Raw genomic sequence first — 144,179 nt, 5'->3', positions numbered from 1 at the left:
CGAGAAGGCCCTTCCACTCTACCAGCTCATGAAGAAGAAGATGAAGTTCGGATTGAACGACCAGGAAGACGAAGCCTTCCGCGACCTCAAGCGGGTCATCTCGAGCCTGCCAATCTTGGCAGCGCCGGCTGAAAGGGAACCCATACTCATATACATTGCAGCGACCACTCACGTGGTTAGTGTAGTGCTGGTAGTTCAACGCAAGGAGGAGGGCAAGTTACTGTTAGTGCAACGCCTTGTATAGTACCTCATCGAGGTCTTGTCCGCCTCCAAGCAGAACTATCCCCACTACCAAAAAATGTGTTATGGTGTTCACCTTGCTGCAAAGAAGTTAAAGCAATACTTCCAAGAGCATGCTATCACCGTGGTGAGCACTGCTCCACTTTCAGAAATCATGGGCAACCGTGATGCAATGGGCAGGATCACCAAGTGGTCCATCGCTATGGCGGACCATGATATCCGCTACGAGTCTTGCACCGCCATCAAATCTCAGGTGGTGGCCGACTTCTTGGTCGACTGGGCCGAAACCCAGTTCGAGCCGCCACCTCCAGATTCTACGCATTGGCGGATGCACTTCGACGACTCAAAGATGCGGACTGGTCTGGGAGCCGGCATCGTCTTGACGTCTCTGAAAGGAGACCAGCTCAAGTATGCTCTCCAGATCCACTTCGCCGCCTCCAACAACGTCGCCGAGTACGAAGCACTTGCTCATGGCCTCCGGCTCGCCAAGGAGATTGGCATCCGACGGCTCATCTGTTTCGGCGACTCAAACCTGGTGGTGCAACAAGTTCTGGCGAATGGGACGCCAGGGACGCCAACATGGCAAGCTACCGCTTCCTCATCGAGCAGTTGAGCGCCCCCTTCGAGGGTTGTGAGTTCCACCATGTTCCCAGAGCAAACAATGAGGCGGCTGATACACTGGCCAAGATTGGCTCCATCAGACAGGCTATCCCAGCCGGCGTCTCCCTCGAGCAGCTCCACAAGCCGTCTATCAGGCCGTCTCCAGAGTCGGCATTGATCTTCGTGCCGGCTGATTCTTCGGTGCGAGCGCCGTCGGCTCCACCAGCTACGCCAGCTACAGCTCCTGTGCCGGCTACTCTTGCTATGCCGACTCCAATGGCGGTACCGGCTCAATCTTTGGTGCAAGCGCTGTCGGCTCCACCAGCTACACCGACTACAACTCCTGTGCCAGCTACGCTGGCTAAGCCGACTCCAATTGCGGCACCGGCTACAACAACAAATTTGGCTCTGCTCTGCCTCGAATCCTATCGTCTCGACACCCAGTGGGTGGACGTCATGGAGGTAGACGGCGAGCCAGCTGCCACGACGGCATCAGAGACACCTTGTCTCGAGCCCATGATTACTGTTTCATCAAGCGCGGGGGCTGCGTAAGCCCCTGACAGTCAGGTCGAAACGGAGACAACCCTTGTGTCGGCTCCGTCATGGGCTCAACCCATCCTGGCCTTCCTCCTTCGCGGTGAGCTTCCTCAAGACGAGGCGGGGGCGAGGCAGATCCAGCGTAGACTACGCCATCATCAATCGCGAGCTGGTTCGGCATAGCGTGACTAGCGTGTTCCAGCGCTGCATCAAATCAGAAAAGGGACAGGAGATCCTCAGAGAAATTCACCAGGGGGAGTGCGGGCATCATGCCGCCTCTAGAACCCTGGTGGCCAAGGCGTTCCGCCATGGATTCTACTGGCCCACGGCCCTCGAGGAGGCGGTGGATCTGGTCAACAAATGCGAGGGCTGCCAATTCTTTGGCACAAAGAGCCACATGCCGCCTTCGGCCCTCAAAACCATCCCCTTATCGTGGCCTTTCGCCGTCTGGGGGCTGGACATGGTGGGGTCTTTCAAGACGGCTCGTGGTGGCATGACTCACCTCTTTGGAGCCGTTGACAAATTCACCAAGTGGATCAAGGCTAGACCTATCAAGAAGCTTGATGGCCCCACAGCTGTCAAGTTCATCACGAACATCTCTGTTCGATATGGTGTCCCCCACAGCCTCATCACCGACAACAACACTAACTTCGCCAAGGGCGCTCTAGCGCTCTACTGCTCCAAGGTAGGCATCTGGCTCGACTTGGCGTCAGTGGCACATCCCCAGTACAATGGCCAGGTGGAGAGGGCCAACAGCCTGATCCTGGCCAGCATCAAGCCAAGACTGGTGGCACCACTTGTCAGGTCAGTCGGTGGCTGGATCGAAGAACTGCCGGCTGTACTGTGGAGCCTCCGCACCACGCCCAACCGGTCGACCAGCTTCACTCTGTTCTTCCTTGTATATGGGTCCGAGGCCATTATCCCTACGGATATCGAGTTCGACTTGCCTCGGGTCACCCTGTACACGGAAACGGAGGTGAAGCAGGCAAGCGAAGACGGTGTGGATCTTCTCGAGGATGCAAGGGACTTGGCCTTGAGCCGGACGACCATCTATCAACATAAGCTGAGATACTACCACAACAAGAAGGTCAAGCCTCTTTCTTTCAGAGAAGGAGACTTGGTGCTCAGAATAAGCCAACGCACCGCAGGCCAGCACAAGCTCTCCTCCCCATGGGAGGGACCCTTCATCATCAGTAGGGCATTGCACAACAACGCATACTACTTGATTGATGCCCAGAAGCCAAGGAAGCGCAAGAGGGACGACTCCGGCCAGGAGACGGAACGTCCATGGAATGCGGCGTTGCTTCACACGTTCTATTGCTAGAAGGCAAGTATCAAACATGGAAAGAGCATGCACATATGTATCTTTCTCTCTCTTCAAGGATTTCCAATGAATGCAATGAAAAGAGCATGCCTTATGCTTCTTTTTAAGTTCATATCTAGAGTGCTCACTCTGCGAAGCCCCTTGTTAGCTCTAGTAAGCTCGGGGGCTCGCTAGCCACCCGGACGCCTTCCTTATGTCGTAGAAAAACACATAGTGTACGCCGGACTGATCCCTGGTCACCTCGTAACAGCTATAGACCGGCTCCCGGCTGTTCGGCTAGCGAGGCGACGCCAGGTAAGGCCGGATGCATGGAAAGTTTGACTACAAAAAGGTTGCCGGCTCGGTTTCCCTTGATCTATTTTACGATCTCATTCTAGCCGACCTCTACTAGTTTATGTCTGAGTCTTTAAGTCTTGATGGCTTCGAAAAATCTAAGTCTTGTATTCTCAAAGTCAGAAACCTCGACCCAGTCACAGACCGGCTCCCGGTTGTCTGGCTGTCGGGGTCGATACTTGGGGGGTACATGAATGGGAGAAAAAGAAGTCAAACAGGAATCAAAAGATAAATATATAAAACAACACGCATGTCAATACGAATATAATGCTGAATCCATACATTCAAAATGCATTGGCCCACGGCCGAAGTTCATTACACCCCCGAGTGGGTGGAACTGTTGGACTGACAAGGCAATTCCAGACAACAAAAAGAAAAAACTAGGACCGACTAAGGGGTTGCGGCCTCATCGGTCGCCCCGGCTGCTGCTCCTGAAGTGGTGGCTTCACCATCGTCACCAGCTCCCGAGGCGGTGGCGCCATCTCCTCCGCGAGGTCTTCCGGCTCCGTCCGCACCGGAGTCGGCGTACGTCGCGCCACTAGAGGCGGCAACACTCTTCACTTCATGGGCCGCCTCGTCGGAGCTGCCATCGGCATCATAGGGCTGAAAGGCCATGCAGATCTTCAGGGATCACATTGCCGCCTTCGCCCCGCTCCAAGTTGAGCTCATCCCAGGCGGCGTACGAGGCGATGTCGCTAGCCCTCACGTGCAGCGCCTCCTCCACGGCCTGCAGCTCCGCCTCCGAGCCGTCGCGCTGAGCGACGAGCTTGCCCAAGTCCAGGTTTCGGTACTAGGACTTGGCCAAGCGCATGGCCATGTAGGCTCCAGCGTGTGCAGCCGAAGCACGCCAGGCGTCAAGACGGTCCTTGCTAGCCGCAAGCCAGCGGGAGAGTCGGCTCATCGACGCCGGCTCCACGCCATCAGGCCACAGGGCTGCCACCATCGACGAGCCTGCGATCTGGAGCTGAGCCACGAACTCGCTCACAACGCGCATGCGGGCCCTGAGGCCCACTCCGATCTCCTCCACGCTCCCGTCGGAGGTAGCATCTACCTCCTGCCCGGCCGCGCGGTGCTCCTCGCGGCTCACCTCGACGGCCGTGTCTGCTGCGCCCTGTGTCTCAAGGAAGAGGCGTGAGACAGGGAAAGGGGCGCAAAGACGAGTAAGAAGAGGAGACGACAAAGAAAGTTCAAGACGAAACAAAAGAAGACTCATGGTTGAATTCGCCATCAGTCTCATGGGCGCTCTCCAGGGCCTCGAGCTCCCGCACTTTTCTTGCTTGAGTAAGGTGGGCGACTTCGTCCTGGAGGGCTGCCACCGAGTCCAGGGCCTTGGCCAGCTGCGTCTGCTTCTGGACCAAGGCGTCCTCCTTCTGCTTCAAGGCAGCGTCCTTGAGCTTCATCTCCTCGAGATGAAGCGACTCAAGACGTTCCACGTCGGTAGTATGGGAGGCGTCCTTCTCCTCCAGAGAGGCGCGCAACTGCTCTAGCTCGGCCCGGCTGGCCGCCTCGAGCTCCTACTTCTCTGTCTGGAGAAGAGTCAGCTGCTCCTGGAGACGGCCGTCCGCGGCACGCAGGGCATCCCGCTCCACGACAAACTCGCCCAACCGGGCTTGAAGCTCGGCAATCTAGCCATCAGCCGCCTGGTTCTGAGCCTGCAGCATGTTGTAGGCCTGCACCTATGCACCATAAAGATCCTACCAAGCAAGGAAAAGGCAGAAGTAAGATTCGGCCTGGTTAAGTTATAACCAGCCCGATTCTCTGGGGCTACAACAAACGGGTGTGCTAGCACGCCCCCAGTAAAGAAGCAAAGCAAGAAAAGAAGCTCAAAGATCCGGACCGGGGTGGGAGACGACGACGGTGCTGTCTCCAGGTGCCGACATGGCTGCCGGCTCAGCTGACATCCCAACTTGCGCCGTCTCCTCGGCAGGAGGTGGATGGGCCGCATCCGACGCATCCATGTTCACTCCTGGCGCATCCGGGGCCTCGTCTGGCGCGTCCAGGATCAGTTCCGGCGCGTTGGGCGCCGCCTCGGCCCTAGGTGAATCAGGGATCACCTTAAGACCCACTAGCGCAGAGGCGTCCGGCTCGGAGGGCCGGGCCTCCTGAGTCCTCGGGGCGCGCCTCGGGGCAGCTTCGCTAGCTGGCTCCTCCACGCGAGCACGCATGTAGGGGTCATATCTTGCCTTCGTACGCTTCTCCGCCGGCTTCTCGGCCCGGCTAGGGCGAGACTGGCCCTCGGTCGTCTTCCCCGCGGCCGCATCCCACCGGCGCTTGGACTACACCTCGAGCTCCCTGTGGGCACCGTCAGCCGCTGTCCAGCCAGCCCGTTCGGCTGCGGAGGCAGTGTCTTCCTCCATGTCTTCAGCCTACCTACCGGGCGATGGTTTTTGAGAAATGAAGATTCACACAAGACAAAATAAAAGAAGGGAGAGGAACCCTTACCCTGGGACGATGGGCACTTGCCTCCTGCCGCCACCGGCACGACGCTTCTTAGCGCCGCCTGCCCGTGCTCCGGCTGGAGGACCCGTCCCTGGGCGCTTAGTAGCCGGCCTGAAGCTGTGGCACCTTTGCCCTTCTTCCTGGCCGCCTCGTCAGACCCGGTCGCCTCGGCCCTATGACGCCGTCCGCACCTCAGAGGCGGGCTGCTGACCTCCTCCACCCCGTCGGAGTCTTCCTCGAAGGCTGCATCAGATAGGGAGGAAGGAGTCTCGTCATCGTCCGTCCAATCTAGGATGGAGGGCCGCAAATGCTCACCAGACGGCTCCATCTCTTCCGACTCCAGCGCATTCGCCGAGCCTTCACAGGAGGTAGAGCGGGAGTCGATCATGCCCTCATCCTCGATCTCCGAGGCGTCGGACGTCGCCACATCAGGGGTAGGCGGGTTGAGTGTTGCCTGCAACTTCACTAACAGCTGCACGAAGGAGTTGACGGCCGGCTCAGCGAGACGGCCGGTCGCAAAACAAACAGCAAAAACAGAACAACAAAGAGTGCTTACCACCGGAGGCGGACGGGACCTGCAGTAAGGGGTCATCCCGCACGACCAGTTCCCACTGTCGTCCATGCAGGCGGTGGAAATCTGGTTCACCCCTCGCGCCACCGCGCTGGGGGTGAATCTCTTGGTGGATGTCCGGCAGGGGTCGTGTCGGCCGCTCATCTGGTAGACCAGATGAGGCCGCCTCTATAGCGGCAGAATCCTACGGGTAACCATGGTGGTCAGCAGGTCGCAGCCAAGGAGGCCGCTTTTCTCCAAAATGTCGACGTGGGCACCGATCTGCGCCACCTCGGGAATCGGCTTCGGGAACTTCGCCCCTAGTTCAACTTCGTCGGAGGGTTAATGTAGAATGGGGTCATGTTGAGGGCGTCGCGGGTAGGGTCGGCATTCTTCACGTAGAATAAGCCCTTGTGCCACTGCTTGATGGACTCCTGCAGCGGCAGCTGGGGGAAGCCGGACTTCGAACGATGATGCACCAGTTCGGCTCCGCACGGCATCATCGGGCGTGGCCTGACGTGCTTCTCCAATGCGGCCTTTTCCATCGCAATGGACTGCTGCTTGAAGAAAAACAAGCTTCGCCAGAGATCGAGGCGGGGCTCGATCCCCAGGAAGCCCTCGCACAAGACCACGAAGGCCGATAGCTGCAAGATGGCGTTCGACGCTAGGTGGTGTGGCTGCAGGCCGAAGAAGTGGAGCCATTCGGAGAAGAAGGGGAACGCCGGGAGCCCAAAGCCCGTGTAGAAGTGCTCGTTGAAAACGACGATCTCTCCCCCTGCCGGTGTTGGGGCGGTCTCGGCGCCAGGGTTCCGCACCAGCACCGGGGATACCGGGGGCAACAACCGGTGATGGCGGAGCGCCTCGATGTGGCCTTCGCAGACCTCGTTGCCAAGCCAAGCTCCCTGCGATGAGGCCTACTTCGAGGAGGAGCCGCCGGCCATGACTACAGGCGGCAGAAGCTCGGGAAGGGTGGTGGCTCGATGGCGACGAAGAAGAAGAAGAGGAAGAGGACAAGCTCTTTCTCTCTGGTCTCAGGGAGGAAGAGGGCGTCGATGCGGGGCGAGAGGGGGGCGAGTGGCCTCCTTGGAACCCCCGCATCCCATTTAAACCCCACGAAGCATCGTGGGGAGGGGATCCGGTGTGCACGAAACCCCACTAACTCCGTGTATTATGGGCGGTAACGCTTCCTGAAGCCCAACCGTCGCGGAGTAAATCCACAGAGGATCTTCCGCGCGGAGGCCGAGGGGGCGTCGTGGCGGGACCCAGGGCCCAGGGACGGTCCCTTCACCAGTAATAACCATCATTACGTCAGGCTGGGCCTGGCACGTGGCGCGATCCGCACGGCCTACGACGAAGTCGAGATGTCGCTTCAAAGCCATCTGACTTCGGAGCCGACGTCCCCTGCCGCAGATGGCGGCAGGAATACCAAGACAAAAAATCAAGCCGGTGAGGCCGCCCGTCCGCAGACGGTGGGCCTCTCCGGCTTCGGGGACTACTGTCGGGGGGATAACCTCGGGGTAGGCTCATCGAGCCTGCTCCTTCATCTCCTGGGCAAAAGGAATGACCAAGTATAATTCCCCAAGGCCCAAGTCCTCTGGCCGGCAAGACTGCACCTACCGGCTGGCGGACGAGACGTCCAACTCTCTGGCCGGCCACGCAACCCCTGCCGGCTAGAGGCGAGACGGCTACCTCTTCTTGACGGCCTTGGCCAAGCCAGCCGGCTAGGAATGAGGCGGTCGTGCCCAAGCCGACGAGCTAAGCGGGCTAGCCGGCCGGGGACCACAAGTCACATCAGGTCGTAGGTCATGACGAGACTCTATGATTAAAGGTGGCTACGCGTCAGCAAAGGTACTGGATTGGAGTGCGTGACAGGTACGAGCGTCGGCAGCCACGTCGCTGACCTACCCCGGCTTTGATCCATCACCCAGCATAGTGTCGGACCGTCAAACTCCCACTCCATTACTGCACTCCGCGTGGGAACAGTGGAGGCGGCTGTACTATCTTCCCATGATGAATCTCGCTGGACGACGCCGAGCGTACTGCGCGTGCTCGGCGTCAACCTTACGCGGGAGCTTCATTGGCTAGCCAGCGGGTCCCATAGCCAGACGGGACCTCGCAGCCGACGGGCCCCCTCAAGCGACAAGACAAGACCCTCATGGCCCCCCGGCCGGCCGGTGAGGCTGCCAGCCAGGTCCCACTCTTGTACCTTTTATCCATATTGTAGTCCGGTGGGTTCGTCTATAAAACCCCCCGGTCACCCTCCATGCACAGGGTCGGTCAAACAACATATCACACTCATCAACCACATAGAGAGAGGCAGAGACGAGCCGGTTGCTCCCCTCTTCCTCCTCCTCAACACAGCTCCAGGAGCAACCTTGTAATCCATCCATATACATCATACACTCCGACAGGACTAGGGGTATTATCTCTATGGAGAGCCATGAACCTGGGTACATCGTGCGTTCCATGCTTTTACCAACCTCGTCCCCAGCGCCCTCCGTTGCAACTTCGGTTCTCGTCGACTTTAGCCTACCTATGGCATATGTTGTGAGTGTTCACTAACTTCAATGTAGGTGATTATGTCTTGCTATATAATTCTCGTTTAAGATTTTTTGCAGGCAAGCTTCTCTCTAAATGGGAAGGTCCTTACATTGTTGAGGAAGATATCGTTCTGGTGCCATCAAGATCAACAACACGGAAGGTAATTTTCCGAGAGTCGTAAATGGGCAAAGAATCAAGCATTATATCTCACGTACTCCCATAAATGTTGAAAGCAATGTTATTAATACCATAACTCCGGAGGAGTACATAATGGACATTTATCAGCGTGTTTCAGACTCCGAAAACGAAGAGGTATGTGATTCGGTAAGTAAACCGACTCCAAAACTTTTCGAGTAGGATTTTTTCTCCGTTTTGGAATTTTTAGAAAAATAGAAAAATTTAAATTAGTCCGGAAAGCACACGAGGGGCGACAAGCCTGCCAGGCGCGGGCCACTCCTAGCCGCGCTTGGGGGCTTGTGACCACCTCGTGTGCCTCCTGGAGTCCATTTTCTTGCGGAGTACTCCTTCTGGTCGGGAAAAATCATTATATATTCTCCCAAAAGGTCTGACCCTCGTATCATGCAAATTTCCTCTGCTTTCGTTTCGAGTTGTTGTGCACACAAATCTAGATCGCTATGGCGTTCCCAAAAGCTCCGAAGGACAAGATCTTCGAGAAGGTCATCAATCCCTACCTCGCGGGAGTGCGGCAACACCCTCAATCTATCGAGATGCGAGAGGGGGTGCTGCACATCCGTGATGTTGAGGGGCCCAAGAAGACCAGAAGCATGGAGGCAAGGCTCGAAGCAATGGAGCAGCAAGTCTTCAAGTGCCAAGGGATGGTGGAACACGGACTCAACGCCAACCACATGATGATCACAGAGTTCACCAACAAGCACAAGATCGGTGCCAATGACATCGGGAAACACCTCTCCAGGCTCTATGACAGAATTGATCACCTCCAAGCCCAGATCTATGACCTGCAGAACCAAAACTGTGAGTATGAGTATAGATTTAAATCAATACGGTTGGCTGCAAATTTGAGGATTCCGTAGACTCGATCATCCTTCCATGATGTAGCACCTATGCCTTGGAAGACGGAGGATCAGACCCAGGTTGCAACAACTCCACCACCATCACCTCCAAAGGAAGACAACTAAGCACGAGTATGGGAAATCCCCTTGGCTTGTGCCAAGCTTGGGGGAGTTCGGTATCGTATCACCATCACATCTTTTGCCTTTACCTTCTTTTAGTTTGATCCTTTTTGGTTTTATCTTTCTCTAGTAGAATAAAGTTCTTAGTGTTTAAGGCTTGAGTTTTTCTTTGTGTCACCCCCGATGTATTCGAGTTCATGAGTCATATAATAAAGAGTGTTTTAGTTAAGGGCCTTGCCTCATGCCATGATCCAAAGAAAAGAATGATAATAGAACAAAAGCATGAAAGGTCATGTAATGATCTTATGGGAAGTGATGGCTTCACATATAAAAAGAATGTTGATTGAAACTTGTTGTGCGTGGACAAATGTAGACCTTGGTCATTGCTGCAATTAATAGGAAGTAATAAAGAAAGAGAGGTTCACATATAAATATATCACCTTGGGCACCATCTATGATTGTGAACACTCACTAAACTATTACATGCTTAGAAGTAGATGTTGGACAATGAAGACAACACAATGAATTATGTTTGCTTGGTTCCGAACAATGATTATATGACTAGAGATCCCTTAGCATATGACGATTGCTTCCACCCCATATCAACCAAAACTTCCGCACCAAGTAGAGATACTACTTGTGTATCATAAACCTTCAACCTAGTTTTGCCATGAGAGTCCACCATACCTACCTATGGATTGAATAAGATCCCTCAAGTAAGTTGTCATCGGTGCAAGCAATAAAAATTGCTCCCTAAATATGTATGATCTATTAGTGTGTGGAAAATAAGCTTTGTACGAACCTGTGATGAGGAAGACATAAAAGCGACAGATTGCATAATAAAGTTCTTTATCACAAGAGGCAATATAAAGTGACGTTCCTTCATACTAAGAGGACACACATCCAAACCCCAAAAGCGCATGACAACATTTGCTTCCCTCTGCGAAGGGCCTATCTTGTACCTTCACTTTTTCCCCTTGAAAGAGTCATGGTGATCTACACCAATTCCTTATTTCGCCTTTATCTTGGGTAACGTCATATGCTAGGGAAAAATCTATATTCATATGTCAACCTGGAAGTAAGTATTCATGAAGTATTATTGTTGACATTACCCCTGAGGTAAATAGGTGGGAGTAGAAACTATAAGCCCCTATCTTTCTCTGTGTCCGACTGAAACTTTGATCTCATGAGTACCACGTGAGTTGTAGCAATTGTAGAAGACGAAAGGATGATTGAGTATGTGGATTTGCTTTACAAGCTCTTATTTGACTCTTTCTGATGTTATGATAAATTACAATTGCTTCAATGACTAAAGGCTATTGGTTGTTAATTCTCAATAAGGTTCTTGATCCATACTTTACTTTGTGAAGGAATTATCACTTTAGCATAAGATATTATATGATGATATTGTTGTTCTGACTATGATCATGATGCCTGCATGTCGGTATTGTGTTTTGTCGACACCTCTCTCTAAACATGTGGGCATATTTATTGATCTCGGCTTTCGCTTGAGGAAAAGCGAGGTCTAAGCTTGGGGGAGTTGATACGTCCATTTTGCATCATGCTTTCATGTTGATATTTATCGCTTTATGGTTGTTATTACACTTCATGGTACAATACTTATGCCTTTTCTCTCTTATTTTGCAAGGTTTACATGAAGAGGGAGAATGCGGGCAGCTGGAATTATGGCCTGAAAAAGGAGTAAGTTTGAGATACCTATTCTGCGCAATTCTAAAAGCCGTGAAAATCAACGAGGATTTATTTTGGAATTTATAAAAAATATCGAGCGGAAGAAGTACCAGAGGGGAGCCAGAAGTAGGCCACAAGCCTGCTAGGCACGACCTACCCCCCTGGCCGCGCCTAGGGGGCTTGTGGGCTCCCTGTTGGCCCTCTGGCCCCCCTCTTTTGCTATAAAGAGGGTTTAGTTCCAGAAAAAATCAAGAGGAGGTTTTCGGGAGGAATCGCCGCCGCCACGAGGCGGAACTTGAGCAGAACCAATCTAGAGCTTTGGCAGGGTCGTCCTGCCAGGGAAACTTCCCTCCCGGAGGGGGAAATCATCGCCATCGTCATCACCAACACTCCTCTCATCAGAGGGGACTCATCACAATCAACATCTTCATCAGCAACATCTCATCTCCAAACCCTAGTTCATATCTTGTAACTAATCTCCGTCTCGCGACTCCGATTGGTACTTGTAAGGTTGCTAGTAGTGTTAATTACTCTTTGTAGTTGATGCTAGTTGGATTACTCGGTGGAAGATTATATGTTCAGATCCTTGATGTTATTCAATACCTCTCTGGTCATGAATATAATTATGCTTTGTGAGTAGTCACTTTTGTTCGTGAGGACATGGGATAATTCATGCTATAAGTAGTCATGTGAATTTGGTATTCGTTCGATATTTTGATGTGTTGTATGTTGTTTTTCCTCTAGTGGTGTTATGTGAACGTCGACTACATAACACTTCACCATTATTTGGGCCTACAGGAAGGCATTGGGAAGTAGTAAGTAGATGATGGGTTGCTAGCGTGACAGAAGCTTAAACCCTAGTTTATGCATTGCTTCGTAAGGGGCTGATTTGGATCCACTAGTTTAATGTTATGGTTAGACTTTGTCTTAATTCTTGTTTCGTAGTTGCGGATGCTTGCGAGAGGGGTTAATAATAAGTGGGAGGTTTGTCCATGTAAGGGCAGCACCCAAGCACAGGTCCACCCACATATCAAATTATCAAAGTAGCGAACACGAATCATATGAACATGATGAAAACTAGCTTTACAGAAATTCCCGTGTGTCCTCGGGAGCGCTTTACCTCCTATAAGAGTTCGTCCAAGCTTGTCCCTTGCTACAAAAGGGATTGGGCCACTTTGCTGCACCTTTGTTACTTTTGCTACTTGCTACTTGCTACGAATCATCTTATCACACAACTTTCTGTTACTGATAATTTCACTGCTTGCAGAGAATACCTTGCAGAAAACCACTTGTCAGATCCTTCCGCTCCTCGTTGGGTTCGACACTCTTACTTATCGACAGGAATACGATAGATCCAATACACTTGTGGGTCATCACAACTCCACAAACACCCTTGGAGATAAGTGTAGAGCATCTTTATAGTCACCCAGTTATAAACACAAGGCATGCTTCTGGTGTCGTGGAATCGCATGATCTCATGGTTATAGGAATAGAGACATTGACATGGATAAAGCAGTAGCAATAAATGAATACGATCAGATGATATGCTTATGGTTGGGTCTTGTCCATCACATCATTCTCCTAATAATGTGATCCCGTTATCAAATGACAAGTCATGTCTATGGTTAGGAAACCTTAACCATTTTTGATCAACGAGCTAGTCTTGTACAGGCCAACTAGGGACAAGGTGTTGTCTATGTATCCGCACATGTATTTGAGTTTCCAATCAATACAATTATAGCATGTATAATAAAAGATTATCATAAACAAGGAAATATGATAATAATTACTTTATTATTGCCTCTAGGGCATATTTCCAACACCTTCATCATCATTAAGTGGGTGTGTCCAAGAAAACGTGTAATACTCACAAGGCTGCTGATATAAAACCACAACGCCTCACCTCACGCCTAGGAGGAAAAGATGGGGTACGAGAAGTGAAATGTTTCTCACCCTTTCCTATTTGGCATAAATGTTTGATATGACTCCAACATATCTATAATTTTTGTTTTTGCCATGCTATTGTATTATCAAACATGTATGCTTTATATGCATTTATATGCTATTTTATATCATTTTTGGGAACTAGCCTATTAACACCCTGCTATGTGTGAGTTGTGTTTTTGTGCGCATTTTTCACTTTTCAGGAAAACAATACCAAACGGAGTCCAAATACTACAAAACTTTTTGATGATTTTTTGGGACCAAAATAAGACCTAGAAGCTACAGAAGGAGACTAGACGACACACGAGGAGACAACAAGGCAATAGTGTGCGCCGAGGGGCAGACACGCCCTCTTGCCTTATGGGCCCCTCGTGGCTCCATTTGACCTAATTCCACCCTATAAGTTCTCAAATATTGGGAAACCATGAGAGAGACACCTGAAACACTTTTTCCACCAACACAAGTCTCTATTCCAACAACAGGCCATCTGGAGACCTTTTTTGGTGTCCTGTCGGAGGGGGAACCGATCACGGAGGCCATCTATATCAATCTTATTGCCTCCATGGTGTTGTGTGAGTAGTTCACCACAGACCTACGGGTCAATATATAGTATCTAGATGGCTTATTCCCTCTCTTTGATTTTCAACACAAAATTCACCGTGATTCCCACGTTGATCTATTTGATGTAATCTTCTTTGTGGTGTGTTTGTTGGGATCCGATGAATTGTGGGTTTATGATCAGATTATTCATGAATATTAATTCAATATTCTTTGAATTCTTATATGCATGATAGTTATAGCTTCGTATTTCTCTCTGATTTATTTGTTTGGTTTGGCCAACTAGATTGATTTGTTTTCAGTGGGAGTGGTGCGTTTTAATGGGTTCAATCTTGCGATGCTCAATCCCAGTGATAGAAAGGGACATCACACATATTTTTATTACTGTCATTCACGATAAAACAACGGGGTTTATTCATATTGCTTGATTTTACTTTGTATACATCATGTTATCTTGCCCCAAGCATTACTGTACTTCATATATACTTAATACTCTAGATGCATGCTGGATAATAGTCGATGAGTGGAGTAATAACCGTAGATGCACGTAGGATTCGGTCTACTTGTTTATGTATGTTATGCCTATAAGCATGATCACTTCTTTGAAAAAGACGTTATAACTATGTGATGTTCTGTCAATTGCCCAACATTAATTTGTCCACCGATTGTATGCTATTTTCAAGAGAGTAGCCTCTAGCAAAAATTGTGGCCCGTGGGTTACTCAAATTATATTAATAAACCACAAAAATATTACAGCCATTGATTTTTTGTTATTTAATATAAGATTTATATTATCTATCTATGATTAATTAATCGTTGCATGTAAAGATTTCAAGGGGCTTGACAACCCTCTTAGCCACGTTGGGTGCAAACGTTGGATTCCATGTGTGTAGGTGCTGACGATGAGAGTTTGCATGATCCTCCTATTGGTTCCATAACCTTGGTTATCACTAGGGTAAGTACTTGTCTCTACTATGATGCAACTCCTCTCCTCTTTAGGGAAAATCCAAATGCAGCTCACAAGTAGGAGGAAGAATTTCTAGGACCGTTACCGGGGAGTATCATCAAATTCTCATGAGGTTCCTTCACACAAATTAGCATTCACTTGTTTTACTTCTCATTTGCCTTAAATTTGATTGCTTAAAAATATCAAAAACACAAAAATATTTATCTTTACTAGTTTACTTGATTTGCTTGTTAGTTTGCTTGCTTTATCACTATGTCTCAAGAAAATACCAAACTATGTGATTTCTGAAATACTAATAATAATGATTTTATTAGTACTCCTACACCATCCTCCACTAGTTCCAGTGTTATGATATTAATGATGCATTGCTAAATCCTGTTATGAAAAAACAATTTGCTAGAAGTCCTAGTGAGGATCCTGCTTCACATCTTAACACCTTTGTTTAACTATGTGATATGCAAAAGAAAAAGGATATGGATAGTGATGTGGATAAGTTGAAATTATTTCCTTTCTCACTAAGTGATAAAGCTAAAGCTTGCTTTTCATATTTACCTTGTAATAGTATTGAAACATGGGATAAGTGTATGCTGCTTTTATTGCTAAGTATTTTCCTCATGCTAAGATTATTTCTCTCTGAAAACAAATTATGCATTTTAAAAAACATGAGCAAGAACATGTTGGAAAAGCATGGGAGAGAATGAAGTTGATGATTAGGAATTGTGATACTCATGGCTTAAGTTTATGGATGATAAAACAAAATTTCTATGCGGTACTAAACTTTGTGTCTAGAAATCTTCGAGATTCCGCACGTGGTACATTCATGGAAGTTACATTGGGAGAAGCTAGAAACCTTATGAATAATATCTACTTTGGGTGTTAAGATGGATGCTCTTATGAATATGGTTGTTAATAAACCTGCTCATGTTGATTCCAATGATGTGCTATTATCTACTTTGCTTGAACAAAATAATGGTGCTATTGATGTGAATTTCATATCTCAAAATAATTTCAACAACAATGCTTATAGAGGAAATTTCAATCCTAGACCATATCTTGGTGATTCCTATAGTAATTATGGTAATTCCTATGAAAATTATTATTCTAATAATAATAGGATACCCTCTAAACTTGAGAACACCATTAAATAATTTATTATTTCTCAAAAGATTTTCAACACTATGGTAGACAAATAGTACATAAAGTTGATGATATTGCTACAAACATGGATATGATTTCTCTTGATGTGGGTACTCTTAAATGTAAAGCTTTTCCACCTAAACATGATATTAATGAGTCAATCAAACTATTCAAATATCTATTAATGAACCTAAGGAGAGGACCGCGAGACTGAGAATTAAGCGAGAATTCTTGGAAAGAACCGTTCCACCTGAGTTTTACCGTAATCATGGTGAAGATATTAAAATGATTGGTGTTTCTCATATTGAATCTTTGTTTACTAATCTGAAAAAATTGATTATAAAGGGACTGGAGACGTGTCTAGTTTAGGAAGAAGGCATCCCTTTTGTTCAGTGGGTAATGATCCTAATGATAAAGTGGAAAAGTGGGTTTGGAGAGGCCAAAACTTTAGATAGTGATGTGCCCGCTATTTTGGTTTACGTGGATTTCAATTATGAAACTTATTCTTTAGTTCAATGTATTTACTTGTTACGATCCACAATTAGCTCACCTAATGCTTATGAAGAAAACAAGGATTTTAGTAACATATCGCTAAAGCGATGAGTCAAGGTACAACAATCTATGGGACCGACAAGTCACCTATGCAGTTCGACTGTGGGGATCTACGCACACAAATAGAAACACCAACTAGTGCATAAGGGATTTAGGCAGGTTCAGGATGCCCTGAGGCATACTACCTTACGTCCTATGTGGTTTGTGGATTATGAGTATGCCCAGGTTACAAGGAGCGCGATAGCCCAACAAGGTGCTCAGGAGTGCTACTACGCATGCAAATGGGCAAGGTTTCGACCCTTGTAAAGGTAGTCATGGACCCCCTTTTATAGGCGAAGGGGTTACTACAATGGCTAAATGGTTGTTACACGAGGGTAAGTAGTGGCTGGAATAGTGGTTGTAGAAGTGGACAAACTACTAACATGTGATACATCTCCAACTTATCTATAATTTTTTATTGTTACATGCTATAATATTATCATTCTAGAATACTTTTTGGGTTTTATTTACCGATTTATATGATTTTGGAGCACTAACCTATTAACCCAGTGCCAAGTGTCAATTCTTGTTTTCTACATGTTTTTAGCATTTTAGGCTTACAGTACCAAACGAAGTCCAATTGCCACAAATTTTTTTGATGATTTTTTCTAGACCAAAAGAAGACCTGGAAGGTTCGGGTGGAGATCGTAGGCCACACGAGGGATCCAGCACACATGAGGGCGCGCCGACAGGGGTGGCCTGTCACGCCCAAGATGCGGTCCTATCCTTATTTTGGCACAAGGGCCTCGACAGGGATAGAAACACATCTCGTCATTTCACAAGAATGGATATCGTTACAAGTGCATGTACTAAAAAGATGAGTAAAAGGAGTCGGCTTACACTCTCCACAAGCTACATCAGAGTCACATCAGTACAATACATACAATCATCATGAATAAGAGTAGGGTCCATCTATGGACGAAAACACTTTGTCTATAGCATGTCAAGGTTCTCCAAGCGTTACTCTGTTTTACTTAATACTCTAGATGCATGCTGGATAGCGGGTCGATGGGTGGAGTAATAGTAGTAGATGGAGGCAGGAGTTGGTCTACTTGTTTATAACATGATGCCTATATGTAATGACCATTGCCATGAACAGATATTGCATAACTATGCAATTTTCTATCAATTGCCCAACATTATTTTGTTTACCCACCATATGCTTTATCTTTGAGAGAGATGCCATTAGGGAAAACTATGGCCCCCGGGTCTATCCAAATATGTATTTACAAACACTATTGTTTTCTTGCTGTCATTTATTTTTTCTTTATTTATCTTGCAATTTAAAATTATCTACTATCATCTACACACTTCATCTGCTTGCAAATAATGGTTTCAAGCGGATTGATAACCCGCCTGCCCGCGTTGGGTGCAAGTGTTTGTTTCTTTGGGAGCAGTCGATGAAGACGGGGGTTGTGTGTTGCTCATATTGATTTGATAACTTTGGTTTGCACTGATCAAAATACTTATCTATATTGTGTTGCATCACCCGTTTATCTTCATGAAAAACACAACGCAAATCACAAGTATCAACATGCTATAGTGGCAAATGCCTAACCTTGGCGGATTAGGACATGCACATTAAATGCGTCGTGAGGTGTCGCGCACGCGTTTGATATTTGTGATCTGCGTTGGGTTTTCCGTTAAGAGGAACGGGTTATCGCAGCATAATGCGGGTAAGTATTTCCCTCAATTAAGAAACCGAGGTTTATCGAACCAATAGGATTATCAATCCTCAACCATCTTCAGAGGCTGCACACAAAAGAGCGAACAACTTGCACCCAATACAGGAAAGAGGGTTTTCAATCCCCTTGATCTCGTTATTTGCAAGCGAATGAGCTGTATAGATAATTGAAGATAGTTGTGAACTGGAAAATAAAATAAAATACAAATAATAACAACAAGGAAATTATAAGTTTTTTGAATATATAAGTGAATAGACCCGGGTCCATAGTGTTCTCTAGCGACATCTCTGACAAAAGCAACATATGGTGGGTAAACAAATTACTACTAGGCAATTGATAGAACAGTGGATATGTATGCGATTTTCACGACAATGATCATGTATATGTAGGCATTACGTCCATAAGAAAATAGGCTAACGCCAGCCTACAGCTACTACTATTTCTCCACCCATCGACCGCTATCCATGTTGCATCTAGAGTATTAAGTAAAACAAAGTAATGCTTGGAGAACAATGAAATGATATCGACAAAGTAAACTCAACCAATATGAATAAACCCCATCATTTTATCCTTGGTGGAATCTACACAAAGATGAAACTTGTCCCCTTCTATTAGTGGGATATACAAACTCGCCAGGTGATCATGAAAATAACAAACTACTTGGCCAAAGAAATTTAATAGATCGGGGAGAATTACGAAGCTATGATGATCATGAAAATAAGAATCATAAAACTCAGAGAAGACCCAATTTTTTTCATGAATAATGTGAACATAAACCCACAATTCACCGGATCGCAACAAACACACCATACAAAAGAATTACATCGGATAGATCAAAGCGAAGATGCGATAATCATTGTATTGAAGATCAAGAGAGATAGAGAGAGATAGCCATATAGATACTAAGTACGGACCCTTAGGTCTATGGTGAACTACTCACACATCATCACGAGGGCACCAAGGTTGATCAAGAAGCCCTCCGTGATCGATCCCCCTCCGATAGGGTTCCGGAACGGAGCCCCAGATACTGTCACCATGGAACAGAGACTTGCGGCAGTGTAAAAAAGGTTTGAATATGATCTTTAGGGTTTATGGAATATGCGGGAATTTATAGGCTATAGAACGAGGCAAGAGGGGACACATGGGTGTGCCAAGGCATCAGGGCACTGATACGTGTCAAACGTATCTATAATTTTTGATGGTTTCACGCTGTTATCTTGTCTTCTTTGATTGTTTTATGTACCTTTTATATCCTTTTTGGGACTAACTTATTAATTAAGTGCCAAGTGCGAGTTCCTGTTTTTTCCGTGTTTTCGACTCTTTTCAGATCTGATTTTGGAACGGAGTCCAAACGGAATAAAAACCCCGAAATGATTTTTCCCGAACGGAAGAAGACCAGGGGGCCTTTGGGCCAAGCCAGGTGGGCTCCAAGGAGCCCACAAGCTCCGACCACGCCACCAGGGGGGAGGCGGCGGTGGACAAGCTTGTGGCCACCTTGGCCGCCCCCTGACCTCGGTCTCTGGCCTATAAATTCCTAAATATTCCGCAAAAAATGAGGGGAGCCTCGAAAATACTTTTCCGCCGCCGCAAGCTTCCGTTTCTGCGAGATCTCATCTGGAGACCCTTCCCGGAGGGGACTTTGGAGTTGGAGGGCTTCTTCATCATCATCATCGCCCCTCCAATGACTGGTGAGTAGTTCACTTCACACCTACGGGTCCGTAGTTAGTAGCTAGATGGTTTCTTCTCTCTCTTGGATCTTCAATACAAAGTTCTCCATGATCTTCATGGAGATCTATCCGATATAATCTTATTTGGCGGTGTGTTTGTCGAGATCCGATGAATTGTGGATTTGTGATTAGATTATCTATGATATATATTTGAGTCTTTGCTGATTTCTTATACGCATGATTTGATATCCTTGTAAGTCTCTCCGAGTCTTGGGTTTTGTTTGTCCAACTAGATCTATGATTCTTGCAATGGGAGAAGTGCTTGGTTTTGGGTCTACCATGTGGTGACCTTTCCGAGTGACAGTAGGGGAAGAAAGGCACACATCAAGTAGTTGCCATCAAGGGTAAAAAGATGGGGTTTTTATCATTGGTTTGAGATTATCCCTCTACATCATGTCATCTTGCTTAAGGCGTTACTCTGTTCTTATGGACTTAATACACTAGATGCATGCTGGATAGCGGTCGACGTGTGGAGTAATAGTAGTAGATGCAGAAAGTATCAGTCTACTTGTTTCGGACGTGATGCCTATAGAAACAATCATTGCATAGATATCGTCCTGACTTTGCGCGGTTCTATCAATTGCTCGACAGTAATTTGTTCACCCACCGTCTACTTGCTTTCATGAGTGATGCCACTAGTAAACACTATGGCCCCCAGGTCTATTCACATCCATCGTTTACACCTCCACTTTTACTTTGCTTTGTTACTTTGTTGCTTTTAGTTCTCACTTGTCAAACAATCTATAAGGGATTGAAAACCCCTTCATAGCGTTGGGAGCAAGTTTTTGTGTTTTTGCAGGATCTTGAGATACTCCTCCACTGGATTGATACCTTGGTTCTCAAACTGAGGGAAGTACTTACCACCGCTACGCTACATCACCCTTTCCACTTCGAGGGAACACCAACGCAAGGCTCCAAGGCCACGGGGGAAATCCTTTGCATACTTGCCTAGGAAGTCCCTTAAGGCGTAGGCGCAGCTGAAGGATTCCTGGTGCCGTTGCTGAGGAGTATCAAGCAACACTCTTATTTCTGGCGCCGTTGGAAGGTCTTTTGTTGCAGTAGCAGGCACGACCACCTCCCTTGGTCGAGCCCTATTGCCTTGGGTGCCCCACGTGTGGTTAGGTTTCCTTCTGAAGCTTCCGGGTCTTCTTTTGGTCGAGAAAAAATCGTAAAAAAGTTTCATGGCAATAGGACTTTATTTGATAGTGAAAACCTGAAAAACAAAAAACACGTAGAAAACATCAACTCGGAGTGGACAGTGTATTAATAGATTAAGTTTGTGAATTTTGACCCCAAAAGTATCCTAGAATGATAATATAGCACGAGGGAACAATCAAAAACTATGGATACGTTGGAGACATATCGAGCATCCCCAATCTTAATTCATGCTCATACTCGAGTAGGTAAATTATAAAAACAATATTTTTGATTTGACATGCTATCCAATATGTAATCTTTTGCATGTATGCTCACTAAGAAACGATGGATCAACAAACATCAACATAGTAATAGTTATAAGCACAAGCAAAAATATCATCAATATTTCAAAGTATACGATCCTAAAAGAATGTTTACCCCCATTTATCTTTCATATTAGCAAAGCATGGCTGTGCCTTGACCACATTAATACAAATGTTAAGGTCCACGATTTCCAAGACATGTAGTTGGATCATACATTTTCAAAGTGAATCAACTTTTTATTCTTGACGCAATACATGAGCGTGAGCCATGGATATAGAATAAGGTGGAATAGAATATGGTGGTAGGTATCAAAGGGATAAAAGTGGAGAAGATAGTCTCACATCAACTAGGAATCCCGACGAATATGAACATTGTTGGGCCCATGGGACAGGGGGTACCCAATCCCGTCGGCCTGCGACCCTTGATGCGACGTGGCAAGATAAGCCTAGCTCAGCCCATCGGCGAGCCCGACAAGGAGAAGCATTGCGAGGGCACGTGCCTTGCAGGCGAGCGTTTGAAGATCGTTGCTAAGGGCCTCGGGAGGGCGCTCGTCGTGAGGTTTGCCCCTGAGGCCCCCATGGAGCGATCCCGCTGAAGGCGACTTGGCCGGATCCCGCGACCAAGCTCCGTCACGTAGGTGAGGCAAGCAGCACAAGAGCAGTGCCAACGATTGCGTATGAGGAGGGTTTCCGCTTCCGTGGTAAGTAAGGTGGGACACGTGGCAAGCGAGCCCCAAGGATTTCATGCAAGGAGGCTAAAGCTGGAGGCTGTGCAGGACAGTGGTCATCCTCGATCCCACCCACCAGTGCATCATGAAGAGAACCTTTTCTAGTCATGTCCCCTTTAAAAAATGGTCGTTGTGGCAACCCTTCCCGTCAATGTTTTCAGGGGGAAGAGGACCAAGGCGCGTACATAGAAGAGGGTCCAACCTCGTACCCGAGCTAGGGCAAGAACCCACATTTGTACCTGTCTTCCACCTCAAGAAATCCCAACACAAGGAGGAGTAGGGTTTTACACCGCGAGGTGGCACGAACTTGGGTAACTGCCATGTGTTTTCAGTTCGTCTCCCTAGCTCGCGCTACCATAGAGCCGCCATGAAGGCGTGAGGTAGAACAGGGTCGAAGAGCGAGCACACCCGTGTGTTTGAACCTTTCCTTGGGTCGGCGGAGCCAGGTAGGGGTGCGCAGCCGCTCTCCCGCTCCGATTTCACTCCAGCGTCACTGACCCCATGACTGACGTCCATCGCATGCGCCCCGGGAGCTCGGCGCCGGACGGACGTTATCGGCCCATCAGTGCTGCAGCCAACACCGTCTTCGCCACCGCTGCGTGGAGGCATAAGGGCTTCCCATGGACACCGGCGCATCAAGGAGGTCTCCCTGCTGCGTCTCCTACGGCCTCAGCCCCGGCCTGCGTCCACGTGGGTGACCTAAACACGCAGAAAGTGTTGGTCATGGCGTGTGAGCTACTTCACCACCGCCCAACGGAAGGAGGGTGCAACACATGGGCAGACCATGTTGCTGAACCCATCACCGTAGCCAGGAGGGCCCTGACGCCCTAAGCTCCGCTTCGACCGCCACCGCTGGAGGCAGGGGCTCGACCAACGAGCCGCCCTCGATTGGTGGCTCACTCGGCCTGCGGCCCGAGGGGCCCGAGCAGGCCCCGACTCATGCCGTGCTCCTGCTCGTGAGGGTCCGAGTGACCGGCTATGGGCCTTAGCCGGCCCCTAGTGGCGACACACCTCATAAGGTAGGCGGCAAGTTATGCGCCCTCCACAACATGCACACACACAACACAGAGGCCTACGAGGTGATCAAGATCCTCAATAGAAAGCGTGCGGCTCGATGCCGAGACCGTGTCCTACAGGCCGACCATAGGGGAGAAGTCGGTGATCATTCCCTCCGACCCCACGGCGATGGTAGAAGAGGCCATCCCCGTGATGATGCACGACGCATGTCCCCCCATGGCGGCCGCCAACGAGACGGCGCCGTCGAGCCATCGCGACCGCGACCCCCGGGAGAGGGGGTGTAGCACCGAGCGTTGGCGTCAAGGCCTATATGGTGCAACACGTCACTCACTTTCCCCCGACATGAGGGGTACACCGGGCGCCACCGTTGCATCGGGCTTGGGGGCTCCAGACTGGGGCCGCCGGGCTCGGTCAGAGTGGCAGGAAGGCACCTGGGGGCACGCGGGGGCGCACCCCGATGCGTGCCCTCGCGGGCTAGGGAAGTGGCATCGAGCACCAAGGTCGTGGGAGTTCGTCGTTTGGGAGCTCAGCAGGCTGCAAGGGACACAGGGGCAAGTGTACCTCGCGTGGTGCCAGGATTCTTCGGGCTCAAGAAGCTTCAGGAGCCAGCAGCCTCAGGACCCTGCAGTCACCCGCCGACGGGGTGGTTCCCCGCGGAATGAGACGCCAGGCGAATGGATGCGCACATAAAGATCGGGACGTCGAGCGTTTTTTTGTCCATCCAAGTTAAAATGGTCCCTGGTATTTTATACTTCCCAAATGAGTGTTTCCTAAATATATAACGAACTTAACTAGCCATCACTTGGAATGGTGTTATTTTCCTTGAGTGCTAGGTTTTAGTGCCGAGCTGCGGTCCTGCAGACGGACTCTTCAGGACATGTGTCATGTGATGGTCCTCCCACGAGAGTCAAGGGAGCGGCGAGCCGATGTACGTGCTTCCTCGCCGAGCGGCAGGAAGCTGTAGAAAAGAATCCCCTCGGGAAGGACCCCCCGGGGCGCCCATGTCTCCAATGTAGATGCCGCGCACCTGGGGACGGAGGGTGGGGGCCCATTAGAATCGCCCATAGCCCGAGGTTATACACCAAGCACGTGGGGAGTGAGGGTGGGGGCCCAAAAGACCGTGACCCTCTCACGTAATAACGAAGGGGGCTGTAAACGCCCGGGGGCCTCTTGTGCATAACCCCACGACGAGCCGTGTTATGGTGGTGGTAGGGGACCCCTCCCAGGTCTTAGCGGAAGTCCTCTTGCTCCGTACTAGAAAAGATTACCATGACCCTCTCACGAAATAACGAGGGGTCTATAAACGCTTGGGGGTCTCTCATGCGTAACCCCATGACGAGCCGCATCGTGGAGGTGGTAGGGACCCCCACGTCTTAGTGGTAGTCCTCATGTTGTGCACTAGGGAAGAAGACGAAGGAAACACCCCGGGGTCCGCATTTATTTTTTAGGTTTGCCCATGCTAGACACGGCTGCCGCCTTTATCCATCCTTCCCTTTGGCCTATGAGAGAGCTAGTCGGGCTGGCCTACGCCGAGCGCGACGGTGACTCCCGTCCATTCTGGGTTCGCAAGCGATTAGCTTTGTGTTTTCCAATGAAGGTCTCACTTTTTTCTAGTTTTCATGGAGCTCCTTTGATTTTTTTCTCTGGCCATGCCCATATGCAAGCGGGACGCCCAAATGTAGGTGGACATGCAGGCGCCATCAAGGCTTGGTGCTTTACTCTTTGCAAAACTTCCCACAAGGAGCCTCGTGAGGAAGGCCGTACGAGCTGCCGCCATGGGCGCGGGTCCCCAAGAGTCACGCTTCGGGGGCCCTCGCTCCCGCGCTCGGGCGTTGGGCCTTGGCTCCACAACAAATCGTAGTGATTGCGAGAGGAGATGAAGCAAGGTAAGGGGGAACCGGGTTCCTCAAGCGCCCCCGCCCGGCAACCCGCGCGGGGCCCTCGTGAGGGTGCCAGCCTGATGATGTTTGCGCGGGGAACCACGACCGAGGGATGCGAAGCTGGGCAGCGCTCAGGGTCAGCCTGTCCGCGCCCCGGGCACATGCCGGGAGTGAGGCCACAGGAGATGTGTGCAGCAGGCTCTCATTGGCCATGACACAGGCGACACGTGGAAAGGGAGAACATTGCAAAAGGAACGAAGACGGCCGAAGCACAACATGCTGCCATTACACGGAAGCAAAGTATGTTACAAAATGTCTATAGCCCTCATGGGGCCAAAGGTTCTTTGATGCGGTTGGAAAAGGTTGAGGAAGCTCAAGTGAAGGAGGAGTCGTCCTCTTTGTGGCCCTCGGGGGCTGCAGGGCTGAGGTCACCTCCCTCCTCGGGAGGCACCGCCTGGGCAAACAACCCGACCAAGGAGTCCACGTGCCCCCGCACCTTGTCCCTAAGAGGGCCCCATTGCTTCGCGAGCACTAGCTCGATCGTGTGGGAGAGGTCAAATGCGGGGCTATGGCAACACAGGTTGGTGAAGATGTGCATCAGTGGGCTGCCCAGGAGGTCGCACGCGTTAAAATTGACGTCCTCCCCCACCTTGGAAGAACCACACTTGAGCGCCTCCACCACTATGAGGAGAAAGTGAGGGTGGACCCGTCACCATAGGCCTGTGGCAGCGTGAGGGCATCCCCGATGAAGCGGTGAAGTGCGGCACCCACGCGTAGGGCCAGCTCCCGGGACCGCTGAGCGCCCCTCTCGTCCATGCGGCCCTCGCGTCGTCTTTGGCCGCTTGTACGTTGTCGTCGGCTTCGCCAAACTGGGCCAGGAGTGACTTCAGCTCCTCCTTGGCCTCCCCCTCGCTCCTGGAGGCGGCCTCTAGGGAGACTTGGGCCCCTCGTAGGTGGTCGTTGAGCACTCTTTCCTCCTCTTGGAGCGTGTCATACTTCAGCTTGAGGAAGGCCTCCCGCATGGCGAGCTCGCCATGGTACTACTCCAGGGAAGCTACCCACTCATGATCCACCCTTTCTTTTACACCGGCCAAGGCCTCCTCGTGCGCTGCCTCATGGATGGTCTTGCCGACAAGGAGTCGCCTCTCCAAGGCCTCGAGGCGCTCGCGCTCCGCCTCCTGGTTGCAGGCGATCTGGTTGGTCTCCCACTCGTAGCTGGACATGATCACCTCCCTTTAGATGACAGCAGTCTCCTTGAGAGTCAGGTCCACCTCGCTTTCGAGGCCCTGTAGAATGACCATGGCGCTCACAATCGCATTCTTCCGAGGTGCCTCCACAACCCAGGATGGAATCGAGGGCCCCACGAGCCTCGTTAGCCCGAGCGCCGAGGAAGAAGCTTTGCTGTTCGGCGATGCGTTTAGATGCGTATCCGACATGTTGCTACTCGATGTCTTAGGCGCAGGTGCCCTAGAAAGTTCGGGAATCAGGCTCATCAGAATCAAGAAAGGTGTGTGGGATCACACGACGACGATGGTGCATTTACTCATCGCTGGCGACCCGACGCCCTGGTGTTGGGACTTATCTTGGGGACCAAACCTCGCTCCCTCTGGGGGGAGACGACGATGTTGCGGGCCTTGCCCGCGCTTTAACACTCGTGGTGTCTCCGTTGTACGCCATGGAGAAAGTGAATGCCAAGTTCGCTCCAAGACGCCGAAGATGCAGAAGAAGAAGGTAGCCGACGAACGACGCGGGGGTGGACCTGACCATGGGGCATGGTGGACTTTATAGACACAACCACGACCCCCGAGGCACCGCGGTGGTGAAGGCAATGAATGCCCCATTGATAATTGCGCACTCGGTGTGGCTCACGCACAGCAGGGGCTCGCGCCTCCCCATTGCACCGACGAGCTGCCCCATGCGTGGCGCAGGCCCAGGGCGATCTTGCGCGGGACAGATGGCATGGATGACTAGTGCCGGTCGAGGATGCAATAACAACCAATGCTGCACACAAGGCGGCATGACAGTTCGCTTGGAGTAGTTCCCGAGGCGTTCTGGGAAAGAGGGATCCCACATCATGTCGGCTTCAGTGCCTTGAGCCGGGCCCGCAGGTGGTTGGCGCCCACGACGCCTCGCCCCTCCCGATGGGAAGGATCGTAGTCAACGCGGGCTCGAGGGCTACTATCGGTCCCGTGGGACGGGGGTACACAGGCGCGTCGGCCTGCGACCCTAGACGTGATGCGACAATATAAGTCTAGGTCGGCCCATCGGTTAGCCCAGCAAGGAGTACCCTCGAGAGGGCCCGTGCCTCACGAGGCGAGAATTTGAAGATCGTCGCCAAGGGCCTTGGGAGGGCGCCCGTCGCGAGGTTTTCCCCTGAGGCCGCTGTGGAGAGAGCTCGCTGAAGGCGACTTGGGGACCCGGCTCCTTCACATAGGTGAGGCAGGGAGCGTGGGTAGCACAGGAGCAATGCCAGTGATTGTGTACGGGGAGGATTTCCCCTCTTGTGCAAAGCAATGCGGTACAGCTGGCATGCACCCCACAATGACCCCCAAGGGTTTCCCGTTCGGTGCAAGGAGGCTAAAGCTGCAGGTTCTATAGGATAGAGGTCATCCTCGAGCCCACCAGTGCGTCATGAACAGAAGCTTTTGCAGGTGAAGACCAGCTTTGTGAGGGAGTACTACAGTCCTGTCCTCTTTCGAAAATGGCCGTTGTGGCAACCCTTCCCGCAAATGTTTTCGGGGGGAAGAGGACCAAGGCCCGTATATAGGAGAGGCCCGACCTCTGTAGAAGGGGATCCAACCTCATCGCCGGGCTAGGTTAAGAACCCACCTTTGTACCCGTCTTCCACCTCAAGCAATCCCAACACAAGGAGGAGTAGGGTTTTACACTGGGAGGTGGCATGAACCTGGGTAACTGCCATGTGTTTTCAATTTGTCTCCCTAGCTCGCGCTATCGTAGAGCCGCCGTGAAGCCGTCATGTAGAACACTGTAGAAGAGGGAGCGCAACCCAGTGTTCGAACCGTTCCTTGGGTCCACGGAACCCTGATTCTGAGAGAGATGTCCATTTACAGATTTCAATGCAAGTAGGGATTGCCATGCAAATGATTCACTAGAGCTATAAGTGTATGAAAGCTCAAATGAAGCTAAGTAGGTTGTGCGTCCAACTTGCTTGCTAATGAAGACCTCGGGCATTTGAGGAAACCCGTCATCGAAATATGCAAGGCAAGTTTATAATAATGATAATATGATTCCCACTAGCATATAAAAATGACATATCATGAGACTTTCTATATGAGGAACATGGTGCCACTTTGAGGCACAAGTGTGGTAAAGGATAGTAGCAAAGTCCCTTCTCTCTTTTTCTCTCCTTCAGTTTTTTCATTTCTTTATGGTGGGCTCATTTGGCCTCCGCCATTTTTAATTTTCGTGTGGAGTCTCTTCCCGACTTCTAGGGGAATCATAGTCTCCATCATACTTTCCTCACTGGGACAACGCTCCAATAATGATAATCATCACACTTTTATTTACTTACAACTCATGAAAGCTCGACATGACTCAATAAGAATGCCTCAGGCAATGTATGAGGATGTGAAATGATCTATCGTGATATGTATTAGCAATATAATGAATGGTAGCTTTTCCACAAATACTATGTCAGCTCCATATGATCATGCAAAGAAATATGGTGATGAATGAACTAGTAATATGATGTAGCGGTGGAATTTGCATGGCAATGTATCTCGGAATGGCTATGGAAATCCCATGACAAGTCGATATGGTGGCTATTTTGAGGAATATAAATAAAGGTTTATGTTGATAGAGCATATCATGCCACGGGGTTTGGATGCACCGACGAAGTTTGCACTGTCCACGAGGTGAGAATGGGAAATGCACGGTACTCAAGAGGCTAGTAAAATATGAGAAGGTGTGATTGCGTATGTTAATGGGTTGACATTAGTAATCAAGAATTCATATACTTATTGCAAAGTTTTATTAGTTCCATCACAAATCAAAGCACTACCCGCATGCACCGAGGGAGAGGGTTGGGAGGAGTTAACCATCGCGCGACTGTGACTCGTAACAACACAAGAATTTCAATGACCAATAGAAATGATCACACATCCCTGCCATGCCTTTTTAATAATCATTGAAACAAGGAATTAACACCTATTTATACCGCTACTTCTACGAATCAACAATTATACACTCTCACCTTTTTCATATTACCACATCAATATCCTCAACCCACAATTTTTCTTTATGTGCTACATGATGGTTTTGATTATCATTCATTGAATACTTATTATTTTTTAACTAGCTTTATGACCCATGCAGATTACCACTACCATTATTAACTTCAAACAAATATAAATAAAAAATGAGTGTTCAAATATTTCTGTAAAATCTCCACGCCACCGTGCTAAAAATATATACGTGAAGTACTAGAGAAATTGTTTAGCTCAAAAGATATAAGTGAAGCACAAAGATTATTCTAACAAATCATGATAAATGTGTGTCTCTCTCAGGTTGGTGCGTCCTGCAAAAGGTGATTGTGGCAAACTAAAAATAAAAACCAAACTAAAGCAAACGACGCTCCAAGCAAAACTCATATCATGCGATGAATAAAAATGTAGCTTCAAGTGACATACCAATGGATTGAGATGAAAGAGGGGATGCCTTCTGGGGCATCCCCAAGCTTACATGCTTGATTCATCCTAGAATATTACTTTTGGGTGCCTTGGGCATCCCCAAGCTGAGGCTCTTGCTGCTCCTTATTCCATTGTCCACCACGATAACACCCAGAACTGGAAAACTTCAATCACACCAAACTCAACAAAACTTCGTGACATCCGTTAGTATAAGCAACATAAAAAATACTTAGGTACTTTTTTAAATTGATTCTTATTTCATTATTGCATAATGGGTACTGTATTCTAACTTCTCCATGGCTTTGACACACGATACAATACATAGCATCACCAAAACAAGCAAACTATGCAAGCAAAAACACAATCTATCTAAAAGAGAACAACGTGTAGTGATCTGCAATGAACCTATACTTCTATAACTCCAAAAATTCTGAACAAATAGGACGACCTGACGAATTTGTACAGGAATACTATGAAAATTTCATCTTAAAAAGACTTTCCAGTAATATCAGATAAATTCTACACTGCACGTCAAAGTTTCTGTTTTTGCATCGTATCAATTATACTAATCATACAAGTCATCCCAAAGGTTTAACTTGGCACAAACACTAATTCAAACATAAAAACACAATCAATACAAAGGAAACAATCATGTAATCACACCAAAACATAAGGTAAAAAGAAAAAATAAGATAACTATTGGGTTCCCTCCAAATAAGCGCTATTGTTTTATGCCCCAAGATAGGCATAATGTCTATGATTAAGTGTTGTCATCTTTAACATAAAGCTCCTCAATTACACAATCACGAATAGAGGAAAAATAGGAGACTTCAAAATGGGATCCTTTATCAAGTTTAAAATGTTGGGATGTACATTAATCATTTTAAAGATCTTGGTCCCTTTTTATTGGCGTAGTACTAATGTCTGTAGGAACATACATAAATTTGGGACTTCTGCTATGAAAGGCACTAGCATTAAGTTTGGAGGGTGTCAAAGCGGAACCTACTTTATGAATAACCTCCTCCATTTTATCAATCCTATTAATACTTTGTTCTACTATTTCATTAGTAGTAGTATCCTTCTCCTTCAAAATTTTCAAACTCGTTCCTACCCGTGAACGAAATTGAGTAATATGATTATGAAGCTCTTTGTCTAACTCCTCAACTTGTTCATTAGTAGAAATTTTCATTTCAACAGCGTCAAGTCTGCGCATTACATCTTGCAAGGTTAAAATAGTTCTATTAACAATGGTGGGAGGTGATCCCACAAGATATCCAATACAAATATAGGCATCCAAAGTGTGACACATTAAGAAGTTACCAACTGTGATGGTGTCACGGACAAACGTATACCAAGCTGTCACACCCGCACAAAAATTACGAAGCAAGATTGTAGTGGATTTCTAATGAGTTGATCTATTTTGAGCTTTGCAAATCGTATACCAAGCATCTTTCAAATTGTCTCCTCCCCTTTGTTTGAAACTGAACACTTCATTTTTTGAAGTGAGCAAGAGAGAGGAGGAACTAGCCATAGCAACAAGCAAAGATAAATATTTTTGTATTTTGATTTTTTTTAAGAAAGCAAAATATAATAGCAAATAAAATTAAGAACAAGTGATTGGTAATTTATAAGAAACTTAGTTCATAGTTGGTGATGATATTCCCCGGCTATGGTGCCAAAAATTCTTCCTCATACTTGTGATCTCTGTTCGATTTTCCATGACGAGGAACTGGTTATCTCAACACAATGCAGGTAAGTATTTCCCTTGATTAAGAAACCAAGGTTTATTGAACCAATAGGAATATAAATCCTCAACTCTGTTCAGTGGTTGCACACAAAAGAGAAAACAACTTGCACCCAACGCGGGCAAGAGGGTTGGGAATTCCCTTGATCTCGTTATTGGCAAGAGAATGAGGTGTGTAGATAATTGTAGATAGTTGTGACTTGAAAAATAAAATAATATACAAATAATAACATCGAGGAAATTATAAGTTTTCTAAATATATAAATGAATAGACCTAGGGGCCATAGTGTTCTCTAGTGGCATCTCTCATGAAAGCAACATATGGTGGGTAAACAAATTACTATTGGGCAGTTGATAGAATAGCGGATAATTATGCAATTTTCATGGAAATGATCATGTATATATAGGCATCACGTCCATAAGAAAATAGGCTGATTCCTGCCTATGCCTACTACTATTACTCCACCCATCGACCGCTAACAACATGCATGTAGAGTATTAAGTAAACTAGAGTGATGCTTGGAGAACAATGACATGATGTAGACAAAGTAAACTCAACCAATAGTAATAAACCCGATAGTTTTATATTTAGTGGAAGCAACACATACACAACTTGTCCCCTTCTGTCACTGGGATACAGAAACTTGCCAGGTTGAACCCACTACAACGCACCCTTCTCACTGAAGAAATACCAAACTACTTGGCCAAAGAAATTTAATAGATCGGAAAGAATTACGAAGATATGATGATCATGAAATAAGAATCATAAAATTTAGAGAAGACTCAAATATTTTTCATGAATAATTGGAACATAAACCCAGAATCCATCGGATCCCAACATACACACCATACAAAATAATTACAATAGATACATGAAAGCAAAGATGTGATGATCATTGTATTGAAGATCAAGAAAGAGAGAGAAGGCCATCAAGATACTGACTACAGACTCGTAGGTCTGTGGTGAACTGATCACACATCATCACAAGAGCACCAAGGTTGATGAAGAGGCCCTCCATGATCGACCCCCCCTCCGGCAGGGTGCCGGAACGGAGCTCCACATGAGGTCACCATGAAACAGAGACTTGCGGAGATGTAAAAAGTGTTTTCTTATGATCTTTAGGTTTCTGGAATATTGGGGAATTTATAGGCACAGAACGAGGCAAGAGGGGCCACACGGGCGAGTCAAGGCATCAGGATGCGACCACCCCCTGGCTGCGACCCGTTGCCTTGGGAGCCCAATGTATGGCTTCAGGTTTCCTCCCGAAGCTTCCAGATCTTCGTTTGGTCTAGGAAACATCATAAAAAGTTTCATGGCAATTGGAATTCATTTGATACTGAAAACCTGAAAAATAAAAAAACATGCAAAAAACAGCAACTGACACTTGACACAGGGTTAATAGGTTAGTGCTAAAAAATAATATAAATTGGTGAATTATGACCCAAAAAGTATCATACAATGATAATATAACAACTTGGAACAAAAAAGAATTATAGATACGTTGGAGATGTATCAGCATCGCTCCCCCGCAAGGATAGTCTCTCCATTTGTGTCGTTCACCCAACTACCTTATATTTTGCACCACGCCATTCGAACGGGTGTCATTTAAGCTCGCATAATTCCTTCGCGTTGCCACGTGCCCCGACAAGCCCTACCTAACGGCATGCTCGCTCGACATCTCATGGATTGGTGACAACCAACCCGATAAGGTGGCTCGATGGCTTGGTAGTGGGTTCTTGGAGGGTCTTCTTTCACCGGCAAGACACGCTTGCCAGTGCTTGGACTTCTTCCTACGTTGTCTTGGGCGTATTGGTTCTCTGACAAGGCTTGTCGGGCTAGAGGTTGCTGCCGTCTATGCGCAAGTCAGGGTACTAAAGGTGTCGTTCTTTAGTACACTGATAGGAGCCCTCGCGCATGGGCCACACTTAAGTCCATGACGTAGTTAGGCTAGGCCCGAAATAGTGCACGGACACATGCGACCATCTTTTACTGCGGTGTTAATGATGACTTTTACTACCCACCTACAATGTGCATTAAATGTGGATGTTGGAGAGGTGGAGAAAAATGGCGCCTTGGGCGCGTTCCTAAAAAGGCACGGCCACATCAGGGAGTAGGGCCAACCTGTGTGTATTCCTCTTTTTAAAAAGGGGAAACTGCAGAGGTGCTGCTCATCCTGCCATTGCTCCCCTACTCCATCGCCACTGTCTTCTTTCTCGCATGATGCCAGTTTCCCATCACTCCAATGTCTTCTACTATCCTCGTCGTCAACCTCCTTAGAGCCCGTCATGGCGCCCAAGGGCGGACTGCTCGTCTGACCATCACGAAGAGGGCCAAGAGGGTCATCAACCCTCATGCGTAGGCAAGGAAGGAGGCCTTGGTGGTCGCGCGAAGATCCGTCATCATCTTCTACCTTTCTATGCTGACAACCAATGAACTTATATCAAAGTACGCCCTTCTGTCGATGAAGGAGACCTCGGTGCATCCCTGCGCCAGAGTTATTTCAAGGTGACACCGACCCCGGCCTAGGGAAGTACCTGTTCTTCATGGCGTATTTCTACTACGGGCTGGTCCGCCCTTTCTTCGCCTTTTTCACGGATGTGATGCTGACGTACGACTTAAGATTGCTCGATTTCACTCCTAATGGTAATGTCTTTCTACGTGCATTTGTGCAAAAATTTCATAGGAATAGTACACAACATAGCGCTCTTCTCCCATTTTAATTATCCGCGAATAGGGGGAGACGCCCGTTCTGACACCATTATGTGGATCCCGCGGGCCACCCCAGAAGGAGTGGTGTTTCATCAAGGATAAGGAGCCCCAAGCATTTTGCAAGACCTGGAAATCAAAGCCAGTCTGCAACAATAGCTGGCGTGCCATCGACGCCAAGGATGCATTCTTGGAGATCGCCATCACTCGCATGCTCTGCGTGAGGGCTACCGGGCTCCCCATAGAGATAGTGGGGGGCGGACTTTCTCGCCAGGCGCATCGCTCCCTACCGGAGTGGAAGTGCAGATGGCGGGTTCAAGCTCCCGCAAGCAACAACACGCACGGTCTCGACCCCAGGTGACACACTCTGGTGAAGGAGGTCATGTAAGAGTATTTTGATAACCTCACGAAGGTGGATGTCAGGGACAAGGGTAAGCTGATCCGCGACACCAATGGGGAGGAGATTGAGTAGACCAGCGAGAGGGTCATGAGGGCCGGATTTGATGTGGGTGGCATCAACTCTGGTGCTTGATATGCCTCCACGTATCGATAATTAATGAAGTATTAATGCTAATATTCTACAACTTTAATATACTTTTGGCAACATTCTATATTATTTTTGGGACTAACTTACTTATCCACTGCCGTGTGTGAGTTCCCGTTTTTTTTGTGTTTTTTGTTTTGTGGAAAATCCATATCAAACGGAATCCAAACACGGTAATAATTTACGAATATTTTTTTTTAATATATGTGAATTTTAGAAAGAGGAATCAAAGTTGCACGATGCCCGAGGCTCTCACAAGCCAATAGGGCATGACCAGGGGGGTGGTCCTGCCCAGATAGCTTATGGCCACCCCTTAAGTTAGTTGGGGCCCTTCTTTCGCTGCAAGAAAGATATTTTCCAGATAAAAATCCCCTAAAAAATTCAGCTCGATCAGAGTTATGGATCTTCAAAAAATTTGTAAACGGTGATGGGGTAGAAAACAGAAGCGAAAACAGGAGATAAATAGAGAGAGAGATCCAATCTCAGAGGGATCTCGCCCCTCCTAGAGCCATGGTGACCAAGGACCAAAGGGAGAACCTATCCCTAGACTGGGAGAGGCCATGGAGGAGGAACTCTAAGGGGGGAAACTCTCTCCCCCTCTCTTACGGTGGTGTCGGAGTGCCGCCGGGGAGCCATCGCCGTGGTGATCTTCTTTATCAACATCACCATCTTCAACACCTTCCTCATGTCTTTTCAGCGGTCCAATCTCCCACACCCGATTGTAATCCCCTACATGAACATGGTGTTTCATGCTACATATTACTAATCAATGATGAGTTGCCATCCTACGATGTTTGAGTAGATCTATGTTTTCCTTTGGATTGATTGATGATCCTGATTGGTTTGAGTGTATGTTTTATTTTGGAACTGTCCTAAGGTACCTTTCGTGAGGCGCACACATGAAGGATTCCCGCTGGAGGGTGTTGCAATATGTTCATGATTCTCTTATAGTGGGTGGCAGTGACAGAACCTTACACCCGAGTAAGGGGGTCATTTACGTATGGGAGTAAAGGGGACTTGATGTTTAATGCTATGTTTGGATTTACCTTAATGATTTCTAGTAGTTGGAGATGCTTGCTAGATATCCAATCATAAGTTCATATGATCCAAGTACAGAAAGTATGTTAGCTCATGCCTCTTCCTCATATAAAATTGCAAGAATGAGTACCGATTTTGTTATCAATTGCCTAGGATGATTCCGCACACAATACCATCATTACTCCACACTCACTATTCGTAATATATTGTAATATATTCTAACTCTATTTAGTGCAACAACTATTTTGATATTTTGTTCTCCAATTTCATGCAAAGCTATTGAAAGTGTGTTATATCAACTAGAGGGGGTGAATATGCGATTTTTATGAATTCGTCACTTAGGAAATTCCTTAGTCACGAACTGTGTGCAGTGTAATAAGTACTTAGGCAAGTGTGCAAAACAGCAAAAGCATAGTCTTCAGAGTAAAATGAAATTTCTGGTTTGCACAAGTAGCGTGTTCAGGATATGCATGTGAAGAACAAGTGAAGTGAAGACTTTGGGGTGAGAAATTGAGAAAGTCTTCAATCTAATTCTTCAAACAGTAACGATCAATTTCATCAACATACAATTGAGGAAATGAAAGAGTTGAGGAAATAGAACCAGGTGCTCGATGAAGACATTGGTTTGATGACCCAGTTCCAACAGCTGCGACTGTCATACGTCTGGTTTGGAGTGGCTTGGTATTTAAACCTAAGGAAACACGATACCAGGACACACAATCCTTGCCGTATTCTCCTTGAGCTAAGGACACACAGTCCTCACCCAAAGCTCGTGGTAAGTCTTCAAGGCAGACTTCCAAACCCTCACAAACTCGACCACCCGATGTTCCACAGTTTACTACTGGATGCACTAGACCATGACGCCTAACCGTCTGGAGGATGCATAGTACTCAAATGTAACAAGCGTGAGTTCCACACAGGAACAGTCAGTTCAGTGGTACTCAATCCCTTTGGGGGTTTTCGGTTATGGTTTGCGTTTTTGGGGTTTTTCATCACTCATGATTTTCTCTCATAGTCTTGGGGGAATGGGTTGCTCCCGAATGACAAGTGTTAGTTTCTCTCGCAAAGCAGCCAACCAGCTAGTAGTTATGGGGGCGGCTATTTGTAGTCTGGGAGCAACCTCGACATGATTTGACATCAATGACCCAACGATATGACCATTATGTGGATAAGGTTGGGGACAGCTGGCGCGCGTCGGAGCAACGGTCTTAACATTTCAACTGTGAAAGTCCTCATGTCACTCTTGTTCCTCATTGGTTGGTAATTCTCGTTGGCCAAAACCTAACTCCTTAGTTAGATAAATTCCTTAGAGACCAGAAGATCTTCGTCTCTATCACTGTAAAATTTGACTAGACTGTAAAAGATTTCCAAAGGCTTCACTCGAAGGATTGGCATGTGTAGGCTTTGAGATGAGCATCACTTGGAAACTTTTCCTTAGTTTTACCCTAACCCCCTTTAATAGTACGTTGGTCCTAAGACACAAAATACAGGAAATGAAACTTCGAAAACAAAAGTCTTCATGCTTCAAAGTCCTCGCATAAATTTCTTTATGGACACACCAATTTCCTCACTTTCAAAGTCTTCGAGGAAATACCAAAGTCTTCAACCGAAGACATACATCTTTAGGGGTCGATATTCTTCGAATAACTTAAACTCCTCGGCGACTTATTGAGCCTGTGTACACTCACAAACACATTAGTCTCTTAACCTATAAGTCTTATATACACCAAAATTGGTAAGGAACACTAGATGCACTTACAACTATCCTCTTTATACCCACAATGAAGCTTTATTTCTCGTTACTAGATAGAAGCAAACGTTCCGTAAATGTAGAGTCGTATCGGTGGCACATAGGACTCGAGAGAATATTGATGTTAGGTTTAGCTTCTTGTGAGTTCTACACTCCATACTTATGACTTCCTTTTTTGGAAAGTGCTACGATGATTCTTTGCACTTGGGGATTATCAAGCTCTTTTCTCGCGCTGTTGCTAGAGAGCAATAGTGTGGGGTTAATATTTTCTTGTATGCTTGTTTGCTTCTATCACTAAGTAGATTTTGTTTTCCTTTTGTTTATGTTTTCTTGCTTTATTTTATTAGTTGCGGGTGAAACAAACAAAAAAATTGAAAAAATAGAAACCCACTAAAAAAGAATTACTTGCCTTTTATAAGAGAAGCGATTGGAAAGTTATGAATTGGAGAAGTGAGGATCTACCTTGAACACTTGTGTTCATGCTCATGGAAACAATGTAGAATTATTCATGGAAGTTTCTCATAAAAATATTTTTTCCCTTGTATGTAATACTGTACCATAAATATAATGTGCTTGTCATAATATTCATGGTGCGCTTTTGCATGTTTCATCAACTATTATTATGTGAGCATCATTGAAATTATCATGCCTAGCTAAAAGGCTTTGAAGAAAAGCACTTGTTGGGAGACAACCCAACACTTATCCTCTCTGTTTTTTGTGTTCACATGACTAAGCTACTATAGTAATCATGTTTTGTGTCTCTTATTTCAATAATGTGCCAAGTAAAGCCTTTGGGATAATTTGGATGATAGTTAATTTTATCCTGTGCAAAACAGAAACTTTTCATACGGTGCAGAATTTCTCTATTTTCACTAGAATGTATTTTTCATGTGAATTTTTTCACAACATTAATATACAAATTCCCCAGGTTGTCCTAATGTTTCATAGTTCTTTGAGTTACAGAAGTATATGGTGTTTGTGCTGATCATTACACACTATTTTGTGTTAGACAAATTTTGTTTTTTGCTTACATAGTTTGCTTGTTTTGATGATGATATGGATTGTATCGGGGGTATAAGCCATGGAGAAGTTAGAAGATAGTACCTTATGTGGTAAGTAATTTTGGATCAGTTTATAATAGTACATAAAGTTTATGATTTGCCTATTATACTAATGGATCTCACGAGGTTTCTGTTATGTTTTGTGTGATTGAAGTTTTCAAGTTTGGGTTGAGATATCGATACGAGGAGAATAAGGAGCATCGAGAACCTAAGCTTGGCGATGCCCAAGGCACTCCAAGGTAATATCCAAGGAATACTGAAGCTCTAAGCTTGGGGATGCCCCGGAAGGCATCCCCTCTTCCGTCTTCAACATTATTGGTATATCTTAGTTGAAGCTATATTTTTATTCATCACATAATCTGGGTTTTTCTTGGAGCATCACTTTATTTTGTTAGTATTTTCTTTATGTTATTTATAATCTTGTTTCTAAATAAAAATTTCCAAGAATTGCCTTTAGAATGCTTGAATTGCATGTGTGAGGTGTGTTGTATAAAAATAGAAACTTTTGCTGTAGTATTTGAATTATGAGATTTTACTAGAATGTGTAAAGTTGCTGAATTTTTTACACAATACTTTCATAAAAATTATTCAGTTTGGCCTAAATTTTTAGAATTTTTGGAGAGAGTGAAGTACACTGTTTAAATGAATTTCTACAGACTATTCTATTTGGATAGATTGCTGTTATAGTTTTGTTATCTACTTATCCTAAAGTTTTCATGGCTTATATTGGTAGATATAAATTGTGGAAATGATAGTATACAGTACCTTATAGTTGAAAATTATTATGCAGCTTGTCTTGGCAGTACATGAAGTGTAGATTTATTCTTATGTGTAGTAACCTGTCTCACGAATTCTTTTCAAGTTTTGTGTGGATGAAGTTTTTCAGACTTAGGTGAAAGCTGGATTTGAGGGGATTGAACAGGATATAAAATCTCAAGCTTGGGGACGCCCAAGGCACCCCAAGTAAATATTACAAAGTTTTCTAGTATCTAAGCTTGGGGATGCTACGCATCCCACCTCCCTTCGTCAAGAATTATCGGTTAGCACCATGCTGCGCATCCTACCTCCCTTCGCCAATGTTGATCCTATGTTTTCATTTGTTCACATGTTATTATTGGATAATATTTTGTGTTTACTATTCCCTTTATTTTATGCACCATGCTGGTATGATATAATCCTTGTATGATTTATAGAGTGCTTCATGTTCTTCACTTAAATCTTTTGAGTATGGGTTTATGGAATGCTTCGTATGTTTCACTCATATATTTTGAGCCTGGATATTGAACCACCAACATGTGGTGCTTGCTTAGGATCTTTTGCTAGCCCAAAAATTTGCTCTAAGTAGAGATACTCCTTGTGCATCTATAACCCTTAAACCCAGTTTCTTGCCATGAGACTCCACCATACCTACCTATGGATTGAACAAGATCCATCAAGTAAGTTGTCATCGGTGCACAAGGCACTAAAAATTGCTCCTAAACATGTATTATCTTTTATTGTAAGGGAAAATAAGATTTGTGCGATGTTGTGATGGCAAAGAAATAAAAGCAACGGACTTGATAATAAAGTTTGTTAACACAACTGGCAATATAAACTGACGTTCCTTTTCAGTAAGAGATTGCACATCCAAAAATAAAAAGCACTTGACAACCTCCTCTTCCATCTACAAAGGGCCTATTTTTTAATTTTCTATTTGTACTTTTATGCAAGAGTCAATAATGTTCATCCCTATTACACTCTATTAATTCTTTAGCTCGCAAGCATCATGTGGTGGGGAAAGATCCACGCACATATATCTAGTTGGATATATGTTATTATGATTCCTTATTGTTGAGATTATCCCTGAGATAAATAAGTTGGGAGGTGAAACATTAAGCCCCTATCTTCCTATGTGTATAATTGAAATTTCTTGTTGTAAAAATATGCCTTGAGTGTCAACAATCATGGAAGACTAAATGATAGTTGAGTATGTGGAATTTGCTAAATCTAAGTTCTTACATTGACCCTTCCTTAGAATAAGATGACTCGTAATTGTTTGATGACTGAAAACATAGTTTGCAAGTTTGTAACAAAGTTTGTTTTCTATACTTTAACATGTGATTAGCTTGTTACTTGATCATGAGAAGTTTTGTGGGAAAAGAGTTGTTGTTTTTTGATACTAGAAAAAGTGATTGGGAGTGATATTGTACAAACTTTACCATGCTAGCATTCACACTTCATAAATTATTTATATTATCATCTACCTACTCGAGGATGACCAGGAATAAAGCTTTGGGATGATGATACGTCTTCAACATATCGATAATTTATGAAGTATTCATGCCAATATTCTAAAACTTTCATATACTTTTGGCAACATTCTATATTATTTTTTGCGACTAACTTACTTACCCACTGCCTAGTTCCACTTCCTGTTTTCTGTGTGTTTTTTGTTTCGCAGAAAATCCATATCAAACAGACTCCAAACACGATAAAAATTTACGAAGATTTTTTTGGAATGTATATAATTTTGGGTAGAGGAATCAACGCCGCAAGATGCCCGAGGCTCTTACAAGCAAACAGGGCGCGGCCAGGGGTGTGGCCACGCCCTGCCGGCTTCAGAGTACCCCTTAAGTAGGTTGGGGCCCTTATTTCGTTGCAACAAATATATTTTCCCGATACAAATCCCCTCAAAATTTCATCCCGATCGGAGTTACGGATCTCCGGATATTTAAGAAATGGTGAAGGGCCAGAAAACAAAAGCGAAAACAAGAGGGAAACAAAGAGAGAGAGAGAGATCCAATCTCAGAGGGCCTCTCGCCCCTTCGGGAGCCATGGCGGACAAGGACCATAGAGAGAACCTCTCCCTTTATGGGAAGAGGCCATGGAGGAGGAAGCCTAGGGGGGGGACTCTCTCTCCCTCTCTTCCAGCGGCGTCGGAGTGGACCCGGGGGAGCCATCGCCGCGGTGATTTTCCTCATCATCATCACCATGTTCATGACCTTCGTCATCTATTTTCATCGGTCCAGTCTCCTGCACCCTGTTGTAATCCCCAACTTGAACATAGTCTTTCATGTCACATATTATTAATCGATGATGTGTTGTCATCTTATGACATTTGAGTAGAACTATGTTGTCCTTTGGGTTGAGTGATGATCTTGATTGGTTTGAGTGTATGTTTTATTTTGGTGATGTCCTAAGGTGCCTTCCGTCAGGCGCACAAGTGAAGGATCCACGCTGGATGGTGTTGCAATATGTTCATGATTTGATTGTAGTGGTAGCTAAAGTGATAGAAGCTTAAACCCGAGTAAGGGGGTTGTTTATATATGGGAGTAAAGGGGGCTTGACATTTAATGCTATGGTTGGGTTTACCTTAATGATTTCTATTAGTTGCGGATGCTTGCTAGTGATCCAATCATAAGTTCATATGATCCAAGTACGGAAAGTATATTAGCTCATGCATCTCCCTCATGTAAAATTGCAAGAATGATTCCTGTCTTGTTATCAATTGCCTAGGATGATTATGTACACCATACCATCATCATTATCACTTGCTATTTTTAATATATTGTAATATTTTCTAACTCTATTTAGTGGAGCAACTATTTTCATACTTTAGTTCTCCAATTCCATGCAAAGCTATCCTCTTTATACCCAGAACACAATTTTATTTCTCGTTACTAGATAGAAACGAATGTTCGGTGTATGTAGAGTCTTATCAATGGCAGATAGGACTTGAGAGAATATTGATCTTACCTTTAGGTCCTTATGGGTTCGAAACTCCATACTTACCACTTCTATCTTTAGAAGGTTCCACGATGATTCCTTGCACTTGGGGATTACCAGTGCTGGTGCAGCTGATGGTGAGGATGAGGACGTCGGTAGTGAGGAGGAGGAGGAGGAGGAGGATAAATAGGTTGCGGCAACCAACCTATCTGAGGAACCTGGAGGGGCGGAGGAGCGTGAGGTCGTCGGGAAACTGGAATTCAAAGAATTACATGCCCCTTTTATCCCGAAGAAGAAGTCATGTTTCCTCCGCAAGGCCATCATCGGGGAGGTTGTCCCTCCTTCCCCTCCACCAGATGAAGATAAAGAAGAGGAGGATCCCACCGCCATTGTGTTTCGTCCAAGGCGGACGAGGTAGGCCATCACAAAGCGCCCGACAAAGCGCCTCTGTGAGAAGGAAATGGTCTTCAGGTACTATCGCTCGAGCGAGATGTTCTAGGATGCCTACTCCGCCACCCGCTCCTGCCTCTCACCGAAAGGAGCTCTGGGATTTGTCGACCTTCAGCTCGGAGGAAGAGTAAGTGTCCATTCTTGAACTTGTGTTGAATCTTTGAATTGCATTTTCTGAGCTTTGTTGTTGGTTTGCCATAGGGATGAATAAACCTTGGTTCAGCGTGCAGCCAAGAAGGCGAATCTTGCGCTTGCCGTGGAGGGGACAACAAGCTCCGTGCGGGAGCCGAAGGCTGTTGTCATCAGCCCCCAATGAAGCCCCTGAGGTAGAGGCTCCCTTCCAGTTCCCTATGTCAAGTATTGGAATATATATAAATGTCACTTCCATCCCCCTATAGACAGATATGGAGCGCCTGGAGGCAGCTCATGATCACCGTATTTTAGAAGTGGGTTCTCTCGAAAGGACCTCCATCGATGAACATGTACTTGATGAGGATGTCCCAGCTTACGAAGCTGCCGGCAGCCACGTGATTATAGCTGGTGCTGCCGGAGGGGAAGGAGTTCCCCCTTAACAAGCATCCTCTCGTAAGTCCCTTACTACGAAAGGTTTTGGTTCCTTCTCTTTATTTTTCTTGTTGGACTTCTTGTAAGTCCAATTCCTTCTTTTCTTGGTGTTGTAGTTCCACCCCGACCAATGATATGGGCACGGGCGATAACGTTGGGAAGGCCCCCAATGACACGTGTGATGAAACCAGCAGAGCTGCAGTGGGGACCTCCAGCAAGTCCACGGGGGAGACTAACAAGAAGGCTGCCGAGGAAACAATGCCGAAGTTGGCTAGATACAATGTGGACGACATTCCTGTCTAAGGAGCGCTTGGCAGGAGCATGCTCGTCGGGGCAAGGGCGGACGGCGAGCCGACCGCCGGGCCATTGATGTCTGAAGTGCCCCCTCCGAGCAGGTACCTCAAGGTCGACGATTTACATTTCATCAACATTCCTGGTGAGGCAAATTTCCAAGCCTTCTCTAAATAAAGTTCCCTCGACGATGCTATCACCATAGTTGGAGGAGCAATTATCGTTGATCCCTTCGGTGGCAACGAAAATTCCAAAGAGCACACCTTCCTTTCCTCCCTTGGCAAGGAGTTAAAGTTGCTCTAGGCCCTTTATTGTAGCCTCTCATAGAAGCTGGACCACCGGGAGGCCCTCGTTGATGAAGCTGAGGCTAGATTCTAGGATCACCTTGCCGAGACGAAGGTGTGGTCCATGGGGAGCCACAAGGACCTGTAAGTGCATCTAGTGCCCCTTAGTGATTTTGGTGGATTGAAGACTTATAGGTTAAGAAACTGATAAGTTTGTGAGTGTACATAGGCTCTATAAGTCGCTGAGGAGTTTGAGTTATTCGATGAATATCGACCCCTAAAAATGTATGTCTTTGGGTGAAGACTTTGGTCATTCCTTGAAGACTTTGATCGCGAAGAAATTGTGAAGAAAATGATATTCCTCATGAAGACATTGAAGATGAGAAATTCAGTTTGTCCCGAAGAAAATACTCTGAAGACTTTGAAGCTTGAAGATTTGCCCTTTCTCTTTCATTTTCTTCATTCTTGAGTCATAGGAACACCATACTGTTAATGGGGGTCGAGGTAAAACTATGGAAAGAATTTGCTCATACTTCTCAACTCAAACCGACACCTACCAGATCCTCAAAGTGAGGAACATGTGAGACATCCGGACTTTCATAGTTGAAAGTTCTGACCATTGTAGCACCACGCGCCACCGTCCCAAATCTTATCCACCAAATGGTCATATCATTAAGGGCATTAATGCCAAATCATGTCAGGATGCTCCCATGCTATAAATAGCCGCCCCCACAAGCACTAGCTAGTTGGCTGCTCCGAGAGAATCTAACACTTGTCATTTAGAGAAACCCAATTCCTCGAGGACTTCGAGAGAAAATCATCAAGTGAGGAAATACCCCAAACACCCAAACCCAAGCCAGAACCCAAGTGATTGAGCATCACTGAAGAAGTTATTCCTGTGTGGAACAGACGCTTGTTACCTTTGAGGACTGTGCATCCTCCAAATGGTTAGGCGTCATGGTCTAAAGAATCCAGCAGTCAATTTTGGATCGCTGGGTGACCGAGTTTGTGAGGTTTCGTAGCCTGCCCTGAGACTTACTACGAGTGTTGGGCGAGGACTCTGTGTCCTTAGATCAAGGAGAATACGGTAGGGACTGTGTGTCATTTGGTTTCAACACCAAGCCGCTCAAAACCAGACGTACAACTGACACAACAGTTGGAACTAGGTCATCAAGAACTGTTTTCATGAAGCTACTGGTTCTATATCTTCAATTCTTTTCATTTCCTCAAATTGCATGTTGAAGACTTTCACCTGTGTTGTTTGAATACTTTGACTGGAGACTTTCTCTAAATTCCTCACCTCAAATTCTTCACCTGAGTTATTCATCACCTTCTTATCCTGTATATGTGATCTATGCAAACCGATTCTCTAAATTCACGCTGAGTACTTTGGTGTAGTCGTTTTATCACTTCTTCCTAAGTACTATTTCCGCCGCACTTATTCCATGACTCAGGACTTTCGTCACTAGGAATTCCCTTAGTGATGATTTTGTAAAAATCTCCTATTCACCCCCCTCTAGTCGATATAACGCACTTTCAGGATCTCACTAACCAGCAGGGGAACCTCCCCAACGCCATGGCGGCATTCATAAATTAAATGGTTGAGGCATAGGCGACTTGGGCGGAGGCTGGTCTGATCATCGCTACCGCTGATGCAATATTCGTCACACGTAAGGATCAATTCAACTCCCAGGAATAGGAACTCTTCACCCGGGAAGCCGCCCTCAGCGCCAAGCTCGGTACTCAACTAGAGAAGAAAATCCAGGAGATGTAGAAGAAGCACAAGGACATAAACAAAGTATGCTCGCAAGCTTCAGGAGGCCACCACTGCTGCTTGTCAGATTTCGGGCTCCGCAAAACCCTAAGGATTTGAACATAGGGGTGTGAACGACGATCTCTCCCATCTCAGCCTCGCCTAGCCCGCTACTCATTGAAAATGATGAAGGACTCACTCGATGGCGAGGGGAACACAGAACACAACATTTTACCCAGGTTCGGGCCGCTGGGAAGCGTAAAACCCTACTCCTACTTTTGGTGGATTGCCTGTCGCGGAGGTTGGTGGATAAACTAGTACATTGCTCTCGAGCCTCCGGAGGCCAAGTGGCTTGGTGTGTTGCCCTTGGGTCCGAATGAACCCCCTCTACTCTAGTATCCTACCCTCTCTATTTATGGTGGAGGCCCGGTTCATCTTCCCTCATTGTTCGGCGGAAGGGTTCCCACAAGAGCCAATTTTGAAGGGGAACAGGGGAACATGCTCCCCTGCCCAAAGGTGGTCTTCACCAACAAAGTAACTGCCCCCGCTGTAGGGATGGACCCGAGGATGACGCTTGCCCTACTAGAGGGCGGCGGCGGTTCGTTGCACGAGAAGGGAAACCTTTGGAAGATGCCTTTGGATCCCCTGTACGCTCCCGCCTCCGTTGCACCAATGGGGAAACTGCCCCGTTCTGCCATCTGATGCTCGCCTGTCCTTTCCTAGCGTCACCCCTGACTCCTGAGGCCCGACCTTGCCTCGGAATATCCCCCACTCCGGAGGGGTCCTGAGGAAGCCCCATACGGGTCTTGACGCCACTCCTCCTCGTGAGGCTTGGCCCCTCACGAGGGCCTTACCCTGAATGGTGCTGGGCCCGTTTGTATGTTTCACTGAGGTCAGCCTGCCCCGGGTCCCACCATACCCAGAACGCCGATAGTATCCCCCGGGCCCATGGAGTGCTCGGGTTGGCTTCGGGGCGGAGCCTCGGGGGGCAGCCTAAGGCGTCGTGGGCCCTCAAATGCTTGTGGGCCAGACCGGCGCGCGTCGCGCGGTTGGTGTCGTGTCCTCCTTGTCCTCTATCTCTTCCCCCATTATTAGGTGCCCTGCTTGTAGCTTCGGTGCCTTATTGCTTTCCTTCTTCCCTACTCGCTCTTCCTCTTTGGTCTTTGACTCCAACCGGCGTCCCCCAGATCCAGCGCGCGTCGTTCCCTACCAGTTCAGCAATGGTGCCCGCCGACACGCAGAAGCCAGAGGGGCATGGTCCGGCCCCGGCTTCTCCGCTCGTGGAGTGTGCCCTCTCCAAGGACGCGGATCTTGTCCCCGTGCTCCCATTGACCACGGTCGAGTCCAGCGAGCACGGGCGAATCCTGATCTGGCCTCGCGCCATAGAGGAGCGGCCCGTGTCGAGGGCGGTATACCCCTTCTTCCTTCATAGTATTTATGCTGGGTTGGTGTCGCCTTTCTCCCAATTTTTCGTCGCCGTCTTCGACCCCTATGGGATCCAAGCCTTTCATCTCTAGCCGAACTCCATCTTGCTTTAGTCCGTCTTTTATTTCTACTGCGAGGCTTTCATGGGCGTGTAGCCTTCAGTTGCCCTCCTCCGCCATCTCTTCAGCTGGCGCTCATTTGTCGGCATGTGTCTCCTTCGTGGCGGCCCACAGCGGCAATGTGCTCTTAAAGGCTGGGAAGAAGGTGGAGAACTTCAGGCACCGCTGGGTCCTCCTAAGCGTTAAGGAGGCCAACCCTCGGCTGGAGGAGCCGAAGGAGCTGTTGGAGAACACTTGTGCGTGGAGCTCGGCAAAGCTCTCCGACCCCCAGCTGCACCCGTGCTGGAGCGCTTTTCCAGTGACATCGGCGCCAAGAGGCTGACTGGGGGCATGATAGTGAAGGAATTCTTGGCACAACGCCTAGCGCCTCTCCAGGCCCATTCTAGGCCCCTGTGGGAGTACCGGGTTGGTGACGAAGGGCTTCGGCTCCGGTCCCGGGACCTCCCCACTGAGGACCTAAGCAGGGCCACGACGATCTTAGTGGGCGGCGACCCCGGTGACCTTCCTGAGGCCCTGGGTCTGTTATACTGTCACGATGTCCGGGCCGACCTGGTCGCTACGATGCATGTCTTCAATGAGCTGGTGCTCCTCCCGGCTGAGGGCTCTGGTCCGGTGGAGGTGTCTTCCGGTGACACCTCCGATGAAGGGGACTCGAAGAGGACTGCCGACGATCGTCCGACTTGCGTGCCTCTCCCGTCGCAATCCATCCTTCTGCGCGATCTTGAAGATGATGATGCTACCGGTGTTCCCCCCGCTGGGATTTCCTCGCGCCCGGCCAGGCCCTCGAGGGGCCCCCGTCGACTTCGCGCGGCACACGGTCTGCGTACGTGCTTGCGTCCCAGAAGCTCAGGGCTGAGCCGTCCCCAACGCATCCCTCTTTTGTAGGCGGGGGGGGGGGGGGCAAGGCGCCAAGCTCGCCCCCTTCGTGGGGGGCCCTGTCACCTCTGCTGTCGTCAGGGCAAAGAGAAGGAAGAGATGGCGTGATGTCGAAGAGTAACCTGCTTGCTTGGGCACACCTCTTGCGTCTATTTTCCGCGCTTGGCTGATCCCCTCTTTTACATGACGTCCAGGTACGTTGTCTCGTCCGGGACGAAAAGGAAGAAGACGGTCGTCAAGCCGAAGGCGACTCCCGACGCACCGCCTGACCTTATCGGCGCGTCGTCGCCTGTAGGTGGGGATGTGGAGGCTCGTGGGGCGCCCTCCCTGGCCTTGGTCGTCGAGCCCCCCGAGCCCCCGAAGCATCGTGAGGCGACCATGGAGATGCCGTTGCCCGGGGGGCAGGCCTGCGAGGGCCCTCATGCTCCTGAGGTGTCGATGCTCGCTATTGTTGAGCAGTCTTCGGCCCCCCTGTTCTTCATGGCGCTGCCCCTCTGGTGGCACCACCCGCACCTGCGCTGAAGGCTCTCCAAGAGAAGGTCTAGAAGAACTCGGCGTTCACCAAAGGCGTCTTGAATGCAGCCTTCACCGCCTTGGGTGATGTCGCAATCGAGATGAGGAAGGTTGGGAGGGAGGCCTAGGCCACCCGTGCCGCACGCAAAGAGGCACTGAAGGAACCCAAGGCGGTTGTCGAACGCAGTGAGGAGGCGGAAGCCCGCCTAAACATTCTCCAAGGGGAACAAGCCAAGCTGGTCGAGCACTGTCGCCTACAGGAGGAGGAACTTAAGGTCCGCGAGGCTAAGCTTGCCTCCCGGGAGGGAGAGCTGTCCAGGAGGCGAGTCGCCTGGGCATGGAGCAGGCGCGCTTGGAAGAGCAGGAGAAGGATGTCACCACGAGGAAGGCCCTCCTTAAGGCCCAGGAGAAAGCCCTTGCCGCGGCCGAGGGGAAGAAGGCCACAGAGTTGGCCTGCTTCCCTGAAGTTGAGCGCAAGCTTCGCACGATGCTCCGCTCCCTCTGCCGGGATGGGTTCGACGAGCCTCTGGCCACCCCGGACGACGGCTTTATCGCGCTCGTGAAGAGGCTCGTTGTGGTACTGGTGGGTGCTATCGTGCAGGTGGACAAGATCTTGGACAACGAGTGTCGCGACCTCTTCTTCGCGGCTGCAACTCTCGTCTTCATCCACCTCCATCTTCCCGAGCTGGGATTCGATCTTAGCTCCCTGGTCCTGCCGGTCCCTGTCGAGGCCTGCGGCCACGCCGCGGAGGCGGTGGGGGGCCCCGTGGAGGCGCTGGTGAGGAGGTTCGCCCGTGTTGCAGCTCCGCCGCCCCTAGATGCTGCTGAAGCTGGCGATGGGGAAGACAATTCTCTAGACATTGACGATGAGTCCCATGTGGAGGGGGCGTCCAACGGTGGCTCCTCCTGATTCCTTTTCCTTGTTTTCTGCCTACAATGCACATCGCGCCTCGTGGAGGCATTAAACTTATTTGTGTTTTCGTGAACTTGGTCATGATTTGTAATAAATGAACATGTGGGTGTTTTCTTTGCCTTGTTCTTGTCATGTTTGCTGTGTTACTCTACGTCGACAAGGCCTGCCCCGCGCATACCTTCCCGCAATTGAACAGACCAAAAACCAAGGACGGCCCAAGAGGGAAAGGGGTTACGAGCGCAGTTAGGCTTCTGAGTCACGATGCTCAGGAGTCCCCTTTGACGCGCGAGTTGCCCTCATGAGGAGAACGTGTCAAAGATTTCGAAACTAGGAACACCTTGAACACTCCACGTCAGCAGGGCCCGCCCCACGCATACCTCCCCGTGATTGAACCAACCGGAAACCAAGGATGGCCCAAAGGGGGAAGGGGATACATGCACAGTTAGGCCCCTGAGTCGCGATGCTCAGGGGTCCCCCTTGACGTATGAGTGACTCCAATGCTCCTCCTAAGAAGCTGATAATTTGAGACTCTCAAACTCCTTCAGCACTCTGCGTCGGGAGGGCCCGCACCACATGTACCTCCCCGCGGTTGAACCGCTGGAAAGGACAGCCCAAAAGGGAAAGGGGCTACGGGTGCAGTTCAGGCTCCTGAGTCACGATGCTCAGGAGTCCCCCTTGACGTACGAGTGACTCCACTGTTCTTCCTAAGGGACCCGAAGTGACTTGTCAAGCGCACTAGGCTCTGCGTCGGCAGGGCCCGCCCCACGCGTACCTTCCTGTGATCTAACCGACCGGAAACCGAGGACGACCCAAAGAGGGAAGGGGCTATGGGCACACTTAGGCCCCTGAGTCGTGATGCTCAGGGGTCCCCCTTGACGTGCGAGCGGCTCCGTACCTTTAGTTGTTTGCCCCACACACTGGGCGTGGGTAAATTCGTGGGTGGACTGTGCTGATCTCCTTGTCGGCCGCGGGTGTAGCCACTGACGGGCTTTGATAGTGCCAGCTGTAGGCACAGTCATTGGCGGACTACATTGGTGCGAGCTGAGGGCGTAGCCATTGGCGGACTATGTTGATTGCCCCTATCTGTACCCACTGCGGAGCATAGGTCTTCCACTAGGCGTGGGGTGGATCCCTCCGTGTCCTCGGGGGCCCCTGGGCGTATACAACCTCGGCTCGTTATTACGTGAGTATCACGGTGGGGGTGTATATGGGAGGTCGCGAGGATGCTTTGTCCTCGCGAGTGTCCCTACCCCCGAGTCATTGGTGGACTGAGCTTCTCCCCAGCGCGGAGCATAGGGCTTCCACTAGGCATGGGAAGGACCCCTCCGGGTCATCGGGGGGCCCTGGGCGTATACTGCCTCGGCTCATTATTACGTGAGAGTGTCATGATGGGGGTGTATATGGGAGGTCGCGAGGACGCTAAGGCCTCCCGAGTGTCCCTACCCCTGAGTCATTTGGTGGTCTGAGTTGATTTTGTTTGGCTCATTGGCAAACCCTGTTGACTTCTTCTTCTTTGGGAGCGAGGCTGCGTATCTGCATGGACAAAATTCGCACGGAGCCCCAAAACGGGGGGCCGACCGCCCGACAATATAAGCAAGGTAGAACGTCAGGATTATCAATGGGTGAAACTGAAAAACCAAAAGATATATAAACAAAAGTAGCAGCCGGGGGGGGTGTCGTGAGCTCGGGGAGGCCGCATGGCCCTAGGGGCGCCCTCAGACTGGGTGAGCCAAAACATTACCTGGCAGCAGGCATGCAACAAAAAGTCACCTGGCGACCGTGCCTCTGAAATAACGAAGGCACCGTCGTCACTTGATCTCCTATCTCCACGGTCGCGACCGTCACTGGTTCACAGCCTCCCGAAGCTCGGTGCCCTCGCTTGGCCCGAGCATCGCCTCCTCTTCCTCGCGGCGCCCCAGCAGGTGGGCTGCGAGCATGGCCCGCTGGACCCTCTGGTAGGTGATGACCGCGTTCCTCATCCTGAAGGGCACGAAGGCATTGGCATCCGGGTAATCCCACCGATAGCCAGCCAACATAGACCAGAAGGGGTCGTGAGCCACATCAATGTTGGTTGTGAGCGCGTTGATGCAGATGTAGGGCCGGTCAACCATGCCGACAAAGGCGACTGCGATTGGTGGTGCAGGGCAGTCACAGCGTCGCACAGCCTGGGCCTCTCGAAGTTCTCGGGTTGCTCTGATGACGGACTCACGGTAGCTGGGTGGACGTGCTCTGAAGCGCTCCCTTGGGATGTGCTCGAACGCCGCCCCCGCCTCACTGGTCAGACTAGGTACTTCCCCGGTGGAGCCCCAAGCTCTAAGCCAAGGGGGTGCCATGCGCGCATTCCTATGCAATGGTGGGCATGGCCTTGTCCCCCGGCATGGAGCCCAAAGCCCCGAGGCGCTTCGTGGGGAGGATCTCCTTCTTCTTCTTGTGTGGCTCCTCGCGAGGCAGCTCGTCTTCTTCTTCGTCCTTGCGCTTTGTCGCCACCGCGTGGTAGGCGCGCTCGAGTGTACATACGGCATCCTTCTCGTCGTAGGGGTTGGTGATGACGCTGCCGCTCCCTGGCATCTTAAGGGCATTGTAACCATGGTGGATCACTGCCATGAACTTGGCGAGTGCCGGGTATCCGAGGATTGTGTTGTATGGCAGGTGAATATGCGCGACGTCAAAGATGATGATCTCAGTGTGGTAGTTCTTTTGCTCGCCGAAGGTGACGGGCAGATGCCCTTGCCCAATGGGCACAGTGGACCCCTCTGTTACTCCTAAGAAGGGCTTGGTCGGCATGAGTTTTTTGTACGGCAACTGGAGTTTCTCGAAGGTCTCGACTGAGAGGACGTTGAGCCCTGCTCCACTGTTGATGATGGTCTTGGTGATGAGGACGTTGCTGATGGTCGGAGTGCACATCATTGGGAGTTTACCATCCATGAATGAGCATCTGAGCTGGTCGCTTGGGTCGAAGGCGATGGTGGTTTGGGACCAGTTGAGGGGGCGCATAGCTTCAGGCCTCGGGAGGGCGTCATTCACCTCCCGGGCAAACTTCTTGAAGGCGCGGTTGGAGGCTGGGATCTGGGCACCGCCTAGGATGGAGGCCACCGCCCTGGCCTCCTCGAAGCCCTCAGCCCCATCGTCCTACCTGTCTTCATCCCTCCTCCTGGGTGGCGGAGGCAATGGGGGCAGACCGGCCGCCAGAGGGCGAGCCTCATGAGCCTGACCGCGTCGTTGCCCCTCCTGATGGTTATCACGCCAGGGGTCCTCCTAAGGCTGTTCACGCCACCCCTGACGCGTCTCACGGTCATGCCAGCAGTGCCCACTGCGGCCTCCTCCGCTCTCGGGGCTTCTATCAAACCGTTCGGGGCCCCTACTGAAGTGTTCGATACCGGACTAGGTGGAGTTCTTGACATTCTGAGGTATCATGGCCGCTGGTGCCATGGAATATGCACGTGAGCCCTCATCCGGACGGGCGCACCCCCTCGAACATGCTTCACCTCGGGTTCGGCGGCGAGCACTGCCGGGGCCATGTGTTTCACCACCTTGGCTTTGGCCTTCTTTTCTTCTGGGTCCGCTGCCTGGGGCCCAAGGAGTGACAACCGCCCTTCTTCAGCCTTGGCGCATTTGCTTGCTAAGTTGAACATCTCCAGTGCGGTGTTCATTTCATCATTCACGGCGATCTCCTCCTTAATATTGAGGTCGGTGACTCCGTCGGAGAAAGCCGAGATAACGGCTTCGTCCGACAGCTTGGGGTCTTGAGGCGCATGACCGTGAAGCGTTGTACGAACTTGTGCAGGTTCTCTCCCTCCTGCTGCTTGACGTGCCGCAGGTCGTTCATGGTGGGAGCGCGGTGGCGGGTACACTGGAAATTGGCTATGAAGCGCTCGCGCAGGCCGTCCCAGGAGGTGATGGGCGCCTTCGGGAGATTGAGGAGCCAAGAGAGTGCGCCGCCCTTGAGAGCCATGGGGAACCAACAGGCCATGACTTTGTCGCCTCCTCCCGCCTCCAAGATGCTCAACGTGTAGAGTTGCAGGAACTCAGCCGAGTCTTGGGTGTCATCGTAATGCGGGGGCAGGTCAGGCTTGAACTTGCAGGACCATGCAGCGGGGTAGACCTCGGTGGCGATAGCGAGGCACCCCACTAGTCCAACGGGTACGGTGCGCACGGGAGCCGCAAGGTCTTGTTGCTCCACGGGGTTTGCTTAGAGGGGGGCAGACTCACGACACAAAAATTTGCAGCACCGGGGGCGCGCATACATCGGCGCGGGGCCATGGGACCACCTGGCAACTTGCTTCATCTCCGGGTCCCGCCTAGGGTTCACGAGGCCGGTCACGGGGTCGTGCGTCCATCCTGGGCTCAGGGTCCGCGACGCGCCGCGGGGCGGGGAAGCGCGTCTTGATCCTCGTCGTTTGCCAGGGACGACAAAGGTTGGAGCGAGTAGGAGAGCGCCGCGGAGTCACCGGCAGCGGCGATGAGCTCCTTGATGTGCTGGAGACAGTCGTCGTGGCAGTCAGCAACAGGCCGGTAGCGGAGCAGCTCGGTGGCCATGGCAAGCGCGCGCCGGCCGTGGGGCATCTCTAGCCGGGCGCGCGATACCGACCGTGAAGGCCGAGCGAGTGACGGAGTGGCGGTGCAACCATCGCCCTGCTCGGTCGCCGACTGGAAGGAACCTTATTTCTCTTGAACTTCGGGGCCGCTCGCAGCGTTCACCACGGGTGACGACGACCGACGCGTGCCGGTAGCACCGACGGGCGTAGTCTGGGCAACGCGGGTGGCGCGATGCTCTGTGCGAACCAGGCGAGCGTCATCCATCGGAGCGGCGGAGCTTGGTGAAGGCGGAGCTTGGACGGAAACCTTGACACACCCCCTACCTGGCGCGCCAAATGTCGGATTTCGGGCTCCTCAAAACCTTAAGAATTCAAACACAGGGGCGTGAACGATGACCTCTCCAGCTCAGCCTCACCTAGCCCGCTACTCGATGGAAACGACGGACTCACTCGATGGTGAGGGGAACATAGAACACAACAGTTTACCCAGGTTCAGGCCACTTCGAAGCTTAAAAACCTACTCCTGCTTTTGGTGGATTGCCTCTCACGGAGGTTGGTGGATGAACTACTACAGTGCTCTCGAGCCTCTGGAGGCCAAGTGGCTTGGTGTGTTTCCCTTAGGTCGGAATGAACCCCCTCTACTCAAGTATCCTACCCTCTCTATTTATAGTGGAGGCCCATGTCCTCATCCCTCATTGTTCGGCAGGAAGGAATCCCACAGCGGACAAGTTTGAAGGGGAACATGAGAACATGCTCCCCTGCCCAAAGGTGGTCTTCACCTACAAAGTAACTGCCCGTGCTGCATGGATGGACCCGAGGATGACGCTTGTCCTACTGGCGGGCGGCGGCGGCTTCGTCGCACCGGAAGGGAAACCTTTGGAAGATTCCTTTTGATCCCTTGTACGCTCCCACCTCCTTTGCACCAAAGGGGAAACTGCCCCGTTCTACCATCTGCTGCTCGCGTGTGACTCCTGAGGCCAGCGCTTGCCTCGTAATATCCGCCGCTCCGGAGGGGTCCTGAGGAGGCCCCCTGCAGGTCTTGACGCCGCTCCTCCTTGTGAAAGGTGCCCGGCCCGTCGGTTTGTTTTAGTGAGGTGACCTTGCCCTGGGCCATAGGCAGGCAGGTCTGGGCACCCCCATTCCCAGAACGCACACACTGTTGAACTTGCCCAAACCGCCAAGACTGAGCTGGAGGGAAAAGTACAACAAATTTAGTCTGATCATGCCTCGTTTGGCTAGGAAGTCTCGAAGTTGGCGGACGACCTCCGGAAGGCAGCTCGTCCTTGGGGGATCTGCAGGTGTCTCTCTCCGATAAGACCAAGGAACTCATTGCCGCTGCAAACGTGAAAGTTGATTTGCAGATGAAGGTGAACACCTACATGGAGAACCTTGAGGCCGTCAAAACCATGGAGTGGGTTTTGGCAGATGAGCTCCGGAAGGAGAAAGAGAAGCTTGACTCCACCACGCACACCTCCAACGAGCTGCAGAAGAACATATAAATGTGGATAGAGCAGGTCGTCAACAATGCTAACATGCTGTTTACCGAGCTCCCAACCATGGGCTTGGCGGAGTGCATGTTTCCCCATGTAGGCAGAGAGGTGGCTAGTGTCGCTTTTTCCTTCTTCTTCGAGAGGCTTATCAATGCATTGGAGAAGTACGAGGAGGGGTGAGACGAGAACTTGGTCAACCGTTCCCTTTATCTCTGTCACGGTGTCCTCCACAAGGTTCCGATGATGGTTGCCTACTGTAACCCCGACCTCTACTTGAACAAAGCCTTCTCCAAGATTCAATGGGTACCAATATCAGTGCCCCCTACGCCCTTTCCGCTCCTATCTCTTAGAGAGTTGGGTCTGTGACCTCGAAGAAGTGAATCCTTCCCCCTTTATCCGTCTCGCCAATGCTCATCTTGTATCGAAGACATTTACCTTGAATTAGCATCACACTTTTGCATTTGGATGTAATATATTTAACTTGCTACAAAGAATGGCTAGTTTGCCCTGTGTTCAATTCCACACTTGTATGTCTTCAATCCCTACACTTGTTGGAAACACTTGCTAGTGCATGCATTCTTGTCGCGAGCATTTTAGGAACGAGTCCTTAGCAGCCTACCGGAAATACCACTACCGGCAAGATCACCTTGTCATTCTTGTCACAGCTACTTAGGTTATTGAGCGGTCTCGAAACAATCCTAAGAGCGCAAACAATCTCAACAAGGGTCCTTCGCGTGCAGGTTTTCTCATACAAATGTTGAAATCGTTCAAGGAAAAAGGGCTACAACAAAGAAATTTTGAAGTTTTTGCAACTTAGCTTTTCTTTGTTGTACTTCTTGTCGCATATTGATCACTTGAACGCATTTGCGTATCGATACCATCACTCCCCTCGAGAAGACTTGCACACAAGGATGCCGTCCATCCTTTGAGAAAAATAAAGAAGATAAAAGAGGAGGCTAGGAACCTTGGTGGTTCATGGATCATCTCATGCAAGTTACTATGGACACAACATTTGATGCAACATACATAGAATAAACATGTACTTTCACAAAAAGTTGTAGATCACTTAGCTTTATTTATTTTTTCATAGGGTCCATGCCTGGCTTTCTACAAAAGTTTACATGCCTTGCCAGTAGACTCGTACAAAAGTGGTTGCCAGTGTACGTCCCGGCAACTGCGTCTTACAAGTAGAACTTGCTAAGATGCTCAATATTCCACGAGTTCTGCACTAGGGTGACATCTTAGGTTTCTAGGTAGACTGCGCCATGCCTACTAACTCGTACCACCAGGTAAGGGCCTTCGCACTTCGGAGTCACCTTGTTGGATCCCTTCACGGATCGAATCCGACTAAGAACAAGGTCGCCTTCCTCAAAACTTCTGGCGTGCACCTTGTGGCTATGATAGAGGCGCAAGGCTTGCCGGTATCAAGCGACACACAAGGCATCGTGAAGATGATCTTCCTCGAGGAGCGTGGCATCATCCTGCAGCAGTTGCTCTTGTTCATCCTCATCAAAGTCCCATAATCGAGGTTATCTGTATGTGAGTTCCATGGGAAGCACCACTTCTGCACCATATACTAGGGAGAAGGGCATCTCTCCGATGGCTCGATTCGATGTCGTTCTGATCGACCAAAGAACCATCAGCAGCTCATCAATCCAGCGCCTTCCGTGCTTGTGCAGCTTGTCAATGGTTCTTTTCTTGAGACACCACGTCACCTCAGCATTTCCTCTCTCTACCTGACCATTGCTTCTGGGATGAACATCAGATCATGGCACCGATATCCTGGTAGTACTGCATGAAAGTGTCGTTGGTGAATTGCACGGCATTGTCAGTGATAATCCTATTTGGTACACGCAATTGGCATACTACTCCTCTCAAGAACTTGACGACTACTTGCGTAGTTACTTTTCTCACTGGATCAACCTGAGTCCACTTTTTAAACTTATCGATTGCAACTAACAAGAATTCAAAGCCCTCGGTAGCACAAGGGAAGGGGCCGAGAATGTCAAGCCCCAGACCAAGAATGGCCATGACAGTGGTATAGTATGAAGGGCTTGTTATGGTTGATGTATTTTCTTGGCATGGAACTAGCATGCTTCAGATGTGGTCACCACCTCCAAGGTATCTGGAAGGTTTGTCATGTAGTGAAAAACTTGACGGAATGCCTTGCTGACAAGAGCACGGGGCCCGATATGGGTACCACATGTCCCTTCACCTAAATATGCCAACAACTTATGTCCATTGTCCCGGAAAATGCACTTCAATTTCTCCCCATTTGACCTTGTCTTGAATAGAGCATTGTCCATAAATTGGTACATGCTTGACTGTCGGGCTACTCTTTCATCTTGCTCTTGTTCATCGGGAAGTTCTCATGTCTGGAGGTACTTGACTATTTTTTGTGCCCACGCTGGAGCTTGTGCTCGACGACAAGGACTAAAGGCATGCATTCTTCTTTGGGAGCTCTAGCTTCAAGGGCACCATAGGTCCTGCCAAAGCTTGCTTCTCATCGGCAAGCATTTTGTTGTTTCCGACAACCTTCTCGACGATGGTTGTAAGTTCTGGTGGGAAGTAGTCACCAGCACTGATCTTTATTTTCTTTGCTTGCCGAACTGATGGTATGACGTATGGTTTAGTCAGTTGAAGTACAAAAGTGCCTGGTTCCAGAGGTAGCTTTTGGGCAACTTGTTTTGACAAGTCATCAACAATTATGTTTTCCGCATGTGGGACATGCTCTATTTGTAGACCGTCAAAATGCTCTTCCAACTTCCTCACTTCATCTACATATGCTTCCATCAGAGGACTCTGGTAGTCTACGTTCACTTGATGCACAACAACTTGTGAATCTCCTGAGACTATCAACTTTTAGATGCCAAGATCAACTGCTATCCGCGGGCCGACAAGCAGTCCTTCAAATTAAGTTGTTTGTTTGTTGATGACCCCCTAGAAAGTGCATCTAGATTACATACTTGAGGTGCACTCCGGTGGGTACGACAAGCAGCACTCTCACACTTGCAACTTGTAGCAAAAAGGCCCCGTGAAATCACATAATCCACTCTTGTGATGCTTCCTTGGTGGGGAGGCTGTTTCTAGGATTTCTTCATCTTCCGTTGGCGTCCATTCTACAATGAACTCCGCCAAGGCCCTAATCTGAATGGTTGATATGCTTTTGAAACTCAAGTCAAAGGTCGCCAGCTCTGACGCCTGATCAACAATCCTGTCGGTGGTTTCTCGATTCCTCAAAATGTGCTGCAACAGAAAGCGAGTGACGATAGTGATATGATGTGCTTGGAAGTAACAACGCAACTTTCGGGAGGTCATGAGGAGGCCTAAAAGAAACTTTTGCACTCCAAAGTATCATGACCCAGCCCCCTATAGGAGAGAGCTCACAAAATAAACTAGGCGCTGGACTATCTTCTTCTTCTGCACAACTTGTTGTTCTGCTTCTTGTGTTGTACTTGTGTTTGCGGCTTCCTAGTGTGCCGTTCGCCGGCTCGAGGATTGTTGCTTCCTTGTCCTCAGCTTCCCTATCCACCACTAGTGCAACACTAATGACTTGATTTGTTGCCACAAAATATAGTAGAAACGGTTCGTGTAGTTTAGGCACAACTAGTACTCGCGTCGAGGACATGTAAGTTTTCAAGTCTTGCAGCGCTACCTGTGCTTCTGGAGTCCATTTCATTGGACCGGCTCTCGGTGTCAAAACCGGCGGATCTGGGTAGGTGTCCCGAACTGTGGACCTTGGATCGATGGGTTGCAGGAGTCAAAGGAGACAATATTTACCCAGGTTCGGGCCCTCTTGAGGAGGTAAAACCCTACATCCTACTCGATTATATTTATGGTGTATGAGGATTACAGAGTTCATCTACCCTTAGATCATATGAGGTAAAACACTAGATGAGTCAACGTGCCTATGCGGATGAAACGCCCTGGTTTATATAGACACCAGGGGTACCTAGGGTTAAATACAACCTACCTCGAGCAGAGGATAGATGCACCGATCTAGCCTACTCAACTTGGACGACATGCCAATCTTCGGAGCTTTCCACATTGTCCACGAGGTCATCATGCAGTCCGGTCTTCCATAATATGGCCAATTAGGTCGGATCTTAAGGGATAGGCGACCATCAGAGGACCCCTTAATCCTGGACCCCATCAGTAGCCCGCAAACTAGCATCCAACACCGATGTATAAGGTCTTCGGCAGGTCCTTGCATCCAGAGTAATCGGCTTGCGAGGCGAGTTCCGTTCATGCTCGGAAGGTTTAAACTTGCCCGTTTGGTAACGTCGTGCCTTTAAGACAGGCACACCTTAATCGAAAGGCCAAAAGGCATGAGTGTGAACAGTTCAACATCTGACAGCCTTTCTAACGAAAGGTCGCGATACCAGTTATGACAAAAACTCGATTCACGGTTCGAGGTCGCTTTCTCATGGGCACGTCTTGTCAACGTGGGGATCGTGTCTCGCGTTTAAGGGGATATGGGTAATGGTTTGGCTAATCCCACGCGCTTCACCGTCATGGTCATTGCGGGAAGTGGCCGGGCCTCCGGCGCATTAAATGGGAACCCTTGGCCTAGCGGCCCCCCATAAAAGGGGAAAAGATCCACAAAGCTGCTAGAGGCATTCCAGACTCAACCCCCTCCCATTCTAGCTCCAAGCACCCAGATCCATTTCGCTTTCCGTCCTCTCCCAGCCGCCCTCAACCAAACTCAGCCATGTCCGGCTCAGGCTCTTACGGCTAGTGGGAGGTCTCATGCATCTCCGACTAGGACATCTGTGAGCTGAAGGATGCCGACTATCTTTCGCCGGACATTGCTCACCGTGCGCCGGAGGAAGGCCATGTGGTGCCTGCTCCAAGGCCAGGCGAAAGAGTGGTGTTCGTCCCCTACTTCATATGGGGACTAAGCTTCTCACTCCACCCCTTCGCCAAGCGCCTGATGTGCTATTACGGCTTAGATTTTCATGATCTTTCTTCGAACTCATTCATGCACATCTCTACATTCATCACCCTTTTGTGAGGCCTTCCTGCGGGTTCATCCACACTTTGGCTTATGGCTCAAGACTTTCAACACCAAGCCAAAGTTCGTCAGTAGCCAACACGTCACCTGTGGCGGGGCCATGATCAGCAAACTTCCCCAGGTCGAATGGCTGCGGGGCACTTTCATCGATACCATCAAGGCCTCGCAAAAGGAGTGGTTTTACATCACTGAGCCTTGAGAAGCAAGCTGGTCTGCACCTGGTGAGTTTATATCTGGACCCCCCGAGACGATAACCATGTGGGTGAAAAGGGGTCTGGACTAGGGATCGTCCTCGGAGGTGAAGGTGCTGCAGAAGCGCGTCAAGCAGATGGTGGAGGCGAATATCAAGCTGACCCACGTGGTTCAGGTCATGCTCCACCGCTGCATCCTGCCCTGCTATCATCGGGACACTCCAATGTGGTCCTACAAGCTCGGCGACCCTGGCAGCATGACCCATTTCTACCACACTCTCCTCGACAAGTTGTGGCAAGTGTTGTTCAAACGCCAACAAGAATGGATGATCGAGGAGGAAGACGCCGGCTTGGATGTCGATTATCCTCTCTTGGAGGTATGACCAAGCCTTTATTCTTTTTTTAAAGCTTTTAATCTTTATCAAGGATCTTATATTTTTCCCGATTGTCTCTACATGACTGGTTGAAAAAGGCCAAGAAAATAAACGGCCCAACCGCCCTGCCTGAGGACCCCAGGTCGCAATTGCTGGCCGTGATGCTAGTGGTGGTGCCATAGACGACATGAGAAAAAAAGGAGAAGAAGAAAAGGGAGACCAGCATGGGTCTCCGCTCAAGGGGTCCTCCGGATACCAAGTTCGGAGACACCCACGACTCCTCTGTTTACGAGGAAGAGGAGCCGAAGGATGGAGAGGAATAGGATTCCCTCTAAATGAGAAAGAGGGCGGCACCGCAGGAGGCCAAGGAGGGCCTGACTCCTCAGGCCCCAAAGAGACCCTACCGAAGCAAGGTCGTCTTGCCCGACGACAACCCGGTTTCCGATGAGGACTCAGAGAGTTTCAAGCGGGTTCCCCAAAGGACCCCAAGATTAAGCCCTGACCCAAAGGTACATAATTCGAATTATATGTAATGCAATTATACTGAGCTTCTATTGAGAAACATACTCGTTCCTTTCTCTGATGCAGCCCTGTCCGAAATCTCCCGACCTTTCAGGTCTCACACGGGGGTTCACCACCGACCGAACTAGGGGAGAGCGGGAATGCATCCCGCGCTAACTCTCCCTCAACCTTCGGACGAGGCTACGGAGGTGATATGCCACCAAACCCTCCGAACACGGGGGACGAGGTGGTGATGGCCGAGGTAAATACCCCGGTCAACAAAGACCAGGGGGTTCCGGCCAAGGTTCATGCCCCGGTCACCGGAACCCAGGAGAGGAGGGCTTTGATGCGTTCAAGCTTCCTCCGGAGAAAGCTCCAAGGAGCTCCGATCCTCCGGCATCTTCCTCGTTTCCTTCAGCGTCGCCTGTGATAGAACGAGCTTATTTATCCGGCCCTCCATCGTTGATGCACATCGCAACCTTATTGGTGCGATTCTTCAAAGCATCCAGTTCGTTGATAGCGGACAGAAGGGAGCCTTCAATGGTTTGTTGGCAGTTTTCAAGGTAAACCAAGTAGTGTTAAGTTTTTTATAAGTGTTTTACATGACTTATATGTATGATAGCCCCTGAGCCATGGGTGAGTTGAAAAACTTACCCTTGGCACAAAAAACTCATGGTCTTTAAACAAAATAAGTTCGGGGACCCATGTACTATAACAGCTCAGTAGGGTACTTCGGCCAAATATCCCAGTCCCATTTTTCCTAATGATTATCAATCCCTATTTTATCTTCTAGGACTCGTCCTCAGTTGTGGCTACCAACGCCCTTGGACTTGCCAAGCTGAACTGAAAACTCCAGGTTTCCGACGAGGAGCTCAGCCGACTTAATAGTCGGCTCGACAAAGAAGCAGGGTAAGCTTAATCCATGCCGCTGAGACTCTTGTTGTACTTTATAAGATTAGTAATGTCTAGCTTTTGTATAAGACATCATAATTTTTGATTATGTTAGCAGCTATGGACACGGAGTGGGAAAAACTCAGGGCTGAATTGGAGAAGGCCAAGCACGAGGCCGTCGCTTATAAGATGGGGGTGGAGCAGACCGCCGCTGATCTAAGCTCGCTTAAGGCTGAGAGCGGCGGGCACAAGGCTAGAGTAGCCGAGGTCCAGCCTGTCATTCAAGATGCGAGCACTAAAAGTGAGGCATCGGAACAAAAGTTCGAGGAACAAGCGCCCGAGATCTCAAAGCTATCTTCTGAACTCAAATAGGAGCCGTTAGAGAGGTGATTCTTCGAAGAAGAAGTGTGCCAGACTAAGAAGAATGCGGATGCTAAGCCATACTTACCGCAAAGTGCCTTTGGTGGCAACATGTTTGCCTTTCTTACACGGCTATGGCGTTCCCCAGGCGCCTTTATGGACCTCCCGTGGAGTGCAGCAGACGTGGCCAAGCACTACGCGGTCCACGACGGGGACGCCAAGCAAAGGCTTTTCTGGGCGTAGTTCGAGCCTCCCGAGCCCAACCCCCTCCTTGTCAATTCCATGTAGAAGCTCATGGAGTTGCATAGCATGGCGGAGCTGGCCATGAAGGACCTCTGTATCTGGTTGTGGCCTGTCGAGCCTCTTCCGAGCAGCTACTTCGGCTTAATGCAGAATTTTTATGACGCAGTGCCTCAACTCGAGGTCGTGAAGCGCTTTGTCTGCATAGAGGGAGCTCGCATGGCTTTTGCGAGGACCATGATGCACTGGCTAGGGTTGAATCCCCTTACGATGGCAACCGCACCACCGCCTGCTGGAAAGGAACATCAGCGACTACAGCTTTATTTCTCTGTCGCGATGGAGGCTGCTTGGGCGATCGAAGCCGTGTGTTCCAAAGATATAATTTATGAGTAGGGATATTGTAGTGTGCCTTGGAACAATCTATCATTATGAGACTTGTTCCGAGGTAATGCACTTTGAATTATTTTTTGATTCCCGTTCGGCCGTTTAATCTGAAAGTTTCCCATCATCGGCTTCAGGCCCCATGTAGAGACTACAAGGAGTGCTTAGATATCTACATTATAACCCTTAGCCGGTATATCAGTGCCCGGAGGCGGTAATGTGTGAAGGAAACGAGGCACTCTGACTATTCGGCTTTAGTGCTTTCACTTAGCCATATGAGCTTGAATTCGGGGGGCTAGCCCCCAATTTTTTTTGGTGGTCGGATAAACCATATTTGGAAAAAGTTCGTAAAGAAACAAACCCCTCTGTATGACACGGAATAAAACCTCCATTTGTCTATAGTACTTATGCTCGGATTGCAGACCAGTTCTCGCTTATTATGACAGTCATTTTTCGGCTTTCTCCACTCAGGTATTTTTAGCTAGGCCAGCTGGGAATATAATCGGAGTGGTTCTCCCTTTACCCCTTTAGCCGAACTAGCGAAATGTAAGGGGGTAATCATAGGAGCGGGGCAACCCAACTATTGACCAAATACATAATTCAGAACCAATGCATATAGAGCAATATCAAAGAAACCGAACACTTAAGAAAAGGTAGTGACGGGATAGTGCTCAAGGAGGTATTTATCAAAGCCCCCGGTTAGTTAGCCGATCACACTTGATATTTATTAAACAAATTTACCCTTCGGCGCCAATAAGTTGGACACATATATATGTAAAGATACTTTAAAAGAGTATGTGAATGATATTTTCTATAATTCATGGCGCCAAGGCAGCTATTATAGGGAACCTATTGTTTTGAACAACATATTTCAAAGCGACTTTTTTCTCGATGGCCTATCACGGGTAACTCAAAGTCCGCCCTGGTTCTAGCTGCACATTTTCTCCTATACTTCTTAGAAGGGTGGGGTAGTATCCTTTAAAGGTGGCTATTGTCGGCAGGCGGACCTTGAAGAGAGGGATTTGAGAAGCTGTCGTGCTATTGGTGTGCTTGGCGCTTGAGAGATCCTTAACAGCATCTCATTCCTGTTTGTGAAGACATTTGGAACGTAGTTTGATGGAAATGAGCAAATGGTCCTTGGTGGTGTGTCCCCATAGCTTCCCATGGTATTTTGAGAATGAAATTGTGCCTACGGGGGACATACCTTACATGTGATCGGGAAGTGCCGTGGGAAGCGTATCCTATTTTTTTTGAGCCGAAGACGTCTCCGAGGGATCTGATTGAGCTCAGGCTCGCTTGCCCGCATGACGCGCGTCGATGGCGAGCTTGATGCTTCGTTTTTGTATTGGCATTCAACTTCCAAGGCCGTTGTGTGCTCCTCGGTCCGGAGGGTGAGTTCTATATTTCCATTGATGGTGATAACTCCTCTGGGTCCAGGCATCTTGAGCATGAGGTAGGCGTAGTGAGGCACATCGTTGAAGAGTGCAAATGTCGTGTGGACGAGTTGTGCATGATACTTTATGCGGAAGGGGACGATGTCAAAGATCAAGTCTTCACTCAAAAGTTGTCGGGTGATCCGAGCACAACCTCCAATGTTACCGTGCTGGATTAGTGGGACTCGACACATGGGATCACTCCTTCAAAGGTAGTGTTGCTAGGTTTCATCCTTGATGGGTCTATGCCCATTTTTTGTCACTGTATCTGAGTAAATCAGGTTAAGGCTACTTCCTCCGTCCATGGGGACACTAGTGAGGTGATAACCGTCTATTATGGTATCTAGAATGAGGGCGGTCGACCCTCCATGACGGATACTGGTCGGATGATCCCTACAATCTAAGGTGATTGGGAAAGCCGACCATGGGTTGCACTTTGGGGCTATGGGATCTATCGCGTATACCTCCCGAAGGGCTCGCTTCCTCTCCTTATTTGGTCTGTGAGTAACCTATATCATATTCATTGATTTCACCTCTCCGAGGAACTGTTTCTGGCCCCCAGTGTTCGGACCGCGAGGCTCTTCATCATCCTCACTTCATGGGCCCTTGCCTTGTTCTTCGGCTGCTAGTTTGTCGGCATGTTTAAACACCCAATAGCTACATTTGGTGTGGGTGGAAGGCTTGTCTTGGGTGCCATGGATCTCGCAGGGCCTTCCCATAAATTTATGTAATGGAGTCGGTCCATCCCTGTTACCATTAAAGGGTTTCTTCCATTGTCCGTATTTTGAGCTACAGAAATTGGCATTGACGTCTGTGTCATCGGCATCACCGTTACGGTGGCGGCGTTTGCTCTTGTTTTGCCTTGGCTTGCTGTCCCAGTCCCGAACATTAGAGGTACCAGGGTCGTCTGCATTATGGTGCGCTGAGATAGCCAATTGTCGCCGCCCACGCAAAAGCGGGTCATGAGGGAAGTAAGAGCGGACATCGTTCTCAGTCTATCCTAGTTGAGTTGGCGGGCCAGCCATTCGTCCCGGATACTGTGCTCGAAAGAGGCTATTGCCTCAGGATCCAAACAATCCACTATCTGGTTCTTCTTGGTTAGGAACCTATTCTATAATTCTCAAGCAGACTTCCCCGCCTTTTGGACGACGTTGCTCAGGTTGGAGGAGTCTGGTGGTCGGAGGTAGGTTCCCTGAAAATTATACATAAAGGCTTCTACAAGCTCTTTCCAGCTTCCAAATTTTTTTGGTAAGATGTTTAGCCAGTGTCTTGCTGGCCCTTTCAGCTTTAGGGGTAGGTTCATGATGGTGTGGAGGTCATCCCCTCTGGCCATATGGATGTGGAGAAGGAAATCTTCTATCCACACGGCAGGATCCGTAGTCCCGTCGTATTGTTCTATGTTCATGGGTATAAACCCTTCTGGGAATTGGTGGTGCATGACCTTGTTTGAGAAGCACAGTGGGTGTGCGGCGCCTCTGACCCGGGCTATAGTGTGCTGGAGATCGGCTGTTGGCTGTGTCCGATATGATTCTCGGTTTGTGTTGTTGTGGGTAAACCGAGGTCGGTCTCCATCCCATCGAGTCTGAGAATACCTTGTGTGTCCATAGATGGATATGTTGTGACCTGTTCTTTTGTCCAAGTCATGACGTAGGTCATGTTTGCCCGTGGTCTGCACATGTTCCTTTCCTTTTATGCGGGAAGGCTCGGGAGTATACTCATCTTCTCCGCCCACTCTGTTGCACCCTCTAGGTGTTCGATTGGGCTGGTCATACCATGTGTGACTGGGGGACACGGGATCTGGGGCCTCGTCATTGAACTAAGGCAACAGGTGCCGGCGTGTGTAGCTTTTGTTTTGAGAAGACCACTCGATGCCATTTCCTTCTTTGGCTACCAATACTTTTGTCCATCTATTTTTGATGGTGTCTTCTTCAGCATGGAGCCACTCTTGTTTCACCTGAAGGCTACGGGCGGTAGCTATGAGCTGCTGCGTGAACTATTCCTGACCCTCAGCGTTCTCGAGAAATGTGAAGTCTTTGGCATCCAAGATGTCCTCCACATTATCAGGAGGGAGGGAGTTGTCATCGTCTAAGTCATTGGGGTCGTCGGGATCGGACTAGCCTTCGGGATTGTTCGGGTCCTCTGGTGGCTGCTCGGGAGCTTCGGGGTTACCGGTATCTTGTTGGGTTGTATTCTCCCCGGTGCCGTGTATGGACCCCTTCCCTTGTTCGCCTTGTATTGTTCATGCTTCCCTCGACTCTTTGATGGCTTCTCCCAGACTTATCGCTATTTTGTGGTATGGGGGTTTGATACGTCCCAAACGTATATATCATTTATGCTTGTTCCATGATCTTTTGGGTCACAATGTTATTTGTTTTGCTACACTTTTATATCATTTTACACATATTTGGACTAACCTACTAACTTAGTGCACCAGGTGCCAGTTTCTGTCTGCTGATGTCTATTTTGCAAGGGCTTTTACCCAATTTTTCGAAGGCGGAAAAAAACCAGAAAAATATATAAAATAATTAGTGAAACAGAAGCTTCCGGATCACTCAAGGAGGGCCAGAGGGGGGCCAGGGGCCTCCCATGCGGCAAGCTCGCGTGGCCAGGCCCTAGGCCGTGCCAGGAGGTCGCCTGGGTGGGTCCCACCTCCTCTGGTGCCCTCCTTTGGCCTATATTTAGAGATCCAAGAGGAAACCCTCGCAGACTTTCTGGAAACACGAATTTCTCCACCGTTCCGCCGCCGCAGCGCTTCCAAGATCGGGAGGATTGACCTCCGGGAGCTTCTCCAGCGCTATGGACGCTTCCCGGACGTGCCGTGAGTAGTCCTCCTTAAACCATGAGTCCATGACCAATAGCTATGTGATGTCTTCTCTCCAATCTTGTGCTTCGATGGTTAGTCCTTGTAAGCTGCCCTACATGATCAAGGCATCTATGTAATTCTCTTGCTTTTGTTATGCTCGGTTTTTTGGGATCCCATAGATTATGAGATTATGCTTAGATTGTTATGAGTTATATATTTGTTTATCCTTTTATATTATGTTCCTTAGTGATTCTTGCATGTTCTCCGTTGCTTTTTATTGCTTTGGCCAAGTAGTAGATTGTAACTCCAAGAGGGAGCGTTATGCATGATTGTGGGTTCGCCTCCCTCAATGTCTAGCTTGAGTGACAAAAACATGAGACTAGGGGATGTGCTTCTTGCCACCAGGGAGAAAACAACGGAGCTTGTGACCATGATTGCAAGGATTGTTTACTTTACGCATAGTTCGTTAATGCGGTTGTCCGTTGCTTTGAGTTTACTCTTTGGGTGGGGCTCGCAACTTAATACCGGAGAGATGTTCTGGATAGATATCTCAAGGTGGATGATTAGTAAGTAGATGCTGATGAATAACCGGTCTACTTGTCTTGGCGTACTGACTATTACTATTGAACCTCTAACTATCAAGGAGCATAATTAGCATTGTGGTGCGATATAATTCTGTCAATTGCCCAACTATGATTTGTTTACCCTAGCATAGTTTTTTATTGTCTTTTGGGAGAGAGGCATCACTAGTGAAAATCATGTGACTCTGGTTCATATCACCATCATTCTTTACACCTCCATCAATTACCGCTTTCATTTACTTTTCCGTTGCAATCACTATTACCTTCCCGCTTGTGTTTTGATCCTTTTCAAACTACAAGGCCGGAGAGATTGACATCCTCTATGTACTCGTTGGGATCAAAGTTATTTGTTGTGTGTGCAGGTCCGCGTCTTTTGCTAGTGCCAGGATGGAAGACACCTACTTGTTGAGCCTAGGAGTCCTCCTAGTTCGATAAACCTTACTGTCTCCGTGTAAGGGAAATTTGCTGCTGACTACATCTCCGCTTTCCACTTGGGGTATCCAACGAGGGGTGTGAAGTATATACATCATCTCATCATCAAGCGAATTTCTGGCGCCGTTCCCGGGGACTCCACTCTTCAAGAGAGTGGAGTTGCATGCTATCTTTGACCTTCTCTTTTTAGTCTTGTTAGTTTGCTTTCTAGTTTTTGCTTTAGAGTCCTATACCAAAAACCACCAAAAAAATTAGTTGCTTTGCTCTTGCTCTTTGCCGCTGCTATGGGTTCCACTGAGAACACCAAGTTGTGTGACTTCACTAGTCACAACAACAATGACTTTATCTGCACTCATATTGCTCCTCCCGCCACTTGAGCCACGTCCTATGAGATTAAACCTGCTTTACTGAACCTAGTTACGAAAGATTAATTCTCCGGTGCTGGAGATGATGCTACCTTGCACTTGAACAATTTTGTTGAGCTCTGTGATATGCAAAATTATAAATAAGTAAATGGTGATATTGTTAAACTTAAGCATTTTCCTTTATCCTAGAGAGGAGGAGCTAAAGTGTGGCTTCAATCTTTGCTAAGGAATAGCATAGATTCTTGGGATAAGTGCAAAGATGCTTTTATTGGGAAGTATTACCCTCTTGCTGAGATTATCAAGTTGAGGAGTAACATTATGCATTTTAGAAAATTGGATAATGAACATGTTGCTCAAGCTTGGGAAGGTATGAAATTTCTTGTCAAGAATTGCCCTACTCATTGTTTGACTACTTGGATGGTTATCCACACTTTCTATGCAGGATTGAACCTTACCTCGCGGAATCTGTTAGACTCGGCCACGGGAGGAACCTTTATGTCAACTACACTTGGTGCTGCCACAAAGCTATTGGATGAGATGATGACAAATTATTCTCAATGGCACACCGAGAGAGCTCCAACAGGTAGGAAGGTAAACTCTGTTGAGGAGATCTCCTCCCTTAATGATAATGTTGACATGATGATGACTCTACTTACAAAGCAAGCTCCTATTGATCCTCATGATGTTCCTTTAAATTCTTTGGTTGCTCAAGAAAGAGAGCAAGTGGATGTTAATTTTATTTCTAGGAGGAACTTCAACAATAATGCTTATCGGAGTAACTTTGGTAGCAATCCTAGACCGTTCCCATCCAACAACTGTGGGAACAACAACAATTATCCTAGCACCAAAAACGCCACTTCTGAATTAGAGAGCATGCTTAAGGACTTTATCACTTCTCAAAAAGCCTTCAACAAGAGTGTAGAGGAGAAACTAGAGAAATTAGATAGTCTCTATTTGAAGGTGGACAACATAGCTCATGATGTAGAGATGCTTAAAATTAGAACTTCCCCACTTGAGGAAAGAAACACCACACCCATGAATGCTATCCAAGTCCAAATTAATGAGAACATAAGAATGCTAGCCAAACTTAAAGAGAGATGGGCTAGAGAAAAAGAAGAGGAATAGAGAATTAAGAGCCTTCCTACACACACTGCCATTGCTACTATACAAGTTGTTGAGGAGCTCAAATCTTTTAGCACCCATCGCCCTCCTAGTCCTAATGGACCCATTAATGGTGATGGTAATACCTCAACTATTGGACAAGAAGGTCCTATGAATTTAGAGACTACCAAAAGAATGATCTTAGATGACATTACTACCACTTTAATTAATGGTAGTAACCTTGATTTTGACAATTCTCTGTGAAGTCATCACCTTTTTGCAAAGAATGGCTAAAGACCCCCACACTAGTACGCTTAATATTGCCTTCACCGACATATTACCAATGCGCTTATAAAAGCTAGGGAGGATAAGCTCAAGCTAGAGACTTCTATTCCTAGGAAACTAGAAGATGCTTGGGACCCTATGGTCAAATTTAAATTGAATAATATCTGTTGCTTTGCTTTGTGTGATGTTGGAGCTAGTGCTTCCATTATGCCCAAAAGAATGTATGATATGCTTGATTGGAAACCTTATGATAGATGTTCTTTTGGTGTTCGTCTCATTTATTATTCCATAAATAAACCTTTAGGGACAATTGATGATGTGCTTATTATTGTCAACGATAATTATGTGACCGTTGATTTTCTTATTATGGACATTGAATGTGAACCTTCATGTCCAATTATTTTGGGACGTCCTTTTCTCCGCACCGTTGGTGCTATCATTGACAGGAAAGAGGGAATTATTAAATTCCAATTTCCTCTTAAAAATGGAATCGAACACTTCCCTAGAAAGAAGATTAAGTCACCTTATGAGTCCGTTACACGGGCAAGTTATTCTTTTGTCGTTGATAACACTTGATCTTCTTGCATTGTGCCTAGCTCAAAGGCATAAAAGACAGCGCTTTTTGGGAGGAAACCCTATTTTTTTTTTACTTTCTGTTTTAGTGGTATTGATGTGTGTTACTACTGTAGCAACATCATTGTATCTTTATTTTTAAGCGTTGTGCCAAATTATAGCCTCCGATTGCAAGAAAGTTCAAAAGTTGTGACATGCTGTCGAGAAACAGATTCTGTCTGCTTGACGAAAAAATTCGCCAAAAATCACCAGATCATCTTTTTGATCTGAAATTTGTTTAAAGCATGCTCTATATAATTTCCTTTCTGGCATCTTCTGTGAGGTTTTTGATTTGGGTGGCAGAAGTACCCCGAATAAATTATTTACTACCTGTTGTTCTGTTTTTCACAGATTTTGCCATGTTTTGTGTTTTCATTGTTTTGCGAATCCTAAGCTCGCTTTTTTATTTGCAAAAACCTTTTGGCAATCATGAGAAGCAGTATCTTTTCATGAAAATCTTTATTTCTAGCAGCTATTGAATTATTTTATTAAGGGAACTAACCACTCTAATCAGCTTATGATGAGTTTTGTATGAACAGAGTTTTCAAGTATGCGATGGGAGAGATTATGAAAGAAGATAAAGGAGTGTCAAACGCTCAAGTTTGGGGATGCCCCCATGCGTCCCAAGAAATATTCAAGGATACTCAAGCGTCTAAGCTTGGGGATGCCCCCGTGCATCCCCTTCTCTATCAGCAATCATCACTTCGTCCATCTCCATGCTATATTTTTTATCACTTCATATGATATGTGCTATACTCGGAGTGTCCCGCTATTTTATTTTTAGTTTTTTTAGTTTTGTTTGCTGGTCATAACAAGTCGGAACCTAGCCTACCTTGTTTGGGAGAGACACACGCTCCATTCCACTCTAGAACACAACATAGCCTTTCATGCTTATCATTTTTGTGTGTTCTTCATCTTTTCGTAGCTACCGTCCTGCTTAGATGTTAGTTTTCATGCTTATCTTTTTAAGAGCTATTATTTAGGTTGATTTTTGAACTCTCTTGAGTTATCATGCTTATCTTGTTTAGAAAGTTGGCGTGTTGCACCGAGTTGTGTGTCTTGCATGAGTAGGTAATTGAGGTTGCTATTCAAGTATAGTAGTAACTTGCAATAGTTTTGAGGTATCGATTTGAGTATTGTTTGGACTATTGGTGCCAAGAGCTTAAGCCTATTAGTGACAGGTGTCGTATTTTGGGAAATGCATGTGTTTTTGAAAAACTAAAAATTAGTTGATAACTCTAGCTACTAAATTGATCTCTAACCTCTGGAGGGGTTGGAATATATAGAGTACCCTAAGTTACCATGAGTAGAGGAAGCGCAAGGATAACGAAACCGCCAAACATTCCTCCTCGGGTACTTGTCTCTTTGTGAATTTCCTAACTAGATAGAGAGTTACCGATAATAAGTGTATGAGTTCTTCGGACTAATGTGAGTATTCGATTGTTGGTACTTCCACCATTCATATTTTGCTAGCCTCTTCGGTACCGTGCATTGCCCTTTCTCACATTGGGAGTTGATGCAAACTCCGCCGATGCATCCAAACCCATGACATGATATGCCCTGTCATACATAAGCCTCATTATATCTTTCCTCAAAACGGCCACCACACCTACCTATTAAGGCATTTACATAGCCTTTCCGGGATACAATGCCATGCGACATCCATCATCTCATGACTTGATCTTCATGTCATACATGCTTTTGCTTGATCATAGAGCCACATGCTAATTGGTCCTTGCCCTCATTACTGCTACATGACGCGCTAGTATCATTGCATATCCTGCTACATTGGCAGAGGCATACATTTGCATACATCATGATAGTTTTCACTTGTCTTTATGTTGAGTACTTCTTATAAAGTGTGATGATTTTTCTTTCTATCCATGTAAAACATAGAGTGTTTCCCTTAAGAGAGGAAAAGATCCCAAAGAGGGCAAACAAAAGATCCCAAAGAGGACAAATGAGAGATAAAAAGAAAGAGCCAAAGAGGCCACACAAAAATAAAATAAAAAGAGAAAAAGAAATAAAAAGAGAGAAGGGGGCAACACTACTATTCCTTTTTGAAAGACCACACTCGTACTCCATTACTATATTGGTACTACATAGAGATTATCCATTCATGCATAACTATGTGGGGACCCTTACACTATAGAACTTGGTTTGTATATTCCAATGATGAGCCTCCTCAAATGAGCTCTAGGTCTTCATGAGCAAACAAGTTGGATGCACCCCCACTAGTTCCATTGGAGAGATTACCTTAGCTGATATGTGCATCCGTTACATGGCAATTCCTACTCCTCACATCATATTTATCATTTGGCTTTCTCTTGCCTATGGTTGTCCTCATTGATGTGAGCGTTTCAGACCTTTTTATATTCCTTCCCCATCATTATTCTATTTGCCATCCTAAGTGCCAACATATCTTGCTTACGCTCATCCATTGCACTAGTGCTCAAAATCGAAAGGGAGAGGATCATTTTGACTTGTGCCTGAGAAGTGGTCTGGGGACGAGTGAAAATAAGATTCTGAAGGAGACTAAGTGTGAGGTTTAGTAGATTGAGTTCTCAATTAAAAAAATATTTTATCCCTGAACCCATCTCCCACTTCTTGCATGCAAACACCATTTGGAGACATTGGAGTCACGGACAGTGAGAGCTCTTGCACCTTTATGTTCTTACTTTGCTAAATTCAATACAAGATATAGACTCTTGCTTGATATTGTCTTGACTTGAATTGCATATCTCACTTGCTTTACTTTGAAGTTCTTATATGTGTGTTAGCATGTCACCACAGAAATTATTGTGTTATCATTTATATACTCGAGGACGAGCAGAAATTAAGCTTGGGGATGTTGATATGTCCCAAACGTATCTATAATTTCTGCTTGTTCCGTGATCTTTTGGGTGACAATGTTATATGTTTTGCTACACTTTTATATCATTTTACACATACTTGGACTAACCTACTAACTCAGTGCACCCAGTGCCAGTTTCTGTCTGCTGATGTCTATTTTGAAGGGGCTTTTACCCAATTTTTCGAAGCCCGAAAAAAGTCCAGAAAATATATGAAAAATCAGCGAAATAGAAGCTTCGGGATCACCGAAGGAGGGACAGAGGGGGGCCAGGGGCCTCCAAAACGGCATGCTAGCACGGCCAGGCCCTAGCCCGTGCCAGGAGGTCGCCTGGGTGGGTCCCACCTCCTCCGGTGCCCTCCTTCAGCCTATATTTAGAGATCCGTGAGGAAACCCTCGCAGACTTTCTGGAATCCCGAATTTCTCCATCGTTCCAGTGCCGCAGCGCTTCCAAGATCGGGAGCGTTAGGAGACCTCTTCCCGGCACCCTGCCGGAGGGAGGATTGACCTTCGGGAGCTTCTCCACCGCCATGGACGCTTCCCGGACGTGCCGTGAGTAGTCATCCTTGGACTATGAGTCCATGACAAGTAGCTATGTGATGTCTTCTCTCCAATCCTGTGCTTCGATGGTTAGTCGTTGTGATCTTCCCTACATGATCAAGGCATCTATGTAATTCTCTTGCTTTTGCTATGCTCGGTTTGTTGGGGTCGATGGATTATGAGATTATCTTCAGATTGTTATGAGTTATATATTTATTTATCCTTTTATATTATTTTCCATATGGATTCTTGCATGTTCTCCGTTACTTTTTATTGCATTGGCCAAGTAGTAGACCGTAATTCCAAGGGGAGAGTTATGCATGATTGTGGGTCGGGCCCCTCAATGTCTAGCTTGAGTGACAGAAACATGAGACTACGGGATGTGCTTGTTGCCACCAGGGAGAAAACAACGGTGCTTGTGACCATGGTTGCAAGGATTGTTTACCTTCGCATATTTCGTTAATGTAGTTGTCCGTTGCTTTGAGTTTACACTTTGGGTGGGTCTCGCAACTTAATATCGGAGAGATGTTCTGGATAGATATCTCAAGGTGGATGATTAGTAAGTAGGTGTTGATGAATAAACGGTCTAATTGCCTTGGCATACTGCCCATTACTATTGAACCTCTAACTATCAAGGAGCATAATTAGCATTGCAGTGCGATCATAATTCAGTCAATTGCCCAACTATGATTTGTTTACCCTAGCATAGTTGTTTATCGTCTTTTGGGAGAGAGACATTAATAGTGAACATCATGTGACTCCGGTCCATATCACCTTCATTGTTTACACCTCCATCAATTACCTCTCTCATTTACATTTTCGTTGCAGTCACTATTACCTTCCCGCTTGTGTTTTGATCCTTTGGAAACTACAAGGCCGGAGAGATTGAAAACCTCTTTGTACTTGTTGGGACCAAAGTTATTTGTTGTGTGTGCAGGTCCACGTCTTCTGCTAGCACCAGGGTGGAAGACACCTACTTGTTGAGTGTAGGAGTCCTCCTGGTTCGATAAAACTTACAGTCTTCGTGTCAGGGAAATTTGGTGCTGACTACATCTCCACCTTCTAGTTGGGGTATCCAACGAGGGTCCAGAAGTATATACATCATCTCGTCATCAGGGTATGATCGCCATTGCCGTTGGGCGTGTCCACCATGTAGTCGTCGTAGGTGGAGGTGGCAGTCCATCGCCTGATATTTACAGGGGCCGGGTCATCGGCCGCATAATCCATATCTTCGTCCTACTCGGAGGCGTAATACAACACGTCGGTTAAGTCTTTGACGGTATCTACCAAGTGGGTGGTGGGTGGGATGTAGAAGTCCTCTTAATCCGCATCTGGAATGGTCCGTGTATAGGTCCATCCACGATTTTCGGCAATTGGTTATGGTCGAGCATCTCGTTTAACATCGAGAGGCTGTCTAGATCGATCTCTTGGTGGTTTTCGGGCTTGACCTCCATAGCTTCCACGAGGGATGCGTGTTTGGCAATAACCGTTTTCAGTTTCCCGCGTACTAAGGTCGGATCCAGGCTCAAAGCCAACTCTCTGATGAAGAGGGAACCAGGGTCATGGCCGGACAAGAGACCCGAAGTCAAGGCCTCGGGATTTTGGAGCTCATTGGACAAAACCATGATCTTAGCAGGGGAAAGATCCCCCCAGGAGTTGGCGGGGAACTCGAGGTTCTTGAAGCTTATCTCCTGATCGGGGATGAAACCTCCGATCTGGCCAAGACGGCCGGTCGGGTTGGCGTGCAGCGTGAAGCTGCCGAACGGAAGAACATGCCATGGAACGAACATGTCCCCGTTGCTAATTTGGTCGCTTACGATTAAGCGGGCCATCAATCCTTCCGGCGCTCCCACAATGGAACTCCCAATGAAAGGACTAATATCGGTGTCAAAACCGGTGGATCTCGGGTAGGGGGTTCCCAACTGTCGACCTTGGATCGATGGGTTGCAGGAGACGAATGAGACAATATTTACCCAGGTTCATGCCCTCTTGAGGAGGTAAAACTGAAAGCACATATCCTGCCTTGGTGATTTTGATAATTCATGACAACATACGTTGTCTCTTGTACTAACACTTTTACCTAGATATTTCTGGATTAGTCCATGGAGAGCTATGGCTTAAAGTTTATGTGGAGATACCCCTGGAGGCAGGAAAAGAATAATATTGGCTCAAGCTTCAAGCTAGAAGACTCTTCTTTTTATTTTTGTGAGAAATCAATTTTGAGCCCATAGGAAAGCGAATACTAGTAAAAGGGGGTGAGGTAGTAAAATGAACTGATTGCTCAAATGTTCAAAGTTAGCCACCAATACACTCAGTCATTTTTCCCACATATCCACTCTCTCAAGTTCCACATTCACAAATTCGGTGTCACCAACATTTCCATTTTGGACCCACCGAGTTTGAACCTCGGATAGAACCCTAGTCATTCCCACCAAATTGGTGGAACTGAAACTACATTGGTGCTACCGAGTTTGGGTGACCAACATTCTGTTGCCAAGATACAAAAAATCGGAATTTCCAAGTTTGACTATCGGTGCTACTGAGTTTGGCCATATGAATGTTAGTCATCTTTTCGGTGCCACCGAGTTGTATATATCGGTCTCACCGATATTGAAAAGTTCACACCTTTGGTGCTAGTCGGTGCCACCGAGTTTCCAACTTTTGTGTCACCGAGTTTGCTCCTTTGTGTGTAATGATTGGATTTTGGATGCTTCCTATATATACCCCTTCACTCACGTATAATTCATGGGAGAAGCACAAACAACACACACTTCATTTCGAGATCCATTTTCTGAGAGAGAACCACCTACTCATGTGTTGAGACCAAGATATTCAAATCCTATCATTTGAAACTTGATCTCTACCCTTCCCCAAACTGCTTTCCACCAAATCAACCTCTCCTACCCATGCATATTCTGTGAGAGAGTGATTTGTGTTGAGGAGACTATCTTTAGAAGCACAAGAGCAAGGAGTTCATTGATCTACCACATCTATTACCTTTTGGAGGGTGGTGCATCCTAGATTGGTTAGGTGTCGCTTTGGAGCCTCCTACTTCATTTTGTGGAGTTGAACCAAGATTTTTGTAAGGGCAAGGAGATTGCCTACTTCGTGAAGATCTACAGTGAGTAAGGCTAGTCCTCCGTGGACGGAAGCCGTGGTGGGATAGACAAGGCCGCTTCTTTGTGGACCCTCCATGGGTGGAACTCTCCGTGGACTCTCGCAGCCGTTAGCCTCCGTGGCTTGAAGTCTCCACTAACATGGACGTATCATAACGCCACCTATTGGAACCATGCCAAAAATCGTCGTGTCAACCTCATGCGTTTGATCTCCCTACCTTACTCCTCTACATTACACTTACATGTGTTACTTTCCGCTGCTATACTCTTAGAACTGCATGTGTAGGGTGACATAGACTTGTTACAACTGCTAGATTTCTGCCCTCCTAGAAATTAGGTTAGGCTAGAATTTTTATCTTGACAAGTTGCCTATTCACCCCCCTCTAGACACATCTTCTATCGATCCCTCAATTGGTATTAGAGCAAGGTCTCCAAAACTTTGGTTTAACCGCCAATGGAGGAAGATGAATGTGACTAGTTCCCTAATTTTTAGTTGTAGAGTGCCTATTCTTGATGGGGAGTACTTTAGATAATGGAAAGACGAAATGATTGATATATTCGATGAGTTCCATTTGTGCAAGTATATTGAATATCCCTATGTGCCTCCCATTGACCCCATACATCCTTCTCATGGTGATGAAGTTAATAAGCTTGGAAACCTTAACATTGTCAATCTAATCATTAGAGGTTTACCAAGAATTGTGTTTAATTAGTTGCAAAACTTTGAGTGTGCTCATACCTTGTGGAAAGACTTAGAGAAAAGATATCCAAACTATTCCTTGAAAAATCTTGATATCATTGTTCACAAAGACATTGCTTTACATAAGATGAAGCCAACCGATCCTAACTTCGATAAATGCCCATTTGAGCTTCGTGGCCTCATGCGTGCCAAAGGAAATGTCATTACCACCAACAACATCATTTTTGAAGCCATTCGAATGCATAAACTTGAATAGTGTAATAGTCAAATTTCTGATGAAACTTTTGTCTCTTGCAAGGAAACTTCATCCGATGATGACTATGCGGAACGTGGCTACTACGATGATAATGAGAACTTCGACACTGAGTATGAGAAGACCATGAAGAATCTTAGTATTGTGGCTAATCTTAAAGACTACATGTCCGGTGGTGAGGAGTGGGTTCTCGAAAGTGGATGCACTGATCACATGACCGAAGAGAAAGACATGTTCCATGAAACCACACCGAATCGTGGACCTCGAAGGTATGTAACTTTTGGAGACAGCTCCAAAGGTAAGGTAGTTGGTCTTTATAACGTGGTCGTATCTCATGACAGTTCCATTCAGAATGTCATGCTAGTAGAATCTCTTGGCTACAATCTACTTTTCGTACCTAGACTAGAAGATTTCGGTTTCGATGTGCTATTTACAAAAGTTGAATGCCGAGTGTTTCGTAGTGACCATCATAACATCGTCTCTACTAGTTTCCGTAGAGGTGATCTGTACATTGTGGATTTCTCTAAGATATTCAAACCCCGTACATGCCTTATTGCAAAATCTTCTAAGGTTTGGTTATGGCATAGAAGGCTTGGACATGTTGGTATGCGTAATCTTGACAAACTCATCAAAGGTGATCATATTCTTGGTGTTAAAGATTTTATCTTTTACAAAGATAGAATTTGTAGGGCTTCTCAAGCAGGAAAACAAGTTGGAGGAAGTCGTCGGGTGAAGAACATCATGACCACAAGAAGACCCCTCAAGCCGCTTCACATGGATCTCTTTGGTCCCAACGCTTATAAGAGCCTCGGTGGAAATTCTTACGGTCTAGTTATTGTTGATGATTTTTCCAGATTAACGTGGGTGTTCTTTCTCAATGATAAGTCGCAGGTACAAATGATCTTCAAGAACATTGCTCGAAAAGGTCAAAACCAGTTTGAAGTGAAGATCAAGAAGGTTCGGAGCGACAACAGAACGGAGTTCAAGAACACTAATGTGGATACTTTTCTTGACGAAGAAGGTATCTTACATGAGTTCTCCGCAACGTACACACCTCAACAAAATGGATTTGTTGAGAGGAAGAACCGGACGCTCATAGAGATGGTGAGAACAATGCTTGACGAATACAAGACTCCAAGACACTGTTGGGCAGAAGCCGTGGAAACAGCTTTCCATGCCATAAATCGACTCTACCTTCACAAGCTTCTTGGTAAAATGGCATACGAGTTACTCACCGGTAACAAACCCCAAGTCGGATACTCCATGTATTCGGCTCTAAGTGCTATATTCTTGATAAGCATCGTTGATCTAAATTTGCACCTAAATCTTATGAAGATTTCTTTGTTGGTTATGGATAAAAATGTCACGCTTACCACGTCTACAACAACTTCACAAGAAAAGTTGAAGAGACGGTAGATGTGAAGTTTGATGAGACTAACGGTTCGCAAGTCGAGCAATTGCCAATTGATGTAGGACATAAGGAACCTTCAGAACCTACCAAAGATTTGTGCATTTGCAAGATTCGTCAAGGAAAGCACTTCATCAACTCTAGTAGAAGCTCCTACTTTGCATCAAGACAAACCGCAAAATGACATGGAAGCATCCACAAGGAGTACACGACATGATGAAGAAGAGGAAGAGAAACACCTTGATGATCCACCTCAACATTCCTCACCACCACCTCAAGGATAAGATGACGCCAACGACAATGTCAAGATGACGATGAAGAAGAAGAAGCTCCTCCATCCAACAAGAAGAAGTTGTCAAGAGTTAGAGCAAGAGTGTATAGAGACCATCCGCATGAAACAAATCTACAGCGACATAAACAACGGGAGAATCAATCGCTCAAAAACTCGACTAGCTAACTTTTGTGAGCATTATTCTTTCATATATAGCATTGAACCCTTGACGGTAGAAGAAGCTCTCCAAGATCCAGATTGGATGAATGTCATGCATGGAGATCTAAACAACTTCGAGACGAACCAAGCATGGACACTTGTTGAAAAATCAGAAGGCGAGCACAATATCATTGGTACAAGATGGGTGTTTTCGAAAAAGCAAGATGAAGACGGACAAGTTGTACACACCAAAGCACGTCTAGTAGCCCAAGGCTACACGCAAGTCGAAGGTATGGATGTTGATGTGCAACTATTCCTGACTTGATGCCTCCCCGGCAACGGCGCCAGAAAAGAGTTGCTTCCAGTTGCTCAACAATTAGCAATTGTCTTTCAATGGCCCACCAGCGTGTGGGATCGCGACAGTTTTTGAGGGTAGATTATTCAACCAAAATTTGTTGGTTCGCACGAGAAGAAGTGAAAGAATATTCTCAAGTATTAGCAGCTGAATGTGCTAGATTCAACCACACCTGAAAGATTAGTGTCTCCAAGCAAAGTAGTATGATAGCAGCGGTGCCAGAAACGATCTGGTGACAAGGCAGACTATTCCTAACGGTTGTATCAACGGCGCCAGAAAAGTATTGTAGCAGGTAGCAGCAGTGTAACGAGTAACAACAGGTAACAGTAGTAGCAACAGTAGTGGCAGCAGCAGCAGGACAAAGCAAGTAACGGTAGCAGCAAGTAACAGTAGCAGCAACAGTAGTAACAGCAGAGCAAGTAACAAAGTAGTGGGACAAACTCGTAGGCAATGGATCGGTGATTTGTTGGATGACATTCGTCATGCAACAGTTATAACACGGAGAGATATGTGACTAGCTCCCGTTCGTTGATGTGCTGTAGGCATGCATTCCGTGTGTAGTCATACGTGCTTAGGGAAAACAACTTGCATGACATCTATTGTCCATCCCTCCCGTGGCAGCGGGGTACAAATGGATACTATGGGATATTAAAGTTCTCCTTTTAATAAATAATCGGACCAACGCATTAGCACTTGGTGAACACATGAACTCCTCAAACTATGGTCATCATCGGGAGTGGTTCCGGTTATTGTCACTCCGGGGTTGCCGGATCATAACACATAGTAGGTAAGTACAACTTGCAAGATCGGATCTAAAACACACATATATTGGTGACAACATAATAATTTCAGATCTGAATTCATGGCACTAGGGCCCTAGTGACAAGCATTAAGCATGGCACAGTAGTAGCAACATCAATCTCAGAACATAGTGGATACTAGGGATCAATCCCCGTCAAAACTAACTCGATTACATGATAGATCTCATCCTACTTATCACCGCCCAGCGAGCCTACGAATAGATTACTCACGAACTATGAAGAGCTTCATGGAATTGGAGAGGGAAGAAGGTTGATGATGATGATGGCGACGATCTCCTTGATCTGAAGCCCGAAACGGACTCCAGATCTGCCCTCCAGGGCAAGAACAGGATGTGGCGGCGCCTCTGGATCAAGAAACGCGATGAAATCTTCTCTCCTGATTTTTCTGGGACGAAAGGGAATAAAAAACGCTAGAATTGGGGGCGGCAGAGCCACGTGGGGCCCACAAGCCTGGTTGCCGCGGCCTGGGGGAGGGGGCTGGCCGCGGCCACAGGGCTTGTGGCCCACTAGCTCAGCCCCTCCGGTGGATCTTTGCGCAGGTATTTTTCATATTTTCCAGAAATATTCTCCGTAAATTTTTAGGACGTTCCGAGGACTTTCATTTCTGCACAAAAACAACATCATGGCAATTCTGCTGAAAACAGCGTCAGTCCGGATTAGTTCCATTCAAATCATGCAAATTACAGTCCAAAACAAGGGCAAAAGAGTTTGGAAAAGTAGATACGATGGAGACGTATCAACTCCCCCAAGCTTAAAACCTTGCCTGTCCTCAAGCAACTCAGTTGACAAGCTGAAAGAGAAAGAAAAACTTTGATAAACTCTGTTTGATCTTGTTGTTGCAACTATGTCTAACTCATAACAAGAATTTCAGCAAGATCACAAGTTAACCACATAAGCAAGTGACACATAGGTCTCACGGTAAACTAATATCAATGGCATAATCAGCTAGCGAGCAAATAATAATGAGTTTCAGATACCAACAATTCAATCAAAACAAGCATGAAGCAATATGAATAGGTGGTATCTCGCTAGCTCTTTCTAAGTCTGCAAAACATAAATGCAGAGCACTTTCAAAGATCAAGGGCTATCTAAACATTGTAATTCATAGCAACGAAGATCCAGTCATAGTCATACTCAATATCAATCAAAAGAAAAGCATAAAAATGACAGAGTAGCTCTCTAATTGGTGCTTATAAAAGAAGAGGATGACTCAACAGGAAAATAAATAGACAGGCCCTTCGCAGAGGGAAGCATTGATTTGCAGAGGTGCCAGAGCTCAAGCTTTGAAAACAGAGATAATTATTTTGGGTGGCATGCTTTCATTGTCAATGCAATGACCAAGAGTTCTCAATATCTTCCATGCTACTCATGCTATAGGCGGTTCCCAAACAGAAATGTAAAGTTTTAACTCCCCCACCACCAATCAATCACACTCCACGGCTAGCCGAATCCTCGGGTACCGTCCATACTAACATCAATCTGGGGGGGGTCTTGTTTTACAGTTATGTTTTTGATTTAAGCATGGAACTGGGCATTCGAATTACCGGACCTTTCTCGTGAATGACAGTGAATAAACACGTGTCGAGGATAACACCCTAACATGGAAGATACCAATAGCCCCCTGTCACCACATGAGCGGTTCGGGCAAGCAAAACAGAATATTTCTTGAAGGTTTAGAGAATGGCACATGCAAATTTAGTTGGAACGGCAGGTAGATACCGCAAATAGGTACGTATGGTGGACTCACATGGAACAACTTTTGGGTTTATGGAAGTTGATGCACAAGTAGTATTCCTCTTAGTACAAGTGAAGGCTAGCAAAAGACTGGGAAGCGACCAACTAGAGAGCAACAACAGTCATCGAGATGCAATGAGTTTGACTAACATTGAGTGCAAGCATGAGCAGGATATAAATCACCACGAACACGAACATCATAGAGGCTTTGTTGATTTTGTTTCAACTACATGCATGAACATGCGCCAAGTCAAGCCACTTGAATCATTCAAAGGAGAATACCATCCTATCATACTACATCATAGTCATCGCAAAATCTATGTTGGCATTCAAGGGAAACCATTATAAGCTCCTAGCTAATTAAGCATGGCATCAGAAACTATGATCTCTAAGTTGTCATTGCAAACATGGTTCTCTCTCAACAAAGATGAATCTAGGATGACAAGCTAGTCATATTTACAAAAAAATAGATGTTAGTATGGAGAATCAGCTTTTCCAGTCTCAGTCACTTCATCATATATCATCATTATTGCCTTTCACTTGCACGATTGAACGATGTGAACAATAATAAGAGTGCTCGTGCATTGGACTAAGCTGAATCTGCAGGCAAACACAAAGGAGAAGACAAAGTAATATTGCTCTTTAACAAGTGAACAGGTATGCACGCGAGAGCCACTAAACATTGTAACCAATATCTTCTACCTTGACCCAAAGAAAAAGAAAACTATTTACAAGGGAAAGCTCCCAACAAGCAAAAGAAGAAAAGAAAATCTTTTTGGGTTTTCTCAAAAGGACACAAAACAAGAAAACAAAAATAAACTATCATGGATAATACAGTGGCAAAGTGTAAACACCGACTAACAAAGTGAAAGCATAAGCATGAATGTAAAGTTGGTGCAAACACGTACTCCCCCAAGGTTAGGCTTTTGGCCTAGCTTAGTCTACTCCCAAGGCGGGAAATAACCAGCTCCGGATACTCCGAAGCAGACTATGGATGCCACTGCTGTGTGAGCTCCTCTGGCTCCCACTGATAAACTGGCGTCTGGTACTCGACTGGCGGCTCGGTCACAGGCACCTGTGGTTGGGACAAGCCCCAATACGCGTAGATGTCCGAGGGCATAATAATGTACCTGCCTGCATAAAGGTTGAACAAAGAAGGAGCAGGCAAAGTAATAGTCTCTCGATTACCCTGACTAAATACCAGGTTATAAATCATCCGTCTACTAGCATCTCTATCCAGAAAATTATGGCGAACCATGCTGTCATAATCCAGATATTTCTCAGGAAGAAGCATTTCTTCTTCCTCGCGAAGTCTAATAGGTATCTCAAAGTGTCTAGCAAGACGAGTAGGATAGATACCTCCATAGACGACACCTTTGGAACGGTTTGTGTTGAACCGCTGAGCTACTATAGCACCTAGGCTATAAGTCTTATTGTTATAAAGGCCTTCGCACAAAACCGCAAGGTCTGGAGAGCTAAGTGATCCAACCTCCCCACGGCCAATCAAACATTTTCCCACAAATAATGAGAAGTACCGTAGCACAGGAAAATGTATGCTAGCAATTCTAGCGCGAGACACTCCTCTCTCCTCTCCAACAACAATAGTACCTATGAAAGCCTCCAAGTCCCGTGGACGAGGATCATGAATATCCCCAACGTAAGGTAATTTTCACACATTGCAAAAATCATGTAGTGTCATGCGCTGGGGGATATCGTATAACATGAACTCAACCATAGGAGGATTCTCCCTCGGATAAAAGTTGAAGCTTTGAACGGAAATATTGGTGAGGAGGAGGTATTGTGGGCACTTATCTTCAACGAACGCGGTAAGACCTGCGTTCTCCACCAAGTAATAAAAGTCTTCATAAATCCCAGCGACGCGCAAAAATTCATCACTTGGCCACTCGCACGCTTGAACTTCTGTGACTCGAGGAACCACGTACTTGGGGTGGTTCTTCTCATCCTCCTTGGGGTTACGGCTTGAAGAGCCTCTCAAGAACCTCCTCATCTTTTCCCTTTTCTAACTCTGAAAAATTCTGAAATTTTTAGAGACTTCGAAAGAAAAGTGAGTAAGGATTAACCCAACTCGTAGCAATTACTCCTACTAGTGCCTAGAGACAGTATGACGCGCTAAAACTACTTGGGACCAGCTAAAATCAACATTTCAAGCTCGAGAACAGGGCCACCAAGGTAGCAAGAATACGCGAAGGATAAAGCACTAGAGTAGAAACTAATTGGACCAATGGAGGAGTCACTTACCAAGGAGTAATTTCCCCAAAACAGTTCGGAGAATGGTGCTTTGAGCAAGGAGATCGAAAATCACAGCGAAATAAGCAAGAACACGGGTTTGAGCTACAAAATAATTTTTTTCTGGAGGTAGAAGAAGAGGATGGGAGTTGGAATAAGTGGAGGGGGTCCTTGCGGGCCCCACAAGCATGGTGGCCATGGCCAGGGGGTGAGGCCGTGGCTACAGGGCTTGTGGCCCACTGGTGTGGCCCCCAGGCCACCTCTCAGTCCCAGTATTTTTCAAAAAATCCAGAAAAAATCATATTTGATTTTCAGGACCATCGGAGAACTTTTATTTTCGGGGTACTTTTCTCCGGGACGCTAAAGCAGGAAACATGGAAAACTAAACTAAATCTATCATGTTTCTTCTAAGCAACAGAAAGTGAAAGCTTAAAACAGAGGTTTGTGACTCCTCGCTTCATCTCTTTCATGGTCATCGAAAGAAATCCGTCAATGGGGTTGATCAAATCCTCATGACAAAACCTTTTCAAATCGCAAAAGGAAACGGAGAATTGTCGAATAGCCACTAAGTCACCTCAATGGGGATACGAATCTCCCCAACAAGCAAATCATACTTCATCTTGACACGAGGAATAGGGCATTCAAAGCTCCCAATAAGAATCGGTGATTTTTTTTTGATAGCATTGATGCAATGTACTGCATATCGTTTCTTAGAAAAGCGTACTATATGCTCATTACCGTTGACATGGAAAGTGACATTGCCTTTGTTGCAATCTATAACATCCCCTCAAGTGTTTAAAAAGGGTCTTCCGAGGATGACAACCATGGCATCGTCCTCAGGAATATCCAGGATAACAAAGTCTGTTAAGATAGAGGTGTTAGCAGCCACAACAGGCACATCCTCGCAAATGCCGACAGGGAAAGCAGTTGATTTGTCGGCCATTTGCAGAGAAATTTCAGTGGGTGTCAACTTATCCAGTTCTAGTCTACGATAAAGAGAGAGAGGCATAACACTAACACCGGCTCCAGGGTCACATAAGGCAGTTCTTACGTAGTTTCCTTTAATGGAGCAAGGTATAGTGGGCACTCCGGGATCACCAAGTTTCTTAGGACTTCCACCTTTGAAAGTCTAATTGGCAAGCATGGGGGAGATCTTAAGATCTGGTATCTTCCGTTTATTGGTCACGATATCTTTCATGTACTTGGATTATGGAGACATTTTGAGCATATCAATTAACCGCATCTGCAGAAAGACGGGTCTCAACATTTCAATAAAGCGCTCAAAATCCTCATCATCCTTTTCTTGGATGGCTTAGGAGGAAAGGGCATAGGTCTCTGAACCCATGGCTCCCTTTCTTTACCATGCTTCTTAGCACTGAACTCATTCTTATTGTATCTCTTAGGTTGTGGGTTATTACGATTAACCGTAGGTTCAATCTCCACATCCTTATCATTGCTAGGTTGAGCATTATTATGAACATCGCTGTCCATATTGTCACCGGGTTCATGTTCATCACCAGATTGTGTTTCTGCATCAGAAGCATAAGTATCATTTGGTTCTTCAGGTGTGATAGTATTTGGTGAACTGACATGCAGGTTTCTATCATCCTTCTTCTTCTTCTTAGGATGACTGGGTGTATCAGCATTAATTCCTTGAGAATCTTGATCAATTCTCTTAGGATGGCCTTAAGGATACAAAGGTTCCTGAGTCATTTTTCCTCCTCTAGTAATAACTCTGACAGAGTTGTCATTTAATTCATTGAGCAAGTCATTCTGGGCTTTAAATACTTGTTCTACCTGAGTAGTAATCATAGAGGCATGTTTACTCAGAAGCTTCAGATCATTGAAATTTCTGTCTACAAAAGCACTTAAATGACTAAGCATATGAGTACATTGTTCCAATTGTCTGCTAACATAATCATTGAAACTCTGTTGTTTGGCAACAAAGTTGTCCAATTCATCAAAGCACAGGCTAGCAAGTTTGTCAAAAGGAATATCACTCTCATTGAATCTACGCAGATAATTTACTTATACTACCTTTATCGGGTTATCGAGACCATGGATCTCTTTGATAGGTGGTAGATTTTTGACTTCTTCAGATCTAATGCCTTTCTCTTGCATAGATTTCTTTGCTTCTTGCATATCTTCAGGACTGAGGAATAAAATACCTCTTTTTTAGGAGTTGTCTTAGGAGGTGGTTTTGGAATAGTCCAAGCATTATCGTTGATCAAGATGTTATTTAGTAGAATCTCAGCTTGTTCTACAGTTCGTTCCCTAAAAACACAACCGACACAACTATCTAGGTGGTCTCTAGAAGCATCGGTAAGTCCATTATAGAAGATATCAAGTATCACGTTCTTCTTAAGAGGGTGATCAGGCAAAGCATTCTGTAGTTGGATGATCCTCCCCCAAGCTTGTGGGAGACTCTCTTCTTTGAGTTGAGCAAAGTTGTATATTTCCTGCAAGGCAGCTTGCTTCTTATGGGCAGGGAAATATTTCTCACAGAAGTAATAGACCATATCCTGGGGACTACTCACACATCCAGGACCAAGAGAAGTGAACCAGGCTTTAGGGTCATCCTTTAGAGAGAAAGGAAACAGCTTAAGGATATAGTACTAGCGGATCTTCTCCTCACTAGTGAAAAGGGTGGCTATATCGTGTAGTTTGGTAAGATGGGCTACGACCGTCTCAGACTCATAACCGTGGAAAGGATCAGATTCGACTAGAGAGATTATCTCAGGGTCGAGAGAGAATTCATAATCCTCATCGGTGATAAAGATAGGCGAAGTGGCAAACTTCGGGTCGTATCTCATCCTAGCTTTCAGAGATTTTTCCTTCCACTTGAGAAGTAATTTCTCAGCGTCATAGGCATCCTTACATGCAAGAAAATCCTCAGCTATCTCTCCCTCCATAACATAACCCTCAGGTATATCAGGCAATTCATATCTAGGAGAGCTAGATCTAGCAGGAGCAAAAGCAGGTTCTATCTCAATAGTATCGACAGTTTCAGAAGCATCACGAGCATTGGCAGTAACTCTAGAAATATGAGCATCAAGGAATACCCCTAGTGGCATATCAGGTAAAGTATTATCTCTAGCAGTATCAAGCATAGCATCATCAGGCAAAATAGCATCTCTAGCATGATCAGGGAAAGAAGTATCAAGCATAGCATCTCTTGCAGTATCAGGCATAGCATCTCTAGTAGTATCAGGCATAGGCGACATATCAAGATTTCTAGCAGGAGGTGGTGTCGCAAACTTACTCAAGTGAAGAGCTAGATGGCAGTTCCTTACCTCCCCTCGTAGTTGAGGGAAATACTTTGGTTCTTGGATCTTTCAGATTCTTCATAGTGATCAGCAGATATAAATCCCAAGTGACTCAGAGAATATAGCTATCCTTCCCCGGCAACGGCGCCAGAAAAATGTTGGAAATATGCCCTAGAGGCAATAATAAAATGGTTATTATCATATTTCCTTGTTCATGATAATCGTCTATTGTTCATGCTATAATTATATTAACAGGAAACAGAAATACATGTGTGAATAAATAGATCACAATGTGTCCCCAGCAAGCCTCTAGTTGGCTAGCTCGTTAGTCAATAGATGATCATGGTTTCCTGATCATGGGCATTTGATGTCATTGATAACGGGATCACATCATTGGGAGAATGATGTGATGGACAAGACCCAATCCTAAGCATAGCACTAGATCGTATTGTTCGTATGCTAAAGCTTTTCTAATGTCAAGTATCTTTTCCTTCGACCGTGAGATTGTGCAACTCCCGGATACCGTAGGAGTGCTTTGGGTGTATCAAATATCACAACGTAACTGGGTGACTAAAAAGGTGCACTACGGGTACCTCCGAAACTGTTTGTTGGGTTGGTACGAATCGAGATCGGGATTTGTCACTCCGTGTGACGGAGAGGTATCTCTGGGCCCACTCGGTAGAACATTATCATGAGCTCAATGTGACTAAGGAGTTAGTCACACGATGACGTGCTACGGAACGAGTAAAGAGACTTACCAGTAACGAGATTAAACAAGGTATAGGTATACCGACGATCGAATCTCGGGCAAGTTCTATACCGACAGACAAAGGGAATCGTATACGGGATTGATTGAATCCTTGACATTGTGGTTCATCCGATGAGATCATCATGGAGCAAGTGGGAGCCACCATGGGTATCCAGACCCCGCTGATGGTTATTGGCCAGAGAGGTGTCTCGGTCATGTCTGCCTGTCTCCCGAACCCGTAGGGTCTACACACTTAAGGTTCGGTGACGCTAGGGTTATAGGGAATTGTTATACGAGGTTACCGAAAGTTGTTAGGAGTCCCGTATGAGATCCCGGAAGTCACGGGGAGCTCCGCAATGGTCCGGAGGTAAAGATTGATATATAGGACGGATGGTTTCGGATACCGGAAGTGTTTCGGGCATCACCGGTAACGTACCGGGACCACCGGAGGTGGCCCCGGGGGACCACCGAAGGGGGGCAACGACTCCGGGAGGTAAGCTGGGTCAAGTGTGGGTGGGAACCAGCCCCTAGGTGAGCTGGTGTGCCTCCTCACTCAGCCCAATGCGCAGGGGAGAGAAAAGGGGGGGGCAAACCCTAAGCCAGGTGGGCCTAAGGCCCAGCAGGTGGTGCGCCACCCCCTCCTTCCCCCTCTGGCCGCCGCACCTCCCATTTGGGGGGGCTGCCGCACCCCCTAGGGTGGGAACCCTAGGGGTGGGACCCCCTCTCCCCTCCCCTATATATAGTGGGCACTTTTGGCCATTGGGAATCAGACTTTTGCCTCTCCCTCGGCGCTGCCCTGCCCTTCTTCCTCCTCCTCTCTGCTAGTGCTTGGCGAAGCCCTGCCGGGAGACCTCGTCTCTCCATCGACACCACGCCGTCGTGCTGCTGGAGTTCTTCCCCAACCTCTCCCTCCTCCTTGCTGGATCAAGGTGCGGGAGACGTCACCGGGCTGCACATGTGTTGAACGCGGAGGTGCCGTAGTTCGGCACTAGATCGGAATCGCTGTGAGTACGACTCCACCAACTGTGTTCTAGCAAGGCTTCCGCTTAGCGATATTTAAAGGTATGAAGATGCTCTTACCCCTCTCTCGTTGCTGGTCTCTCCATAGGAATATCTGAATATGCGTAGGAAAATTTTGAATTTATGCTACGTTACCCAACAGTGGCATCCGAGCCAGGTTTTCTATGCATAGATTCTATGCACGAGTAGAACACAAAAGTTGTGGGCGATGATTTGTCAATTTGCTTGCCGCTACTAGTCTTATTCTTTTCCGGCGGTATTGTGGGATGAAGCGGCCTGGACCGACTTTACACGTACGCTTATGTGAGACTGGTTCCACCGACAGACATGCACACCGTGCATAAAGGTGGCTAGCGGGTGTCTGTCTCTCCTACTCTAGTCGGATTGGATTTGATGAAAAGGGTCCTCATGAAGGTTAAATAGATTTGGCATATCATTGTTGTAGCTGTCACGTAGGTAAGAAGGCGTTCTTGCTAGAAACCCAAATCAGCCACGTAAAACTTGCAACAACAATTAGAGGACGTCTAACTTGTTTTTGCACGGTTTGACATGTGATGTGATATGGCCAAAGTTGTGATGTTGCATGTATGATGTATGAGATGATCATGTTATTGTAATAGGTTTCACGACTTGCATGTCGATGAGTATGACAACCGGCAGGAGGCATAGGAGTTGTCTTAATTTATTGTATGAGATGCAACGCCATGTGCTTACTACTTTTACTTCATTGCTAACGGTTAGCTATAGTAGTAGTGATAGTAGTACTTGGCGTGACGACTTCATGGAGACACGATAATGGAGATCATGATTATGGAGATCATGGTGTCACGCCGGTGATGATGATGATCATGCGATGCCTGAAGATGGAGATCGAAAGAGCAAAGATGATAATGGCCATATCATGTCACTATATGATTGCATTGTGATGTTTATCATGTTTTACATCTTATTGCTTAGAACGACGGTAGCATAATAAGATGACCCCTCTTAAAATTTCGAGAACGTATTCCCCTAAGTGTGCACCGTTGCGAAGGTTCGTTGTCTCGAAGCACCACGTGATGATCGGGTGTGATAGATCGTAACGTTCGCTTACAACGGGTGTAAGCCGGATTTACACACGCGAAACACCTAGGTTGACTCGACGAGCTTAGCATGTACAGACATGACCTCGAATACAAGAGACCGAAAGGTCGAACATGAGTCGTATGGTTGAATACGATCAGCATGGAGTTGCTCACCATGGTGACTAGTCTGTCCCACGTGATGATCGGACACGGGTTAGTCAACATGGATCATGTATCACTTAGATGACTAGAGGGATGTCGATTTAAGTGGGATTTCATACTTAATTTGATTAAATGAACTTAATTGTCATGAACTTAGTCTAAAAGTTGTCTTTATAAATATTGTAGATGGCCAATGTCAACCTCAATTTCAACGCATTCCTAGAGAAAAACAAGCTGAAAGATGATGGTAGCAACTATGCGGACTGGGTTTGCAACTTGAAGCTCATCCTTGAAGCAGCTAAAAAGGCTTATGTCCTTGATGCGCTGCTAGGTGACCCTCCCACTCCCGCAGCAGCCCAGGACATTCTCAACGTCTGGCAAACGCGGAGTGATGACTACTCTCTGGTTAGGTGTGGCATGTTATACAGTTTAGAAACGGGGCTCCAAAGGCGTTTTGAGCAACACGGGGCATATGAGATGTTCCAGGAGCTGAAGCTAGTTTTTCAAGCTCAGGCCCGTGTCGAGAGATATGAAGTCTCCGACAAGTTCTTTAGCTGTAAGATGGAGGAGAACAGTTCTGTCAGTGAGCACATACTCAAAATGTCTGGGTTACACGGTCGTCTGACTTCACTTGGAGTCGAACTTCCGGATGATGCTATAATTGACAGAATCCTCCAATCTCTCCCACCAAGCTAAAAAGGCTTTGTGCTTAACTACAACATGCAAGGGATGGAGAAGACCATTCCCGAGTTGTACTCGATGCTCAAGTTTGCAGAAGTAGAAATCAAGAAAGAGCATCAAGTGTTGATGGTCAACAAGACCACTAGTTTCAAGAAAGGGAAGGGTAAGAAGAACTTCAAGAAAGATGGCAAAGCTGTTGCCGCGCCCGGTAAGCCAGATGCCGGGAAGAAGAAAAAGAACGAACCCAAGCCTGAGACTGAGTGCTTCTATTGCAAGGGAAAGGGTCACTGGAAGCGGCACTGCCCCAAATACTTAGCGGACAAGAAGGCCGGCAACGTTAAAGATATATGTGATATACATGTAATTGATGTGTACCTTACCAGCGCTCGTAGTAGCTCCTGGGTATTTGATACCGGTGCTGTTGCTCACATTTGCAACTCAAAGCAAGAACTGCGGAATAAGCGGAGACTGGCCAAGGACGAGGTGACGATGCGCGTCGGGAATGGTTCAAATGTCGATGTGATCGCCGTCGGCACGCTACCTCTACGTCTACCATCGCGATTAGTTTTAAACCTTAATAATTGTTATTTAGTACCAGCTTTAAGCATGAACATTGTATCAGGGTCTTGCTTAATGCGAGACAGCTACTCATTTAAGTCAGAGAATAATGGTTGTTCTATTTATATGAGTGATATGTTTTATGGTCATGCTCCACTGTTGAATGGTTTATTCTTGATGAATCTCGATCGTGATGTTACACATATTCATAGTGTGAGTACCAAAAGATGTAAAGTTGATAATGATAGTCCCACATACTTGTGGCACTGCCGCCTTGGTCATATCAGCGTTAAGCGCATGAAGAAGCTCCATACTGATGGACTATTAGAGTCTCTTGACTTTGAATCATTTGACACATGCGAACCGTGCCTCATGGGCAAGATGACTAAGACTCCATTCTCAGGAATAATGGAGAGAGCAACCGACTTATTGGAAATAATACATACTGATGTGTGAGGTCCAATGAACGTTGAAGTTCGCGGTGGTTATCGTTATGTTCTCACTCTCACCAATGATTTGAGTAGGTATGGGTATATCTACTTGATGAAGCAAAAATCTGAGACGTTTGAAAAGTTCAAGGAATTTCAGAGTGAGCTTGAGAATCAACGTGACAGAAAAATTAAATGTCTACGATCTGATCGTGGAGGAGAATATTTGAGTCACGAGTTTGGCACACACCTAAGGAAGTGTGGAATCGTTTCACAACTGACGCCGCCTGGCACACCGCAACGCAACAGAGTGTGTCAACGTCGTAATCGCACTTTATTAGATATGGTACGATCTATGATGTCTCTTACCGACTTACCGCTATCATTTTGGGGATACGCATTAGAAACTGCAGCATTCACTTTAAATAGGGCACCATCTAAATCCGTTGAGACGACACCGTATGAACTATGGTTTGGCAAGAAACCTAAGTTGTCATTTCTTAAAGTTTGGGGCTGCGATGCTTATGTGAAGAAACTTCAACTAGAAAAGCTCGAACCCAAAGTGGAGAAATGCGTATTCATAGGATACCCTAAGGAAGCTATTGGTTATACCTTCTATCTTGGATCCGAAGGTAAAACCTTTGTTGCCAAGAACAGATCCTTTCTAGAGGAAGAGTTTCTCTCGAAAGAAGTAAGTGGGAGGAAGGTAGAACTTGATGAGGTAATTACACCCCCTCTCGAACAGGATAGTAGCACAGCGCGGGAAGTTGTTCCTATGGCGCCTACACCGACTGAAGAGGAAGTCAATGATGATGATCATGAAGCTTCAGATCAAGTTACTACTGAACCGCGAAGGTCCACAAGGGCACGCTCAGCACCAGAGTGGTACGGCAACCCTGTGATGGAAATCATGTCGTTAGACAACAGTGAACCTTCGAACTATGAAGAAGCGATGGAGGGCCCGGATTCCAACAAATGGCTTGAGGCTATGAAATCCGAGATAGGATCCATGTATGAGAACAAAGTATGGACTTTGGTGGACTTGCCCGATGACCGGCGAGCCACAGAAAATAAATGGATCTTCAAGAAGAAGACTAATGCAAACGGTAATGTAACCGTTTACAAAGCTCGACTTGTCGCAAAGGGTTTTTGAAAAATTCAAGGAGTTGACTACGAAGATACTTTCTCTCCCGTAGCGAAGCTGAAATCAGTCCGAATCATGTTAGCAATTGCCGCCTTTTATGATTATGAAATTTGGCAAATGGACGTCAAACCAGCGTTCCTTAACGGGAACCTTAAGGAAGAGTTGTATATGATGCAACCAGAAGGTTTTGTCGACCCTAAGGGTGCTAACAAAGTGTGCAAGCTCCAACGCCCCATCTATGGGCTGGTGCATGCATCTCGGAGTTGGAACATTCGCTTTAATGAGGTGATTAAAGCGTTTGGGTTCATACAGGTTTACAGAGAAGCCTGTCTGTACAAGAAAGTGAGTGGGAGCTTTGTAGCTTTCCTCATACTGTATGTGGATGACATATTATTGATGGGGAATAATATAGAGATGTTGGAGAGCATAAAGGACTATTTGAACAAGAGTTTTTCAATGAAGGACCTTGGAGAAGCTGCATACATATTAGGCATCAAGATCTATAGAGATAGATCGAGACGCCTCATAGGTCTTTCGCAAAGTACATACCTTGACAAGATATTGGAGAAGTTCAATATGGAAAACTCAAAGAAAGGGTTCTTGCCAGTTTTGCAAGGTATGAGATTGAGTAAGACTCAGTCGCCGACGACGGCAGCAGATAGAGAGAAGATGAGTTCTGTCCCCTACGCTTCAGCCGTGGGCTCTCTAATGTATGCCATACTGTGTACCAGACCTGATATAAACCTTGCCATAAGTTTGGTAGGGAGGTACCAAAGTGATCCCGGTATGGAACACTGGACAGCGGTCAAGAATATCCTTAAGTACCTGAAAAGGACTAAGGAAATGTTTCTCGTTTATGGAGGTGACGAAGAGCTCGTCGTAAAGGGTTACGTCGACGCTAGCTTCGACACAGATCCGGATGACTCTAAGTCACAGTCCGTATACGTATATGTGTTGAATGGTGAGGCAGTGAGCTGGTGCAGCAGCAAGCAAGAAGTCCTGGCAGCATCTACATGTGAAGCGGAGTACATAGCTGCTTCAGAAGCGGCTCATGAAGGAATTTGGATGAAGGAGCTCATCACCGACCTTGTAGTGGTTCCAAGCGCGTCGGGTCCAATGACACTCTTCTGTGATAACACTGGAGCCATTGCCATAGCCAAGGAGCCCAGGTTTCACTGGAAGACGAAGCACATCAAACGCCGCTACAACTCCATACAGGACCATGTCCAGAGTGGAGTGATAGATATTTGTAAAGTACACACGGATCTGAATATTGCAGACCCGTTGACTAAACCACTTCCACGAGCAAAACATGATCAACACCATAATGCTATGGGTGTTCGATACATCACAATGTAACTAGATTATTGACTCCAGTGCAAGTGGGAGACTGTTGGAAATATGCCCTAGAGGAAATAATAAAATGGTTATTATCATATTTCCTTGTTCATGATAATCGTCTATTGTTCATGCTATAATTGTATTAACAGGAAACAGTAATACATGTGTGAATAAATAGATCCCAATGTGTCCCTAGCAAGCCTCTAGTTGGCTAGCTCGGTAGTCAATAGATGATCATGGTTTCCTGATCATGGGCATTAGATATCATTGATAACGGGATCACATCATTGGGTGAATGATGTGATGGACAAGACCCAATCCTAAGCATAGCACTAGATCGTATTGTTCGTATGCTAAAGCTTTTCTAATGTCAAGTATCTTTTCCTTCGACCGTGAGATTGTGCAACTCCCGGATACCGTAGGAGTGCTTTGGGTGTATCAAACGTCACAACGTAATTGGGTGACTATAAAGGTGCACTACGGGTACCTCCGAAAGTGTCTGTTGGGTTGGTACGAATCGAGATAGGGATTTGTCACTCCGTGTGACGGAGAGGTATCTATGGGCCCACTCGATAGAACATCATCATGAGCTCAATGTGACTAAGGAGTTAGTCACACGATGACGTGCTACGGAACGAGTAAAGAGACTTACCGGTAACGAGATTGAACAAGGTATAGGTATACCGACGATCGAATCTCAGGCAAGTTCTATACCGACAAACAAAGGGAATCGTATACGGGATTGATTGAATCCTTGACATCGTGGTTCATCCGATGAGATCATCGTGGAGCAAGTGGGAGCCACCATGGGTATCCAGACCCCGCTGATGGTTATTGGCCAGAGAGGTGTCTCGGTCATGTCTGTCTGTCTCCCGAACCCGTAGGGTCTACACACTTAAGGTTCGGTGACGCTAGGGTTATAGGGAATTGTTATACAAGGTTACCGAAAGTTGTTCGGAGTACCGTATGAGATCCCGAACGTCACGAGGAGCTCCGGAATGGTCCGGAGGTAAAGATTGATATATAGGACGGATGGTTTCGGATACCGGAAGTGTTTCGGGCATCACCGGTAACGTACCGGGACCACCGGGACCACTGAAGGGGGGCAACGACCCCGGGAGGTAAGGTTGTCCAAGTGGGGGTGGGAACCAGCCCCTAGGTGGGCTGGTGTGCCTCCCCACTCAGCCCAATGCGCACGGGAGAGAAAAGGGGGGGGGGCAAACCCTAACCCAGTTGGGCCTAAGGCCCACCAGGTGGTGCGCCACCCCCTCCTCCCCCCTCTGGCCGCCGCACCTCCCATCTAGGGGGCTGCCGCACCCCCTAGGGTGGGAACCCTAGGGGTGGCACCCCCTCTCCCCTCCCCCTATATATAGTGGGCACTTTTGGCCATTGGGAATCAGACTTTTGCCTCTCCCTCGGCGCAGCCCTGCCCTTCTTCCTCCTCCTCTCTGCCGGTGCTTGGCGAAGCCCTGCCGGGAGACCTCGTCTCTCCATCGACACCACGCCGTCGTGCTGCTGGAGTTCTTCCCCAACCTCTCCCTGCTCCTTGCTGGATCAAGGTGCGGGAGACGTCACCGGGCTGCACGTGTGTTGAACGCGGAGGTGCCGTAGTTCGACACTAGATCGGAATCGTTGCGAGTACGACTCCATCAACCGTGTTCTAGCAACGCTTCCTCTTAGCGATCTTCAAAGGTATGAAGATGTTCTTACCCCTCTCTCGTTGCTGGTCTCTCCATAGGAAGATCTGAATATGCGTAGGAAAATTTTGAATTTATGCTACGTCACCCAACAAAAAATGTTGTTGACGTGCAACTATTCCTGACTTGATGCCTCCCCGGCAACGGCGCCAGAAAAGAGATGCTTCAAGTTGCTCAACAATTAGCAATTGTCTTGCAATGGCCCACCAGCGTGTGGGATCGCGGCAGTTTTCGAGGGTAGAGTATTCAACCAAAATTTGTTGGTTCGCACGAGAAGAAGTGAAAGAATATTCTCAAGTATTAGCAGCTGCATGTGTCAGATTCAACCACACCTGAAAGATTAGTGTCTACAAGAAAAGTAGTATGATAGCAACGGTGCCAGAAACGATCTGGTGACAAGCCAGACTATTCCTAACGGTTGTATCAACGGCACCAGAAAAGTATTGTAGCAGGTAGCAGCAGTGTAACGAATAACAGCAGGTAATAGTAGTAGCAACAGTAGTGGCAGCAGTAGCAGGACAAAGCAAGTAGCGGTAGCAGCAAGTAACAGTAGCAGCAACAGTAGTAACGGCAGAGCAAGTAACAAACCAGTGGGCCAAACTCGTAGGCAATGGATTGCTGATTTTTTGGATGACATTCATCATGCAACAGTTATAACACGGAGAGATATGTGACTAGCTCCCATTCGTTGATGTGATGTAGGCATGCATTCCGTGTGTAGTCATACGTGCTTAGGGAAAAGAACTTGCATGACATCTATTGTCCATCCCTCCCATGGTAGCGGGGTCCAAATGGATACTATGGGATATTAAGGTTCTCCTTTTAATAAAGAACCGGACCAACGCATTAGCACTTGGTGAACACATGAACTCCTCAAACTATGGTCATCACCGGGAGTGGTTCCGGTTATTGTCACTCTGGGGTTGCCGGATCATAACACATAGTAGGTAACCACAACTTGCAAGATCGGATCTAAAACACACATATATTGGTGACAACATAATAATTTCATATCTGAATTCATGGCACTCGGGCCCTAGTGATAAGCATTAAGCATGGCAAAGTAGTAGCAACATCAATCTCAAAACATAGTGGATACTAGGGATCAATCCCCGTCAAAACTAACTCGATTACATGATAGCTCTCATCCTACTGATCACCGCCCAGCGAGCCTACGAATAGATTACTCACGAACGATGAAGAGATTCATGGAATTGGATAGGGAAGAAGGTTGATGATGACGATGGCGACGATCTCCTTGATCCGGAGCCCAAAACGGACTCCAGATCTGCCCTCCAGGGCAAGAACGGGATGTGGTGGCGCCTCTGGATCGAGAAACACGATGAAATCTTCTCTCCTGATTTTTTCCGGGTCGAAACGGAATAAATAGCGCTGGAATTGGGGGCGGCAGAGCCACGTGGGCCCCACAAGCTTGGTCGCCGCGGCCTGGGGGTTGGCCACGACCACAGGGCTTGTGGCCCACTGGCTCACCCCCTCCGGTGGATCTTTGCGCAGGTATTTTTCATATTTCCAGAAATATTCTCCGTAAATTTTCAGGACGTTCCGAGAACTTTCATTTCTACACAAAAACAACACCATGGCAATTCTGCTGAAAACAGCGTTAGTCCGGGTTAGTTCCACTCAAATCATGCAAATTAGAGTCCAAAACAAGGGCAAAAGAGTTTGGAAAAATAGATACGATGGAGACGTATCAACTCCCCCAAGCTTAAAACCTTGCTTGTCCTCAAGAAACTCTATTGACAAACTGAAAGAGAAATAAAAACAATGACAAACTCTGTTTGATCTTGTTGTTGCAACTATGTCTAACTCATAACCAGAATTTCAGCAAGATCACGAGTTAACCACATAAGCAAGTGACATATAGGTCTCACGGTAAACTAATATCAATGGCATAATCAGTTAGCAAGCAAATAATAATGAGTTTCAGATACCAACAATTCAATCAAAACAAGCATGAAGCAATATGAATAGGTGGTATCTCGCTAGCTCTTTGTGAGACCACAAAACAAAAATGCAGAGCACTTTCAAAGATCAAGGGCTGACTAAACATTGTAATTCATAGCACTTATGGTTGAACCTCTAGCAAGAATCCGCAACTACTATAAATCATTAAGGTAAAACCAACCATATCATTAAACATCAAGTCCTCTTTAATCCCATACGTGCACAAGTCCCTTACTCGGGTGTAAGTTTCTGCCACTCTCGCCACCCACTATAAGTGAATCATGAACATATTGCAAACCCACCAGCGTGTATCCTTCATGTGTGTGACTCACGAAGGGCATATTAGGAGAGCACCATATCAACCCAAAACTCATATCAATAACATAATATACCATTAATCTATAGGACAAAATAGAACTACTCAGACATCATAGCTAGGAAAGCCACATATCATCGAGAAATAGTATGTACTGTTGAGCACCATGTTTAAGTACGGTGTTACAACGGGAAAAGAGGTGTTACACCGCTGCATAGAGGGGGAGAGGGTTTGTGTTAATGACAGAAAGATTGTTGATGTAGATCGCTGTCACGGTCTTAGCCCCGCCGGCATTCCGGCGCCACCGAAATAGAGGAGGAGAGAGCCCCCTCCTCCTTCTTCTCCCTTGGCCTCCCCCTATATGGGAGGAGAGTTCCCCCTATGGTTCATGGCCTTCATGGTGGCGGAGGGGCAGGAGCCCCTCCGAGATTGGATATCCCTCTCTGTTCTCTTCTATTTCCGGTTCCTCTTTTCTCGCCCTTCACTATTTCTTAAATCCCTGTCACACCCTGTTTTCACTACCACTCTCTGTGTAATGCAAAAATCTAAGCTTGTTAAAACTTTTTCAAAACTAATGATGTGAGTGCCATGATTGTCATTGTATGCTTGTGTGTTTGATCATGTGGTGATAAAAACCCCATTTCACAATATTGAATTATTTCCAAAACCTTTTACTTGTTTGAGATCAAGGTAAAACCCTACATTGAGTTGCACTACATGACTTTGATGGCAAGGCGTGTTCCTACCCAAAGTTGGTGATCTGATTTTAAATATATTTCAGTGCTCCAAAACCACAAAATAATTATTTTTGTGAATTATTTTCCTAATTTAATAGCATGTCCATTTCTAAGGCCAGAATTGGTATTCTTGCACGGAAAAATACTTTTCTGCCTTAGAAATATCCTATTAAATTTGGAGATGATCAGAAGGACATATATTTTCCATAGATAAGATTTTGAACCCCTATTTATATTATAATTATTTGAGTAAAACCCTGAAATCCATTTATGTCTGTTTTGACCTTTTGAAATATTTACAGGAAATACTCTCAATAAAATCCTAGAAAATTCCAGTAGTATCTCTAAGCCATATTTGGTGTCCACATAAAGTTTCATCATGACTCACGTGATTAAGGGCCCCAAATAACTGTAAAACCCCTTTTGTCCAGATTGAAGTTAGAGCAACTCTACATAGCAAAGTTTGTCCAATGATGCTGAAACTTTGCAGGAGTGCCTAATACCTCAAATGAGGGTTCCACACCAAAAATGGGATTTGTGGGACTTAGTTTGCCCACACTCTCTTTGGAATGGACAGATCTGGTCAAATTGTGATTATTTCAAGTTTACAAAGCTAAACTTGTCCAATGGAGCTCAAACTTGGTGAAACACCATGTTTTAGCACCAAACTCAAACCTGTTAAGTTGCAGCACCAGTGGTGGGGTGCAACCCCCTCAAACCACCGTCGAGCACCTTCTGACAGATGGGTAAAAGCCCTCTTAGCCACAGCTAAACCCAACCCCTTTGCTCCAAACACTTAGATTAGGTGGCTAGTATCAATGCCCAGCCCCAGTCAACTGGCCCCTCTCTGGTTCAAAGTAGAAATTCCAAAAACGCCAATCTAAGCTTCAGTTCAAAGCTGACAGCACTTGTATTCCTTGTCTCCCTTGACCAGCCGAAGCTCCCATGGGACTTCAACGACTAGCCTCACCCCCAGCCAGTGCCAGGACATGCTAGACACGTCCAAAGCACCTCAGAGCGCACCAACATGTCGTGGGATGTGAAAACTGCGCTCTGGGCGCGCTACAGGAACCACCAAGGTGGGCGCGACGCCCTCGGCCAGTTCTAGCTTCCCCCGAGGTGTCCAACCTCTTCTCCGAGAACCCCTCTCCATCGACCAACCATCAGGGCCCCTCCTCTCCCGCGCTATAGCTCGTGCGATGCTTGCCCGCTCGCACCAGTATCGGCCAAAGTTGCGCGGCCACTGATGCTCAACTCTCCCTCTCTCCCTCTGTTGAAGATGCTTCTGGCAGTCGAAAACCACGTCCTGAGACCGTGGTTTCAACCACAGCTCCTCTCTGCACCCCATGCGCGCAATGGGCGCTCCCGAATCGGCTCACCGCCGCAGGCCTACTTATAGCCCTCTCCCTCGCTCCAGCATCCCTCAGGCAGCTTCGCCACGACCACTAGCACCTCCCTAGCCACCCTAGCAAGGCAGCACAGCCCCGTTGCTCAAGATCGACCGAGGCCCCTCCGCCTCGGAGCTCTGGTCGATCTCCGGCTACACAACGGCTCCTGCATTCCTCGACCCACCAAACTGATCCCCTCGACCTCAGGACGCTTTCCCCCAACTATCCCAAGCATTTCCGTGCCCCTAGCTACCACCTCGACCGCCTGCCGAAACTCCTCCACCGCGGCCTCCTCGTCGCTGGCGAACCCATGCCTCCCCGTAGTTGTTCCGACCACCAGCAGGTAGGCGGCAATGAGCTGGATCCATTTCTATCCTCGTTGGGGCTTGAGAACGTCGCAGCATCGCTAGCAAGCTCCTCCTCCTCTACGGCCAGAGGTAGGAGACGACCCCGACAGGTGTGCCCCACCTGTCGGTGGCCCAGCTCCCTCTCCCTCCCTGCCCGCAACCGCTGACCGCAGGGCCCCGCACGTCAGGTTCAAACCTAACGGCGCGCGTGGCTAGGCTGGTTGTCGGCTGGCCTTTGGACCGGCCCAATTCCAGGCCGAGCCAGGCCAGGAACTGCTCCCCATTTTCTTTTGTTTTAAAAATGATTATTCAAATAATTTGATAAAAAAATTAACAAGTGTAAAAATATAATTTTTCCATTGATACTCTTCTAAACATATATACTATTTAATAAGACCATTGGTTGAATTTTTCAGCAACTATTCTGTTTTACAATAATAAAAAACATTAAATTGGAATAGTTTTGCTTCTGTTTAGTTGATTTTAAAAATGTTCCTTTACTAGAATCAGAGGCAAATACTTTTAAAGATAACAACCTAGATTTATCAGTAATAAAGATCATTATTAAATTGACTTTGTGATCTGTTTTGAGTGAGCTGTTTCTTATTTATTGTTTTGACGATGATAGAAAATCCGTGTGGCGTGGGAATCGGAATGGAAGACCTCGAAGACCCCGGATACCTAGCTGACCAAGGAAATCAGCCCTTTGACCATGACTGAGCATATGTTATATTGTACGTTAAAATAGCAAGTATTTCCGTTGCATATGATCATAAGCGACGGTAAATCACTAAGGTGATGTTACCGGTGGCTCCTCCGGAGCACATGCATTAAGCTTGATCCTACCCCTTTGAGGATCATGCTAGTATCATGTTGACAAGTAATGCTAGAGTAAATAGAATGAGCATGTTGTTGGTATAAATCAAAGATTTATGAAAACCCCGTCGGTTGCCACTAATGCCCGAGGGTGATGATGAGTTGGGTGGCCACTTTTGGTGAAGTGGTGCACCGGGTATTTGTGTGAGTATGGTTTAGGAAATGGGAATAGATTTATGATGTGTCGACCATCCTAACCTTACATGTACGGCCACGTTACCCCTTATGGGACGGGGCTGTGTTGATTTCTCTGGTCGGTGCTAGCAAAGAGACACATTACTAGTGGCGGGAGCGATGTGTGGTCACTCTCGTGATGGGGTCGTGCCAGGTAGGGCGACTATGCCATTTTTATGAGTTCCAGGCACACTGTTGGTCCCCGCATGGTTGGTATTGTCCAGAGTTGGTGCTCGTAAGATGTACAACATGTGGGCTGGGTACCAATCGAGTGGACCTCTTTCTGTAGTATCGTCAGGGGAAAGGCATTGATCGGGTACTTACCCCGGGTATGTTATATACCGGGAGTCGTGGATGACACGGAAGTTTTCCAGATCTCATGGGTCCAGCGTACTACCTCTGCAGAGTGTAAAACTATTCGAATCGTCGTGTCCACGGTCAAGGAAAGTTGGGTAATCCTGCTTAAACTACGTCCAGTTATTTCCACATAGACCAAGTGTGTGTGAGTAGTGATAAAAAGGAGTTATTATGAAAGTAAAGATATGACTAAGTTTTGTGACTTGGCATATAGGGTGAACTCGGATGGTTCAGCCCGTGGCAGATATATTGATATCTGTAACCTGTTCTTCAAAAGTAATTCTTTAACTTTGACGCATATTCATGATCATTCCACCACGATGAATTCCACCAAAGATGCATTTTATTGTTATCATTCACTTTCGTTGTTCATATCATGGGCTGTTTGCGAGTACATTCAAAAGTACTCATTGGCTTGCCACTAGTTACATTATTGACCAGACATGGAAGGACCGGAGTTTGGAGATGAGTATGTCTTCGGAGACGCCCCTGCGAACTAGGACGCTTCCGAGTCAGAATGCCTGTTGGTATAGGCCTGATGGCATGGGCACCCGCTTAGCCCCTATGATTTCCGCTATTACTTGTATTAGTATGATTTGGCCTTAGGCCCAACCTTGTGAGCTTGACCGTTCGGTCATGTGATGTAATAATTCGGTACTTGGACGTAAGACTCTTATTATTCAGTATATGTGTGTTCGGTGAGCATTGATCTCTCGGATCACTGAGCACGTTCATTCGGCGATCGCAACTTGTAAGTCGGGGTCCCCACAGAGCTAGTATCACTGCCATCCTGACTATAGGAAGCCTTAGGTAGCATGGACTATAGCGGAGACGACTAGTGCACATAGACCTTAACCTGAGATTCTGCCCCACTAAAACTTTCTAACCCTCTCCTCTACATCTTGTAGATGGCCGCCGTACCTGAGATGCTTCTGGAGATGGGCTTTCCTCTACTTTTGAGTGATAGCCTCGAGAAGTGCCAAGTACGCCGCATGCCCATCTTCGTCTACAACGAGCACTGGGTCAACGCCGACACTGAGGAATATCATGTGGACGTGATACTGAAGGCTAATGACTCCCGAACTAGCTGGTTCTTTGAGGGACCACAGATGGAGGACCTGATGTTGGCAGTGGAGACAACAACACGAGAGGTGCTCGTGCGACTCCACGATATCCTTCCCGAGATGGCTGACGAGCCAGCTACTCGTCCCCTACCCTTCGTTAAGGATGGGATAGACGGGATTTGGACACTCAACCCATCTTCTGAGGACGGAACGCCACTGAGGTTTCAGACCTACTTCAGTCTCTCCTCTGACACATTGACGAACCTTTTGATCAAAGAGTCAACGAAGATTCGCCAAGAGCTGCACCAAGTCAAGGATCTACTTCACATGGAGAAGATGAAGAATCGCAAGGTGAAGAAGGAAGGAGCACCTGAAGGACCACCTGGCATCGCTTTCCGAGGAGGAATACCACCGCTTCAGGCCACTCTTCTTCAGAGTCGTCGCCTGACCACGTAAGAGTACACCAAACTCTTCGCTACCTCGCCACCCAAGAGACGCCGTGATGGACCATTTCCTTCCCCTACTCCTTCAAAGAAAGGAAGCACTGATGAAGATGAAGACGAAGATCCCGCAGAACCGACCTATGAGACCGCACAGTCTGCCGCTTAGTATTAGTGATGTAGGCAATTACGAGTTATTCCCCGAGCGTAGGAGTTCATGTATCGGTTCGTATGAACCATGAGTGTTGTGTGAGCATGTTGGATGCAAGTCGCTTTCTGCCTTAGGTAGCTTGTGAGAGACTACATCGCATATTTTAATATAATGCATTTTCAAAAACCTTTGTCTTGAAAGTTTCACACTAGCACAGCTCGAGACCCCCTCTTTACTAGAGCGTCATCCCTTATGATTTCGGAAAATTGACCTGTTTACTCCCCTTACGGGATGGTGAATGCAACTCGCAACAGCACCTTCGGCAACCCCGGCTCTGCCTCTTCAGGACAGCAGTAGGGAACCGGAGGGGAAGCTCAAGCCGGAGATCACCACGAGCAGCAAGACGATGTTCCACCGCCATGACTTCCTCCCAAAAGCTTGACTATGGCGTAGTTCCTTCAAGCTCTCCGAGAGGAACGTCAAGCCAACAATGCCGCTATTCAGCAGCTGGCTCAAGCCTTGGTGAACAACCCACCGCATAACAGGAATGGGAATACTTGCTCTACTCTCTGTGAGTTCATGCGAACTACGCCACCCATATTAACGGGGAGGACTAAACCATTGGATGCTGATGACTGGATCCGTACTATCGAAGACCTCCTCGCGCTGGTCAAATGCACTGATGATCGTGAGAAAGACCTCTATGCTTCTCACTGTCTCGGAGGCACAGCCAGAGCTTGGTGGGATGGATTTCAGATCATGCGAGCAGGACAAGTCATCACTTGGGTTGTGTTCAAAGATGGATTCCGTGCTGCTCACATTCCTCCCGGAATGATGACCATTAAGAAGCGGGAATTCCGAGCCTTGAGGAAAGGCAGTGGATCCGTCAAGGAGTATTTGCAGAAGTACAACCTCCTATCAAGATATGCACCAGAAGACGTCAAGTCTGAGGCCGCCAAAGTCGAACGCTTTATGGAATGACTGCAGCAGTCACTCCAGTACCAGCTGGTTGTTTGTGAATGCCGGACCTTCAACGATCTGGTTAATAAGGCTCTTATGTTGGAGGATAAGCGTCGTGCTATGGACGACACCCGTAAGCGCAAGCTAATGGGTAGTGGAGGACCGAGTAACCCGAAGCCACGCCCATGGCAGTCAGCTCCAGCAAGACCAATCTATCAACAACAACAGTACAAGACTCCAACATTTCGCCAGAACTACCAGCCTTAGCAGCAAGTCAACACCAAGCCAACAATCAGTCCACCAAATAACAGTGGAGTCAAGACCAATCTTCCAGCACAAGTTACCTGTTTTGGATGTGGACAGACAGGGCACTATTTCAGACAGTGTCCCAACAAGAAGCCCGACGCATCGCGCACCAATGCGCCAAATCCAGGCCAAGGAGCACCAGGCAGGAATCAAGCTCCCCACAATCAGCAGTATCATAGTAGGGGGCGGATTAATCATATCTCCGCAGAAGAGGCGCAGGAAGACCCAGACTACATTTTGGGTACGTTCCTCGTCAACTCCACCCCAGCAACGGTATTGTTTGATTGTGGTGCTTCGCATCCTTTTGTTACACAAAGATTTTGCGGAAAAATGTGGTTTAAAACCTACTCTGCTTTGTGGGCAAATGGCAATTCAAACCTAGGGAGCAATGTTGAGGACAACCCTGGAATGTAGGAAGGTCGGAATAGTTACCAATGGGACAAGCTACTCAGCGGATCTCATTGTGCTTAAGTCGCAAGGCCTAGAAGTAATTCTCGGCATGGATTGCTTGGCCAAGCATCAAAGCATCTTGGACTATGCCAACAGGGCCATTACCATGACAAGCGACCAAGGGGTCAAAGTCAAGTATGTCTCTGAGCCAGTACCCGCTCGAGTACCACGGGTTAACGGCCTGTTAGAAGTAGAACTCGATTGAGTGCCAATAGTCTGTGAGTACCTGCACGTATTTCCTGCTGAGCTACCAGGGATGCCTCCCGACCGAGACATCGAGTTCATCATTGAGCTCATGCTCGGATCAAGGCCTATCTATAAGAAGCCTTACATGATGGGATCCGAAGAGCTAGTAGAGCTGAATAAGCAGCTGGATGAGCAACTCAGGAAAGGGTTTATTCGTCCGAGTGCGTCACCTTGGGGATCGCCAGTTCTGTTCGTGTCCAAGAAGGATGGGACTATCAGACTCTGCGTCGATTACCGTTCTCTCAAAGAGGTCACGATCAACAACAAGTATCCACTCCCCAGGTTTGAAGACTTGTTTGATCGGTTTAATGGAGCTAAGGTATTTTCCAAGGTCGATCTCTGGTCTGGATATTACCAACTGAAGATTCGACCTGATGACATACCCCAGACTGCTTTCGTGACCCGGTACGGTCTATATGAATGTACTGTCATGTATTTCGGGTTGACTAATGCCCCATATTACTTCATGTACCTCATGAACAAGGTATTCGTGGAATACCTGGACAAGTTTGTCTTCGTATTCATTGATGACATATTAATCTTTTCCAAGTCCGAAGAAGAGCATGAGCAACAATTGAGGTTAGTGTTGGAAAAGCTTCGAGAGCACCAACTTTATGCCAAATTCAGCAAGTGCCAATTCTGGCTGAACAAAGTTGGATTCTTGGGTCATACCATGACAGCAAGTTGATTGGCGGTTGAGCCCTCCAAGATTACTACGGTAACCAACTGGGAGTCGCCAATTGATGTGAAGGAAGTTAGAAGCTTCCTCAGACTCGTGGGGTATTACCGCAAGTTTGTAGAAGGATTCTCCCGCATTGCTTGACCCATGACTTAGCTCTAGAAGAAAGGCAAGAAGTTTGAATGGACGCCGGAGTATGAAGCAAGCTTCCAAGAGTTGAAGGAGAGGTTAACTACCGCCCCGGCATTGGCCACTCTAGATATCAGCAAGGAGTTTGTGATATATTGTGGTGCCTCCAGAACCGGGCTTGGTGGGGTTCTAATGCAGGACGACAGGGTTTTGGCGTAACTGTCACGACAACTGTGCCCGCATGAGGAGAAGTATGCCACCCATGATCTCGAGTTGGCAGCAGTAGTGCATGCTCTGAAAACATGGCGACATTACCTTCTGGGGAAACGATGTGAAATATACACTAACCACAAAAGTATGAGGTATATCTTCACCCAAAGGGAATTGAATATGAGGCAACGAAGATGGTTGGAGTTAATCAAAGACTATGACCTCAGCATTCAATATCACCCCGGTAAGGCCAATGTATTGGATGATGCCTTAAGCCGGAAGACCAGCACCTTGAACGTCATGCTCAAGGAACGGCAACCCGCCTTATATGAAGAATTGGAGAACTTCGGATTGGAGCTAGTAGAATCAGGATTCCTAGCTAACCTCGAAGTCAAACCAGCGCTGGAGGAAGATATCAAAGAGGCCCATAAGGGGCACAAGAGGATTGAAGGCATCAAGAAGAAGATTCAAGAAGGCAAGGCCCCAGATTCTCAGTGGATGAACAAGGAGTAGCGTGGTTTGGGAAACGTTTATGCGTACCCAGCAAGGCTGAACTCAAGGACTTGATCCTACAGGAAGCGCATGATACACCCTACTCTATTCACCCCGGTGGTACCAAGATGCATCAAGATCTCCGAGAAAGATTCTGGTGGTATGGCATGAAGAGGGAAATAGAGTCTTATGTTGTCAAGTGCGACGTGTGCCAGCGGGTCAAGCTGAGCATCAGCGACTAGCTGGATTGCTACAACCTCTCCAGGTGCTAGAATGGAAGTGGGACAAGATAGGCATGGACTTTGTTACCGTGTTACCAAGGTCTAGCAGAGGCCATGACTCTATATGGGTCATTGTCGACCATCTGACCAAGGTGGCCCATTTCATTCCAGTCAACACCACTTATGATGGGAACAAGTTGGTTAGTCTCTATATTGATCATATTGTAAGCCTTCACGGAGTTCCCAAGGAGATTGTATCTGATCGAGGCACGCAATTCAACTTAAGATTTTGGAAGAAGTTCCAAGAAGCACTCAGAACAAAGCTCTCTTTCAGCACCGCTTTCCACCCACAAACGGGCGGACAAACGGAAAGAGTAAATCATATACTCAAACATATGCTCCGCGCTTTAGTCTTGGCACATGGTGACAAATGGGAAGACCATCTGCCATTTGCTGGGTTTTCATACAACAACAACTACCAGTCCAATCTCCAGATGGCCCCATTTGAATTGTTGTACGGTAAAAGTGTCGCACCTCGCTCAACTGGTCCGAAAACCGGTGAAGGGATCATTTTCGGGCTGGAAGTCTTGCACAAGGCAAAAGAGAAGGTGCAACTTGCCCGAGAAAACCTAAATCTAGCCAAGTCGCCACAAAAGAGCTATGCGGATTCTCACCGCAGGGAAATGGAGTTTAGCCTTGAAGACCAGGTGTACCTCCATGTCACCCCTCTCAAAGGAGCCAAGCGTTTCCATGTAAAAGGGAAACTCGCTCCAAGGTTCATTGGTCCTTTTAAGATCACGGCAAGGCGTGGAGAAGTTACTTATCAATTGGAACTACCTCCGGAACTTTCGGGTGTGCACAACATCTTCCACGTGTCACAACTTTGGAAGTGTCTTCAAGCGCCGAATCATACCGATCTTTAAAAGGACATTGACCATCATGCCATCGACCTTCAGCCAAACCTCACCTACCGCGAGAAGCCGTTCCGCATTCTGGATGAAGCTGAGCGTTGCACCAGAAGCCGCACGATCAAGTATTTCAAGGTTCAGTGGAGCAACCACACCGAAGCAGAAGCAACATGGGAACGTGAAGACTATCACCGATCTAAGTTTCCGAACCTTTTTAGCACCTAGCTTAGGAATCTCGAGGACGAGATTCTTGTAAGGGGGATAGGTCTGTCACACCCTGTTTTCACTACCACTTTCTTTGTAATGCGGAAATATGAGCTTCTTTAAACTTTTTCAAAACTAATGATGTGAGTGCCATGATTGTCATTGTATGCTTGTGTGTTTGATCATGTGGTGATAAAAACCCCATTTCACAATATTGAATTATTTGCAAAACCCTTTACTTATGTCTGATCAAGGTAAAACCCTACTTTGAGTTGCACTACATGCCTTTGATGGAAAGGAGTGTTCCTACCCAAAGTTGGTGATCTGATTTTAAATATATTTCACTGCTCCAAAACCACAAAATAATTATTTTTGTGAATTATTTTCCTAATTTAATTGCATGTCCATTTCTGAAGTTAGAATTGGTATTCCTGCATGGAAAAATACTATTCTGCCTTAGAAAAATCTGATTAAATTTGGAGATGATCAGACGGACATATACTTTCCATAGATAAGATTGTAAACCCCTATTTATATTATAATTATTTGAGTAAAACCCTGAAAACCGTTTCTGTCTGTTTTGACCTTTTGAAATATTTCCAAAGGAAATATTCTCAATCAAATCCTAGAAAATTCGAGTAGTATCTCTAAGCCATATTTGGTGTCCGCATAAAATTTCACCTTGATCCATGGTGATTAAGGGCCCCAAATAACTGTAAAACTCCTTCTCTCGAGATTGAAGTTAGAGCAACTCTACATAGCAAAGTTTGTCCAATGATGCTGAAACTTTGCAGGAGTGCCTAATACCTCAAATGAGGGTTCCTCTTAGTTTGCCCACACTCTCTTTGGAAGGGACAGATCTGGTCAAATTGTGGTGTTTCTAAGTTTACAAAGCTAAACTTGTCCAATGGAGCTCAAACTTGGTGAAACCCCATGTTTTAGCACCAAACCCAAACCTGTTAAGTTGAAGCACTAGTGGTGGGGTCCAACCCCCTCAAACCACTGTCGAGCACCTTCTGACAGATGGGTAAAAGCTCTCTTAGCCACAGCTAAACCCAACCCCTTTGCTCCAAACTCTCAGATTAGGTGGCCAGTATCAATGCGCATCCGCAGTCAACTGGCCCCTCTCTGGTTCAAAGAAGAAATGCCAAAAACCCCAATCTAAGCTTCACTTCAAAGATGACAACACCTGTATTCCTTGTCTCCCTTGACCAGCCGAAGCTCCCACGGGACTTCAATGGCTAGCCTCACCCCCAGCCAGAGCCAAGACATGCTAGACACGTCCAAAGCACCTCAGAGCGCACCAACATGTCGTGGCATGCAAAAATTGTGCTTTGGGCGCGCTACAGGAAGCCACCAAGGTGGGGGCGACGCCCTCAGCAGTTCTAGTCTCCCCTGAGGTGTCCAACCTCTTCCCTCACAACCCCTCTGCATCGGGCAGCCATCACGGACCCTCCTCTCCCGCACTAGAGCTCGTGCGACGCATGCGCGCGCACACCAGTATCGGCCACTGATGCTCGACTCTCTCTCTCTCCCTCTGTTGGAGATGGTTCCGGCACTCAAAAACCACGTCTTGAGACCGTGGTTTCGACCCGAGCTCCTCTCTGCACCGCCATGCGCGCCGCGGGCGCTCCCAAATCGGCTCACCGTTGCGGGCCTATTTATATCCCTCCCCCTCACTCCAACACCCCTCCGGCAAGTTTTCCACGACCACTAGCACCTCCCTAGCCACCCCAGCAAGCCAGCACAGCCCCGGTGCTCGATACTGATCGATACCCCTCTGCCTCGGAGCTCCGGTCGATCCTCGGCTACACGACGGCTCCTGCGTTCCTCGACCCACCAAGCTGATCCCCTCGACCTCAGGAAGCTTTCCCCCAATTTTACCAAGCATTTCCGTGCCCCTAGCTACCACCTCGACCACCTCCCGCAACTCCTCTGCCGCGGCCTCCTCGTCGCCAGAGAATCCGTGCCTCTCCATCGTTGTTCCGACCACCAACAGGTAGGCGGCGACGAGCCAAACCCTTTTCTGTCCTCGTTGGGGCTTGAGAACGTCGGCAACCTCGCCGGCAAGCTCCTCCTCCTCTCTGGCCAGAGGTAGGAGACGACCCAGACAGGTGTGCCCCACCTGTCGGTGGCCCAGCTCCCTCTCCCCCACTGCCCACAGCCGCTGACCGCATGGCCCCTCACGTCAGGTTCAAACCTGACAGCGCGCACCTGGTGTGGCTGTCGGCTGGCCTTTGTGCCGGCCGAGTTCCACGCCGAGCCAAGCCAGGACCCACTGCCCATTTTCTTTTGTTTTAAAAATGATTATTCAAAGATTTTCATAAAAATATTTAACCATTGTAAAATAATAATTTGTCCACTTATATCTTCTAAAAATATGTTGTACTTAATAAGACCATTGGTTGAATTTTTCAGCAACTATTTTGTTTTACAATAATAAAAAGGATTAAATTAGAATAGTTTTGCTTCTGTTTAGTTGATTTTGAAAATGTTCCTTCATTGGAATCATAGGCAAATATTTTTGAAGATAACAACCCAGATTTATGAGTAATAAATAACATTTTTAAAATGACTTTGTGATTTGTTTTTGAGTGAGCTATTTCTTATTTATTCTTTTGACGATGATAGAAATTCCGTGTGACAAGGGAATCGGAGCGGAAGACCTCGAAGACCCTGGATACCTAGCTGACCAAGGCAAGCAGCCCTTCGACCATGACTGAGCATATGTTGTATTGCACGTTAAAATAGCAAGTATTTCCGTTGCATATGATCATAAGTGCCGGTAAATCACTAAGGTGATGTTATCGATGGCTCCTCCGGAGCACATTCATTGAGCTTTATCCTACCGCTTTGAGGATCATGTTACTATCATATTGACAAGTAATGCTAGAGTAAATAGCATGAGCATGTTGTTGGTATAAATCAAAGATTTATGAAAACCCCGTCGGCTGCCACTAATGCCCGAGGGTGATGATGAGTTGGGTGGCCACTTTTGGTGAAGTGGTGCACTAGGTATTTGTGTGAGTATGGTTTCGGAAATGGGAATAGATTTATGATGTGTCGACCGTCTCAACCATACATGTACGACCACGTTACCCCTTATGGGATGGGGCTGTGTTGATTACTCTGGTCGGTGCTAGCAAAGAGCCACATTACTAGTGGCGGGAGTGACGTGTGGTCACTCTCGTCATGGGGTCATGCCAGGTAGGGTGACTATGCCATTTTTATGAGTTCCACGCACACCGTTGGTCCCCGCATGGTTGGTACTATCCAGAGTCGGTGCTCGTAAGACGTACAACATGTGGGTTGGGTACCAATCGAGCGGACCTCTTGGTCTAGCATCGTCAGGGGAAAGGCATTGATCGGGTACTTACCTTAGGTATGTTATATACCGCGAGTCATGGATGACACGGAAGTTCCCCGGATCTCGTGGGTCCAGCGTACTACCTCTGCAGAGTGTAAAACTATTCGAATAGCCGTGTCCACGGTAAAGCACAGTTGGGTAATCCTGCTTAAACTCCGTCCAATTATTTCCGCATAAACCTAGTGTGTGTGAGTTGTGATAAAAATGAGTTATTATGAAAGTAAAGATATGACCAAGTTTGGTGACTTGGCATATAGGGTGAACCCGGATGGTTCAGCTCGTGGCAGATATATTGATATGTGTAACGTATTCTTCAAAAGTAATTCTTTAACTTGATGCATATTCATGATCATTCCACCACGATGAATTCCACAAAAGATGCATGTTATTGTTATCCTTCACTTTCATTGTTCATGTCATGGGTTGTTTGCGAGTACATTCAAAAGTACTCCTTGGATTGCCAATGGTTACATTATTGACCAAATATGGAAGGACCAGAGTTTGGAGATGAGTACGTCTTCGGAGATGCCCCTGCGAACTAGGATGCCTCCGAGTCAGAATGCATGTCGCTGTAGGCTTAATGGCATGGGCACCCGCTTAGCCCCTATGATTTCCGCTATTAGTTGTATCAGTATGATTTGGCCTTAGGCCCAACCTTGTGAACTTGACCGTTCGGTCATGTGATGTAATAATTCAGTACTTGGATGCAAGGCTCTTATTATTCAGTATCTATGTGTTCCGTGAGCATTGATCTCTCGGATCACTTAGCATGTTCATTCGGCGATCTTGACTTGTAAGTCGGGTTCCCCACAATCCGTGGAGATCCGTAACTCTGATCGGGCTGAAATTTTTACATGATTTTTTTCATAAACTATTTTTCTTATGACAAAAGAAGAGCCCCAACCGACTCACGGTGTGGCCAATAGAGAGCAGGGCACGCCAAGGATGTGGGCCACGCCCTAGCGGGTAGTGGAGGTCGTGGGCCTCGGTTTACATTGATTCCACCTCCAAAAAATCACATATATTCCAAAAGAATTCTCCATAATTTCTATCGCATTTGGACTATGTTTTACACGGATATTCTGTGAAACAAAAAACATGCAACAAATAGGAACTCACACTTGGCACTGGTTCAATATGTTAGTCCAATAAATCATATAAAATATTGCCCAAAATATGTGAAAGTCGTATAATATTGGTATGGAACAATCAAATATTATAGATACGATGGAGACGTATCAGCATCCCCAACCTTAATTCCTGCTCATCCTTAGGTAGGTAAATGATAAAAAGATAATTTTGGATGTGGAATGCTACCTAGCATAATATTGATCGTATATCTAATCATGGCATGAATATTAAGATGCAAGTGATTCAAGGAAATAGTCTATCATTTGACAAAAAGACATCCATACACAGGCTTACTACCAAACAATCATGTCCTCTCAAAATAACAATGCTTGAAGAATGCTATCCATACAAAATCATATATAGCTTGTCGTGCTTGGTCTTACTATCATAAGGTATAAATCATGTCACCCCGGTGTCAAGTCAAGTAATTGGATCGTACTTTTAACGTGCTTCAACTTTTTATTACTCACTCAATACATGAGCGTGAACCATGGATATAGCATAAAGGTGGAATAGAATATGGTGGTAGGTTTCAAAGGGGTAAAAGTGAAGAAGAAAGTCCCGCATCAACTCGGCGTATCCACGGGCTATGGAGATGCCCATCAATAGATATCAATGTGAAGAGTAGGGATTGCCATGCAATGGATGCACTAAGAGCTATAATTGTAAGAAAGCTCAACTAAAGCTAAGTGACTATCCATCCAACTTGGTTGCTCCTGAAGACCTTAGGCATGTGAAGAAGCCCATCACCGAAATATACAAGCCAAGTTCTATCATGAAAAATCCCACTAGCATATGGAAGTGACAAAACAAGAGACTCTCTATACAAAGAACATGGTGCCACTTTGAGGCACAATCATGGTAATTAGCATGCCCCTTCTCTCTTTTCTCTCATTTATTTATTTCCTTTCTTCTTTCTCTTTTTATTTCTTCCGCTTTTCTTTTTTTATTTTTCTTTTTTTCTTTTTCTCCAGAGTCTCATGCCGACTTGTGGGGGAATCATAGTGTCCATCATCGTTTCCTCACTAGGACAACGCTCTAATAATGAGTAATGATGATCATCACACTTCTATTTACTTACAACTCAATATTACAACTCGATACCTAGAACAAAATATGACTCTATATGAATGCCTCTCGTAGTGCACGAGGATGTGCAATGATCTAGCATATCACGGACATAAAAAATGGACAAGCCATGGAAATATCATGTTACCTATCTTACGATCATGAAAAGCAATATGACAATGAATACTTAAGTCATCAAAACAAAAGTGGTCGAAGTTGCATGGCAATATATCTCGGAATGGCTATGGAAATGCCATAATAGGTAGGTATGGTGGTTGTTTTGAGGAAAATATAATAAGGCTTTTGTGCAAGAGAGCGTATCATGTCACATGCTTTGGATACACCAGCGAAAGTTGCCCCGATCCTGGAGGTGAGAATGCACAATGCACGGTACCTAGGAGGCTAGCAAATATGTGCAGGTGAGAGTGCGTATATCCATGGATTCACATTAGTCACAAAGAACTCACATACTTATTTCAAGATTTTATTAGCTGTCTCGAAGCAAAGCACTACTCGCATGCCCCTAGGGAGAAGGTTTGGAGGACTTAACCATCGCGCGCCTCCGATTATAACAGCACAAAGGATTTCAATCAAGGAATAAATTATGCTCCATCTTCATCGCATAACCAGAGACTATACTTGTATGCTTCGAGAATCACAAACCTTAGCATCAATATTCTTACTAATCCACAATCATCAACTAGTGCACCCACATATTACTATATTAATGTCGCAAAACTATTGCGAGGAAACAAACCTATCATACTGAGTGATCTACAAGTTTTATGTAGGATTTTATGACTAACCATGTAAATGACCAATTCCTTTTTACTTTCTAAATAGGTATAAGTGGAGAATGAGACTTTACCTCTTTATACAAAATACCATGCTCTAATAAATATGAGTGAAGGAAAAGAGCATTCTGCAAGTAATGACTTTCTATACGTAGAGAAACGGGCAATCCAAACTTCAAATGATATAAGTGAAGCACATGAAGCATTCTATAAAGTCATACTCAAAAGATATCAGTGAAGTGCAAGGAGTATTCTATAAATCAACCATGGAATATCTCATACCAGCACGGTGCATAAAATAAAAGTGAAAACTGAACAGAAAACATGCTCCAAGATTAACGCATATCATGTGAACGAAACAAAGACGAAAACATACCGATACTTGTTGAAGAAAGATGGGATGCCCTCCGGGGCATCACCAAGCTCAAACGCTTCAGTCTCCTCGGATATTTACTCAGGGTGCCTTGGGCATCCCCAATCATGAACTCTTGCCACTCGTCCATCTCCTGCTATCGAAACCTCCTCGAACTTCGAACACTTCATCCACACAAAATTTAAGAGAAAACTCATGAGATCCATTAGTATAATAATGCAAATTACTACCTTAAGTAATGTTTCAAACCCATTCATTGTTTTGCATTATAGCTACTTTAATATAACTTCTCCATGGCTTATACCACCGATATAATCGATAGTTTCATCAAAACGAGCGAAACAATGCATCAAAAACAGAATATGTCAAAAACAGGACCGTGTGTAGTAATCTGAACGTTGATCATACTTCTGTAACTTAACAAATTCTGAAAAAATTGGAATAAATAAAAAATTTGCATATAATTACTGTGTATAAATTTCCGAAACTTCTGACGCTCCATTAAAAATGCAAATTCAAGCACTACAACCAAAGTTTCTGTCTTTGCACCACACATACCAACAAGCAATCTAATCATCCTAAAGGCAAATCTTGGCACATTATTTTTATAATACAATGGATTTGTACAAGGGAATAACTTTTTTGTGATAAATTCATGAAAAATTCTACATTATTTCCATGATTATGAACACAAGTGTTCAAGGTCGACGCTCACTTCTCCAATGCATAACCTTCCAATCACTTCCCCTCTATATATTTTGTTTTTAAATTTTATGAAAGCACACAACAGTAATAAATGACCCTTTAAAACTTCTGGGTTTTCTTCCTGGCAGTGCTTTCTTTAAAGCCCTTAAGCTAGGCATAAAGTGCTCAAGTAATGGATCCACTCGGACCCAAGGTATATCAAAGCCAATTTTAATTAACAATGGTTTATAATTAAATAGACAACACAAAGTTATATATATCATGTGGTAACAAAGTCTAACTCTCTTCATATGCATTGGCATGTCATAAAACAACAATTAGTTCACACAGAGTAAAGGCTAGTGCATAGCATAAGTAGTTTCTTGCAATTTTATCGCATTGGAAACACACAGAGGTGAAGATTTGGTTCGTCTCTTCATAATAATTGCAAGTAGGAGCAAGAAGCACATGCATATTATATTCATCAAAATCATCATGCGAAGTGGTAAAATGCAACCAAACAATATAATCCTGAATAAGTGCAAACTTCTCCGATATAGCGTCTTTGGGAGAATTCAAAAATACAATAGGACTATCATGTGTGGGTGCAATAGCAACAATTTAATGCTTAACACAAGGAACTACAACAAATTCATCTATATAAGCATAATTAATACTAGCATAATTCTCATGGCCACAAGCAGCAAACATTCTCTCAATAAATAGATTAATATTGGAATTGTATTCATAATTCTCATAGCAATATCTAAGTATGGAAAAAAAATTCAGATTTGTAAATAATAACATCATACATTTCAATCAAAGAAGCAATTTCATAAGCCCCCTTAAAAGCAACAAATTCTTATATTTGTTCCACATCATAGTAATCATATAAACAATTAGCATAAGAAGCCAAGGTTTCATTCTTATTAAATTCACATTGAAAGGGAAGGTGTGAAGTCTCCATCTTAGAGCAACAAGTATAGTCACACCTCAAGCATAAATTCAAAGCATACCAACGCAACATTTTAATTTGATTCCATAAGTGTTTCCCTTTTTGAGTCAAGAAATAATCCTTAAAACACTCATGTTGATAGAACGTGTATCCCATCATCAAGTTCAATGGGGAATTCTCAAAATTATCAAAGTAGTATTTAATGTTTTCCACATAACCATCATCATGGGTTTTAGGAGGTTCCCCATCTCCATGATTAGCAAGTACAACTAATTTTTTTGGTGTTTAGTGTTCCATATCCATAACTAAAGATATAAAACAACTAATAGCAGAAAATAAAAATTACTTAGTGAATAAGCAAACAAGCAAACACGGGAATATTCACCCATGCTATTGCTCCCCCGCAACGGCACTAGAGAAAAGTCTTCATAACCCACAAGTATCCGGGATCATTTGTAGCCCTTTTCGATAAATATGTGTGTCGAACCCCACGAGGTGCTAAAGGTAGAAAAAATATTCCCTGAAGTTCAATCGACCATCTATACAACTCTATGCACACTTAACGTTCGCTTTACCTAAAACAAGAATAAAATTAGAAGTACTTAGTAGGTGTAATAGATATGATTGCAAGATAATATAGAACAAGGAAATAAAAGTTAGGTGCTGTTTTGCAACAAAATAAAGAGTGTGGAAATTAAAGTTAGTGGCTATTTAGTACAAAGCTTTTTGTGTAATGCAAGGAAAAAAATTGTCCATAGGTAATTGAATATAACAAGATAGATACACAGTTCCCATACTTGGATCATATGCACTTATGATTAGACTTGTAGCAAGCATCCGCAAATACTAGGAATCATTAAGGTAAACCCAACCATAACATTAAACATCAAGTCATCTTTACTCCCATATGCGCACAAGTCCCTTACTCGGGTGTAAGTTTTCGTCACTCTCGCCACACACTATAAGTGAATCACGAACAAATTGCAAACCATCAAGCGTGTATCCTTCACGTGTGCGTCTCATGGAAGGCATCTTAGGACAACACCATATCAACACACAACTCATATCAATAATATAATATCACAATTAACCCGTAGGACATACGGGTCTAATCAAACATCATAGGATACCCACATATCATTGGAAAATAGTATGTAGTGTTGTGACCATGTTTAAGTATAGAGTTATAGCAGGAAAAGAGGTGTTACACCGCTACATAGAGGGGGAGAGTTGGTTTTGACGGCAGCAAGATTGTTGATTTAGACCGTCGTCACGCTCCTTGCCTCAACGATACTCTGACGCCATCGGGAGAGAGGGGGAGAGCTGCCCTCCTTATTCTTATTATTCCTTAGCCTCCCCCTAGATGGGAGGAGAGTTACCCCCTCCGAGATTGGATCTTCCTCTCCATTCTCTTATGTTTCATGTTCTTGTTTTCTCCCCCTTCAATGTTTCTTAAATTTACGGAGATCCTTAACTCCATCATGCTAAGAAATGTACACGATTTGTTTTCATAAAGTATCTTCCTTGCGTCCGAAGAAGATCCCTAACGGACTCACAGTGTCTTCACTAGAGGCCAGGGCACTCCAAGGGGTTTTGGTCGTGCCATGTTGGGTAGTGGAGGTCGTGGGCCTCCTGTAATATTGATTACACCTCTCAAAAATCACATATATTCAAAAATAATTCTCCATAAATTTTTATCTCATTTGGACTTTGCTTGATATGGATATTATGCGAAACAAAAAACATGCAACAAACAAGAACTCGCACTTTGCAGTGGATCAATATGTTAGTCCAATAAATCATATAAAATGTTGCCAAAAATATGTGAAAGGTGTATAATATTGGCATGGAATAATCAAATATTATTTATACGACGGCGACATGTCAGGAGTATGGCCAAGTTACAAAGCTTGACAACCCGATAAGGTGCTCGGGAGTGCTGTTATGCATGCAAATGGGCATGATTTTACCCTTGTAAAGGTAGTCATGGACCTCCTTTTATAGGTGATGGGATGACGAGAGTGGCTAAATGGTAATTACACAAGGGTAAACAGTGGCTAGAATAGTGGTTGTAGCAGTGAGAAAACTATTGACATGCTACAGTGGCAAATACCTAACCCTCACGGATTAGGACATGTGCATTAAATGCGATGTGAGGTGTCGTGCTAGCGTCTCTCCCCGGCAAGGATAATCTCTTCTTCCCTACTGTTCGCCCAGCTACCTTCTATTCTTCTACAACGTCACTCAGACGAGTGTCATTAATACTAGCATAATTCCCTATTGCTGCCATGTGCCACGACAAGCCCTACCTAACGACCCGCCCGCTTGACACCTCATGGATGGGTGACAACCGGCCCGATGAGGTGGAGCGGTGACCTGGTAGTGGGGTCTTGCCAGGTGTTGGTGTCAAAACCAGCGGATCTCGGGTTTGGGGGTCCCAAGTTGTGGATTTGTATCGATGGGGAACAACAAACCCTATGTCATGCTTGATTGTATTGATGAGTGTTTGATGATTACACAGGTAAAATCAGATAGTATTTACCCAGGTTCGGCCCTCTCGAAGAGGTAAAACCTTATGTCATGCTTGATTGTATTGATGAGTGTTTGATGATTACAGAGTTCATCTACCACGAGATCGTATGAACTAAACCCTAGATGATAGTTCTGTCGATGTCCTCTATGAATTATAACCCTTTGGTTTATATAGACACCACAGGTTCCTAGGTTTACACATGGTCGGTTAGATTAGGGGATAAACATGCCGACACAACCATCTTGTCTTGGAGGACACACCAAGGCGCCAAAGGATTCCTCCCTGAATGTCATGACTGGTTTCCAAATAAAAGAATTAATTGCAAATCAGCCATGTGCGTCCCTACTGAAGAAAATACTTCTCACTGACAGACTCATCTTGATAGAGAAAACTAGTAGTACTTAATATTATACAAGTAGAGCAAGGGTTGCTCTACCATCATTACAACTTCTCCAAGTCTCAAGTAAATGGAGTGTTACAGTGGTCTTAGGGTGAATCTAATACTCCTAAAATAAAAGGGGCACGTCGCATCAAAGCAATGTGACATGACAAGTACTACTACGCGTCAAGCATTAGAGTGAGGTTCGATGATTTATTTGAGGTGGCAGAAGCGGTGAAATAATACAGCGGCAGACCCCAGGATCGCAAGACTTACTAGGACTCCTCTAGACATCGGACTCGCTATGGAACTCTTCATCCATGAGGTCTCCTTCATCCATATCTGGCCACATCAACAAGCCAGTGAGTACTTCGAGAAGTACTCGCAAATAGTTTGCACAAAAGATGAGATGCATGTAGTTGATTTTAATATGCATGGTTAGAATCAGGTTATATTAAAAATATAAGTGCTAAAAGTAAATTATGTTAGTGGATAAACAGGTGGTAGTCCTCCCGAGATATCCTTAATAGAAAAGAAAAATGCACCGATCGGGTGTCTGGAGCGACGCCTCGAAAGGTTAACATGGGTTAGTAAAACCACCGTCGCGCGTCTGAGCGACACCACGTACATGGCATAACATAAAATGAAATAAATAACAAGCCACAAACAGGTGTCTTAGCGACACCGCAGGAAGGGCATAATAAATAAATGACAAGCCGCAGTCGGGCGTCTTGTCGACACCGCAGAAAGGACATAATAAATAAATAACAAGCTGCACTCGGGTGTCTGAGCGACACCGCAAAAAGGGCATAATAAATAAATAACAAGAAGTATCCGGGTGGTATAACCAACCTTCAGGATAATTCTTGAACCAATAAAAGTATTAGATCATGTTCCACGTCATCATTTGATTTTTCCACAACCATTGTTATTACCATCACTTATACTCCAAAGACTCACTCTAGGACCGACACTTGACTCGTCAAACAATGTCCTTGACCGGGGACACGACTACTCGAATAGTTTTGACTATGGAGATGGTGTACTCTTTACCCATAGCTCAAGGGTTTCTATAGTCATCATGACTAATACCGCGTACGGTATTTTAGAAGCGGACACTCAGAACCAGCACACACCCATTTTACCTGCACGAAGCCCGGCTTCACCCGAACTACGCTGGCAAGGCAGAACCATAAGACGGGGAGGCTCCGACCTCGACTAGCAAGGGATCAAAATCTATACAGTGCGCTCACGCGGAGGGCCCTCCCTTCCTGTCCCAGACCGGAAACACCCATGCCCCCTGACCGGATGACTAGATTTAGTCCATGGCCATGGATACCTTCATACCGGCCCCTCTACTTGGTGTGTGACTGATAATAGGTCTAAAACTGACTTTACCGAATGCATTATCTAGGAAACCGTGGTAGCACTTCATAGAAGTATGACACGGACAAGACTCGATCTAGGTTGATACTGGAGTTTAACCAAGTTTTATCGGCACCATCATGCGCATGTCATGACCAGGCCATAACCTACCACGTTCCGCGTGACTAGGTTATTTCACGACGTGTAATAACTATCGCATGCCATCACCATGTTTTACCATTGTTATATTACAAGTAGCATGTATGAAATATGCAAGGTGATGAATATTAAATATGAGTTAGGTTAGCAAACAACACATCAAGAGTTCAAACATGCTTGCCTGGTTTCACGTAGTCGGGGACAAGCTCGATGCAGTTAACGTCGGTGTTCCCTTTGTCCGAATCTACGGTATAAAGCAAACAATGACGTAAGTGGCACTGTCTAGCTACTGGCACCGAAATATTTTTAGAAAAATCTTAAAATAAACTAGGCACTATAAGTATCATTCTGCAAAAAAGAATCACTGAAAAATGAGTTGTGGATCAAAAGTTGTAGAAAAATCTTAGAATAAACTAGGCATTATAAGTATTATAGTTAAAAGTTGTGGACTAGAAGCACACGGTGGTCGCCGACGACAATAGGAGGGAGGAGAGGGCTGGCAGAGGGTGCGGCTGGACTCACCTTCAACACACCCATCTGATGGATGAGGATTTGGACCAGCACGAGGCTTCACTTCAACGACAGCTTGACTCCGGCGGAACGTAGCTCCGGTCAACTTCAATTCCTTCGACAGAGAAGCTCCTGCGATCGATTGGGCGAAGGGTAAAAAGGGGAGGAGCTCCTCGACGCAAACGAAGGTCTTTGGAGGTCCTACCGTAGTTTACATAGCTTAGGAATGTCCGGATCCCGAAGCGGATCCGGGCGGACGGACTTGGGGAAGAAGGCCCCTCGAGGACCCCTTCCTGGATCGGCTGATGTTATGGGGGTGGAGATGAGATGTGGAGCGTGCGAGATGAAGTTCGAAGCTCGGGGGAGGGGTTCTATATATAGGCGCCGCGGGAGGAGCTTCGGTATTAACTCCGGCGAGCAATTCCGGTGAAGCACGGACTCAGACACGTGATTAGGTGGTGCAGGTCGTACCTAATCACTCTAGGGAACTCATTTTTGACTAGACACAAGCTGGTCATCGACGGAGGAAGTGCGGCAACAACGAGGCTCTCGCTGTGCGCTCCGGCGGCAGAAAACACGCTCTATGCAGGCCGGAGCATGGCGACGGTTCTTGCGGCGTGCACGGGTGCAGGAGGACACGCGGAGGCTGTAGGGACAAAGGGCGGTGCCGAGCGGCATGGGGTTGCAATAGTGGAGCGCTGCGGCTGTTGCAGGGCCGCTGCCGGAGCTTGGCCGGCTCTGCCAGCTCGCCACCGACACGGGGTAGAGTCCAAGCTACGCGTGGCGCTTCGGATAGGATCGAGCAAAGGATCGACGGCGCATGCAATGACACTGGTGAGATTGGCGAGGGGAGGGAGCTGCTGCTGTGACTGAAGCTCGTCTGAAGAATAAGTTCAGACATGTGCAGTTTCAGAGTGTAGGTGAGGTGTTTGTTGAATTGAAAGAGGTAGTTGCTGAATGGGTTTTGAGCTAAAATTTTTTGGGAAGCGTTCTCATTGGGTGACAAGGCATTGCAAAAATTTTCAGATTTTTTGGAGAAGTTTAAGACATGTTTCAAATGAAAACAAGATTCTATGGTGAAACAGAATTTGAAATTTTTAAACTTGGGAACTCAAAGTTTTTGATGGAAATGAGTGGAGATACTAAGAGCTACAAACTGCAAGAGTTTGGGGTCAAGCCACCAAAGGAATAGAGGAGTTCCTTTGTAAAATGGTAGGGGTTCAAACTGATTACAGAATATCCCTTTTAATCAACATAAAATATCTAGGGCGATCCAACCCTTCTAAAGTTATTTTTGGAAAATAAGAAATGAATCTTTAGACCTAGGAGAGCTGTAAAAAGTTTTAAAACATAATGGGCATGAAGTAAATCTTTTTTGAAAGAAAGAATAGAAGGTTTATGGAATAATTTTCAAAGTTGCAAAAATAAGATTATTCTTCTAAACCAATTCATTTTGAGAAGAGGCTAATAGAATATCTTTAAAACTTGTTTGGTGGAGAAAGAAGGCTCCAAAAGTTTTCTTAAGAAGGTTTGTAAAAGAGCTTCAAAGTTCTTATCAAGGCCAAAAATTTAAAAATCCAAGGAAATCAAGGAAATCCAAATTTAAAATCTTTGGTGTTACAACACCTACACCCTTAAGAAAAATTTCATCCCCGAGATTTCAGCCAGTCCTCAAGGAGTTGCGGTTGCGCTTTCTGCACGTAATCCTCTCTTTCCCAAGTTGCCTCATCCTGTCAGTGGTTGCTCCACTGTAGTCTGAATAACATGGTGACCTTTTGTCATGTCCTTCTTTCTGAGTCCTCTAATATCCTCACAGGGTGTTCCTGATAGGATAGGTCTGGTTGCACTTCTATGTTGTCATGAGCTACCTGTTGTTCGGGGTTCCTCACACACTTCCTTAGCTGGGAAATGTGGAACACATCGTGTACGTCTGACAGTTCTGCGGGTAGGTCCAGTTGGTAGGCAACTTGTCCTCTCCGAGCAATTGTGCGGAATGGTCCAATGAAACGGTGCGCAAGCTTGCCCTTGATTTTGAACCTTTGTACTCCTCTAATGGGCGATACCTTAAGATACACATAATCATCAGGATTGAAGCCGACATCACAGTGTTTCTGATCGTAGTAGCTCTTCTGACAGCTTTGGGCTGTTTTGAGTTTCTCTCTTATGATCTTTACCTTGTACTGTGCCTCTTGAAGTAGGTGCGGGCCGAAGATGCGGCTATCTCCGTTTTCTGACAAATTTAGAGGAGTATGACATCTTCTTCCATATAAAGCTTCAAAAGGCGACATTTCCAAGCTTGCTTGATAACTGTTGTTGTATGAGAACTCGGCGTAGGGGAAACTGTCTTCCCAACTGTTCCCATATGTGAGCACATAAGCCCTGAGCATGTCTTCGAGAATCTGATTCACACGTTCGGTTTGTCCTCCAGTTTGAGGGTGATATGATGTGTTGAATACTAGCTGAGTTCCCAAGGCTTGTTGCAAATACTCCCAAAATCTGGAAGTAATCAGGGTGCCTCTATGGGATACAATAGTCTTAGGTATCCCGTGTAAGCACACAATACGGGCGAGGTATAGCCTTGCTATCTTCTGAGTGGAGTACGTAGTCTTTAGTGCAATTAAGTGAGTCACTTTTGTGAGTCGAACAGTGATCACCCATATAGCATCGTTCCCGTTCCTTGACCGGGGTAGGCCGACAATGAAGTCCATTCTTACCTCATCCCATTTCCATTTGGGTACCTTCATAGGTTGTAACAACCTTGCTGGCTTCTGGTGTTCTCCTTAATACACTGACTTGAATCACAATGGCCAATGAAAGAGGCAATATCTCTCTTCATCCCGTGCCACCAATATTTTGTCTGTAGGTCCTTGAACATTTTTGTGCCTCGTGGGTGGATAGAATAGGGCATGTTGTGATCTTCTTCCAGAATTTGAGTTCTGAGGTTTTCTTGGTCCGGTACACAGTCGGTCTGTGTACCATAGGATCCCTTGCTCATCAATAATAAATTCGGGGGCCTTCCCAAGGCTCATCTTTTCTTGATGCCTTCTATACTGGGGTTTCCTTTCTGAGCTTCCATGATATTCCCGTCCAAAGTGGGTTGTACTTCAAGTTGTGCCACTGTACCTTATGGAACGAGAAGAACGTTTAGCAGAGTGAACTCTTCTGCAAGCTCAGGTCTCATCCTTGGTACGGGGTTCTTGCTTGAGGTAGGGTTCCGGCTAAGAGCATCTGCTACTACATTAGCCTTACCAGGGTGGTAATAAATGCCCACATCATACTCTTTAATTAACTCCAACCAACGCCGTTGTCGTAGGTTGAGATCTAGCTGGGTGAAAATATATTTCGTAGCAATTTCCCAGCAGAAAGTGTCTCTATTCCTTGAGAGCATGAATCACGGTGTCCAACTCCAAATCGTTAGTGGGGTAGTTTTCTTCATGTCGCCGGAGTTGTCGTGATGCATAAGCCACGACATTTCCTTCTTGAATGAGTACGCATCCGAGGCCTTTTCTCGAGGCATCATAGTATATTTCAAAATCCTTGTTTAAGTGTGGCACAATCAACATGGGAGCTGTGGTTAATCTCTTCTTCAACTCCTAGAAACTTCTTTCACAAGCTTCGGTCCATTCAAACTTATTTTCCTTTTTGAGCAACCGGGTCATGGGTCGGGCAATAGTGGAAAAAAATTCAAAGAACCTTCGGTAATATCCTGCTAACCCGTGGAAACTCCGGATGTGTGTCACATTGGCTGGTTGCAGCCATTCACTTACGGCCTTGACCTTCTCTCGGTCTACTGCTATGCCATCTTGTGTCATCACATGTCCCAAAAATCCAACTTGTTTAAGCCAAAACTCACATTTGCTGAACTTCGCGTATAATTGATGATTACGCAATTCTCCCGAAGCGATTCTTAGATGTTCCGCATGCTCTTAGGTTTTTTTGGAGTAGACAAGTATGTCGTCTATGAAGACTACGACAAACTTATCCATGTACATCATGAATACCTTATTCATCAAATGTATGAAGTAAGCAGGTGCGTTTGTTAGTCCGAATGGCATTACTGTAAACTCGTACAATCCGTATCTGGATATAGTTGTCTTTGGAATGTCTTCTGAACGGATCTTAAGCTGATGATACCCTGACCTCAAATCGATCTTTGAAAATACCTTTGCTTGAGCTAACTGATCAAACAAATCATTTATTCGGGGCAGTGGGTATTTGTTCTTGATAGTGGCTATGTTGAGGGATCGATAATCGATGCACAGTCTCAGTGTCCCATCTCTCTTTTTGGCAAACGGTATTGGTGATCCCCAAGGTGAAGAGCTTGGTCTAATGTATCCTTTGTCCAATAATTCTTTTATTTGCTTCTTGAGCTCGACTAACTCAGTTGGTGGCATGCGGTACGACTTCTTGTATATTGGGGTGGTACCCGGTGCAAGCTCAATAGCAAATTCTATTTCCCGGTCTGGTGGCATGCATGGTAGTTCGTCAGGAAATACATCCGGGAATTCACATACCACTTGGACATCTTTCAACCCACTAGCTTCTGTCTGATTTAACGTTGGTTTGCTTGATTTTTCCCTCCGTAAGGCTGCAACTGTTACTCTTTTACCTTGATGGTGAGTGAGGGTGACCGTCCGATTGAAACAGCGAATAAATCCCTTGTTGGTGTTTAGCCAGTCCATTCCCAGAATAATATCCATATTGTTGATTTCAATTACAATAAGATTTGCCAAAAACACCAAGTCTGTTATCTTAATAGTAACATCTTTGCAATATTCTTGTGTAGTTTGCTGTACTCCCGGGGACTTGATAGTCCATGAATTTTCCAAGAGGAGGGTTGAAAACTTGTGTTTTGAAACAAATCTTTTCAAGATGACCGAATGTGAAGATCCAGAATCAAACAAAACCAGGGCAGGAATTTTCTTGAGAGGAAACGTACCGAGTACAATTTCAGGCGTGTTCATAGCATCTTCCTTGGCGACCATATTTACCTGACCCTTCATGTGATTGTTGTTGGGGTTGAAATTGTTGCGCTTTGGTGCTGAATCAAAGTTGGAAGTGTTGGTCTTGATCGTACCATTTCCGGCCTTTGGGCATTACCGGGCGTAGTATCCTGCTTCTCCACATGCAAAACAGGTGATACTGGGACGGGGAGTAAGATCCTTGTTCCTTGCATAAGAGTTATTGTTCAATTTAGTTGTTGGTGCTGGAGTACGTGGAGCTTGATTCTTTGTGTCCTCTATTTTGTGCATGATGTTGCGTACTGGGGCAGAATTACTGCGACAACGTTTGCGAATGTCATCCAAGTTGCAATGTTCAGCTTCTAGCATATTGGCCTTGTCCATGAGTGTTTTAAAATCTGGAAACGTGTGAACAACCAGCTGACATTTTAATGTCGGAGCAAGTCCATCCAGAAATTTCTCCATCCTTCTTTCCTCTGTCTTGTAGTCCTCACTTGCATAACGGGATAGTTTATTATACTGATCTAGATATTCCGTCACACTGGAACTTCTTTGGATGAAGTCTTCAAATTCCCTCTTCTTGATTTTCATGACGCTGTTGGGGATGTGTGCCCCATGAAAAGTTTCCTTGAACTCTGCCCACGTGATGTTGTTCTCGTCTGGATGCACGCGGAGGATATTTCCCACTGCGATGTTGCGGCTCCAATAAATAGTAGGGTGCATAAAGTACCTTTTCACGATCTGAACATTGTGCAATTGTCAGTTTCCTATCAATGTCACACAGCCAATCGTTTGCTTCCATTGGTTTGCCAATGTGCGAAAATGTTGGCGGACGTGTCTTATGTAGTCCAGCCAGTCGGGAGTGTTGTGGGTGCGGACCACGCTGATTCCCCATATTCATCAGTTGATTCATCATTTCGTGATGTTGTTGCTGACTCTGCTCGTATAAACGACAGACCTCTGAAAATGTTATGTTGCTTTTTTGCTGGATTGATTGACCCTGAGTGAAGTTGTTCCCTGTCTCTGCGGATTGATTCTCTCCATGATCCCTTGACATGGAGCGTGTCCAGGGACGTCGCATTTTCTCAAAGATGGGTTAATGTCGCATGAACTAATAAGAAAATCGAAGCTCGAGGAAAAATATTTTTTTATAAATATCTTCCAAGGAAACATTACAAAGATTTTATCCATGAAATAACCGTCGTGTTCGGAGAAGGACTGCGGTACATCTTACATCGCACATAATTATACATACCACTCACGTCGTACTCTGGTATGCCTGACTTGTTATTTAAGCTAGTGCACTTCTCGTGTCCTACATGACGCAACACAACTACTCCACTTCGGTCTAGTAGCACAACATCATACATATCATACATATCATACAAGCGTACTAGCGATCTGCTGTACCATCTCTAGGTGGAGTTGGAAGGAACCTGGATTGGCTGACCCAGGGAATGTCCCACATGAGGAGCTAGGGAGTTCACTTCCTCGCACTGGCTCTAAGCGGACTGCACGAGACGGTGAAGCATGTACAGGACTAGCAGGCATAGCAGCTCTAAGGGGCAGGAGCAATGACTTGATTGAACTCCTCAATGGTAGGCAGCTGACGGCGAAGCTGAGCTGGCGGAGTGCATGAGACAGAAGAAGACGGGCATGACCGAGGTGGTGCGGGACGAAGGAGCTCGGTCCTGTGGCGAGGACGAGTAAGGTGCTCCATGCGAGAAGCCACCAAGTCATCCACTAAGCCATCAAAGGCTGACTCGAGTGCTCTGACATACTGCACTAGCATCCCAAGAGCATCTTCTTCCTCTCCTGTGGGGCATGCAAAAGCATAGTGGCTGGTGTACGGCACGTGGCAAGGCAGGTAATAATAAGGACGAGTCTTCATCGTTGGAAGGGTATCCCGGAGACGGGCAATCTCCTCCATGGCTGCCATTTAAATAGCCTGCCTCTTCATAGGCATTGTTCTCCCAATAAAGCGAAGACGGCAGATCTCTGGTCATCCACCAATAAAATGGACCGACGCCGAATGCATAGTCTCGGACTTGTTGATCTAGTGGCGGTAAAACGTGTACTCGATACGAGTCGTCGGTCCAATCGCGATCTTAACGATGACGGAAAGAAGACGCGAAAATCCCATTGGATCGTTGGGAAACACCTGCGACGGGCAACAAATTGCCAGCCATCTACACAAGAAACAAAATTTTCATATAGTCAAAACATAAATATATGTTGACTAATAGAAAATGTCTAAAACAAGCAGGAATTAAAAACGACTAAACCGGTTAGCGATCGTCCCTAGTGTTTCCTACAGTCGGCCTGGCTCTCATACCGAGGTTGACACGACCGGTTTCCAAATAAAAGAATTAATTGGAAGTCAGCCATGCGCGTCCCAGTGAAGAAAATACTTCTCACTGACAGACTCATCTTGATACAAAAAACCAGTAGTACTTAATATTATACAAGTAGAGCAAGGGATGCTCTACCACTATTACAACATATCCAAGTTTCAAGTAAATGGAATATTACAGTGGTCTTAGGGTGACTCTACTGCTCATAAAATAAAAGGGGCACGTCAATCGGAGTAATGTGATATGACAAGTACTACTACGCCTCAAGCATCAGAGTGAGGCTCGACGATTTATTCGAGGTGGCGGAAGCGGTGAAATAATACAGGGGCAAACTCCAGGATCGCAAGACTGACTGGGACTCCTCTAGACATTGGACTCACTATCGAACTCTTCATCCATGAGGTCTCATTCATCCATATCTGGCCACATCAACAAGCGAGTGAGCACTTTGAAAAGTACTCACAAATAGTTTGCACAAAAGATGAGATGCATGCAGTTGATTTTAATATGCATGGTTAGAATCAGGTTATGTTAAAAATATAAGTGCTCGAAGTAAATTATGTTAGTGGATAAAGCAGGCGGTAGTCCTCCCGAGATATCCTGAACACAAAATAAACATGCACCGATCGGGTGTCTGGAGCGACGCCTCGAAAGGTTAACAGGGATTAGTAAAACCACCGTCGGGCGTCTGAGCGACACCACATACAGGGCATAACATAAAATGAAATTAATAACAAGCCACAAACAGGCGTCTTAGCGACATCACATTAAGGGCGTAAAATAAATAACAGGCCACAGTCGGGCGTCTTGGCGACACCGCAGAAAGGGCATAACAAATAAATAACAGTAGCAGTCGGGCATCTCAGCGACACCGCAGAAATGCCATAATAAATAAATAACAAGACACACTCGGGCGTCTCAGCGACACCGAAGAAAGCGCATAATAAATTAATAGCAAGCCGCAGTCGGGCGTCTCAACGACACCACAGAAAGGGCATAATAAATAAATAACAAGAAATATCCGGGTGGTAAAACCAACCTTGAGGACAATTCTTGAACAAATTAAAATATTAGATCATGTTCCACGTCAACATTTGATTTTTCGACAACCATTGTTATTACCATCACTTATACTCCAAAGACCGACTCTAGGACCGACACTTGACTCGTCAAACAACGTACTTGACCGGGGACACGGCTACTCGAATAGTTTTGACTCTGCAGAGGGTGTACTCTTTACCCATAGCTCATGGGTTTCGATAGTCATCATGACCAATCCCGCATATGGAATTTTAGAAGCATACATTCAAAACCAGCACACACCCATTTTACCTCGGCGAGCCTCGCTTCACCCGGAATACGCTGCCAAGGCAAAACCATAAGATGGGAAGGCTCCGGCCTTGACTAGCATGGGATCAAAATTTATACCGCGCGCTCACGGGGAGTGCCCTCCCTTCCGGTCCTAGAGCGAAAACACCCATGCCCCCTGATCGGATGGCTCAATTTAGTCCAGGGCCATGGATACCTTCATATCGGGCCCTCTACTTGGTGTGTGACTGATAATAGGTCTACAACTGACTTTACCGAATCCATTATCCAGGAAACTGTGGTAGCACGTTATAGAAGTATGACACGGACAAGACTTGATCTAGGTCGATACTAGAGTTTAACCAAGATTTACGGCACCATCATGCACATGTCATGACCAGGCCATAACCTATAACTTTCCGCATGACTAGGTCATTCCACGACCTCTCATAACTATCACATGCCATCACCATGTTTTACCATTGTTATATTATAAGTAGAATGTATGAAATATGCAAGGTGATGAATATTAAATATGATTTACATTAGCAAACAACACATGAAGAGTTCAAATATCCTTGCCTAGTTCCATGTAGTCGGGATCAAGCTCGATGCAGTTAATGTTGGTGTTCCCTTTGTCGGAATAACGGTATAAAGCAAACAATGACTTAAGTTGCACTGCCTAGCTACTGGCTCCAAAATAATTTTAGAAAAGTTTTAAAATAGGGATCATTTTGCAAAAAGAATCACTACAAAGGAGTTCTGGATCAAAAGTTATAGCTAAAATAGTTTCAGGGACTAATCTATAAAAAGAATAAATAGAAACGGGGCTAGCTTGAGATAAGTCAAAGCGCCCGAAGGGAAAGGCGTTTCCCCGAATGGAAAACAACTTCAGACATAATTCGGTTTCCTCAGAAACGTTTCAGAGGAGGGGTAGACACTGACAAGAGGGTCCCCCTGTTAGGTTCGAAGGCTTCACCGGCGCCAGAAGCACACGGTGGTCGCCGACGATGATAGGAGGGAGGAGAGGGATGGCTGAGGGTGTGGCTAGACTCACCTTCGACCCGCCTGTCTGATGGATGAGGATTTGGACCAGCAGGAGGCTTGACTTCTACGGCAGCTGGACTCCAGCACGCGGCAGCTCCGGTCAACTTCGATTCCCTCGAAAGAGAAGCTCCTGCGATCGATTGGGTGAAGGGTAAGAAGGGGAGGATCTCCTGGACGCAAACGAAGATCTCTGGAGGTCCTATCGTAGCTTACATAGCTTAGGAATGGTCGGATCCCGAAGCAGACCAGGGCGGCCGGAGTTGGGGAAGAAGGCCCCTCCACGACCCCTTCCTGGATCGGCTGGTGTTGTGGGGGTGGAGATGAGATGTGGAGAGGTGCGGGATGAAGTCTGAAGCTTGGGGGAGGGGTTCTATATACAGGCACCGCAGGAGGTGCTACGGCATTAACTCCGGCGAGCGATTCCGCCGAAGCAGGGGCTCTGACAGGTGAATAGGTTGTGCGGGTCGTACCTAACCACTCTGGGAAACTCATTTTTGACCAGAAACAAGCTTGTCATCGACGGAGCAAGTGCGGCGACGATGCGGCTCTCACTTTGCACTTCGGCGGCAGAAAACACACTCTGTGCAGGCCGGAGCGTGGCGACGGTTCTTGTGGCGTGCACATGTGTAGGAGGACACGTAGAGGCTGCAGGGACAAAGGGTGGTGCCGGGCGATGCCGGGTTGCAGCAGTGGAGCGTTGCGGCTATTGCAGGGCCATTGCTGGAGCTTGGTCGGCTCTGCCAGCTCGCCACCGACGTGTGGAAGAGTCCAAGCTGTGGGCGGCACTTCGGATAGGCTCGAGCACAGGATCGATGGCGCGCACGATGACACTGGTGAGATTGACGAGGGGAGGGAGCTGCTGCTCTGACTAAAGCTTTTGTGAAGAATATATTCAGACATGTGCAGTTTCAGAGTGTAGGTGAGGTGTTTGTTGAATTAAAAGAGGTAGTTGCTGAATGGGTTTTGAGCTGAAAATTTTAGGAAGCGTTCTCATTGGGTGACGAGGCGTTGTAGAAATTTTCAGAAATTTTGGAGAAGTGTAAGAGAGGTTTGAAAGGAAAATAAGATTGTGTGCTCAAACTTGGTCAAACAGAATTTGAAAATTTTAAACTCGGGGACTCAAAGTTTATGATGGAAATGAGTGGAGATACTAAGGGCTACAAACTGCAAGAGTTTGGGGTCTAGACTCCGAAGGAATATAGGTGTTCCTTTGTAAAATGGCAGGGGTTCAAACTAATTACAAAAAATCACTTTTAATCAAAATAAAATATGAAGGGTGATCCAACCCTTCTAAAGTTTTTTTGGAAAATAAGAAATGAATCTTTAGGGCTAGGAGAGGTGTAAAAAGTTTTAAAACAGAATGGGGATGAAGTAAGTCTTTTTTTTGAAAGAAACAATAGAAGGTTTATGGAATAATTTTCGAAGTTGCAAAAATAAGATTATTCTTCTAAACCAAATCATTTTTAGAAGAGGCTAAAAGACTATCTCTAAAACTTATTTGGTGGAGAAAGAAGGCTCCAAAAGTTTTATTAAGAAGGTTTGTAAAAGAGCTTCAATGTTTTTATCAAGGGCAAAAATTTAAAAATCCAAGGAAATCAAGGAAATCCAAATTTCAAAATCTTGGGTGTTACACTGAATATGATGTTGTCTCATTGCCCGAGCTTCACGTGATAGTCATTGAGCGGCCCACCTATCCGGCCTATAGGAAATAGGGAGGTGGCCCGAGGACCCCTTACTATAAGACTCCCTCGGTTGTCCCTGAACTAGCCTCCAACACCGAGGTTCACGATCCTCAGCAGCTTCACGTGGCTCCAGTCATCGGCTTGCAGCGTGAGTTCTTCTCCTCTTTTTTGTTCAGTTGACGATAGCTAGGCTATCGATGACTCTTGGGTTTTGAACTATGTGCGTTACTTAGCCTGAAAGGAGAACGACTTTGAGTGTGAACAATGACTTTGCCTGACAACTTTAGTGAAGGGTCACTACTGGTCCTGACCACTCATCGGTTATGAAAAACTTGATTCGCGGTTTTTCATTCGCACATCCCACCAATATGGAGATCGTGCCACGTTTTTTAAGGGATACGGTTTATGATTTGGGCTACCCATGCGCGCATAACAACAGAATCATGTCAGACAGTGGTGAGGTCTGCGACGCACCGAAGTGGCGCTTGGTGTTATAGCAGGTTATAAAAGGAATACAACCACCATAGCCTCTGTCGGTGTTCTGGGAATGGGGGTACCGAGACCTTCCTGCCTGTGGCCCAGAGCTACCCCACTTCATCGACCTAAGATCAACTGGCGCGGCACCACCCAAGACAAGGCCCTCGCGAGGGGCCAAGCCTCGCAAGGAGGAGCGACATCAAGACCCACAAGGGGCCTCCTCAGGACCCCTCCGGAGCAGCGGATGTTTCGAGGCAAGGGTGACGCAAGGGAAGGACAGGCGAGCGGCACTTGGCAGGACGAAGCAGTGTCCCCTTTATTGCAAAGGGGGCCGTGGCATACTGGGGTTCCAAAGGCATCTTCCAAAGGTTTCCCTTCTGGTGCAACAAGGCCATCGCCGCCCGCTAGTTGGGCAGATGTCACCATTGGGACTGTCCCTGCAGCGCGGGCAACTATTTTACAGGCGAAGACCACCTTTGGGCAGGGGAGCACGTTCCCCTGTTCCCCTTCGAAATTGGCCGCTGTGGGTTCCCTTCCCACCGAAACGATAAGGGAAGAGGACCCGGGCCTCGGCTATAAATAGAGAGGGTAGGATATTTAGAGGGGAGATCGGTTCATCCTCCCCCCTTTTGAGCAACACACAAAGCCACCCAGCCTCTGGAGGCCCGGGAGCACTGTACTAGTTCATCCGCCAACCTCCACCAGAGGCAATCCACCAAAGCATGAGTATTGTTTTACGCTTCCCAACGGCCCGAACCTGGGAAAATTGGTGTGTTCTATATTTCCCTCACCATCGGGTGAGTCCTTCGTTGCTCCCATAGAGTAGCAAGCTAGGCAAGGTTAAGCAGGGAGAGATCTTCGTACACGCCCCGTGTGTTTGAATCTTTAGGGGTTTGCGGAGCCAGAAATCTGACATTTGGCGCGCCAGGTAGGGGACGTGTTGACGGGTCTCTGAGAGCTCGGCCCTCCGAAGCTGATCGCGCTCATGGAGAGGAAACGGCGAATCTGCGCGGAGAGGCGGACCGCCCGCGTGGCGTGAACGACCCAGGCTGACCAAGCCGCCCAGCGACGCTCCGTCACCCCGACGGCCGGCGCTCACACCGGACTGGTCTCTGACGGGCTTCGTGGGCTGCCACCTACATCAACCACATGGCCTATCGGTCGCCTCGGCTCATCCACGCGTCCACACGGCGTCGTCCCCCATCCGAGTCTATTAGCATCCGACGCACAGGCATGTCGCACTCCTGGTGGCGCACGAGCTCAAGCGTCAGCACACCGCTCGCTGCCACCGCGCCGGAGGCCAACGGCACCATCTTAGGCGGGACGCCGCTGGCGAGACCCACGTGCGCTCCCGCGCGAATCGCTCTCGTCGGCCCGCAACACGAGGGGTTACGACAGGAGGGCCGCACGGGCACGCCCCGAATGTCCTCTTAGGCTCGCCCCCGCCAGGGACTTGGAGCTGATGGAGGCACGGGGTCCGCCCTCGCTGGGAAGGTGTCACCCAGCGTCCCTCGGCATGCGTCACAGATCAAGGAGGGAATACTGGAGGTCTGACTACATCAACCCTGGGAGGCGCGCTCGGTCCGACAATGACCGCATTGTCGCACCCCCGGGCTATGGAGGAGGCAATGTGGACCATCTCTACGACAGGGGGCTTGCAATGCGGGTGTGTCCCACGGGGGTGGCTTCACAAGACGCCCAGCACGGGCGTGCTTGCGGAGCACACCTGCTGGTCGTGAGCTGCTTCGGGCAGGCGTGTAGGTCTGGGGATCGGGGACCTCTCGCCTTAGAAAGGGTGGACGAACCCTCGTGTCCAGGTCGAGGGGGCCGAGCCTGGGGACCGAGCGTTGAACATACGCCCATGTTCCCCGGTTTGATGATCCCAACCTGGAAGCCGGGGTGGTGCATCCACCCCTGCCCCCAGGGCATGCGATGCCCTCTTGGAGACACAGGGTGGAACACACGGCCATGTCGCCAGTGTGGTCTTCGATCGGACACCAGCAGGTGTTCAGGTACCCGCCGCTGCCCTTAGGCTGTGCTACCCCGGCCTGGGGGCACGGCCCAGGGTACCAGCATGGGAACCTGGGGAGCCCCATCTAGGCGCGCTAGGGCAGCGCCCAAGGGACTCAAAACCTACCGATTGGGCGAGCCTTCCGGCCAGCGGGCACCGGGGGCTCCTCCCACGCTCGGGGGCTTGCTCATAGCGGGCCACGCCATGCCACTACGAGCCCGGGACTACGTGCGGGGAACGCGCCAATGAGGCATGGGGCTCCCGAAGCATCCCTAGGACCTGCATCAACCCGTGACATCTCTGGACCGCCCCCACGCCGCGTGTGCATCGACCCTTCATTGTCCTTCAATTCTTCCGGAACCTACTTCATCCCATGACACTCTCACGTAATAACGAGCCGAGCCTGTATACGACCAAGGCCCCCTGAGGATGCAGAAGGGGTCCACACCTAGTGGAGAAGACGGAGATAATCAATACAGTCCACCAACGACTTCCGGAATCAGGCGCCTAATGGCTCGGGCGTAGGGACACTCGCGGGGCCAAAGTGTCCTCCCGACCTCGCAGATACACTCCCACTGTGACACTCTCATGTAATAATGAGCCGAGGCTGTATACGTCCAGGCCCCCGGAGGACGCGGAAGGGGTCCACCCCGCGCCTAGTGGAAGCCCCATGCTTAGTGTTGCGGGAGACAGAGGCGGTGAATATCTAGGGCGCGGGACGCGGCAGTTTTCTTATTCCTTCTTTGTGTTTTAAGTTGTGGCCCACCATGGTCGCCCCTCTTTGTATCCTGATCTATCAAAGGCTTCTTTGCTTAATGTTTTGAAAAGAAAAGAAGGACGGGAATTTTTCTTCAGTTTCTCTCATTTTGCCGAACTCGAGTTCTCTTTCTTCCTTTGTTTCGATTGGCATTTCACGATAACCTCGGCAGATCCCCGAGCCTCCTGGGGCAACCGCAAAAGGGCAGGAATGGGGAATCGCTCGAGCGCCAAGGGGGGATCCTGAGCATTGAGCCTCAGGAGTCTTACCGGTCATAAAGCCACTCGCCACACCTGGTGCCATCCTGGGGTTCAGGACAGCACCTCGGGTGGCGGGCCCCCGCCCCGTGAAGTGCGTTGAACCTAACGGCAGCAGGGAAATGTGCCGGACTGGGACCCGTTGACCCAGAGCAGTTCGAGTGTCAAGGGGGACTCCTGAGTGACACGCCTCAGGAGCCTTACTAGTCGCAAAGCCACTCGGCCCATGGGTGCTGGGGCTCTTCCCTGTGAGGAGTAACCTTGCTAACGGGTTGCGCCTCACGGCGGTGGGGAAATGTGCGGGACCGGGACCAGCAGACATAGAGTGCTGAAAGGGTCCTCAAGCCGCCTCATAGGCAGGGAGGATGCGACACGGCCATAGGCTAGATCATCAGCGTTGCGAAAACACGGGCTGGCGGCGGCCACGGACAGGGGGGAAGCATCGTACACACTTCATCTTTTGAGAATGCACTAAAAGGTACCCACCAGAGTACATCAAAGTTGCTGTTAAACTTGATACATAACCCTACTAGGAGACCAAGGCGGTGGATCAGGAGGATGCACCATCGCCAGAGTCCATGCCATGGCTTTCGGGAGCAAGCCTCGTCACCAGATCCTCCACGTGAACCTCGACCCATTTGGCCATGGCGGCGCAGATCACCTCTGGCACCGGAGCCAACGCTGCAGCGAAGTAGAAGTCCAGGTCAAGACGAAGGAGGTGGTTGAAGACGTCCGAGGCCGCTTGACCCAAAAGGTCACGGCTCTTCTCCTCCACAAGCGCAATGGCCTTCTCGGCACCCGCCTCTAGACGTTCCACCACGCGACAGAACAAGCCCAAGTACCTAACGTCATCGGGGATTAGGGGACTAGAGACACTCTCACCGCATATGTCGCTCAAAGCACGGGAGGCTCTCCTCTCAAGGGATCAGAGCATCCGAGAGTGTTCAAGCTCGAGACTGCGAGCATGGGCCATCTCATAGGAGGCCTCTCCAACCAGGAAACACACACTTTTCAGCTGTTTGCAAACATGAGACTGTTTACCTTCGACAAAAGCCTGTGCATCCAGCGCGACCTGTCGATGTTTCACTTCCTGATCCAACCTCCTCCGGAGAGTGCTGACCTTGTTTTGCAGATGCTCGCGGCGCCCAAGGAAGCGGGACTCTTGGAGCCTCAACTTCGCGTGGTAGTCGAAGAGAAGGAACATTGATCCTCGGCCACCCTTCTGTCTATCGCCTCCTGAAGCTTCACTCCACGAGTGGCAAGGGAGTCTTCAGCAAGCAACACCAGCCGCTGCCTCATCTCCAGGCGCTCCTGCTCCAAGCTCAGCTCCACCTGTACAAGCGCGAGCAAATCGGCAAATGCTCGAGAACCCGCGTCAGCGAGGAAGGGCTTCGCGGAGGACCCCCCAAGGTGGCCCCTGGCGGGACCCGCTCTTCAAGCTCGGCGATGAGGGTGGAGAGGTCCTTGTGGCGATCTTCGGAGGCCGTGCACCGACAATCAACCTTATGAGCCTTGGAGAGAGCGCTCATGGGCTTCTACCGCTGCAGCGAGGGACGCCTCTATCTCTGCCCGGGCGCGCTCCCGCTACAGACGGCCGAGGTTCACGACGACCTCAAGCTGGCGCCACCCTGACACAAGGTGCTGGCGCTCACCTTCCCGGCGGGCTTCATGACAGGCAAGCCTCACCCCCAGATGTTGAAGCATGTCCACGGCGGTGCAGAGCAATCCCCATGGCGCGGTGGGCGAACCAGCAGCATGCTCTAGAGGCTAGTAGGGGTCCTCACCTCATGTACGGCAAACAGGAGAAGCGCGCGGTGAATCACCTGGCCCGAGTCCATGCTCGGGGGCTGGGGGCTCCCGTGCGGCCGTTTCCTCGGCATTGAGCGCCCCACGAGGACCCAAATCACCAAGTAGAAGGGGTCCAAGGGGAAGACGTGTCATGGCCCTGGGAGGGGCCAGAGGCGAGGTAAGAAGCATCCTTTCGGAGTACCGGAGATTTGAAGCTATACAGTGGAAGACCATTCGGGGGAAGCTCACCAGGATTGGTACCAGTCAGCCGACGGAGCTGCACGCGTAGGACGTTAGGGGAAAGAGGCATGACGTGGATCCTCATCAAGTCGTTGGGCCCCGCGTAGGCCCACATTCGACGGGAATGGTGCTGAAGAGGAAAAATTCGCCGGCAAATAAACTCTTGCACCACCATCTGTTGGAATTATGCCCTAGAGGCAATAATAAATATATAGTTATTATTATAATTCCTGTATCAAGATAATAGTTTATTATCCATGCTATAATTGTATTGAATGAAGACTCATTTACATGTGTGGATACATAGACAAAACACCGTCCCTAGCATGCCTCTAGTTGGCTAGCCAGTTGATCGATGATAGTCAGTGTCTTCTGATTATGAACAAGGTGTTGTTGCTTGATAACTGGATCACGTCATTGGGAGAATCACGTGATGGACTAGACCCAAACTAATTGACGTAGCATGTTGATCGTGTCATTTTGTTGCTACTGTTTTCTGCGTGTCAAGTATTTATTCCTATGACCATGAGATCATATAACTCACTGACACCGGAGGAATGCTTTGTGTGTATCAAACGTCGCAACGTAACTGGGTGACTATAAAGATGCTCTACAGGTATCTCCGAAGGTGTTGGTTGAGTTAGTATGGATCAAGACTGGGATTTGTCACTCCGTGTGATGGAGAGGTATCTCGGGGCCCACTCGGTAATACAACATCACACACAAGCCTTCCAAGCAGTGTAACTTAGTGTAAGTTCTGGGATCTTGTATTACGGAACGAGTAAAGAGACTTGCCGGTAAACGAGATTGAAATAGGTATGCGGATACTGACGATCGAATCTCGGGCAAGTAACATACCGAAGGACAAAGGGAATGACATACGGGATTATACGAATCGTTGGCACTGAGGTTCAAACGATAAGATCTTCGTAGAATATGTAGGATCCAATATGGGCATCCAGGTCCCGCTATTGGATATTGACCGAGGAGTCTCTCGGGTCATGTCTACATAGTTCTCGAACCCGCAGGGTCTGCACACTTAAGGTTCGACGTTGTTTTATGCGTATTTGAGTTATATGGTTGGTTACCGAATGTTCTGGGAGCCCATAGGCTAATAGGAATGTACCGGGAATGACGAATGGGTTCCGGGAGTTCACCGGGGGGGGGGGCAACCCACCCCGGGGAAGCCCATAGGCCATAAGGGTGGCGCACCAGCCGTTAGTGGGCTGGTGGGACAGCCCAAAAGGGTCCTATGCGCCAAGGATAAGAAATCAAAGGAAAAAGGAAAAAAAAGGAGGAGGTGGGAAGGGAGGGGGACTCCCTCCCACCAAACCTAGTCCAACTCGGTTTGGGGGGGGAGAGTCCTCCCCCTTGGCTCGGCCGACTCCTTGAGGGTCCTTGGACCCCAAGGCAAGGCCTCCCTCCCTCCCACCTATATATACGGAGGTTTTAGGGCTGATTTGAGACGACTTTTCCACGGCAGCCCGACCACATACCTCCACGGTTTTTCCTCTAGATCGCGTTTCTGCGGAGCTCGGGCGGAGCCCTGCTGAGACAATGTCATCACCAACCTCTAGAGCGCCGTCACGCTGCCGGAGAACTCTTCTACCTCTTCGTCTCTCTTGCTGGATCAAGAAGGCCGAGATCATCGTCGAGCTGTACGTGTGCTGAACGCGGAGGTGCCGTCCGTTCGGTACTAGATCGTGGGACTGATCGCGGGTTTGTTCGCGGGGCGGATCGAGGGACGTGAGGACGTTCCACTACATCAACCGCGTTCTCTAACGCTTCTGCTGTACGGTCTACAAGGGTACGTAGATCACTCATCCCCTCTCGTAGATGGACATCACCATGATAGGTCTTCGTGCGCGTAGGAAATTTTTTGTTTCCCATGCGACGTTCCCCAACAGTGGTATCAGAGCTAGGTTCATGCGTAGATGTCTTCTCGAGTAGAACACAAAAGGTTTTGTGGGCGGTGATGTGCGCTTTGCTGCCCTCCTTAGTCTTTTCTTGATTCTGCGGTATTGTTGGATTGAAGCGGCTTGGACCGACATTACTCGTACGCTTACGAGAGACTGGTTTCATCGTTACGAGTAACCCCCTTTGCTCAAAGATGACTGGCAAGTGACGGTTTCTCCAACTTTAGTTGAATCGGATTTGACCGAGGAGGTCCTTGGATGAGGTTAAATAGCATCTCATATATCTCCGTTGTGGTGTTTTGCGTAAGTAAGATGCGATCCTACTAGATACCCTTGGTCACCACGTAAAACATGCAACAACAAAATTAGAGGACGTCTAACTTGTTTTTGCAGGGTATGATTGTGATGTGATATGGCCAACGATGTGATGTGATATATTGGATGTATGAGATGATCATGTTGTAATAGAAATATCGACTTGCATGTCGATGGTACGGCAACCGGCAGGAGCCATAGGGTTGTCTTCATACTAACGTTTGTGCTTGCAGATGCGTTTACTATTTTGCTAGGATGTAGCTTTAGTAATAATAGCATAAGTAGCACGACAACCCCGACGGCAACAGGTTGATGGATGATCATGGTGTGGCGCCGGTGACAAGAAGATCGTGCCGGTGCTTTGGTGATGGAGATCAAGAAGCACGTGATGATGGCCATATCATGTCACTTATGAATTGCATGTGATGTTAATCCTTTTTTGCACGTTATTTTGCTTAGAACGACGGTAGCATTATGAGGTGATCTCTCACTAAAATTTCAAGACGAAATTGTGTTCTCCCCGACTGTGCACCGTTGCTACAGTTCGTCGTTTCGAGACACCACGTGATGATCGGGTATGATAGACTCAACGTTCACATACAACGGGTGCAAAACAGTTGCGCACGCGGAACACTCGGGTTAAGCTTGACGAGTCTAGCATGTGCAGACATGGCCTCGGAACACATGAGACCGAAAGGTCGATCATGAATCATATAGTTGATATGATTAGCATAGGGATGCTTACCACTAAAACTATACCCAACTCACGTGATGATCGGACTTGGGATAGTGTAAGTGGATCATGAACCACTCAAATGACTAGAGAGATGTACTTTTTGAGTGGGAGTTTAGCATATAATTTGATTAAGTTGAACTCTAATTATCTTGAACATAGTCTAAGTCCACTTTGAATATATTTGTGTTGTAGATCATGGCTCACGCGACAGTCATCCTGAATTTTAATACGTTCCTAGAGAAAGCTAAGTTGAAAGATGATGGAAGCAACTTTGTAGACTGGGCTCGTAATCTTAAGCTAATCTTACAAGCTGGGAAGAAGGATTATGTCCTTAATGCTGCGCTAGGAGATGAACCACCCGCTACGGCTGATCAGGATGTTAAGAACGCTTGGTTAGCACGTAAGGAGGACTACTCAATAGTTCAATGTGCAGTCTTGTATGGCTTAGAACCGGGACTTCAACGTCGCTTTGAGCGTCATGGAGCATTTGAGATGTTCCAGGAGTTGGAGTTTATCTTTCAGAAGAACGCCCGGATCGAGAGGTATGAGACCTCCGATAAATTCTATGCTTGCAAGATGGAGGAAAACTCGTCTGTCAGTGAACATGTGCTCAAAATGTCTGGGTACTCAAACCATCTAGCTGAGCTGGGGATTGAACTCCCGCAAGAAGCTATCACTGACAGAATCCTTCAATCACTGCCGCCAAGCTATAAAGGCTTTGTGTTGAACTACAACATGCAAGGGATGAACAAGTC

Source organism: Hordeum vulgare, chromosome 6H (genome assembly GCF_904849725.1).
Source record: "Hordeum vulgare subsp. vulgare chromosome 6H, MorexV3_pseudomolecules_assembly, whole genome shotgun sequence".
NCBI classification, from domain to species: Eukaryota; Viridiplantae; Streptophyta; class Magnoliopsida; order Poales; family Poaceae; genus Hordeum; species Hordeum vulgare.
Note: the sequence above shows the minus strand (reverse complement) of the source record.